This window comes from Amblyomma mixtum, chromosome 10 (genome assembly GCF_055824585.1).
Source record: "Amblyomma mixtum isolate Tamu chromosome 10, ASM5582458v1, whole genome shotgun sequence".
NCBI classification, from domain to species: domain Eukaryota; kingdom Metazoa; phylum Arthropoda; class Arachnida; order Ixodida; family Ixodidae; genus Amblyomma; species Amblyomma mixtum.
In genome coordinates, this window is record NC_143021.1 from 181,842,830 (window position 1) to 181,987,008 (window position 144,179).

General features: G+C 48.4%; 1 protein-coding gene and 1 pseudogene across 1 annotated transcript in view; both read right to left on the reverse strand.

Moving 5' to 3' along the window:
- The window catches only part of LOC149327903 (beta-1,4-mannosyl-glycoprotein 4-beta-N-acetylglucosaminyltransferase-like), a 19,598-nt gene extending 13,805 nt beyond the window's left edge, over positions 1-5,793 (reverse strand). The window contains exons 1-2 of the mRNA XM_089564994.1: positions 5,787-5,793; positions 2,585-3,513 (exon numbers count right to left, since the gene is read on the reverse strand). Coding sequence (XP_089421120.1) covers positions 2,585-3,513; positions 5,787-5,793 — 936 coding nt within the window. The remainder of the gene's footprint in view (positions 1-2,584; positions 3,514-5,786) is intronic.
- A 26,236-nt stretch (positions 5,794-32,029) lies between these two features.
- On the reverse strand, positions 32,030-86,902 carry LOC149327904 (uncharacterized; annotated as a pseudogene).
- Positions 86,903-144,179: the final 57,277 nt, after the last annotated feature.

The window sequence follows — 144,179 nt, forward strand, 5'->3', positions numbered from 1 at the left end:
GCAAGGGCCGCCGTGGACGGCGTACGCTCGGTAGCGTACGCAACCACGGGGTGTGGTCCGCGCGGTTCTGAGCATGCCAGCCGCGGTTAAACGGGGAGAACGTATTTATCTCTCCAACTATTAACACATCTGGCACCCACATTATTCCCACATCTGCTCTTGGAACATTAGACGACTCTGTTCGGTTCGAAGAAAGCTTTGTTCGCACATGACAAGTGCTTGGCCTAGCGTGAATTTTGATTGCTAGGATCTGCGGCATGCTTTCTTGAGTGCGAGGTGTATTTTGCTGCATCAAGTTTGACCTTTGCTACATGCTCAGCGCAGTTTTCTTTCAGTTTTTCTTTTCAGGAGTATCTTCAACACGAGAACCACGTGGTCCGCATCGAAGGAGCTCGAGGTATAGTGCCCGCGCAGTTGCTTATCCCGAAGCGAGTGAGTACGGAAGCCGCGTGGGTGGTCCGAGTTTTCTTTACATATTTTCTCTACTCTTTCTGATAGCCTGGGGCCACGGGTACCGCTGCGAGCTCATTGGTAATGCAGCTCGGCACAGGGCGCTCCGACACCGTCCGATACGGCGGGCGCCGACCGCTCAGAAGCTGCTTCGTGCAGAGAGTAGGGTAGGACCACCCAACAAAGGTGTTGTCTCCTCGCGGATCCGCGCACGTAACCAATTTCGGGTGTTTCTTTTGTTGGGGGTCGTCGTAACAATGGTAGTGAGGCTTTTCACAGCTGCCTGCACCATGTTGGAAAAGACACGACCACCGGCCCGGTGTGCTGAGAGGGGGGGGGGGGGGGCGCACTGCGCTCCCCGCTCGTTTTTTATAGCCTCGCACGAACCGAGCAGTCTCGGTAAACTCAAGAAAGGGCTTTGTTCACTCGAACTAAGCGTTTACACAGCCGCCCGACACGTGTTGCTAGCGGGTAGAGCATTGAGCCACGAGGCCTTTACGGACGCTGTTTCCCCTCCCGAGACCTACGTTATAGGCATGCGGAGTGTGTTTCGGAAATCTTGCAGATCCAGTGGAGCCACCCAGGCTTGCTGTCCTGTGCACATCGTCTCGCTGCCGCCTGCGGCGACGGAGCTGCCTCTGTCCTGTTTGGAGCATCGATCCCGGGCAGCCATGGCGAGACCAGTCAGCAGTCACCTCCAGCAGCTGTTACCCTGGCGACAACTGCAGAGCCCTGGCCTGCAGTTCGCAACCGGCCTTCTCTTCGCGGGCCTGCCGACACGGAGTACACGGGCCATGCGAGTCGTCCCAGCCGAGACCTTCACGCCGCCTTCGGAATACCGCGGAAGTGTTGCATGGACGCTGTCCCTGTGACCTCCGCTGCAGGACCGGCCTCAAGCTCGTGAAGACCAGGAGGCTCCTCCATAGCATGTACTTGCAGGCGCTTGGTTCTATTTAAGGTTGCGGGAATGTGGAGATGCGAATTGCTCGTCCCTTGTGGTTCGCTTCTCCGTAGTGCACCCTCAACTCGTCCCAGGTGGTTCGCTGCGCCGCAATGCACCCTCCTTAGTTGTGTTACTTTAATCAACTGTTGAGGGTGCTGGCGTCGCAGTGATACGAGCGCCACGGATGGCGTGTCTGCTGCGCGCGCGAGGGAGAGAGACGGTTCTCTTTGGCTCGGGAACCGTGAAGCGCAGTGACGTTTGGCGCGAGGCTCCGCTCTTCGCCGGCTAGCGCGAAGCCTCTTGAGGAGGAACGTTAACCCGCACCTCGTCCTGTCTGGCCGCGGAGATTCTGCTTGCCCTAGCGTGGACGAACATTCGCTCGTAACCATGCTGGTGAGTCGGACGTCCTCGATTCCTCAGCGTATTTTGTTGCAAGCTGGCGTTATTGTTGTTGTATCAATGCATTCCTGTTTGTGTCAGCCAATGTGTCGTTGCTGTGTTCCCTCAGAGAAAGGCCCGCCGTGGTCGGCGTGGGCTCGGTAGCGTACGCGACCACGGGATGGGTTCCGCGCCGTTTGGAGCGTGCCAGCCGTGGTTAAACGGGGAGAACGTATTTATCCCTAAAATTCAAAAACCCACAGATCCTAATATAGGAAGCGAATAGGTCTGCTAATCTGCACTTCAAGCATCAATGGAAGCAGATGAAACAGCTAACGGGAAGTCGATAATATTTGCGATAATTTTGGGAAGCATTACTGCACTAAAGAAAAACAAGAACACCTCCGTATCTAAGTATTTTTATGACACTGAACCTTTCCGGTGAACTCTAAAGTCTATTTATAATTTCGTTATTAAAAAGTACCTAATGGTCTCTATAGCTCTCTTAAATCCTTTTGTAACAACAGGAGGTCCGTCGCTCGTTTTACAGTTCCTTTATGCGTTGAACAAAACCACAAAAGGAATTTTTCTAGCCTTCCTTTGCATTCCCTTTTTTTTGTAGAGAAGGCTTAAAAAAGTAGCCCTAGGCTTGTGCTGTCGCGTAAGAAACTTTCTGCTTTTCGCTTATTTGCAAAGAGTAAGCCTTCATCGACGTCGCAAAATGGACGAAAATCAGCGCAACTTAGAAGTGCAATTGCTGAATATAGCATAGAACATTACTCACCAGTACACCTGCAGGTACAGCATACTCACCTGTATACCGTGAGTATCGAAACACCAGGAGCAGTGCCAACCGGCGTGACGGGGCGGCGTTCCTTGAATCGTCCACCGCTGCTGCTGTGTTCCAGTGTTCGAAAGATTCCTGTTGGCATAGTTCTCCATTCTGCGGAGGCGCAGAAGCTCGTTTCCGTACACGTTGCGGAGAAAGGCCACTGTGCAAGCGCCGCCCACGACGACTGGCTTTCCTTTTTCCCAAAAGAAGCCGTACAGGAACCAGCGCAGACTCACAGCCACCGGCTCCCCGTAGCCGTCATGGTGTTTCAAGAAGAGTAGCACGTCACGGCTTGGTATTTCATCGGCATCGGCTATCATGAAAAGATCGTCGTCCCGCAGCAAGTGGTTTAGCATGCGCTGACCTCTGCGCCAGATGGACCTACGAAAGTAGTTCTCGGGCGCCCACGGATTTTCGTCGCCGTCATTGAACTCGCCCACTGTCAGTGGCAAGATCTTGTGCGCGTGTTCGGCCAGAAATCCGGCGCTCAGGTTTGACCGCAGGTGCAGAGGCTTGACGGTTCCGAAGAATGTGAAGTTGGACTCGCAGACAACGTAGTAGTCGACAGCGTCACCCAGCTCCTTCACTCGAATTTCTAGCAGGTCCAGTTCGTGGTTGAAAACTAGGCCGTTGATGATGACACGTGGTCTGGAGCGACGCTTGATGAGCCCCTGGGAGTACCACACTTGAAACCATTTAGTTGACCACACAGGGTCTGGAACGGAACACTCGTCACCATTCCAACCCTTGCGGCAGACACACTTCTTTTTTGCAAGTCCCGGCACCGTACCTTCTTGGAAACAGTTGGGCAAGTTGACATGGGTAGAACTGTTCTTGCGCAGTGGTTGAGAGTTCCGTGAATTCCAGTGTACGTACGATCCTTTAGAAGCATTCTCGTTCGCACGGATCGCTGAATGTTTTGGAAAGGCCTTAGGCCTCAAGTGGGTCTCCAAAAGTATTTTTTCCTGCAAGTAATCGGTTCGCCACGCGACGTTCCTGTGAACTGAGTACCACAAAACTGCGCCAGCAATGAAACCAGTTATACACAGCAAAAATAGCAGCTTCCATAGTTTCGCTGAAAAGATCATGGAAGTGGATCTGGTTGCCCTAACGCCGTCGCACAGAGGAGTATTTTTTCACTGTTCTTTGGTAAAACGCATACGCGGCTCACAGCACATACAGCTGTTGACCAGCGCTCCACAGCTGTTTGTAACTGGACTCGTGGATAAGAGCAGTGCAAAAAAAGCAGAAAGTTACGACAGTGTGGGCCTGACGGCAGAGGAAAGGGCAGGAATGTGTCAAGCCGAAAGTGCGTATTATTCGCTGGCTCGCAATTGAAAGGCAATATTTTGAATGCGCTCGTTGCTCTTCACCCAGATGCTTACATTTACTTGTGTTGTGTGCAAACAAAGTGTTGGTAACATGTTCGTTTTGAGAGTGGTAGTGCTCTTTTGCAGTGCCGTCGTTAGGCGTGAGAAACGTCTTCTTCGGGCGACTACAAGCTGCCACAGATTTCTAAGAGAATAATTTACAATTCGCCTGAAGAACGCGGGAATTCCTGTAATGCTTTTACTGAAACATGAACAAAGTTTTGATTGCAAGGGCATTGCAATACATCTGTCAATCACAGCAGCAGTGGCAGCGAAGAGAGCAGCAGCTAAAGGCATCTTCCCCTATTTGCAGCTACAGGGAAGGTCCCCTTTCCTGGATTGCTATGTCAGGACCGTTTGGCACCGATATAAGCATATGTGCCGTCAACACGAGGGGCGGTGCCCTTCCGTCATTTCCTGGAGATAGCGCCACAGTGCTTCCGCTGGCCGGCACTGACATCACTCGGGATTGCTTAAAAAGGACATGGATCTGAAAGCCGGCGGTCATCACAGCAGCAGCGCCAGAGAAGGGAGCTGCATCTATAGACATTTTTCTGCGTTTACAGGTTAGTCCTTGGGACAGACGATATTGGTTCCATCTAACGTAGCCTGCTGTCGCTGCTGCTGGAATCACTCTTTATTTGTATTGATTTATTACTTTGGTTCCCCATCGAACGTGCCAAACTGCGTCGAACTGCCCAAAAGGAGGGGTGACCTACAATCAGAACTTGAAGCTGAGATTTATAGCATTGCAGATAACATTTTTCACAAGGTAGTATTGAAGTTTCAACACTCAGGAATAGATATTTTCAAACGAAGAGCCAGGTGAACAGTGTCGAGTACAGTGTGGCATCCCTGAAACAGCATGTAGAGGAGTTGCGCAACGAGAATCGCCTCCTTGCAGCTGACAGCCAAGTGTTCAAGTCTAGAAGCATTGAGATAACAAGCAAGATTGCTGGTCTTGAACAGCATTCAAGAATAAATAACATTGAAGTGAAAGGCGTTCCTTGCATACAAGGCGAAGATTGTGTAACTAACACACAAACCATTGGCGAAAAAAGAGATTCCCAGGGACTACCGCTAACCACAATTCGGCTCATCATGTTCACAAGAAATCAAAGATCGGAAAAACATCCTGGCCCGCTCTTTCCCGATCACCAAAAAAGCAAATTTTGTAAGCAAAGCGCGGAATGCTCGTATCACCTTTTTCTCCATTGATGTGAGGGCATGCGAGTATACAGTCTCTTTTTTGTCAGCAATCACCTGACTGCGCGAAACAAGGCATTATTCTCTAAGGTTCTGTCGCTGAAGAGGACACGTAGAAGTTCCTCTGAATGAACAACTGCATGATTAAGGCTCAGAAAACGACATACAGTACTGTGTACCACACCACAAACGAGTCCAACCTGTCAAACATAATGTAAACCATTGGGCCAGTATGCCTCGGTTACTTTTGTTCTCCCGATGTCGTCCTATTTTTCGATCAATCAACTGAAGAACTTCATATTGGATGCCACTTGCTCAGCAATACATGTCAATGCAAGAACAGAAAAAAACTGTGATGCTATTTACGACTGACTTTCTGTGTTCCCCAATATTTTCGATTATCGGAATTTCAACAAACTTGGTTAATTGAGCTTGATAAAAGTTCTCTAAGCATGGTGGAGCTGCATTACATATATCCCATCACTTCACTTATAAACGACGAATTGACATAGAATTGAACATACCTCGCGGTGAATAAGTTTGGGTGAAACTTTATCCCTTATTCTTAGACATCTATAATACAAAATTAATTTCTGCCTGTATTTACCGGTCATCGTCACCATCAGTTTTCGAATTCTGTACCGCACTTCACGAGAAATTAGGTATTCTCTCATCTGAAAATGCAAATCTCGTAGCAGTAGTCGACGTAAACATCAATCTCCTCAATTAATCTGTTCTTGATAGCATAAACTACAGGAGCTCATTCCATAGCTTTTGTCTCGAGTGCATCATCAAGGTTCCAGATCGATGCACTACTTCTGGCAGTAACACACTCATTTTCATGCTTTGACATATTTATTGTCCCTTCCAGAAGGTGGCGTCCTTCAAATAGACATAATAATAATAATAATAATAATAATAATAATAATAATAATAATAATAATAATAATAATAATAATAATAATAATAATAATAATAATAATAATAATATAATAATAATAATAATAATAATAATAATAATGGTTTATTTCCACCAAATCAAATACAATTTGATGGAGGAGGGGAGAAAAAAAGCGGCTATCCGCTTGACGGAGTTTTCCTCTCCTGTTCAGACGGCAGTGACAGAAAACGAGGAACTAAATTGAACATCAAGTCATAGATGAACAAAAACATCAATATAAGCAATGTCTGTAACCGAACCGAATACACAGAAATCAAAAGGGGGTATCAGCAACGAAAAAGGGGTATCAGCACAGTAGACGACCAGTCATCAAATAACAAAAAGGGTGGAGAGCAATTCATAAAACAGGAGTTGATGTTATTAGCACTTAACCAAATGAACAATCATATTACGCAGAGAGGAGATGGTGATTTCACGGAGGTTGACGCCTGCTTCAATTAACTGGTTTTGTAAATACGGCAGTTGGTAATTAATTCTTTGACGACCGTAGCTAGTTCTTGTGAATGGTAAAACCCACTGTGGTTTGTGGCGATGCGGATATGGTGAATCGGACTGATGCAAAGGAGCCATAGAGGAAATGGTGTCAACATGGCGCTTTTGCACAACTGTATACACGCGCAGCAGTCTGTAAGCATAGAGGTTTAATATGGTGATAATGTTGAGGTTAGTTACCAAATCCTGAGTTGTGTGTCAAACGGGCAAGTCATAAACTATACACAAGGACTTTTTTCTGAAGTACTAATATCTTGTGTAAGTTAGTATGTGTTGTTGTTGCCCACACTAATGTGCAGTAGTTTAGGTGTGAACAGAACAGGGAATTATATAAGAGAAGTTTGACTGTCTGTGGTAAAATATGTCTGTGGCGTGATAGAAAACCTATAACCTTAGATGTCTTCAACATGACATGACTGACATGGTCATCCCACAGCATATTTTCGTGAAAATAAACACCAAGTGATTTGAATGATTTTACTATTTCAATTTCTTGTGATTTATAAGAGAGAGCTAGTTCTGCACTACAAGTTTTATTCTTCGGACGGAAAATTACAGCTTTGGATTTTGACACATTTATTGCAAGAAAATTTTAGTCTGACCATTCCTCTAGATTCTTTAATATGCGATTAGCATGCATGTTTAGGTCGTCACAGGCATCACCAGGTATAAGGATAGTAGTGTCATCGGCATAAATGACAAAGCGGGCGGAAGTGTCAATAGTTACAATGTCATTAAGGTAGAGATTGAACAGCAGAGGGCCAAGGATGCTGCCCTGAGGGACACCGGTATTAACTGAGCGTTGTGATGATTTGAAGTTTCTAATCTGAACATATTGTTTTCGAGATGATAAATAAGATTTCAAGAGATGCAAAGCTTGTCCTCGTATCCCGTATAGTTCAAGCTTTTCCAAAAGAATACTGTGACTAATCCTGTCGAACGCCTTCGTGAAATCCACAAATATGCCTAGTACTAACATTTTGTTTACAAAATGTTCTAATATATATTCCTTTTCGTGAAGAAGGGCTAGCTCTGTTGATTAATTCTGTCTGAATCCATACTGTGAACTAGTAATTATGTTATGAGATTGCAGAAATTTTTCCATTCCTATTAGCACGATTTTTTCTAAACCTTTAGAAAATACTGGAAGAATACTAATTGGTCTGTAATTACCAAAGTCATTCTTATTACCCTTTTTATACAGGACAGTCACCTTTGCTATTTGCATATCTGAGGTGAAGGTTGCGGTTTCTAGACATAGGTTATATATATAAGCAAGAGGAGTAGAGATGTATTCAATAATATATTTCACTGGGCGAATCTGGATGTTGTTGACGTCACAAGAAGTGGAGTTTGATAATTCATGGAATGTTTGTATAATTTCGCTTTCATCAACAGGTGCAGGGCACCTAGAGATAGATCTATGGTGCAGTTCAGATGCAGGTTGAACATATTGTGTGAAATGAGTGTTAAATGCTTCGGCTAAGTTTTCTCCTACATAATCTTTTCCGTCATGGGTCACCTTATCAATGGTAGCGTTGACATACTTGGCATCAAGGCATCGCAGCTTTTTCCAAAGTATGTCAGGACGGTCGACTGAGCCAAAGTAATTCTCATAATAATGTCTCCTTGCATTGCGGATGTCATTGTTTAACTTATTTCTGTATTTCTTAAATTGCTCAAGAATAGAAATGTTTTTGATGCAACAAAAGAACTGTACAGTTTGTTCTTTTGTTTTATACGCGCAAGTAGCTCTAGTGATATCCATGGTTTCCGTACGTTCCTACCTCTTCGTTTGTTTTTAAGAGGGAAATGCTTGTTATATATAGAGTTAAACCTTTCTGCAAAGGCTTGATAAGCGTCATTCGCGTTGGTTTTGTTATATACATCGTTCCAGTTTACACCGCACATCTCCGCACGAAAAGCGTCGAGGGATGCTGCTGTTATGACTTGGATAAAAGATGCATTCTGCTTTCTGAATTTGGGTTTCACAGTCTGACAGAATAAATAGATACCCATGTGGTCACTCAAATCACAACAAGTTACCCCAGATATTATGGATGAAGGATTGATATTGGTGATAAATAGATCAAGAAGTGTTTCGGAACTGGAGGTTATACGGGGCGGCTCTTTGGTAGTAATCGCCAAACCGAAGCTGCGCAGAATTATACCGAAGTTGACACTATTTGCTGCATTGGATAACATGTCTATGTTAAAATCACCGCTTATGACTAACTCATAATTATGTTCGCTTATAAAAGTAAGAAAGGACTCGATGTATTCAAAGAACAAAGAAATGTCACCGCTCGGTGGTCTATAAAACACAGAAAACACAGTATTATTGGTTATTACAGAAACAACTTCCACATCTGAAGACATATAACATAGGTCTTCCACCATGTCACACTCAATTCGGTTGTTAGCAAGAATACACACTCCTCCACCTCGACGACAATCACGGTTCATAGAAAACGTTGAAAATGACGGCAAATGGAAGTTATTCGTATTCAGCCATGATTCTGAAATCATAACAAAGTCAAACGAAAAGCCAAAACTCTGGAGTAAAATTTGAAACTCATCTAGTTTGTTGTTTAAGGATCGCACATTGAGATGGAAGCATTTCAATACAGACGAACACAGCCACTGTGGGAGCAACGTGTGGCTTATAGCACTGGGTAAGAGATAACGTACACTTGCAGCCATGATAGAAGTTGTGGTATGGCATTGCACTGAACAGGAAATTATCAGTTGACAAAGTTAGCTAGATCGCGTGCATCGGTAACAACCTGCACGTTGTCGCCTTCCTTCTTGCGGATGAGGACTTTGCCGTTTTAATACCAAACAAATCGGTAGCTATTGCTTTTGGCCCATTCTTTAGTTGTTGAGAAAAGAAGCTTTGCTCGGCGTGTCAGGTTGTCACAGATGTACAGATTGCTGTCCTTCTCTCGGAGCAAAGCTCGCTTTTTCATCCACTCATCTTTGAGTGTTTGCCTTTCAAAGCGCACTAAAATAGCAGGCACTTTACTTGGCTTGGATGGGAGCCTATGACAAGCCTCAACATCGCTCTCCTCGACCTCTGCTAAATCAACTAGTTTAGCCACCTCATTGACTTTCTGGAGGATGTTTTCCTGGTCAGTTACCGGCACGCCATGTATCTCCAGATTCGTTTTCCTGCTCCTAAACTCAAGGTCATTTATATCAGCATGCAGCTGTCGTATTTCTTCACCATTATTGGCGTTTTCTACATGTTCGAGCCTTTTCTTAATCTGTACAATCTCTTTATCCTGGTTGTCAAGACGATTTAGAATATCATCAAAGTGATCAGACGTAGTTTGAATTGAGTGTTCAATGTTGTCGACCTGTTCCTTAAGTGGCAAGAGGGCGTCGAGCTTGCGACTCAGTTCAGCGAACGCGGCAGCTACATTGAATTCCTGAGACGCGTCTTTTGTATTCGCCGCGCCACTACGGGAAGCCGCTTTTTTGCATGTCGGACAAACAAAATTTTTGCGGCAGTTCCCACTTCTGGTCTTCGTAGACGCATCTGTTAACCCTGAACAATTTTCTGCGTGGTATGGGTATGCGCAAACAATCTAGCAAGCTTGGCAGCAGCAGTGGTTTGAGCATACGCAGCGAAGAAAAGTGTGGAAAAAGTACCACAAACCTGGGAAAAGAGCACAGGGACTTGTCAAAAACGCCCGTCCGTAGCTCGCCACTGCCGCTGCCGAACTGCTGTTAAATGGGGGCGTAGCCAGTCGACGAAGATAACGCTGCGCAGTGTTTGTGATGCAGGATCCAAAAGCCACCGATTCCTGGGCGTCCAAGAAAAGCAGGTCACTGTCGTTAGGTTCCGGCCCCCGATGTAGCATCAAAACAGCATAGCCAGGGGCTTTCAAAGCTTGTGGCAGCAGGACTCGAACCACACAAACCTGGGAAAAGAGCACAGGAACTTGTCCAAAACGCCCGTCCGTAGCTCGCCACTGCCGCGGCCGAACTGCTGTTAAAGGGGGGCGTAGCCAGTCGACGAAGATAACGCTGCGCAGTGTTTGTGATGCAGGATCCGAAAGCCACCGATTCCTGGGCGTCCAAGAAAAGCAGGTCACTGTCGTTAGGTTCCGGCCCCCCATGTAGCATCAAAACAGCATAGCCAGGGGCTTTAAAAGCTTGTGGCAGCAGGACTCGAACCACACAAACCTGGGAAAAAAGCACAGGGACTTGTCAAAAACGCCCGTCCGTAGCTCACCACTGCCGCTGCCGAATTGCCAGGACAGCTCAAAAACATCACAGATCATTTCACGATATTCTTTCCCAGCACAGCTCAAAACCACAGAAGACCGATATACAGTACGATTGTCTTGGATAAAGAAAATTGCTTGACTGCAGTGGCTGGAGCTGACTGGCAGTCGATTATGTTATTGCATGATCCTCAACAAGCGTCTTCATAGTTTTAATCGCTTGTGACCTCATTACTTATTCCGACTCAGAAATAACAACGTGTAAATAAAAACTGGCTTCGCCACAGAAACTTTGGCTCACAGAGAGCCTTCTAAGAGCACTGCACAAAAAAGAAATCTGCACAAAAAATTAAAAAGGCAGCCTTGAACCTTTTGCTCGGTGCAAGAAATATAAGAATACCTTGTCTGCGCTATTAAACACAGGAAAAACAACTTATCCTGAACAAAAGTTTCTTGAGTGCGGCAACAATATGCAGAAAAAGTGGAACATCGCTTATTTGTTTTTACATACTATGGGTCCAACCTCGACCAAGATAGGAGTGGACACAACATCAAACTTGTGGCTTACACAGACCAGCACGACCAAGATACATACAGTACAGTAGAATCAATAAAATAGTGTTAACTAAGTACCATCATAAAATGCAGGTGAAGAATTGCAGGTAATAAAAGATTCCATTTATGTACATTATATTTTCATATGTTTAGCAAGGCAGACGGAAAATTGTTCTCGGGACATTGCATTTACAACTTTGTTTGGCAGCCCATTCCATTTGGGCACTGTTACAAGAAGAAAGGAATGTTTAAATCAGTCCTTGCGAAATTTCTCTATTTGGACACGTTTACTATGTTTATTACGGCTTATGAGTGTTCTTGTTTCGTTTATGTATCGCTCTTTTCTCATACGCCCTAAGCTATTAATGACGCAATAAAAAAGTTTGTAGCTTTTCTTTTCGCCTCTGAGAAAGGAATGGCAAATCAGCTTTCGCATAAAGGGGTGTCAAGGAATCCAGCCTTCGGTATTGAGAGAAAATGAAAACTTTTTGTTTCCCTTACCGACAACGTTATCGATATGTTTTGCCCAGCTGAGGTTTGAAGTTATGGTCAGGCCGAAGTATTCGTATTCATTTACCCGCGAAGGAGGACGACTACCTTGCAAGGCATATGCGTAGTGAAACGGCTCAGCCTTGTGAGTAATCGTCATGCAGACTGTCTTTTGCGTGTTTAAGGTCATTGACCATTGATTACACCAGTTCTGTATTTGAAATAAAATATTGTTTAGATGCATTTGGTCCCTATTGGATTGAATTTCAGTACAAAAGATGCAGTCGTCTGCGAATAGCCTTACGTTTAGCGGCTAATCTTGAATCAGGTCATTTATATATATATAAGAAATAAAAGGGGGCCAAGAACTGACTTTTGTGGCACCCCAGACAACTTCACATAAACGTGACTTCTTTTCTCCAATGCCAGCATACTGTTTACGATTGCTGAGAAAGTCCTCCACCCACTGAAGTGCGCAATTATTTCTGAGAACAGCTTTTAACTTAATTAGAAGTTTCCTGTGATTAACCTTATCGAAGGCTTTTCTGAAACCTAAAACCAAGCATCTATCTGACCCCTGCCATCAATTACTTTATAAAAAACATGCACACATTCCATTAGTTGCGTCACCGTTGATAACTCCTCCCGCAACCCGTGTTGATACCCACTAGAATAACTATTGCGATTTAAATACTCGCGAATGTGTTATTAAATATTCTCTTGGAATTCTCATGTACAAACTTGACAACAATCTAATCTCTCTTCCTCTCATATCACAGTGTTATCTTGTAAATGCGAACATAACCCGGTTCGCATTCAATAACAATATTGTCCTACCTAAAATATGCAACAATTACGGGAAACAGCCATTCATTTCTCATCAATTGCTGTCTGGAACCCTTTACCGATAGAACTAAAAAATGCTTATTCAATCTTCAACTTTAAAGCACAATTTAAACGATTAATTCTTAGCAAGGAGCCGTACATGTTACTAATTCGCTTCCATTTCTTCCTGCAAGCGTTCTGCACTGCCTCCTAACCTTCGTTCTAATTCAGTAACTGTATATATGTCGATAGTCCTTTTTAGCTGATTTTATTTCTCTCCCATGTCCCTGCTTTAAGTTGTATCCCATATGTATATATTCAATTCTATATATTTATCTGACGTTTCGTAAGCTTTTAAATATTCTACTCGATGTTTTTAATTAGGAGGTCCCATTACATTATGACTCCTGGACCTGCTCCTGCATGATATGCTCAAGTTATCACACGTATAAGCAAATAAAGACTTCTTCTGATTCTGAATATTAGGCCGTTGACATATAGGACAAAATTTTCACACTCCGTAAAAGCGATATTGGAATATGGTAACTAACCGACACCGCGCCTGGTTTCCGAAAATAATCTGAAAGACTGCAGCATGCAAAAAACGAAGTTTAATCGAGCTGAAGAGCCTTGCATACGAACATGCATTGATAAGTTGAGAGCCATGCACACAGACTGAGTGTGGGAAAGAGATCCTGGCTTGAGGGGCTGTTCAGCACGGGCTACCTGCACGTCCTGCTGCAAGGCGTTGCGAACTATTGCATGCTTCTTTTACTCAACAGCGTTAAGATACCAGTCAGAGAGGAAACCACCGTACTTGTTGGTGTTAGTGCCGTGAGTCTGCATTAGGATCTCAAGAAAATCTTGATTGGTAGAACAGATCGTGACGTCATTGGTTCAGATAGAACAAAACAATTGTTTGAGTACAGTTGTGGTTCCGAACTCGTTTTATGGCTCCAATGTCTTTATCACATCCAAGGATATAAAATAGTTTGCTGAAAACAAAATCGCGGTATTTAGTTTGGATTCCAAACAATGACACTTGTGTGGCAAATCGCGCATGGTACCGCTCGGCTATTGAGGCATGTTCGTTCGACTTGTATAAAAAGATGCCTTGCGTGCTTTGTGGTGTATCCGGTTGTCTAGAATTGCTACTGAGGCATGCTAATAGTATGTATAATTGCAGAGAAATACTAATTAGGAATGTGCCAAATAACTATTAACACTGTCGGCCATACGGCTGGTGATAAGGAGGTGCTTAAGTTTGCCCCTGATTTTATCTTCTTCCTTCACGTTCGTGTTACAGAATGTGCAGTTTAAGGTTCTTATGCTTGTTTTGTATGGTCTAGTTATCCTTGTGGATGTATGTGCATTTGAGGAGAAGACAGCGCGCAAGCACGCGTGCCGCGAAGTAAGGAACCATCGCTTGTGCCATTCTTCTTTACTCGTTTTGTGGTTAGACGCTAAGCCTTTCCCTTAGATGCATTAGCAATTACAGCCCAAAGCTCTTCCCTTCTCTTTGATCGGCATAGGCTTCTATTGTATTGTATTTTTACCAGTAAGGTCCTGTGCTGATGATGCACCGTTGCTACCAAATATTTTTTAGTGCAAAATATTTTAATGGTGGCCGCCAACTGCACTCGAAGTGTGCGGTTTTATACAAACCACAATCCTCCCGCACATGCCTGGGATTGCCAGCTCGAGTCGAATCCAGAACTTCTATGTAGTGTCGCAGGCCTTTTCTAGGGCCAATAATAGCCGAAGAAAAAGAGTAGATTAAGGCATACAAATGAATAAGAAAATGAGCGTCTCCAAAAAAACTGAAGTATCTGTAAGACTTTCACCTGAAATCTTCCTGTAGATTACATTGATTTCGAACAAAATGGTAGGTTCCCGAGCACTTTTTTATTACCAGCCCTGTTGACCGTGTACGAAGTTATGAGTCCTGATCTACGGTCTCTCCCCTACTTAAAACGCTCTAAGATGAGCTTTTAAGAGAACTCGTCAAGGCAACATGGCTATAGAAAGGGGATTCTAGCGCCATTTTTCAATGTAAACGCAAACACTGCTCATTTTTCATATTGTATTAGCAAAAAGATCTCATATTAGCAAAAAGATTAGAATCTCGAGCGCAGTGACTTCAGAATAATCTGCGAACATAGCGTGGTACCTCCGATCAGGTACATCCTGAAGCTCGCTGTTTAGCGTCAGAGAGAATTACATTTGATTACTGTATCCTGAATATGCTGTAGCACATTTAATTTCCACGTTCACTTGCGAGAGTTCTTTTCTCTCCAGCGGCTTTATTTTTTTTTTTCTCAGCGTATGGATAATACTGAAAAATGCATAATGGCTGTCGATTATACTAGCAATTTTTTCGGGAGTTGTCTGTAAACTGCGATTCTGCATTCTCTTGCATGTGAATGAGGCAAATTGTTAAGATTTCATTATTTTACCATAAAGGTTTTCTACTTTTCTTTCAAAGAAACTGTTCCTTGGCCCTGTTAGTCTTGGAGTGCAAATTCTGAAGTTTCGGGTGTACACGGAAGAAAACAAAGTCCAATATCTCCTTACAGTTTTCACCGGTTTGAATAATTTACTTCTCTGGGTTTAGCGAGCACATTATTTGTTTTACAAAACGAATAACACTTTAAGCATACGTAATAATGATACCGAAAAGATATGGACGACAAACATTTTATACGGCATTCCGAATTGTGCCCCATTAAAACACAACGAACGGTGAAGGAGGGCACGAACTGCTCTGTCCATCTCGTTCATTGTGTCGTGTCTTTGATGCGATACAATTCGGAAATTATCGCCACAAGCCCAAATTTTCACGGTGCATGTCAGGTCGTCTATGCGGAGTTCTGAAATTTCTTTAGTATGGCATTCCGACTGAACGCCGACCGAATGGCTGTGTCCGGCGTCATGGTTTATTGCTAAAAACTACTAATGTGTATAAGCTGACGGCGGCTGGTTGCTTCGAACTTCCCACTTAAAATCTGTAAATTCTTTAGTTGAACATAAATCAACGTTTACAGGGCTAATTTTAATGCATAGCTTGGAGAAAAATATCTACATTTGTCTCTATCGAGCAGTCACCTCCCATTGAATAATATTAGGATATTCTGCACCTTGGCCAGGGTAATTGTCCCGATGACCAAGAGTAGTTGCACTATGTTTACTGCTTCAGTGATTCAATTTTAAGCTGTAGATACCCTTTTTTAACGCATGATTGCCATTGTGATGAGCAAAAACTTCGTCGAAATTTACGCCTTTGGCAGGTTCGTGGTTCGGAGGATGCTATTATATAGAGAGGGTGCCGTGCGTTCCAGACAGAACGCTGGAATTGAATGCTTCGGTGACAAACAGCCAACTTCTCATACAACACATGTCCCTTCTCATGTCGCAGGCTCACTTGCATCGAGTTGATAGGACCCGCGCGGGTGCGCCGCGAAAAAAATCGCACGACGGCCTTAAACACTTGTGGCGAAATATCTGCCCGACTGTAGATCGCTGTCAAAGCTCGCATTGAAGTCTCGTGCTGTGGAGGCAGCAGAAGGCAACGGTAATGGTGGAATGTCACCTCCCAGGCGCGTGTTGTCTAAGCGCCGGGTGAGAACAACCTCTATAGAAGCGGCACGAGTGTACCCTTTCTTGTACCGTTCGATTTTGTATACTGCACCTCAGGCCACAGGGTTTAATTCTTCCCCATCATCTTGGTTGTCTCTGGGGTAATTATCTTGCTAAGGCGACAACTCTTTGCTCCCGTCCCGGCGTTTCGCGTTGGCGTAGTAGTGGTAGTAGTAGTAGTACAAGTAGTAGTAGTAGCTTAAGTAGTCATGGTCGGCGTAACCGGTGAGTGGTTTTCATGGGTCCTCTAGGCAGGTGGTTACCATGGATGGTATGACAAAAGCTGAGGTATGCGCCATTGGAGGGCGAATACTAATCGACCTTTATGGGAACTGGTAACCGGGGCGGAGGAGGCCATGAGTGAAGAATACGAATGCATCATTGGAGAGGAGTGGCCACTAGACCTCACCAGCGGGTGGTTATCGTGGAACAGGAGGTAAGGTGAGTGTGAGAAATGGCCAACCAGAGTGTGGTTGCCAAGAGAACCACCAGCCGGGTGGTAACCGCCGAAGAAAGACGATATGAAGAGAGCTTAACAGTGCGCAACCAGAGAGAGGTTGCCACGGGAACCACCCGAAGTGTTGTTACGGGTGAAAGAAGGGAGGGGAGTTAACATGGAAGACAATTACTACGGCGAGAGCGGCATGCGTAGCCAGAAGGTGTTTACCGCGGTAACAACCCGAGGGATGGTTACGTGGAAGGAGAGAGGTACGAGAGTGGAGTGCGCAACCGGAAGACGGAGTCCTTTCTGAGGGTGGCTACCGCGGAAGTTGGATGTATGGCGAGAGCGGAGGAATGCAGAACGGGAGAGTGGTTGCCCTCGAAGGAACTTCGAAAGTGGCTACCATGGATAGAAGAGGTGAATTAACCCTTCGACAGCTGTCTCCCAATGTCGTGTTATGCATTGGGGACCGTCCTCTTGGGGACGCAGCGCTGTGGCCGAACGCTGCGAGACATGCAACCACCGAATTGACTTTGACGACACTATTGTATTGGAAACCGAAGCTAACCCACGCAGGAGGCCTCTACTCTGGTCTTGGGACATCCAGCGGACACGGTAAAAATGTCAATCGCTCCCTGCGGACACTTCCTTCTTCTTATATCCATGGTTTGCGGCCGCAGGGCCGGAAGTCTTCCACACGAGGGCTTTAAAACCAAGCTGCGCCTCGCTCGTAGTCACACCACGAAGAAGGGACACAGCTGGTCCCGAAACGTCGTTAAAAAATTAACTTTGCGGGCGTCAGTAACCTTTCACCTAAATTAATTTTCCCAACCAGACAGACTTCTGTCAAATGTTTTCGTTTGAGTCTGAGGTTTTATCTTGCGAACTTCCACCCTCCTTGTTTGCGCTCGATATCTCTTCCGGAGTTGTGCTTTTTGTCGTCTTGGGTTATGACAAGTGGCGATTTCGTAAATTATCTGCAAAATCACGCGTTCCTCGTTACGCAGATACAAATACCGCGCGGAACCATCAATAGCAACCTTGGGGCAGTGGCCGAGAGGTTTGGGCTTGAATTTCGTACCCAAAAGGCTATGTTAGAATCTCAATGAAGCCTGATATTTTTCTGTGTATTTCGCTTTCAGAAGTATTCCAGTGGTTTTGTCGGAAAGAGAGACAAAAATGTGGGCAGAATATAGGCGAAAATGTAACCATTCCATCCATAGCCGCATTAAACGCGTAGAGAAACCGTCATGCAACGTGTTTCGTGTTAAGGAAAACAGTTTTGGTAAGAATACAGTCTGTTGGAATCAAGGAGCAGACCAAGTTGAAGCAAAAAATAAGGAGATAAATGACTAGCAGGGGTGATGTTTCTCGTACGTGACTGTCACTACTTCGGTTAGATGCGGGCTAAATAATTAGTGCGGTATTTATTCCCATATGCGGAGATCCCTAAATTCGTAAACAGGAAAGAGTAGAGTTGAGCGTCTAATGTCGCAAAGGCACGCAAACTAAAGTTCTCAGTTGCCAACACGGGGTTCCGCTGGCCGTCACAGTAAATCGCATATCGCATACGAATCTTCGCAATGAGAAACGCGACAAGCTTGTATGGCACACCAGCGTGCTCTGGCGGTCAGCAAAAAGACGAGCATAAAGCCTCGATAGATAGCAAAGCACCTTCTTTCGTTTGTCATTGTGCGGGGTTCTGTTTAACCCCTTATGTCCAATGAAATGGTACGCGCTGTTTTCGCGTCATTCAAATGCGAGCTGATGTACAGCAACTGCACATTACAGAACTGTAGCTCCCAAAGAGTAGCGCTGAAATGCTTGTGAACGCTGCCCTCATAAAGAACATAATGGGAGAGACGTAAACGGTTTCTGGTGGATTCCATCGGGTGCACTGCTGGCGCAGTCTGGCTGTCGACATACAGCGCGAGCCACCGCGATTTGGCCGGATGACAGGGGGTCCCCTTGCGGGAATTGTGACGACGGAAGAGGTTTGTGGCAGAGTGGCTCCTATGCCAGAAGCTTGGTTTGTCGTACCACTTGCAGCCGTTTCTAATGTCGCAGTGTACTATTCATTCCACGGTGTGTTTTTGTTTTGCAACGCTGGAATGATAGCGCCCTTTTACATGTTAGGAAAGAGCTGCGGCCTTTGGAGCCTAGGCCTCTTGGCTTCACTGGTACGTTTTGTATTTTGCGCTTTGAGAGGTTTCGTTCTGGAAAATAAAACAGTATTAATTTGTAGTGATCCTTCGAGTGTGACATGTAGGTCGAGACCATCGGTCTCGGATCCGTTCTGTAGATGCGCCTCGTTAAAATGTTCGACAAACTCCCTAACCGTCACCAGACTCACCGAAGTCGTACATTTACCGCTGCAGTCGGTTTCAAATACCTTTGCGCAAAAAAAAAGAAAATTAAAAAGTTAAAAAGCTACCTCATTCCTTCGTATGTTTTTCTACTCCCTGAGGAAGCCCGATAGTTTCTTTCTTTTACCGAGAATTCCATAAAGAAAATGCAGTCCTCGAATACAACACTTCTCAGAGTTGGTGTCGCATGCATCGTCTTGAAATGCTTAGAACATTAAACATAATCAAGCTATCTTCAAAAGAGGGAACACAAGAAGTGCATCTGACAAACGTAGGCTAACAATGGATGTTTTATTGCAAGAAGGCCAACCATGCAAACCAGAAACGTATGCGTATCAGGCACCCAAAACACCCACGTGGAACGTAACCTAAAATTGAGAGGATTAGGTGCAATGAACGCGAAATGAATTTTATTTTTTTATTGCGCTTCAAGTTTTTCGTTTTGCTTCTGCCTTTCCAACAGTTTTAAGGCAAAGCATATGCCAAGGTCACTGTTTTTGCCAAAAATCGACGCGGTTTTGTGGCCTGTAGATTATTGAAAACACTTTAAGATGCTAAGAGAGAGCAACTGGAATGGGTGTCAGTGTCGGCATTTAAAGGATGTAAAATGTTTCAGAGCGCCGCTCTTAAGCACCCGTTCGTAGATTGAGCCGCGTCACGTCCGTCGCTGTAGCGGAGCTCGCGCTATGCATAGCATTTTTTTCGTGGTCTTCAACGAATATTGCTGTTGGACTAACGTACACATTCTCGTGCGCAGTGCATTGCACATCGTCCTCTTCATCAAGTAATGCTAATATCTAACTAATGGCGCCGCCAGACTTACCGACGACGCAGCAAGGCAAAACAATGAGTCTACAGAGACAGGGAGCGCTAGGCTTTCGCGGCAGCCGGTCACTCCTCGTGTTAAACTACAACACACTCTCGCAATGTGCATTGTACGTCATCGTTTGCGATTGTACTAATATACAACGCATCGTTGTCTTCGTGAATAAATACTAAAATCGAAATATTATCGTCAGAAGACGTGCCGATGGCCAGCAAAGCAAAACAATGAGCCTACGGAGCTGAAGACACATTTAGAGCTGCTCTAAAATTTCCGTTTAGGGAGTACCGTAATCGTCCTTAGAATTTTTTTTTCAATCACAGAGCAGCCTCAATTATGACTCCCACTATAAATATTATTGAATTGTCATTGTTGTTCTGCTGTCCTGAGGCTGTAATCTTTTTAAACCTCAACAGAAAATAAAGAAACAAAGCTTTGTGCCCTATGGGTTACGTGCTCACCTCGCATTCTAAAGGTCGTGGGTTTGCCCGCACCTAGGGAAGAAATTTTATTTTTCTGCGACACCACGGTAACGGCAATTGGGACATTTAGGACATGTACTGGTGAGCTTCGTTGCCGATGGGCAATGTAGTGCCTTCGCGGTAAAACTCACTCAACTTTCCGACAGCGAAAGTATAGGCAAAATGTTATGCTTCTTTTATTCCTAAACGCACCCACCGGTTTTTATAAGCTTAAATTATTAATTCGCAAGCGACTCTGACTGCGCTCACAAAATAGTCACATCCTGAGCGTTTAAAACGGAAAGCTTAGAGCATGTCTTTTTCGACTCTGTTTTTTTCTTTTCTTAGTACAAAAATCTAGTACAAAAAAGCGATGGCGTAGAGGTAGACCAATCGCCTCGGTGGAAGTGGGCAGGGCAACAAATGCCGGTCGCGCGCAATTCTTTACCGGATTAAAAAAAGAAAACCTCCCAGTGACGATGGAATTGCATAAACATGCCGCATTATTAACTTCGAATACCTACTTATGCAGGGATGCACCCTTAGTGCAAGCTCATAAAATCCTAGGAGTCTCATCTTTGGTTCACTATTCCCTTGGCATTCTCGTCTTTAAGTTCACAAAAGGTGAGCTTCCCATTCCAAAAATCAATAGTATCCAATTTCCTAGACGAGATTGCATTTGCTTGTAATGCCAAAACAATTTCTTACTACTGAAGCCTAGAATCAACTGCTGCAAATTCATACTACAAATTTGTGTCTCATTTTGTGGAATTCATTACCATTTCATTTAAAGCAATCATCTCATATTCATGCTTACAAATGGTCGCTTTGGGACGTTAAACCCCATAAACCATAAACCATCATGCTTACAAATGTAGATTTTGTACTTTTCTTCAATCGCGATAAACAATTGCTTTCACTTCTAAGAGCATCCGGAGTACTCACGACATTTATTTCCTCTGCTTATATTTCTATATAACCTATACCCAAAATATGTCTTGTTTACAGTTGCATCATACTGTATTCCAGCGTGTTTTAAAAATTACTTTACTTAACCAGTTTCAGCTGCATCTTCGAAAAACGTAGCGCGAAAAACAAGACACAGGTAAGGTGAAGACAGGACACGAGCGCTTTCTCACGACTGAATTTTTTATTAGGAAGAATATCAGAATATATACCATAGATATGGAAGCGAAGAAGAAAGAAGGGAAAAAAACAAAATAACAACTAAAAAAAACAAGACGAGGAGATAAAAGGCCGGCGATGAAAGCAGGTGCATAGCATAGCAACATAAAACACGTGCACTGTTACTTGACAACCGATTGGAGGGACACAATGTCACTTTTTGTTAAGGCGATGGATGCGTCACTAATACACCTTCCCCCCCCCCCCCCCCTTTCGCGATATAGAACGCTTCAATAATCTCTCTTGTACGTTGATCATATGCTCCGTCAAGTACTACAGTCTTATCGAAAAGGGGGCGACATTTACAATCCCTGCAATGCTTCGGTAAATTTTCAAGAGCTGTTGGCGTTAAAGAATTTCTGTGTTCGAACAGCCGGACATTTAGACAGCGCCCGGTCTGCCCTACATAGTATTTTTCACACGAAAGAGGAATCTTGTAAATCACCTCTTTTTTACCTGCTTCCTCCCCTGCTTCCATCGCCGGCCTTTTATCTCCTCGTCTTGTTTTTTTTTAGTTGTTATTTTGTTTTTTTCCTTCTTTCTTCTTCGCTTCCATATCTATGGTATATATTCTGATATTTATATTTATTTATACAGAATACCCCTAAAGGCCCTCGAGAGGGTATTACATAGGGGGGGGGGGCACAGGCAATTGAACAGAATAAAAAAAAACCACAAATATAAAACAAACAACAAAAGCACAAATAAGACACTATGCATGACATATAAGTAAGCAAAAGAATCAAAAGAATGGCAGCGCGGCAAAGAACGAAGATTACTGCATTATTAAAATTATACAAACAAAACACTAATACAATTAATCTTTTTAGTAACAAACCCTGCAAAAAAGGAAGCCATGAACAAATAAAATAACAATGTATGCGAAGAGTTAAGCAGTAGTTATTGAAGATATAAGTTTAAAATATTTAACAGGATCAGTGGTGGTTGCGATATGTGAAGGCAGAGCGTTCCAGTCAGATATTGTGCGTGGTAAGAATGAATGCGCATAGATAAATGTCCTGCACGTGAAACGTCTAACTTTAAAGGGATGATCGCGGCGGTCAAAAATCGAAGTAGGCAAAGAAAAAAAGTCGTTATGAAGTGATGGATGATGATAAAGTTTATGAAAAAGTGACAGTCGTGGAATTTTACGGCGGAGACATAAATCCTGGAGACCTGCGCGTTTCTTTAAGGCTGTGACGCTGGTGTTACGTGAATAATCGGAGTAAATAAAACGAACGGCGCGGTTCTGCAATGATTCAATGTTATTTATTAGGTAAGATTGGTAAGGGTCCCAAATAGCCGAGGCATATTCAATTTTAGGTCGAATTAGAGTGGTATAGGCATGAGCACGGAGGTGAGGAGGAGCATGCTTTAGGTTATGTTTTAAGAGACCTAATGACCGATTAGCAGATGCAAGCATAAGGTTAATATGGTGGTTCCATGCTAAGTCTGAATGAAGGTGAAGTCCTAAGTACTTATACGTGGTGACTAGCTCGAGTGAGCTATTATTTAAGGAGTATGCTGTTTGAATTCGAGACATTCGGTTAGTAAAAGACATCAATTTAGTTTTTGAATGATTAAGTTGCATAAGCCAGGTTGAGCACCATGCTGTTACTGAATCCAGGTCAGATTGAAGGGATTGGCAATCGGTGTTAGAATAAATTTTGCGATAAATTACACAGTCATCAGCAAAAAGTCTGATATGGGAAGAAATGGAATCCGGTAAATCGTTGATAAATATTAGGAAAAGTAAGGGGCCAAGCACACTTCCTTGTGGGACGCCAGAGTGTACTTGGCTGAAAGACGAATTGTGGTTATTGACAGTTGTAAATTGAGACCTGGAAAACAGAAAATCTTTAACCCATGCAATGACAAGAGGGTGAATATTAAGCAGTGCTAGTTTCATTAATAACCGGTTGTGAGGTACTCTGTCGAAAGCTTTAGAAAAATCAAGAAATATGGAGTCTACTTGAATGCCAGCATCAATCGATGAATGTATGTCTTGAATGAATCCGGCAAGTTGCGTTTCGCAAGAGTAGCCTTTACGGAACCCATGTTGATATTTAAAGATAATGTTATGTTCTTCAAGATAGTTAATTACCTGCGAGTGAATTACGTGTTCAAGAAGTTTGCAAACAGTGCTAGTTAATGAAATGGGTCGGTAATTTAGTGGTGAGGAACGATCGCCAGACTTGAAAATTGGCACAACTTTAGCTAGGCGCCAGTCCAGCGGAATCACGCCTGATGATAGAGATTGTGAAAAAATAGCGGACAAGATGCGATGAATACCATAAGATGAATTTTTGAGTATTTTGTTATTAAAGCCAAGGTGATCTGATGCTGATGTTGTTTTAAGCTTCCCTAGTAAGGATAAGATACCGGTCTCACTGATAAATATTTCGGACATTGATGTATTAGAAGTGCTGACAGAAACAGGAGGTAGAGGGAGATCTTCACGGGTAAAAACGGATGTGAATGCGTTATTGAAAAGTTCGGCGCATTCGGCCACTGGAACACTGCTGCCTTCCGCGTTAGTAAGAGTAATGTCAGGATGATTAGCGGGGTTTATTATCTGCCAGAACTTCCGTGGATTGTTTTTTAGCATTGCCGGTAGATCGTGTGTGAAGAAGTGCCTACGTGCAGATATCAACTCAGACTGATATTCCTTATCACATAATTTGTACCGTTGCCAAGATTCGGAGTGTCTGTTCTTGTCGGCTTGTCTGTAAAGGCGCTTTTTCTTGTTATTAAGGCGACGTAGATGCCTATTAAACCAAGGTGCTGTGTTAGTGCAGGGGATACTGATGACGGGTATGAATCTGTCAATGAGAGTAGCAAGTTTCACGCTGAACAGGTTCCAGTTCGTTTCCACGGAGCGTGACGAAAAATCGTGAAGAAAATGATCAGCAAAGACTGACAACTGAGCGTTTATTTCGCCGAAGTTTGCTCGGTTGTAGCACCTTATTTGTTTAGTACGAGTTACCTTTTTATGGGGCACAAAATTCAGGTTGCCCGTGATTATGGAATGGTCGGAAAGGCCTTCTAAGAGCGCAATGTTGGAGCAAAGGTAAGGATCACTTGTCAAGATAAGATCGAGAATATTGGCTGTAGTGGCGGAACGACGCGTAGGTTCAGAAATAAGTTGTTGCAAAGAGAAATCGAGACAGGACTGGAGGAAAGCCTGAGCTTCGGGATCATTGGCAGGAGCTGTTAAAGACGACCAGTTAATAGCCGGAAAGTTAAAGTCACCAAGTAAAAGTAAGCTTGAATTCGGAAAACGACAAGTAAGATCGCTTAGTAAATTAGAAAACTGACTTGCGAATGAAGAATTCATGTCCGGAGGGCGGTAAATGACGCCAATGATGGCGACCGTGGGACCACAACTCAACCGTACCCATACCGATTCTATGTACGACGTGACCTCGATAGGCACAGCAGTGAGCACTTTACTGACAGCCAGAAGGACACCGCCACCTCTACGGCCCGTGCGGTCACAACGAAATATGTTGAATTCGGAGTCACAGGCGAAAATGACATCATCAGGAACCATGTCATTTAACCAAGTCTCGGTAAGCGCGATGACCGAGGAGCAGCATGAATCAATTAAAGAAGAAAGAGCTACGTTTTTAGAAAGAACACTCCTTATGTTAGTGTACAGAAAACTGACATCGTAATTGGAGCAACGCTGCGCGTTTGTCCGCCCGGGTGGTTTGCCAGCCACTTTACGAGAACTGGAAGGGATGCGTCAGGCAAGGGACACGCGCACTGCGCTACTGGTTTGATCATCCCAGAAATACGAGACACCATTGATAAGCAGTTTATCAAAAGACAAACGGACCTTGTCACCTTCTTTCTTTACTGATATCCTTCCTAATAAAAAATTCAGTCGTGAAAAAGCGCTCGTGTCCTGTCTTCACCTTACCTGTGTCTTGTTTTTCGCGCTACGTTTTTCGAAGATGCAATTGCTCCGACTAGCCCAGTTTAGCTTACTTGTCCAGCTGCATCCACTGCTGTTTGCATGTTGTCATTTCTGTATGTTTGTAACAGGAGGTGCTCTGTGCAGCCGTTGGGTCTGGGAGCTCCCCCAGTGTTAGTCAAATATCAGTACGCAGTGATTGGCTGATTATACTGAACGGATTCTGATTCGGGTATGGTCTGATCACGATGACGAGAACCGACAACGCACTCCCTGACCAGAAAACGATGATTTGCTCACCCTAGTTTTGTCCTTAGCGTCAATATCCTCTATCAAGAAAAAAAACAGTTAACCCTTGGCCCTGATTCTCCAGCGACTGCGAAACAACTGACCAAGAGGGCACTTAAACCAGTGACGTAGAGGAGGACTAAGATGCTACCTAACTCCGGACAGGCCTCCGTTGTAAACTGAAGCTGACAACGTAAAACGCTAAAACCTTATTCAGTGTGACTAGTCTAACTGGTCAGTTCGAGGAACTAGTGAGTATTAAATGCAATGTCACAGGGTTTACTGAGGTGCATACAGTATTAATGCCAATGCTATTCACTACCTGTTTACAGGAGTTACTCTGGGGTCTGGAGTGGGCACAGTTGGGGATAAGAGTTAGTGGAGAGTACCTAAGCAATTTGCGATTCGCTGATGACATTGCCTCGCTAAGTCACTCAGGACATGAACTCTAAAGCATCATCAATGAGGTAGACAGGCAGGTCAGATGGTGGCGCTAAAAATTAACATGCAGAAAACCAAAGTAAAGCTCAACAGTCTAGAAAGAGAACACCCGTTCGTAATTGGTAGCGAGTTGCTGCAAGTAGTAAGAGAATATGTCTACTTAGGGCAGGTAGTGACCGCTGATCCGGATCATGAGAGGAAAATAATTAGAACAATAAGAATGAGGTGGAACGCACATAGCAGGTTCTCGCAGGTCATGAATGGCCGTTTGCCAATATCATTCAACAGAAAAGTATACAACAGCTGTATCTTACCGGTACTCACCTATAGAGCAGAAACGTGGAGGCTAACCAAGAGGGTTCAGCTTATGTTAAGGACAACGCAGCAAGCTATGTAAAGAAAAATGATAAGTGTAACGTTAAGAGATCGGAAGCGGGTTGAGTGGTGAGGGAACAAACGACGGTTAACGACATCCTAGTCGAAATCAATAGGAAGAAATGGGCTTGGTCAGGGCATGTAATGCGAAAGCAAGATAACCAGTTGTCCTTAGGGTAACGGAGTGGATTCCAAGAGATGGCAAACGTAGCAGGGTGCGGCAAAAAGTTAGGGGGGCGGATGAGATTAACAAGTTTGCGGGGATACGGGAGCGGCAGCTGGCTAAGCATAGGAATGATTTGAGAGATATAGGAGGTGCCTGTGCCCTGTAGTGGGCGTAGTCAGGCTGATGTGATGACGACTATAACAGTGGCGCGGAGCGTTATTCAGATTCAAAACATTTTTCATCAAATGTGTCGATTTTCGCGCCCAGTCTTTTGTGGATATGCCGATGCGACCCATATGCGCACGGCCACAGGAGAGAGGTATGTTGTACACGATTGGGGCCGCAGATCCAACAAGTTTTTTAGCTATGGCTCTCTTTCTCTGCTCTTCTCAATTCTACAACACAGACTAGACAGGTTTCTGTTGCAGATAATACTAGTCACAGCTTGCCTCTGACCTAATTTTTTCGGTTGTGGTTATGTGAGACGGCATGAATATAGGGCGTAACATCGTTTTTTTACTAAGCAGGTTTTGCAAACGCGTGTATTTCTATCCTTCATGAGGAATTGTCGAAATTGATTGATTGATTGAAGACAGCTTTAGTTCCTCAATATTCTTAGAACGTGTGGGTGGGCCGCCTAGTCCGGTAGTCCACTGGCTGCTGCTGCTGCGCTGGCCCTCCCCACCAGCCAGTGCTGATGATCAGGATCATCACTGAGCAGAATAGCCTCCCAGTGCTCCTCTGAGGGGTTTGGAATGGGGTCACCTAAGGGATTAAATCGGCATGTCCACACCATGTGGTAGAGGTTAGCTGCCTCTACACAGTGTCAGCACTGCGGAGAGTATAGTGTAGGGTACCATTGATGTAACTTAGCTGGCATTGGGTACGTGTTGGTTTGTAGTCTCCTAAGGTCTCTCTGGTTTGTAGTCTCCTAAGGTAGTCTCTTCTAACTTATTGAGGGATTTGTGTGGTGTTGGGCACTCCTTTCTGGCTTTTCTGTATGGCACAAGATTGTCAGCATACACTGCTAAACCTATTAGGTTGCAGCTCTATTCAGGGTCATCAGGGGGAGACGCCCGGTATAGAAGAGCTCGGGCATGCCTGTGAGCGGCTTCGAGAATCGGTTGCTAATCTACGCACATGCATGGGGGAATTGTTTCAGTCGAAACCGTGTGTTTCAAGGCTATTTGGTGCGTCTCCATTTTGATAGGCCAGCTTGACCGATGAGACAAGAATGTAGAGGAGCACACAGCACACAGCCGCTGAAATACAGCGGAAGTATAAGACTTATTCACTAGCGTCTGCTACGGCTTAACTGGAGCATTTAGTGCGAGCCACTAAGTCTGGCAGTATGGGAATATTTGAAAGGTTCAAATATCTAATCGAATATCACCCTTATCGATTCACTAAGCGATAAAGTAGTAGGATTCAAAATTATTAGAAACTTACGAATATTTTCCTGTGTATTCGAATAAATTTCGAATTGTTTTCTCATAATTGGTATGAAAGAGAACCAAGTCATTTCCGACATTTTTCTCGAAGGCAGCGCTTACTTCGACCCCACACACCGTGCTGCCATAGTCTGTCTAAACGCTTCAGGTCGACGTGTGACTGCGACGCGCTCCATTCCCGTGGAAGCATTCGTACTGCTGTCCTTGTTAGCCCCGCTTCCTATCCCGGAGACCACTTCTCACACCGTGTCACAGCTCACACGCGAAAAAGGCATCAAGTTCACAAATGTGAGTTGAAAGCTTACGTCTATTGTTGTGCTGCACGAATGAAGCAGCAGAGCGAGAACAAGACTGCAAGACATACAAAGAATGAGTATAGAGGAGCTATTGAAAATTGTATCATATCAATGGACAAGATGGAATAGCGATTATGCCATACTAGCGCACTTGCAGAACCTGAAGTCAACGGTGACTATAGACTTGGCACAAGTAGATTCTGCTGACACCTAACCACTCTTGAATGTCATAAGATAGGTGCATTCGTGTCAGTGCTGACGCCAATTTAAGAAACCACTACAGCTGCTTGTTCTGAGCAACGCTCACCATTGTTAATTAAAAGACTAGCGCATAAAACTAGGACAAAGACAGAGAAGGAGACAGGACGAGCGCTAAACATCAACTAAAGGTTTACTACACCAAACATGTACTTAAAACACTTCAGTGGCACATGCGCACACTGCGTTACAAAAAACTAATCAAGAAGTGGCAAACTGTTTCGCAGATACATGGTTTCTTTCCTGGTCAGGGCAAGTGACGTCGTGCTTACACACTTGTCACCTTCCCTCATAATGTGATAAGCCTCACAAATCTCGCGACCTAACCTTGTGCCTCCCCTACCAAGCACACACGTGGCATCAAACGCCGGCACGCACCCGCACCGCTTACAATGCGTAGCCAAATGGCTGCCCCCCGCCAATGAATCCACCAGCGTGCGATGCTCTCGTAACCGTTCATTTATGCAGCGTCCAGACTGTCCCACGTAGCATCTACCGCATGAGAGGGGTATGCGGTATACAATGCCAGCAGTGCACGGAACGAACTTGCACACGTGTTTTATGGTGCATACCGGTTTCCTCTTCTCATTGACGGCTTTGCACATGCGCACCAGCTTTTCGGGGGCGGTGAACATGACGTCCACACCGCACTTCCCTCCAACTTTCCTCAGCCGGTGCGAAAGCTGGTGCACGTACGGTATAGCCGTACGCCTGAGCCTTTTGGCACTTTCTCCGGCGGCCACGCCAGGGCGGCCACCTGCCCTGACTTCCTTCAAGAGGCATTCCGCCACAGCCATCACTGTGTCGTTAGGGAAACCGGCCTTCTTCAACCGGTGCACTTGCGCTTGCAAGCTGTCCTCAATCTTATGCTGGCAGGACTTCTCGAGAGCACCCCGCAGGCAATTTTTTGCAATCCCCCGTTTTACCAATTTAGAATGGGCCGAATTATACGCTAAAATTTCTTTTTTTTTTGTGCGAGGCTGGTACGACCAACAGATGTGCCCAGTGCCAAAGAACAAACTTAGCTCGAGGAACTGGAGGCACCCGTCCACTGGAACTTCATGCGTGAACCTCAGCTTGCCAGAACAATCACCGAAAGTCTCTAAAACACTTTTTACAACCTGTGGTTTGTCGCTCTCGTTGTTAACATGCATAAACACAATAAAGTCATCCACGTACCTAAAACACTTAACACTCACTTAAAACACTTAACACTTAACACTTAAAACACTTAAAACACTCACCATTGTACCATGTTATTCCCCTTGTACACTGCATTCAGGGGCTGGTTTCTGAAGAAACGACTAGACTTGAGCAATTAGAGCTCTCAACGACCCTCCTGAGGCCTGTAAGAACAAGATTTGAAGGTAATAGTGTACGCATATTGCCGCGAATCGTCCTAGTGATAGATTTTTTTTGTCATTCTTCAAAGCTGGCGGCACGCTGCTTTGTTGCTTTTTTTTAGATTCAAGTGATGCCCAGATTTGTCTCGATTGATCGCATCTAGGAAGAGCCGATTCTACCTTGCTCCAGAATGTCCTAGTAACTTTCAACGCTTTATATCGAATGTTCGCTATCAGCTTTAGAAGTGCTCGGCCGAGAGCGGCGGGCATTTTGTTCAACTTTTGGATGATACATATCTTTGGATGAGCTAACCAAAAAATATGGAAATAGAGACACTCTCCTGCGTTGTTTCCATTTAAACGTTCAGTCTCTACAAAACAAAACTGCTGAACTTGAGTGCTTGTATAATAGAATACAGAATTGCTTCAATGTACTTACGTTTACCGAGACCTGGCAAGCTCATGAAACGGATGCGTTTTACCTTCCTAACATGAAAACATTTTATGTTTATAGAACCAAGCGGCGTGGTGGGGGCGTATCTCTTCTTGTAGAAAATTCGTTACAAGCCCGTCCATTGGCGGACTTTTCTGCTTTTACAGATAGTTACGAAATTGTGTGTGTGCAGGCAAAAGATATCATTATTGCAGCATGCTACCGTCCTCCAGATGGCAATTTGTGTGCCTTTTTGAGTTCCTAGATAATATGTTAACATTTGTAAATGAAAATCATTATAATGTCATTATTGGCGGTAATTTTAATATTGACATGGCATGTAATACCTCCAGGAAAGTTTAATTTGAAAATCTGCTTAGTAGCAATGCCTGCTCAAACCTTATAAATATGGCTACTCGGTTGACACATACTTCAGAAACTACTATAGATTTGTTCCTAGCTAATTATGATATAGGTTCCATCACTACACCTATCCTTACCTGCTCCATAAGTGACCATATGGCAATATGTTGTAAGGTTGACACTAATCCCTTTAGTACAACAGAGAACCCTGCGATGTTTTCTCAGTTGGTTTCACAGAAAACACTAGACTCTTTCCATACAGAGTTAGAAACTTCATGCTGGGACTACATTCGGAACATTGCTGATGCAAATGCTGCATAGGAAGCGTTTATGGGTCGCTTCTTATGTATCTATAAAAAGCATTTCATTCGTAAGGAACGCGTAAAAAAACAAAAAACTTGGATGACTCGTGAACTTCATAAAAAGTGCATAAAAAGTTCGACTTTTCAAAAAATTTATGAAGTCCAGTAATGAGGCGGACATTCTAGCTTTTAAACGTTTCCGTAATGTTTTAAATAAAGAACTGAAAAATTGCAGGGACACCTACTACTTTCGTTACTTTTCTATGTTCTCAGGTAGAATGAGTGAATTATGGAGTAAAATGAATGCTCTTATGGGACATGGGCAGGAAAAAGATTCTGTAGTAGAGATTATAAATGACGGAAAAACGCTGAGAGCGGACGCAATGGTTAATGCTATTAACGAGTTCTTTGTTAATAGGAATGTGACTGCACGCCCTTCAGGAAACAACACAATGCAAGGTACAGCTAATAATAATACTTTTTTCTTAGAACCAACCGACATTCAAGAAGTTTTGCTCTGTGTTCGCAAATTTGAAAAATTCGCGTAGCTGCGACGCTGACGATGTGCAATTTAGTCCAGTGAAATATGTCCTTGACGTTATCAGTCCCATACTAACCTACATATATAATCTTTGCCTTTCAACTACAGTTTATCCAACAAAAATGCAAGTGGCTCGAGCGATTCCGCTATCATATCTGCCACAGATATGATAGTAGTAGTAGTAAAAGACTTTTAATCGACCATAATTTACAGGCCGAGCATTTCGACCGCCTGGGCGACCAGAAGCCGCTGTTCTTCTTCCCCTTCAGCGCCAAGCCAGTCGAGCCAGGTGGTGACGGATAGAGAGGGTGGGGGAAAGGATCCCGACTGCTGAACAGCCGGGCAATAGAAGAGCCAATGGGCCTGGTCCGCATAGTTACATCTTAATACAGCGCGATACACAGGACGAGAGAAAGAAACAAGAGACGACACGAGCGCAATCTCTTGTTTCTTTCTCTCGTCCTGTGTATCACGCTGTATTAAGATGAGTCCGTTCCAACTTGCCCAGTTTTCTGTTCTAGTTAACCGCATAGATACAGGGGCAGTTGGGACAGGAATGGTCCGATCGATAGCGATAGAGGAAGAGGCGGGACGGGGGTGATAACTGCATTCATCTGAATGTGCCGAAGAAGGCGAGACTCCGGCACCGTGAGTGATGGATGAGGTGGAGGGTAAAGGCGTTTGTCCAGGCGGAGCTCAAGGTAGACCTCTTTTATGGTGCGGCAAAGGGTGAGTCTCCCACCGTCCTCCGAGGGCTTGGGCCAGGGGATCAACGCTGCCCGGAAAAGTGTGTCGCGGGCGAGCTGATGGGCCAGCTCATTGCCGTCAATCCCTGAATGCCCAGGGACCCAGCGGAGGAAAACGATGGAAGGCTGCAGTGCGGAGACCGCTCGTTCGACCTCCTGTTGGAGAGAAGGGGTCAGGGTGCGTTTCTGTATGTGGTGTATAGCGGCTTGTGAGTCCGAATAGACTGTTTACTCTTGGAGAGAGGGAAGGAGGGAAAATGACTGGAGGGCATGCGCAATGGCGAGGACCTCGAGGGACAATGCGTCTGGAGGGTGTAGATACGGCCCGCTGGTGTGTGTTTCAGGAGCAGGGAGGTGTGGATGGTACAGGGCGTAGCCGCAGGAACCTCGAGGAGCCACGAAGGAGGCATCCGTGTAAGCTACACCCTGGGTATCAAAGAAAGGGGAATGGTGCTGTGCGGCCGCATGACGACGTCCGGCGTGCAGGACGGGGGACATGTTGGTCGGGAGGGGAAGGATACGAAGATTGGGGGCGGGAGTGGGAATAGGAGAGGTAAACGGGGAGATTGGAATGGGCGAGATACCCGCTTGAGTCAATAACCACTGACCCTGCCGGGTAATGGAAAGCCGGGCAAGCTGCGTGTCACGATGGAGACTGAGAAGAGAACGAAGAGGATGGAAGAGGCCTGTGGCAAAGAGCTTAGTGGTAGAGGTAGTGATAGGGAGGTGGAGAGCTACCTTGTAGAGGCCCACAAGGGCAGTCTCGTGAGCGTTAAGTTAAGTCTGAGTGAAGGAAGCGTAGGGTGCAAAGTACAAGACGTTGTTGAGGGCCAGCGCGTGGGCAACTCGGCACGCGTGAGCCTCGTGGAGACCAGAGCGTCGAGTGACCACGCGCCACAGGAGGTGAGTTACAGAGTGGCAGGTGGTGACAGCGCGGTGAAGGGATTGAACTTTCTTAGCCGCATGCAAAGGGAAGCCAAGAACTTTGCACTGTGTAACGACAGGAATGGGATAGCCAGAAAGGTAGAGAGAGATGAAGTGGTTGTGTTAGCGCTGGTAGGAGGAATGGTTGAGAAGGAGAAGCTCGGATTTCTCAGGAGCAGGAGAGAGGCCAGCGGTGGTGAGAAAGGAGTCGATGAGATCTAGGCCACGTTGCAGGGTGTCCTGTACGTGACCGGGAGAGCCAGATGAACACCAGAGAGTGATGTCATCGGCGTAAAATATATGATGCATGTCGGGAATTTCAGCTAGCTGGGAGGCGAGAGGGGCCATAGCGAGATTGAAAAGGGTAGGAGAGAGAACAGCACCTTGAGGAGTGCCACGGGTGAGGTGGTGTGGGTTAGACAAGTGGGTATCTACTCGAAAGCGAGCCACACGTTTAGAGAGGAATGAGCGGATATAGGAGTACATGCGGGAGCCACAATACAAAGAGGCGAGTTGAGAAAGGATGTGATCGTGGCAAACACCGTCAAAGGCCTTGCGAACATCGACCACAAAATCGTAGTATGGCTTCCAAAAACATCGGTCGACAGAACTGGCACTTATTGATCAAAATGAGTACATTTGGCAAAACTTCGAGTATAAGAACTACGTTCTGGGGATTTTTGTTGACTTTACACAGGCTTTTGACAACATTATTCACTCTATTATTTTTGATAAATTACGTCACTACGGTATCCGCGGACATGCACTTAATATGTTAATTAGTTATCTCTCTCATAGGAAACAATTTATCCAAGTAAGCCATTTAATATCTAATCAGAAAGCAATAGTCGCAAGCGTACCCCAAGGAAGTATTCTTGGTCCCTTACTCTTTAATTTATACATTAATGACATAGTATGTATGTCATCTGACCTGAAGTTTGTTATATATGCAGACGACACTAGTATATTTGTGCCTGCATCTTCTTGTGCTGGCGCATTCATTAAAGGAAACATAGCCTTAAAAAAGTTGTAAGCTTGGACAGAAAGTAAACAACTCAATATTAATACAAAAAAACAAAAGCAGTAATTTTTCACCCCAAGGGTAAGAAGCTATCTGCCGATTACGATCTTCTATTTAGAGAAACAAAGATTGAGTGGTCGAAATTATAAAGGTATTGGGCGTTTTCTTTTCCAAGACGTTGCAATGGGATGACCACGTAAACCATATCTTGCAGAAATTATGTTCTATAACAGGTATACTCAATCGAAATCGTTATGTCTTTCCATTGTCTGCGAAACTAGCCATTTGTTATGCCTTATTTTCTTCCTATATAAACTATTCTCATTTAGCCTGGGCCACAACAACCGACAAAAACCTCAGTAGTCTTTAAGGATGCAAAAAAAAAAAGTTTTACAGATCATTAATAATTTGCCTAAGTTTCACTGAAATAACCTTATCTTCAGAAATCTTAAGGTCATTCCAATAACTAAAATGTATCATTATAAACTCCTACGCTAATATAAACTCAGCATCAAGGAAAATCAAAGGCTGTTTTTGGACATATCGAACTCAGAATTAATAGGCAATGCGGCCTATAATACGAGGACAACAGACCGTTGGAAAGTGCCAAAGTGCCGTACGAACTATGGGCTTCAGAGTCTTAGGAATAACCTGCCTCGATTACTAAATGAACATATTAAAGCAGAAACCGCAGAAACGCTAAAGCAGAAACTGCCTGCCCAGGGGATCTCCTTGGAGAAGCTTGCTGAGCTGGCGGACTCCGTCATGAAAGTTTCCTACTCCGGAATATCTCTTGGCGCAGTCTCGCAGCCTCCCACGCCGCCATCATCTCTTTCCTCCTGCGTGGACCTTCAGACCCTCCGTGACGACTTCCAAGCCCAGATCACACGGCTCTCCTACCAAATCGCCGCACTGTCGACTTTCTGCTCTCTCTCACCTTACCGTCGCCAGACTCCGCCTCGCCGACGCAGTGCTAACCCACCTCTTCAAGGCAGCGAGTGCTGGTATCACCGCACCTTTGGTGAAGCAGCGCGTCGGTGTACCCCTCCCTGCTGCTTCCAGGGAAACTTTCCACGACACCACTAGAAGCGGCAAGTGGTGTGACCCCAGAGACCAGCAGCTTATTCTCCATTCGCGACCACAAATCGGGCCACCGTTTTCTCGTCGACACCGGTGCACAGGCGAGCGTCCTCCCTTGCAGCTTTACATCATCACCTTCTCGCCGTACTGGCCTATCGCTCCAAGCCACAAAACTCACCCCCATCGCTACGTACGGCGAACATGCTCTTAGCCTCAATTTGGGCCTCCGACGTGTGTTCCGATGGGTTTTCCTCGTCGCGGAGGTGCTCTACCCAATGCTCGGAGCTCATTTCCTGCGCCACTACAATCTGCTGGTTAACATGAACACCAAGTGTTTCGTGGAAGCCGCGACGAACCTCTCTGTTCAGGGCCTCTGTCTTCGAGAACCGCTTTCCAGTATACCCAGCCACGGCCGGACTGAATGCAGCGGAGCGCGCTCTCTCTTGGGGCCTGCGCATTCGCCTGAAGGGCAAGGGAAAATATTCTCAGCGCCTCGCGCCCCCGCTCGCCGCGTGAGGGCGCGATGGGCCTACCCTCCGTTAGGGTGCCTCGATGCCTGCGGCGCTGGCATCGAGGCACCCTAATCCTCCGTCAGCTCGCCGCGTAGCCGTCGGGCCATCGTAGCAACAGCGTGACGCGAGGCTTCAGCGCACGCTTGTTTGTTGCAAATTTCGAGTTTTTGAGTACTCCGAAAGTGACCGGTTTGTGCGTCACGAGCTTGGTGTACATTGACCCTTTTCCCTTCAGCGGCTATGCGTAGGCTTCTGAAGCGAATGCGTTGTACAGCGGGGGACAGAAGCTTGCGGCGCATAGGACGTGATTGACCTATTCTGTATGTGATGCCTCACATACCGTAAACCAGTGCCTCGTTGAACTGTACATCGCGCGATGGTGTACTGCTGTGTTCCTTTTTGTAAGTCTCGGTCCGGTAAGAGTCCCGGAGTTTCTTTTCACCAATTCCCCAGTGATAGTGAACTGTGTGCTAAGTGGCAGAAGAACATTTCGAGGGAAAACCTGGTGATCAATGACAAATATGCATCTACTGTAGTTTGCTGCAAGCACTTTCGTGAGAGTGACTATGATTCTAGGTGTCGCATTAGGAAACTGCTTCCAGGGGCTGTGCCTACTGTTTTTGAAGGGTACCCCTCCTACAAGGCACCATGCGCGAAGAAAGCTCGGAGAGATCCCACAGATCGAGAACCTGTGCCTCCGCGACGCCCAGTCAAGCGGAAAGCAGACACAGAAGATTCGGAGCATGATGTTCACAGCCCAGCCAACGATGCCCCTGAAAAGCGCACGATGCTCGATATAAGCACACAAACGAGGAACGATGCCACTGAGTGCGCAAGTCGATACCTCGCAATGATCGGGCGACTTCGCTCGCAGGTTACTTATTACCGTTCAAGGTACACGAAGGTCTTGCGAGATCTTACAGCTGAAACGAAAGTGGTTGAGTACTACCGTGCCAGCAAAAGCCACTCTTCACTAAAGAAGATAGTGGCGAATGCGCAGGGAGGCGACAAAAAGGCATCATTTCTCCTGCGCCAAGTGGAATGTTACGAAATGCAGAGGCCATGTTACCCAGAGGAAATCATTCTCGAGTGTGTGATTTGGCGATTTCTTTCGCCAAAAGGCTATGACCACGCCCGAACGTCTGGCTTTTTAACGCTGCCAGCCAAATGCACGCTCCAGCGATACATGGGACCAACCCCAACGTCATCAGGGATAAGCTCTGCGCTTCAAGAGAGGCTGGTGCAGGAAGCTTCGATGCTGAGCAGCAAGCAGCACATGGCGTCTCTAATAACAGACGAGGCTCCTATAGAGTCCAAATGTCTTTATGACAGAAAGTCAAATACAGTCTTTGGCTTCAAAGACAGACCGAACGAAAACGTGCCATCCAACTCGAAGACAACTCTAGCAAACCGAGTATTGTGTTTTGTACTTCACGGTGTCACAAGCAACTATAAAATACCGTGCGCTTACTATTTCACCAGACAGCTCAGCGGAAGGGACTTGTTTGCATGGACTAAAGAGGTGATATCGGCTGTAGAGTCATGTGGATTCACTATTGTCCGCATTGTGACGGACAATTACTCTGCGAGCACGACGATGTTCAAGCTATTTGCTATAGCAATGAGCAGTTTAGTGTTATGAAAGCATTATTCGCACTTAATTTGACGGCAAATTTTTGAAGCAGTAACAGGGTGTTTAGCATTTAAAAACGTTAATGAGTCATGATGTTTCGCCAGCAAGCTCGCATGTAATACTAGATTTGTTGTGTCTTGCTGCGAAATTTTTGGTACTGTAAATAAAAGGTATGTTGCATTTTGATCGGTGCACTTTACTGAGTGAAATGTCAGAGCTTATTTTATTTACTATTAATATTGAGCGCACTGCTACCTACCGTTTACCGGTAGCTTTACCGCACAGCGATGCAGTGAAATCCTTCAATGACCGAGAATGAAAAATTAGTTAAACTAACTCACCAGAAATGCGTGGCGGAGTGGTTGTGTTGCTAATTTTCCGCTCGCCAACTGCTCCTGTACGATCCTAGGAAGCGAAAGTCGATTATGGTACATTTCTGCGCGCATGCTATCTCATGTCCGGCAATCCTAACGAGCCCGAAAAAGCCGCAGCATACGCGCGCATGCATTCCGAAGCGCGGCGGCGCAAGCGGAGGGGCAGGGCAGCAGCGCCGCCTCCAAGCTGCGGCCGCAGGCGGCAACTGCCCCCATCGCGCAGGCCGGAAAGAGAGAGCGCGCTCCGCTGCATTCAGTCCGGCCGTGACCCAGCCCACAACAGGCCGCCTACGAGATCCTCCTGGATGAATACCTTTCTCTCCTCCGTCCCTTCAACTTCTTACTGCCCGTCAAGCACCAGGTCACGCATCACATTGTGACCACTGGCCCGCCCACACACCCTCGAGCCCATCGCCTTGCTCCAGACCGTTTATAGATCGTTCGCAACGAGTTCGAACACATGCTGGAGCTCGGCATTATCCGACCTTCCTCTAGCCCATGGGTGCTCCCTCTACACAGGCTACCGAAGAAATCCCCAGGGCACTGGTGGCCCTGTGGCGATTACCGCGCCCTCAACAACGCTACCGTTCCGGACCGTTATCTCCTACCTCACATCGCGGATTTCACCCCCGCGCTGCATGGCGCCACAATTTTCTCTCAAATCGGTCTCGTCAAGGCCCACCACCAAATCCTTCTAGAACCATCCGATGTACCCACAACTGCAATCATTACATCATTCGGCCTCTTAGAATACCTCCGCATGCCATTTGGACTTCATAACTCTGGCCAGACATTTCAACGCTTCGTTGACACAGTTACACCGGGTATATCTTTCTGCATGGCCTACATCGATGACCTCCTCGCATTCAGCCGCGACACGGAGCAGCACTTGCAACACCTCCGGCAGCTGTTTCAATGGCTCTGATTAAGGCCTGATCATCTACAGAGAAAAAATGTGAATTAGGCAAGTCGGAGCTCGACTTCCTTGGTCACCGTGTCAACCGCTCCGGCATCCGGCCTCTCCCATCAAAAGTCCAGGCCATTCAAGACATTCCGCAGCCTGCCTCAATCCGCAAGCACCGTGAATTTCTCGGCTTGGTCAATTTTCATCGCCGTTTCATCCCTCACTATGCTGCACTACTCAAACCATTGACAGACATGCTTCAAGGCAAGAAAACAAACTCCGCACAACTGACATGGTCTTCAGCTGCTCTCGATTCTTTCCAGGCCGCCAAAACGAAACTATCAGACCTCGCCTTTCTTGCCCATCCACGCCCTGATGCACCCTTACGCCTCATGACCGACGCCTCCGACTCCGGCGTTGGAGCCGTGCTATACCAGCTCGTGGATGGTGCTTGGAGCCCTCGTGGATGGTGCTTGGAGTCCTCTATTTTTTTCTCCCGCAAGTTTTCCCCTGCCTAAAGCCACTACAGTACTTTCAACCGTGAACTTCTTGCTATGTACACGTCACATGCCAGCAGCGGCCTTACGCAGTAGGAGCAGCACCAGCCGCCGATGACGATGACGCCGAAGTTCCGCCGAATGGAGCTCGTTTCTCGTGCCGACCGCACGCGCCTCTCTTCGGCTCGCCATCTTACATTCTAACACTCCGGCCAGTAAGTCAATCACTTCCTTCATCGTGCCGGCCTCATACATTTTGGGTGCGACAAGACTTCTACCCTCTACAAAGCATCCAAACACTCACTTTTCCCAACCTCCACCACCTACACCGCATTCACCCAAAATTACACGGAGGATACATATCCATGGCAGGATGATATTTGTACACTAGCACACATTACATGGACGTGCGCAGTTCAACCCGCCCACTTAGAGCAGCACCAAGTGGCGCTGGAGCAGTGGAAGGCGACGTTGCTTAGCGGCCCTCTGGAAGACAAGGAGGCGCAAGTGGCCAGTGTCAAATTGTCGGCGGAAGCTACTAAATTCCTGGACTGACGAATCCACCCACAAGCCCCTCCGGTTATTTTTTTGCTCAATAAGTATTCATTCTACACCTTTATCTTTTTCACTTCAGGGAAGTGAACGGAACTCGACGAGCTTGTTACTTGAGGTCACCGGTGGATCCTATCGCGGTTTCCTACGCCTCTCTGCGCCGCTGAGTGCACGACACGGAAGAAAAATTTCGCGCATTATATTCTGGCTCGCTTTTCTAGAGGAAAAAGTTTTTTCGCTCATGTAAGCACTGCTTTTTTGTCAGGTGGCCGTACAGCAGGCCTTCTGTCGAAGGAAAAGATGTATTGACCAGGATAATTTTTTGAAGATATTTACGCTAATTATCATGTGCCACAATTTTCCTTAACCTTTAGACCTCTTCTGCCATATTATTTCATCTGTTTCGCACTGTCTTTGGCCTACACAACTTCAATTAAGGTTTTGGGTGGTAAAGGTGTTTATGAATTAAAAATCGCTGCTCTCACCTTTTTCCACGCTTGAATACTGACGTACAAAAGTGACAATTTAAGCATCCGACAAAACGCAGTTGCCCTGCCATTCAAAACTGCTTTTCGCACGAGCATGCCAGACCGTAATAATTACACTTTAGCTGTGGCTTTTCAGTTCTCAGCGTTACGGCGTGATAGAATCCAGGTATGTAATTTCTCAATCAGTGTGAAATCTTTCTAGTCAAATTAGCGGACGTTCGTTCACTGCGCCAAAAGATTTAATGCAGAGGTAAACGCAGGAACCTATACGTTCTCTTGTGAACTGAAGTGCCCATCGCTTCGGAAAGGAGGGATGAGAGAAATGCAGACCGTGTTTCTATATTCCTGTAGCGGTTTCTTTCTCCACTTGCCTAGTTCTTTCTAGATTGACTAGAAGTACGTAACAGCACGAGAAAAAAGCAGCTATGTTCGTCCCACAAAGACGCAGCGTTGCGTTGTTTCACTGCCGTAAGATAGACTAACGCAAACTTTATTTTGCAAGAGAATTCTAAGTACGCCTGGGTCTATGCGTCACCTCATACACAGTCTAAAAGTTCATGTGATGTTGTCCAAGACTGTCCTCAACAAACGGAAATGGTGCAATAACTGTCATTTCTTGGCGAACAGCTCCACCGAGCTTTGAAGGAAGGTTGGAAGACGAGGGTGAAAGAAGAGAGACAGAGAGAAGGGCTGTAGTGGAGGGCTCCGTGATATTTTCTGCCCCCTGAGGATCCTAGGAATAGCGCGCAAATTGCATAGCAGGTTGGCGTCTTTCGCGTTTCGCTTCCGTGGAAACGCGGCAACAGCAGCCGGGTTTGCACCAGAGTAGGAACAAGGGGAGTATTACCTAGAAAATTGGTTTTCAAAATGGAATTCATTGTTATTACTCGGTGGGCGAAGAGATAGTGGGGAGAGTAAACGAACGAAGAGCGAAAGGAACATGGTTCCGAAATAATTTAGACCACCTTGCGATCTCTACCGTGCACTAACATCACGACGTTTGCGCTTCCCCTGAAATGGAACGCACAAGCCGCAGCTGAAATACCGCTCGTTATCTGAACCACAGAGGAGGTCTTGTCAGTCGGGACGCTATTTGAGGGCTAGAGGAGCGGAAGTGGCCCAGAACAGGTTGCAGTGACATACTGAAGATGTCTAGCAGGTAGAACGAGTGTGGTTTTGAATGGGGGCAGTGCACCCTTCTTCGTCATGTCTCGTAAACGCAGTCAGTCTGTCAGGCGGTGTGCAATTACTGTGCGTGTGTTACCCTACATTTCTGGATGCCACGCATCTGTATAGCGATTCTGGATCACATATATATATATTTTTCTCTTTCTCGCACGAGGGAAAAAGCCCCATTCAGCACAACCGGTTACCGTGCCCTGAACGCTCACATATAGGGTGAATGTCTGTGTAACAGCCTGGTACAGTCTATAAATGAGCCCAGCGGTTAACCGCACGGGGTGCCTTCCGAAGCCCAGCCATGGCGGCCTGCCTCGTCTCAGCGCTGTTACTCATGTGTGCCACTCCAGCAGCTTTCGGCGGTGCATCCCCGGTGAGAAGAGCACAAGAAAGCTAACGCGAGTTTCAGACACAGCTTAGGCGTCACGCGGGTATCCGTGACTGCATTTTTCATGTCTGTGTATGCCTGAGCCCATTCTTGAAGAACTTGCCATTTTCAAGGGTACGCTCGGACCTCGACCTCCCACACTACGGAGGTCAGCGCGTGCCTTTCTATTGTCTACGGAATATGATATGACCTTTTAATTACACCTGCGGTGCAAGTCCGCTATGCACAGTTGACGACGCCATGTCCCGAATTTAGGCCGGAATATAAGAAGCAATGACCGAGGGGAGGGGGGGGGAATTGTTAGCGTCTCGTGAAATGAGTGAAACGAATTATTCAACGCCGGCGCAAAATATCTTTTATGTAGTGCACTGTTACAGACTTCGCGGTCTAAATTTCTCTTTGCGGCATCGCGATTGGAAGTCTCTGGTCTAAAACTTCCTTGAGAGTATTTGTAAGCGCTAGCAAAATACTGAAAGCGACAACACAGAGAACGAATGGCTTCTAACAACTGTTTATTTTCTGAAGAAATATGAGTGTGTAGTGATATCAACGTCATATCATGCTGAAAAGAGAGAAGATCACAGCACGCTAAGGAGACTGATAAGAAAAAAAAGGGAAATCGAAAAAATCTGAAGCTATCAACGCGCGCGCTTACAGCAGCCTAAGATCACTGTTCTTCCGGAAGTGTAATTCCATTCTACTTAGCTTGACATAAGGTGAGCTGACGCATTGCTTGCCTGGAGCATCATGCACAGCGAAAGCTTCTATAATTTCGCGTTGCCTTGAGTTTCTAGCACGGCCTATTGCCTTGCTGTTTTTAAGCAATTGAGTTTATTCACAGTGTGCGCAATGAGGTGCCAGATTCGCGGATTTCATAACCAGCCCCAGCAGTAGCTCTTTTGACTAAAACTTGTATGAAGAGTGTACCGAAACACCCAACGGAAGTTATCGCAAGCGGCGTCCGTAGTCAACATAATGTAAGAATGTTGGTGTCATCGTCACATTCGTTTGACCTAGTTCTTTATGCGCTTACTGTCGGCATACGCCACGCCGTTTTCTCACTATATATCTGCTAGCTTCCACATGGTTTGATTTGGGAGCCACCATGAGCTACGTACAAGCCAAGAACGTTCTGTTTAGGAGCCAGCGCTATAAAAATACGCGAACGTTGCCAATTCCTCCCTCTGTCTGTCTGCCAGTTGAAGCGCTCCGAACTATAAATTTTATTTTACTTTTTAAATTTCAGTGAATTTTTCTGTCTTTCTAGTGTTACCAGCCTCTATACAACCTCATATAAAAGAAAAAAAGAAGCACGCACACATATTATCTGTTTTCCGTCGTGCTGTAAGTTTTCACATCGCTTTCCTTTCGGCAACATGTATTTCCTGGTGCTGATTGGAATAGGGTGTGCTCAGGAGGATGCCAGAGAATTCCTAGCGTAGAGGGGCCACACAAAGGAGTTTCGAACCACTAAGTTTACTTACTTTTTATTTATTTATTTATCAAATACTGCCAGCTGCCTCTTTGCAGTCAAAGCAGGAGTGGATACATTGTTCTTGAACAATTGCTAGAGTGAGTTTAACAGCGGCAAAGAAAGAAAACATGCTATTGACAATCAGCCACAAAGGAATGTGCACAATCACAAAACAGAAAAAAGAAAGAAGGAATACACTTTGAAAGGCGGACGGCAAAGCAACAAGCGCTGTAAAGAAATACTTGCTGCATCATAGATAAGGTGACACGGCCGTAACAGAAGATTCAACTGAAGTCATGTCAGCTACCTCATAGGGTAAGGCGTTCCACTCGGCTGTGGTTCAAGGAAAGAATGATGAATGGTAGGCGTTAGCTTTAACCTGCGGCATTACAATTGTTTTGCTGTGCTTGCCTCTCGTTTTCCTCGATTCGTTGAAGTGCATGTAAATATGAAAATTTATTTTGACATGGTGGTTGACAATACTGTACATCATTTGTAGGCGGTGTAGTTTACGGCACATTTCTAGCGCATTTCTAGTTTAGTTTTAACGTGGGCTCAGGAGGATACGGGAGAATTCCTAGAGCATAGGGGCCGCATCAAGGAGTCCCCAACCACGGAGTTTATTTTTGCGATGACCCCAACTGAAACGCAGCTGAGCGCGCGTCGTCTGCTAGAGGCTGGAGCGTATACGAAGACCCTGTTCTGAGGACACGGCTCTCGCGACAGATCGCAGACGGTAGAGTGCGCCGCTTTATGGGAGGGTCTGTGGGCGCATGTTAATGCGAAAGCATTTCTTGGCTCATCAGTGGCGTTCATCCGACGAGACAGATCCATAGCCAATCCAACACTAGCCAGTTAACAATCCATGAATTGTCTAAAGTTGCTAAACAGTGCTTTCCGGGCAAAACAAAATTCAAATGAAAAGCAAGGGTAAATAAATAAAAGGAAAAGAACATAAAATTACGTAAAAGCGTAAAGAAACCTAGAAAGTCAACGTAAAACGAAAATGCAAATGAAAACTGAAAACATCAAAATAAACTGCCGCCGTGGCAGGTTCCAGCTAAATTAATGATTGGACGCGAATGGTTCCCCAAGAAGGGCAACCTGGGGCGCAGAAGGCCCAATGATGGTAGCAGCCGCCGTCGCAGGGAAGAGGCGCATCGCTTAACCGCAGCACCGCAGCACCAGCACTGGCTTGGTGACTCAGAAGGAAATATGAATGACAAGTAATGAATTACCAATTTCGCATATATGAGCGTTAACACATCACCGATACCGCGTCACACATTCAAGGTGGAGCTTAATTGTCCCCTTCCTTATTTCTCCCATTCTATTGCTTTTTCAAATATTCGAAACAGATGTAAACAAAGCTACCGCAGCGAGTGCGAAATTCAATTTGTTTTTCTTTCAAATGTGTCTACGAAATTCTCACTACCCGCAGATTACTAAAAATTATCACTGATTGAAGTCATTTATGGTGTAGTGTTTCTGTGCGGTCTGGTGTCTCATCAAGCATTCTATGCGATAAAGCATCTCTTTCCTAATTTTGCGTATGTCTTAGTGAAACCAGTGTTGTGGCTGACGCAGGCTGCTTGGTATTTTGCAAACAGCGTACGGAAACATGATTGGCTCAAGCGGTCGATAGCAGGGTAGCAGGCAGTAAATATCACGGGAAAAAGCTTTAGCCGTGCCGCATGCAGTAACTCTTATCAATGGCAGGTTGTATTTTTGCGTGTAAAAATCCAAAGTATTCGAGGTATGAACAGTGGAATACATGATTACCCTGTCGCAAATTGCTCAGAACAGTTAGATTGTGTGTGTTGCAATTGCTGCGCTGGCGTCCCCACAAAGACATTTTAAATGGAGGAGCTCATAATTTTTATAAATCTCCTCATGGTAGGCTTCAAAAATTTCCTTTCAGAACAACCATACACAGGAATTGATAGATGCGGCCGCAGCGCTGGATACGGACGTAGCAATTTTCGACTCCATCGACGACCCCAGCCAGCGATGCATGTACACCACTCGGCCAGTTTTTTTCCCTGATCCCTGAAGAACAGTTCGCTATCTACGTTCTTCACTACCCAGACGGAAGCGGGTAGGTAAGCAGCCTGCCAGCTGTCAATGGCGGTTTTGCTAATAAACGGCTATCGCGACTGTTCGGGAACGTGCGTGTATTTGTTTAAAATCTCTCAAGTAGCAATATTGCGTTACGAAAAACAGTTATGAAATGTTTATAATGGTTTCCGACTTGATGAATTCAATCGCTCTAACAGGATAGCAGCTTTTAAGTCCCGGCTTAAGGTTATATCTCCAAGCAGAAAAGACCATCTAAGTAATAATCAAATATTGAATCGTAAATGGAGGAACACATCTTCAAGATAATTTGATATTAGAATAGCTTCAATAATATTTCTAAAGCATGCTTAAAGAATGGAATAGCGTAAAAGTAGTAAAGGATAAACTTGGCACAGGCACAACTCAAATGCATGCGCTGTAAGATGAGGAGGTCGATGTAATTACGTATGGGAATTAAACGGTTAAAGAAGCCAACGAGTTCTACACAGTAGGCATTGCAATCAGAATGTAGATGAAATCTCATCGCCCAGGAGCATCCAGTCTTCACCTACCTAACATTTAACGACTGAGGGCACATTTCCGACTCATATACCGGGTTCCCTCTCACCATTGTGCCTCTCTTGCCATATTTCCTCTCACCATATTACCAGGCCGCGCACATCGATTCCAGACATCATTGATGCAATCGCGCCATTCTGCTGTCCCAGTTTCAAACCGCCTCTAGACCATGCTCACCACTTTGGAGCCTGCACAATCCCCGTATGCTTCTTTCAATACCTGGAATCAGGAAGAAGATCCATTTATCGCCGACAGAACTAAAACAAGAACCTCTTCAATATTTCCATGAGCACCATGCAAGCCGGGTGCACGTCTACACCGACGGCTCAGTGAACCCTATCAGTTCATCCGGCTCCGTGGTCATCCCTGCAAGGATTACAGAAATGAGAGTTAATATACCTCACCACACTCCTTCCACGGGTGCAGAACTCACCTCTCTTCGTGTCGCCGTTGTACATATCAACAGCAGCGCCCACAGCAGTGGTCTATTTTCACCGATTCCAAAGCTGTCCTCCAAGGCTTACATGCTGCTCTTAGCCGGAGAGGCCATGAACAACTGGTCGCGGAAATGTGACAGCTACATCACTCTGCCATCAATAAAGGGCATGACATTATCTACGAATGGCTACCGGGGCACAGCGGCATAGCAGGCAATCACCGCGCGGATGGGTTTGCGCGAACTGCTCACGCCGACGACGGTTTTGTGTCGATCCTCATTTAGAGATCGGACGCATGGCAGGCTTCGCGCACTAGCACGGGGCATCACGCTTGCCACGTGGAATTCCGGCCAATTTTCCAATTCACGTTTTAAATCCTTGGACCGAGCTCCGGTTTCCATCCAGCCTACCACGACGTGAAGAAACTTTGCTGTGTCTCCTCTGGCTTGTTGTAGCTTTCATCAACCATTACTCTTTCTTAATCGGTATGGCTGATAGCCCTGCATGTGCCGTGTGCGGGTATGACGAGACAATATTCCACATTCTTTGTGACTGCCCTGCCTACCGCACCGAAAGACAGTCTCTCAGTCGAGCGCTGTAGCGTCTAGATCCACGACCACCGACTCAAATGAAGATTCTCGACCACTGGCCGCGGCGATTGTCCACGGTGAAGGCCTTCAAACGCACTGCTCCGCTTCTTGCGAACGTCTGGCCTGCATTATAGGCTGCGACTTTTACGAACGCTGACTTTTCATAGTAACTTCAATTTTCTGCTACCCTCTTTTCTCTTTCATTTTTGTTTATCCCCTCACCACTTTGCCCCCGTGTAGGGCAGCAAACCGATTATTCTTTCGCGTTAACCTCCCTGCCTTTCCTCTTCTACCTTCTCCTCCTCCTCCTAGATGACATAGTCTGTGGTACATAGCAAAGAAACATCTTTCCAGTAACGAAAAGAGAAATAAAGAAAGCATGGGAGCAATGTGGGCAAAGAAAGGTGCTGAATAAGTATATCTATCAATTATGCCTGGACGTTTAGCAAGCAAAGATATCCATCCTGTGCACGCGTTGCTTTAAGACCTTAAAGTGACCAGAATCTCCGAAAAACGCTCACATTACAATTAATAATAAACAGAGTTATTAGCTTAGCGTCCGCTGTCTACAACCTAATAACTAATATAACCGCTAATATAATCCGAGAAACCCTAAACTTGAAAGAAACAGATGCCCAGGCGGGCTTTCGTAAAGGCTACTCTACAATATACCATTTTACACTATCAATTAAGGCTTAGAGAAATTAGCTGAATATAACCAACTGCTATATAGATTACGACAAAGAATTACACTTAGTCAAAAGCTTAGAAGTAGGGGTGTGCGAATATTCGAAATTTTCGAATATAGTTCGAATATTATATTTTTAGTATTCGTATTCGATTCGATATCCAAGCATTCGTGTTGTTTCGAATATTTGACCCGACGCGAATATTCGTACCCAGCCGAATATTTTATTGCGAGCACCGGCGTTCATTTAGGTCCGCAAGTCCTACCGACAGAGACATAAAAATATGGCGGCGCCCAGAGCAATGCGTAACGTTGGGTCATGCAGTAGCTGACTACGCTGGTGAGCTTCTTTGTGGCTATACCTGCTACGCTGGTATAATCAGAGCTGTGCACAAAATACCTCGCAATGCGTGCCAGTTCAGTGCCAAGTGAGAGGGCATTTTTGTGGCTGGAGAAGTCGCTTCAACTAGAAGGGAACTAGCTACTTCTGCCTGACCATGCGGAGCAGCCGGGTTTCCTTCACGACAGCCTTTTATGTTAATTCCAGCAACGCGCTTTTGTGCTTATGGCAAGCTAGCCTTAATCAATGCTATGTACTAGTCATATTCTCTGATATTTCCACTCTTCTAAGAATAATGTTCGAGACTTTGATACTTTTTGTGCAGCCACACACATCTTTTGTGTTCATTTCATCACTGATAGTTGAACTGTGATATTCTTGGGTGCTCAAATAATGTTTTGTAGTGGTTAAATGCGTCTGTCCTTGATTATTCGATATTCGATTAGATATTCGGAATCCAGTATTCGTATTCGATTCGTATTCGAAAATTTTGATATTCGTACACCCCTACTTAGAAGTCATGAAGGCATACGGAGTCAGGCTATAGAAAAGACTTATGTAATAGTGCTGGAAGGTATCTGTAAGGGCTCCACAGCCACCATATTTCTTCAAAAAGACAGCAATGTAATTGCAAAAAGGAAGGCTGTACGGCAGCGGGATACTATCTCTCCAATGATATTCACAGCGTGTTTACCTAAAGTATTCAGATACCTGGATTGGGAACCGCTAGAGATAAGAGTTAATGAAGGATACCTTAGTAATGTGCCATTCGCTAAAGATTTTCCGTTCCTAAGTCACTCTGGGTGTTAAATCCGAAGCCTGATCAACGAACTGAACAGTCAAACAGATAGGTGGGCTATAAATGAGAACGACTTTAATGAATAAAGCAGAGGTCGGCCTGGTTATGAGCCTAGCATGCTACTCCAGACGAGGGGGAAACAAGAGGGTTAAAAAGAGAGAGAATTTGAAAAGAAGGTAACATCAAGCATACTGAACATTCACGCACTCACAAAAACACATCATTATCAAAGTATGGCCACTAAACACGTGTCCCTAAGAAAAACTAAGAATGATTTGGTCCCTCGCGCAGCCGAAGTGGCATCACTCCTGGGTCCGAGGACATGCTGCAGGTACAGGGGCCATCCTGACGAAGTCCTAAAGCACTTAATAGTGCCTTGCGATGGGGATTAAAGATTTGGCAGGGGCAGAGCAATTACTGAAGATCCTCGCTCACACCACATGTCGAGCACAGATGGCTACTTGATGCTCCAATTTTATAAAGATAGAACTTAGTGAAGGCAACATCCAGTCGAATTCGGTGCAGGTAATTACGATCACGTCTAAATTGCGTGGCGCGAAATTTACAAGAAGGGTCTTTGGCGATACGGATCACACCACCAAGAGCATTTTGTTTGCCAGGGTTTAGTAGCCAGAAGCCTTGCGACATCACAACGAGAAAAGTGTATTGGTAGGAGCAAGGAGGTGTCACCATGCGCCGATCTCGCTGCACCGGCAGCACGATCGCTGCCTGCGAGGCCGCAGTGAGCGGGTAACCACTGATGGACAATACCGTGATGTAGCTCAGAGCCCCCATGTGTAGTCTGTTCAAGTCAACGATAATCTGCTCCTCAAAGCTTCCTGATGACTTTATCAATTGTAGTGCAGCGCAAAATGATCAAGCAGTAAACTAATGCTTAACTGTCCTTCAAGGCAACGACAGGAAACGATTGCTAGTCAGGTGCTGGACGTGGTAAGGGAATGCACCTCTGTGACTGCTGATCCGAAACGCAAGGATGAAGTAACTACAAGAATAATAATAACTACGTGGAGCGCATTTCTCCGGTGCTCCCAGGTCATGAATGGCAGCTCTCCAATATCCCTCCAGAAAAGTAATATATCTTAACCGTACTAACGTATGGGAAAAATGTGGCGGCTAACGAACAAGGTTCAGTTTAAATTGAGAACAACAGGGAAAGCTATGAAAATAAAAATGTCGGGTGCAACGTTAAAAGAGAGAAAGAAAGCAGAGTTGTTCAGAGAACAAACGCTGGTTGAGGACAGCTTAGTCGAAATCAAGAGCAGGAAATTGTCTTGGGCAGGCCATTTAATGCGAAGGCAAGGAAATAGATGACCGTTTATGGTAACGGACGGGAGTCCAAGAAAAGACAAGTCAAGCAGGAGTGGCAGGAAGCTGGGTGGGTGGATGAGATTGAAAGTTAGCGTGGATAAAGAAGATGCGGCTTTCACAGGAGAGCGTTCGTTCGAGAGAGATGAGAGAGGAATTATTCCTTCAGTGGGCCTAGTCAGTCCAGTGGTGATAATGGTGTTCTATAAAAAAAAAACGTACTTTTTTGAGGCATACACAATCCAAAATATCTGCCACTCTTTCCCTATATCTATTAATTGAACATCTTCAAATGATGGACACTTCAATTAGCATTTGAAATGCCCTGTTCTAGCTTTGCACCTTCTTACCAGAAACCACACAACGTTGCAAGAACCAGCGATCGCAGCCAAATTGGCTGAAATATTTATAATAAATGAGCACCTGATATGTGGCAAAATGATAACTCTGAACAGTGTGAGTCCAGAAAAAAGGCGAACTACTTTGTTTACCTCACAGACGTTATATCCACAAAAAGATAAATGATTAAAAATGTAGAGGTTACACAAAGTCTGCGCTGGTGTATGCAACCCTTTAATTTGGCTGTGGGAACAGCTGTGCTGTTCAATGACGTTCACTGTTCAGACCGCTGAGGGCGTGAAAACGCCCTATCTTCTTATGTTTATGTGTGCGGCATAACATTTTTTTTTATGGTGCAACATTTGCGCACGGATATATCCAACCTAGATATTTTGAAATATTGCCTATATCGCATACGCAGATTATCTCCCGGAAAGTCTCGTGTAAAAGTAAAGAAAAGTCGCCTTGTGGACGCAAGTGTAATTTCGCCGCTCATTCACTACATCGCACGACGCGCCGCGCCTCTGCAAGTGTCGCTTCTACTAAACACGTTGTTCGATCCCTTTTCGCGGAGACAGGTCGGCTGCGCGCCCTTGGGCGCCTGTAGCCGCTACCCGCGTGACCAGGTAAACGTGAGGTGTGTTTGAAGGTGGTTTCGCTTTCTTCTGCTCGTTTTTCATGCCACATCGATGTCATTTGGTGAAGCCAACCTAACTCCAGTCCGTTGGCCCTCATCACCTGCTCTTCCTCACGCGGTTTGCTGCCGAATGCGTTGTGGATGCAAAACACATAATAATATTAATGACAGTATTCTATTCACAGTGTATTGGCGTCTGGGTTAGAGATCTTATGCGACGCAGTGGCTAGTTCCTAAGCCCCTTCTAGAGCGCCTTCAATGCGAAGCAAGTTTTCCTGGCACCGCCTACTGACCCGGAGCACTACCTGCGCGCTGGCGGAAAGAGCGTCAGTGGCAGAAGCGCGTCTCTAGCGTTGGTGCAATACATTCTCCCATCTAGGTTATAGCTTAACTATTACCATCGTTTATATACTACAATTCTTGATGTATCGAATTATTTCGTGACCTAGGGCGCTATGCTGGAAGGCCCGAGTTTGCTGAAACTCGGAATCTTCCCGAGCTCTGGCGACGCCCTCAGATGAGTGCACTAATGGTAGCAAGATGAAATCCCACCCTCGTCACGCCTCCAACATCATTGGGTTATCTGGATATATTCCGTGCTTTATCATCACATCGTCGCCACCTCTTCGGCTTCTTGGGCGGTCTACAAAGAACGGGTCACGTGAGCCAACCGCCGGTGCACTTTTCATTTGTGTGTCGCTCCACCAAGTGCATTGCGTGTGCAATTAGACAAACGAGGTTAGTTGAATTTTATAATGCACTTAGTACACTTTTATAAGCATTTTATAGTGTGCAAGATTTGGATTTAAAGAGCTTTAGAGTGATTCATGCATTATTAATTTTTGCTTTGTACCGCGAGGGAACGCTACCAACGCTACGGTCCCGTCATCAGCTGACTGCAAATGGCGACGAGGTAGATAGCGTAAACGGCGCGGCGTAGGGCGTCAACAAACAGTCACTGCATTACTTAGACATGAAACCAAAGGTCGCCACTTTTCCTCGGGTTCTTAAGTTTTTAAGGTGAGATTCGTAATGACGGTCTTTGAGAAGGCGTTTATAGACACATGTCTCAAGTGAGCCCGCGAAAATTTGAAATAGACCGCGAAAATTTAAACGCGTTAGTTCGTGCTTAGAAGGAACGCCACGCCTCCACCGTGGGAAATTGCTGTAGTAGTAGCATGGCAGGAAGCAGCTCCACAGCACCTCCGGCGAAAAAGGTTAGGTCGGGACGGCATGCTTCCGTTCGCTAGAAATTACAGCTGCTTGATTTTTCTTGAGCAGCATCCCCGCTTAGCAAGACCGAGCAGTGACTTATCGTCATCTTTTACGGGGTGCGAAAGAGAGCGGTTGTGGCGAGAAGTTTCAGAGCTCCTCAATGAATTGGGGCCCGCAGTAAAAGATGCAGCAGGTTGGCGACGGTTTTGATCACAACTCGTCGCACAAACTAAGAAAGACGCGAGCGTCGTGTCGGCCGCTACCAGGTAAGTTAGACTGCTGTTGTTGTTTGTAAACAAAAAACGACAGTTCCTTTGCCATTCTGCGTTATGTGCGCAATGAAATTCACTTCATTCGTTGTACTCCTTAACTGTGCCAGCATACAGTCGCGAGGCCGCGCTATCACTTTTATTTTTAGCAACTTTTGTTCACTTTAAACGCACTGGAGTAAATGGGTAGGTAGATAGGAAGGAATAGTAGCAGTGGTGGTCGTGTAATAATTTTGCACGGGTAACTTTTCATCTGGGGATTGCTTTTGCATGACGTTCACTCATACGCGTTTTGTTCTCAATTTCCGTGAAACGGGTGGTGGAAAGCTGCCCAATATTGGGGGAAGGGTGCTTGCATTGGTTGACCTTGACTGTGTGGTGGATTGCGGGCCTTCACTGTTCTTGAAGGACCCTACACTGGTGAGTGAAGAACAGTGCGTGCAGCAATATTAATATGAAGTGTTCTTGCCGAGTGCACAGTGGTTTTCTTTGCCAGGCATCTAGGCACTGTCATGAAGCAGCCAGTAAAGAGAAATCCAACTTTTGAATATCAGCGTAGACCAGTTCTGCCCGAATGAAATTAAAAGGTAGTCAACATGCATCTTGAGAAGCTACTTTGTATCAAATGCTGGGAAACCTTGCAGCATATTTGAGGTTCTACTCGATGGCATTCAATAAGGCACCTTTAGGATGGTGTGTGTGCCCATCACGCACACGTGAGGTTTTCTGTATCTCCTCTTTGGGTTTGCCCATTTATTTGGCCCCTGTCCTATTCAACCGCATTATTTGGGCCAGGCATTGCACTAAATTCCATCAATATACAAGGATGAGACTGACGCTAAGTCGTGATTACAACGTAATGAAAATGGCTTGACGAGGACGACGTGATGGTTATGATGTGACAGCACCAGTGTGAGGGCAGCAGTGCAATGCTTGAAAGCATGGTGAGGACAGCATGCAAATTACTGATTGGCTGTTGCCACTTGTCCTTGCCATTTCTGTCATTGTTGTCTCTCCTGAAACAAGAACGCTTTCCATCACGCAGGCTTCAGCTGAAGTTGTGTCGCCACCTAGTGGTTACATATGTGTAAGTTCACCATGCAGGCACAGTGCATAGAGAGCATAAACTCTTCGATTTTCACTCACCTACAAAATGGCATATATAGGGATGAGATAGGAATTAACGCATCGCTGCACAGCTTGCACTCAACAGAAAAGTATGATCAAATAAGCGCCTTAATACACTTTAAACAGATTGGTACATTTGCTTTTCTTTATGCATTTTACGCACTTCTTTTCACAATGTTTTGCAGGAGCCACAGCCCTCGACCAGCCAGTCGAACACCCAAGCAGTCTCATTGCAGCACTCAATATCAGGCATGTCATGGGAGTTTTGTATGAAACTTGTGCGCAAGATTTGAGAGTCGGTCAATCACAACTCACAGCTCTCTGTTAATTTCCAGCTAGTAGACGCATTCACCTTGTTCTCAGTGATGCCGCCGCGCAGAAGAAAACGCTCCTTAACAAAGGCACGCTCGGCCGCAGTCATGGGGAAAGCGAGCCACCACTTATGCCCAGCCGCGTCAATAAGCGCGTCGGAGACGTCCCTAACACAGCGGCTCACAGTGCTTTGGTGGCGTCCAATAAAGCGGTCTGCGCCGACGCTCCCCTGGAAGCTCCCGGTCACGAAGAACCGGAGGGTGCAGAGGATTTGCTCTTCGACCGAAAGCGAATGAGGCCCGGTACGTACTCTTCGCAGGCGTGGGTCGTCGCCTAACTCTTTACACAAGCATCGTACCGATGTTTTGGAGAGGCGAAAATATCGCTGGAATTCGTCGTCGGCCATGGCAGTAAACGGGTCCAGTCGGCCGTACTGACATTTGCCGTCAGAGGAAGCGATGTCCCAGGCTGCTGCTGCTGCCGCCATGACAGTCCCGAGATGAATTCGGGGCGCTTCACCGTTCACGAGTTTAGCTCCGAGTTCACCTGTCAATCAAAACCATTGGTCACGCCCCCGGCGTGCGGTACATAAATTATAGGCGTACGCGCTATGGGTGGGCCACTCCCAACATCCCTGCCGGCTACAGGTATGCTGCGCGGCTGTGCTGATTGCTGACAGACATCGACGATGTTGACCATAGAAATATAACCAGCAAAACGGACGTCATCGCTGATTAATCTAAGCACCTCTGCGAAGGACACGAAAAGTGGCGACAGCCGCCGATTTCTTCGCTCGCATACCAAGATTGCACAACACTATAGCCTGTTGCAACCACGTAAGACACAGCACAACGCTGACGGCGCGTCACACCTGCTTGAAAGTCGTCAAACACGGAGCACGATGACAAAACGGTGCTTGGCCGTCCTTTCATCGGTGATAAAGCTCAGCATCAATGTGTCAAACACATCCGGGATCGACAAACGGTCGCTGCTCTAGACCCAGTGCAATAATGAGTTTGTAATTTCCAGCACGCAAGCACTGCGTACTTCACAACCGTAACACCTTTCTCTGTTATAAGTCCGATTCCATCATTACAAACAGGATCCCACATCTTCCCGAACGATATTACTGCGATGTCACTGCGGTATACAACGGCGATCGACGTTAGTGACAAAACTAGTCCGAAAAACCTTGAAGTGCGCGACGTAAACAAATACTACGCAGATACGCGCGCCACCACCTTCACAGCTTTTAGTCAGCGTCTGATGACATAGAATGAGTTGTGTCGCTGGGTAGCACGCTCTTCGCCTCCGCAGTGCCCTAAAGAGGCGTCTCACACAACACGCATACGTAATGAACCATTTAATACAGCCAAACAGCAATTCTTTTCTCACACCGCATTACATCCGCTCGCACGGCCAATTTCTACCGCTGAGACTCGCCAAGAGCGTACTAAAAGCTATGGTTGGCCATAGCGGGGTGCGGCAGCGGCCGTAGCAGCGGAGAACTCCACCTGAGGTCGCTGCAGAGAGCAGCAGTGACGCGGGGGTGCAGCGCAGTTCAATTTTTTGCTTTTGTGTATTGTGCAAGCCAGAAGATGCATGGCTGTTATATTTTGATATACGACACAATAAAAAATATTATCACAATGGCCGAAAAATAAGACAGATTCAGCGTGTAGTAGTTGCCTAGTCTTTCCAGTCGAAGGCAGCGCTACCGGCGGCGTGTCAGCGCAGGAGCTCTGTCTTTTTCGGCACGGTGGGCTGCCGCTCTAGTTCGTATGCAAGCCACGCTGCAAGCTATGGCCTCACTATCGCCACTAGCGGCAGAAAGTGTCAAGTCTTTGTTAATTGCCTAAAGCTGTGCTTTTCAACAACGCTTAAGTGGATTCAGATTTGAAAATGCATTTGGAAATGAATAAAACGTTCATAATATTATCTGTTGCATTTTAACGTATTCGAGAGAAAAGAAAGGGTTGATACAAGAGTGCACCTAGTGCGCACTGTTCGTCTTCGGAAATGGAGAGACAGATAGAGCCTGAAAGAGAAGACACGCCTTCGACGCGCCCGAAAAGGCGTGTCAGACAGCTAGCGGCGAGTTTGCAGATAGATAGCAGAGAAGTCACGGTTTCACGATTGCTGATATGGCGCTGATAACTTCAGGTAGCGCTGCGGCCTGGTATTGCGCAGTGTATTGTGTTTGAAGAGTGAGACAGGCGCGCAGGGTGCGCTTGTATCGCCTTTACGTGGCTTTATTTCTACATTTTATTGTCCGCTGCCGGCGCACGTTCCGCGCTATCTTCGTTCAGTGACTGCCGTCATTGCAAACTCGGATGAAACTCGGGCGAGCGCCAAACTCGGGCCTTCCGGCATAGCGCCCCTACTATGAGTTTAATATATCAGGTTCGACTATTGCGCTTCGAGTTCTTTTTCTGGACACTTCTTTTCTTGGGTAGCAGCGGGCTACACACAATCAGTGAACATTGTACATCCTAATATGCTGCGCGAACGGGCCCGGAGAGCTAGGCAGTGTAGAGTGATAATTTATCGGGCCCGGACCGGGTTCGGGCTGGAAACAACAGACTTTGGCCGGGCTCCGGCTTTGAGTATCGTGGTGGCGCCTCTGCATGCAGGCCGTGCAGTGCTCTGATGTGCAAATCGCAGCGCCTTAGCCAGCAGCGCCGTCAGCTGCCCCCCTGCAGGCTTTCCGCAATGTTTACTTGTGCAGTTTGAAGAGTGAACTTTCCATCGTTTGGGAATAACCATCAACCATCGCGGTAAGGAAATGCAAAGCCGTTCTTCTGAGGAATGCGGTTCTGGTCTTTTATTTCCCGTGTGAATACAAGCGAGCGGGACAGACCAGTTGCAAGGAAATTGCCGGCGGTGAGGGCTATGAATGCTTTGATGAGATTGATTAACTAAGAGTAGTTTCTTGCAGGTAACGCGGCATCGAAAAAGGGCAGAATTATGCAATGGAAAAGCAGTTTAACTGCTGTTTTTCAGTGTATATTCGTGCTAATTACAGCATAATTTATTTCCTCAGCGGGGAGACAAAACGAGCTTACTGCGTTGGTCTGAATGTATCCGAGTCAGGCTACTACAACTTTGGCCCCTGCGAAGGTAGGTGTACTCTTTCTGCACATTTCATGTCGTTGCCTCCTACAGGGTGTATCAGCTAAGTTGTGCCATATCGAGGCAAGCTTTCTTGGCCATCACGTCTACCTTTGAGCCAAGAGCAGATTATTCTAAGATAATGTCATGAAGTTATCGATATTAATCGTCTAAACTTTAAATGGATAGTAAAATCTGGGTATTAAAATTTCTTCTGTACTCGCCCGTAATCGTTAAGTCTGCTTTAGAAACGCACAGGTGTTAGTTTTAACGCCATAGCGTTAAAGGTGCCGTTCTCCAGAAAATCCGATGTGGGCGTCCTCGGCGTCGGAGTTGTCAGCGAAATATCCCAGGCATGACTCTAGAAGGTGGTCCCTAGAGAGCAACAAAGTAGGCAGGTGGGCCACCTAGGTTACGTGATTGTGCGACGTCATCGCAATCTGCCCACCTTGGCAGGTGGCAGTGAAATTAATGATTGGCCTCCCGGGAAGAGCAACCTGAATCGCACAAACCCCACCGATGAAAGCAGCTGCCATCGCAGGGCAGTGGCGCATCGCTTAATTGCTTTAACACTGCGCTAGGAGGGGTAAGAGGATTTCCAGGGATCTGTGAATCTAAAGTGGAGAATGACCTTATGTCTCTGTGGGAATTACATCCCATTACGCTATCGCGTCATAGCCTTGAGGCGGAACTTAAGTGTCCCCTGCAATTTTTGTACACTAGGCAGAGAGTACATCGAATAAAAATGCGCTGTGGAATAGGACAGTCACAAAAGAAGGTCGAGGAATGCGATGCATTCTCTCCGCAGACAAGTGCACCGTTAGGAGGGTGTTTGACGATGCAGCTACCTTCATTCACTCGCGATGAACCGAACTTTCTTATCTTCTTTAAATTAATCATTTTATGTTTCAGCTGCTCCTGGTTTGGCAAATTTACTCTTCATAAGCCTTTCTTAGCATACGTGAACAGAATGTTATGTTGGTAGTAAGTAGCTGTCTCCCTTTTCAGTGCTTTCTTCCCTGTCTCGTTACTTGTCTTGCTTTTCTGAGTATTCATCATGAACCACTGAGTGGCTTCAACCGAATCTGACCAGAATTGTTCTTACTACTAGCAGTATTCAGCAGGTACTGCCCTGACATTTCTCCCACTTACAATTATAGCATTTGAAGATTGGGAGTGGTTCATATGCATATTTTGGTTGATTTCTGTCTAGTGCAGCCACTGCTGGGCCGCAGAGTAATTTAAATGGTCACAGATATTGTGGAGAACGCAAAATTTCACTATCTTTGGAACATTCGTGATGTTGGCCTCCATTCTTTTTTTATATTCCTGAACATTAGTTCGAGCCTCCCAGACGCGTTTTCTACTACCCTTGTGCACTTGGACAGCTCATAGCTCTAGCTCCTGCACCCATCAAATATGACCAAGATTCCAAACAACTTCGCGAAGTTCGGTGTCAGCCAAAATCTCTGATCACACATGATTAAAGATGGCACGATTATTCCGTCGTTGGTGGCAGCTGGACACCATCAAACTTTGGCTACGTATATGTGTCCTCAGACAGCCCTAGGTATCCAGCGTTCGAAAACCAGACAGAGTACGTATGATCCAAAGTATTGTACCTGCAAAGAACAATAATGTTAACGCACAACAAACGACATTCAGGAAGAGTTCCTTCAAACATGCACTGAATTAAGGATAGTGCATAAGAAGATATACTGCTATAAAACACTGATCAAAACGTGCGCATGCGACCCTTCGAACTTAAAATACCTTAAAATACCTTAAAATACCTTAATTTAAACGATTTTCTTCGCAGCAGCCGTCAATTTCTTTAGTTCAAGCCGATCTAAAACAACAAAATAATTACAGCCACGCACGCAATAAGAACGCTGCTCCGATTTACAGGAGTTATATATCTTATTTTACATATTGCTACAAGCAGCGGTTTATTCAGTCCCGAATGGCAGACCGCTTAGTCCTCTTCCAGAGCACAATAAGCATCTACCTCATTCTCTTTATGCTCTACGTGATTCCACGCAAAAGAAGACGCATCGCTCTTCAGAGGCGTCATACTTTCCTATAACCATACTTCCCTTTCCCGTAGGGCGTGTTAAAAAGCATCACGCGAATGGTAGGGCTTTAAATGTGCAACGAGAGTAACTTCAGTAGTGTTCGCAGAACGACGGCAGCTTGCAGTGAGGCGCGCTGTATGATAATTGAGCTCGCTAATTTGGGCAGTGATGACATGGGGTCTATCGTTGGGGCATAACACTCAGACAGTCCCCGCTTTCTGAAAGGCAACCAGAACAAGACAAAATCGCCGGGGCTGTAAATGACGTGACGACGGTGGGCGTAGTAGCACGCTTTAGATCCATCTTTGGAGGTGATAATGTGTAGGCAGATAATGCGCAGGGCTTCTTCGGGAAGACGTAATGCCTCGGCTGCAGGGGTATCTTCGTGAGGCTACACAAAAAATGGTAGTATTCTGTCTAGGGTGTCGCATGGGTGGCGAGAGTGGAGTTTTAACAAGGGGTTAAAGCCAGTACTATGTTGTGCGGCATTGCACGCGTGCTTGACGAACGGCGTAAGTGATCACTGGATTCACTCTTCTTCCATTGGACGTATACCAAACAGCGGGTTTAAGGGTGCTCCGACATGCTATTAGGTTATTTTCTCTTTCCAGATGCCCCAATCAAGGAAATGGCCCAGCATCTCTACTTCGACGGCGATATTTGCTACATAACAAAGATTCCACTTTCCGGCAGTTACCGTAAGCAAAATCGGCGCGTTCTTCATTTTATAACAAATTGCGCAAAGAGCTTCGCCGTGAAGCAGAATAGAAACTCTGCACGGAAGTCTGTTGACCCATGTCTGTAATATTGCATGGATCGGTTCACGAGAATACTGAAGAAAATGGCGACAATCTTTTTAAAAATATCAGGAGTAGCAGGACTGCATATGTGGCGCGCATGTCCGGGCCGGTTCCTATCTGCCAGTAGCAAGGGGTGCGGACAAAAGGGCTGTGGCAGCTGAAAAACATTTACTTTAGCGAAATAGGCATGTAACTGCTGCTCCAACCGTGGGTACCCACCGTTTTGCGCGGGTTCGTTTCAACCTAGACTCTCCATCCGGAACTTTACGCTCCTTTTCTTCCAAGATCACGGGGATAGTAACTCTTCTTCCCGAACATAGAGCAGTGATTACAGCTGATGGTATACGTGGCCGTGAAAGCCGGGTATGTCAGTGAAGTCTCCGAGCTATTTTGGAGCGTTCTCTTCTTTATTTATTTATTTATTTATTACAATACCTTCAGGGCCCCAGTGGGGCGTTACAGAAGGGAGTGGTTAAAAAAAGTATAGACAATGCAGCAAAATGAAAACAAAAAGTAAATTCAAAATGTAATGTAATACAGCAAAGAAAGAAAAAAACGTAAGCTTGAACAAAATACATATCAGATTAGGTAACAAAAACAGCCTAGTCAAACACATAGTTTTCCGCGGCATTTTTAAATAAACAGGTGTCAGAAATATCGGCAACCAAGGTGGGCAGGTGGTTCCAATCGCTCGCCGTCTTGGGTATAAATGAGTTGAAGTATGGATTGCTTCGGCAGTATGGAATGCGTACCTTGTGGCGATGATCCGTGCGAGGTGATATGAATGATGGTTCAGATAAAAGATCCCGTTTTAGCTGATGATTGTGGTAGTAAATCTTGTGAAAAGTTAGCATTCGCGCGAGTTTTCTACGAAGGGAAAGGCTAGGAAGGTTCAAAGTATTTTTCATTGCAGTTACACTAGCAGTGCGGGAAAAGTTAGACAAAATAAATCTGGCGCTACGATTCTGTACTGACTCTAACTGATTAGTAATAGTTTCATGTCCCGGGTCCCACACAGAGCACGCATATTCTAATTTAGATCTAACTAAGGTTTTATAAAGTAGCAGTTTTAAAGAAGATGGAGCCATGGAAAAATTACGACGCAAGTAGCCAAGCATGCGGTTAGCATTGTTAACAACATAATCAACATGTGCCTGCCATGAAAGGTTAGAAGTTATATGAACCCCTAAATATTTATATGCGGTAACTTGCTCAAGGAGAGTACCTGAAATATTGTAGGGAATAAGACTTTCGTTAGCAGATCGGTGTGAAATACGCATGACCTTACACTTGTTAGTATTCAGTCTCATGAGCCAACTATTACACCAATTAGATACCTTATTTAAGTCACTTTGAAGTATGGATGAGTCTGAAGCGGATTTGATTACTCGATAAATAACGCAATCATCTGCGAAAAGCCTAATTGTTGAGTTAATAGAAATTGGCAGGTCGTTAATGTATATTAGAAACAATAGCGGCCCGAGTACGGAACCTTGAGGCACGCCGGAGGTAACAGAGCATGGTGAGGAATCAGCGTTATTTGCAGTGACGAATTGAGTTCTGTTACGCAAAAAACTTTCGATCCATGAAAGAATGTTTGGGTCGATGTTCAGTTTACCGAGCTTAAAACAAAGTAGTTGGTGATTAACAAGATCAAATGCTTTCTGAAAATCTAAAAATACGCAGTCAATGAAAAGTCCCTTGTCTAATGCGTCAAATAAATCATGGGTGAAGGAAATGAGTTGCGTTTCACAAGAAAATGATTGACGAAAGCCATGCTGATGAGGGAAAAAGAACGAATGTTTTTCTAGAAATTTAACCAGATTAGAAAAAATGACATGTTCAAAGAGTTTACACGGGACACTTGTTAATGATATGGGTCTGTAATTAAGGGCACAATGAGCATCACCAGACTTAAATATTGGTACCACCTTACCCACCTTCCAGTCCCCGGGCAGCTGTCCTGAATTCAAAGATTGCGAAAACAGTGAACACAAGTAAATGGAAGAATAAACACTTGTATTCTTTAAAAATTTAGAATTTATGTCGTCGATTCCCGAAGATGAAGAAATTTTGAGATTATTAATTAGACTTTCTATACCAATACTGTCAAACACAATTGGGTCCATTAGTGGATAGTGGATAGAAAGCCATTAGTGTAAAATGGCTTTGGCGGGCATATCAGTGTTATATGGACGCCAGAAAACAGGCAAATCATAGTAATTGGTAAGATCGGAGGAGAGTCACATTGTCCTTATAAGTGGGAGACTAAGGGGCGGACTTAAATGCAAGTTTCTAGGGCTCTGACTTCCATAGAAGTTTGTTGTTCGCCTTTAGTAGCAGCCAGTCTCTATATATTCAAAAAACCGCGATTTCCCTGCTCGCTGAGGCGTTACAAATTCTAATGTATCCATAGAGCACAATGTTAGAAACGCGTCGAGAACCCCCAGCAATGCACGTTAGCTGCCGAAGCACGACTAACATGTTTTTCTGTGCCACCTGAAATTCGTGGGTCATCGCGATCCATTATGGGATGAACTCGGACAACGTGCGAGGCGTGTGAAAACTGAGCTGATCCGCACTTGAAATGGTTGCAGACCAAAGCACAGCATCGCAGAAATGTCTGGCCGAAATTTGATTCCACATTCACCCCTTTGTTATCGACAGTCTCTCCACCAGCAGCTTCTTTCGCTTGAAATGCCGATGGCAAAGTTATTGTTAGCAGATCCTACGCTTGACCTTCATGAAGGCACGACCTTCAGCTAACAGCGCTACGTCGAGAACAGCTACAAAAGGAACGTCGACAGCCAAATACGCATCTAATGGTTCCAAGTGTGGCATCCCAAGCGACTCATGATAGCAGTTTCTAGGCCTTCAGTTGACCAATTTAAGCCCCGCCCTGGCAATGCAGGTTGCCTTTTATCTTATGGCGAAACGCGGGAGCCGCATAAAAAGGAATAGAGACAGAATGAGCGCTAGCTCACAAATTTTTATTTGACAGGAGCGCGCGCGCATAATATATCGTTGAAATATTACATTCGAAAAGGGAAGCAAAAATTACAGAAACATGGTCATGAAACGCTCTACTTAACGTTTTAAGAACACTGGTGTGTCGATGATACATTCCTTAGCCACCTTTCGGGTGAAGAAGGCTTTAATGAGCTCACGTTCTACGCTATCATGACTTCTGGCAACATTTATATCTGTCTAGATTGTTTCGCAATTTCTACATTTTTTGCATTTATTCCGCATGTTTACGTTTGCTCCGTTCTCTAAGTTACTGGTCGCGCCCTCGCAGCCTGTCATAATAAGTATTCCAGTCTGTCTGATTTAGACATTTCACACGAAAGGCATAACTCTTTCGCAACCTCGCGGACACAGTTGACATCCGTCTAGTGTGCTGCTTGTCTGACCAATCTTCTTTCGTTCTTTTTTCTAATGAGAGTTCTGTATAGCTTTGCAAGATTTAGAGTGCGCAGTAGAAACAACTGGCATGTTGTGCTCTTTTGCCACTTTTCTGAAATGTGGCACTTTAGGTTAACATATTACACGACTCTTCCTCTAGCGCCATTTTTTCTTTACAGAATCTTTGCCGCCCCCTCAACCCCCCCCCCCCCCCCTTCATTTTTGTACCAAGATCTCGGTGATTGATACTCTGGCATGCTGCGCTTTTTCCAATCTGTTAATCCGGTCGTAGAAAATATCGTCACCTATCCTAATGCAATGCCTTTATGCTGTGCACTCAAGCAATAGATTTGCTACTCCTCCCTTCACAGTTGTTCGGGGCAATTTTTGAGTGAGCAAAGTCGTTTTGCCGTAATTACTTACAGGACCATGGATTACACACTGAGGGGATAGACTGCTTTTTAAAAGTAAATTTAACGTCTAAAAACCGCAAACCGCTGTCACTGGGGAGCACATGGGCCGAAGCGACGCTTTATTCATATTGTTTAAAGATGTTGAAAAGTACTCAAAATTTCTTGGAACAGTTTCATAGTCACAAATGCTACTGATAAATGATCTATTGATGCCAGAAGTAGGACAATACAGGTGACACACGACCCAATAGAGGTTAATAGGCGGTTTCGAAGAGATGCAAGTCAGCCAACAGATTCAGTCAACCACACACAGTGGTGCACAGAAATTCTGGAAGTGTTTTCAATCAAAAGCACCCTTAGGCTCTATGCCTGGTTTCATTACTGTGAACAGCTGTCTGCATAGGAATACAATAGAACAAGTTGTCAACATCTAAGATAAAACGTTCAATCTAGGCCCATTTTTGCTCTAAAGAAGCGAAAATCTCCAAAGGATTCTTTCTGGCGAATAGGTTGCCGACGACTGGGGTCTTAGGTACCGGTCTACCTGAATCTGTAATTTACTTCTTGCACTCGCGTGCACCTCAAAATGCACATCGGGTTTTATATATATTGCCCCAAAAAGAACTTCAGGTTATCTTGCCGTACCACCGAATGGTGTTTGCATGCACATCGGGTTTTATATATATTCCCCCCAAAACAACTTCAAGTTATCTTGCCGTACCACCGGATGGCGTTTGCATGCACATCGGGCTTTATATATATTCCCCCCAAAAGGAACTTCAGGTTATCTTGCCGTACCACCGAATGGCGTTTGCATGCACAGCGGGTTTTATATATATTCCCCCCAAAATAACTTCAGGTTACCTTGCCGTACCACAGAATGACGTCTGCAAACTTGTCCCGCTCGAGGACCTTTGCACAAGGAGGCGGCCGTGTGCTCGTGCTTTCAAAACTTTGCAGTTTTTAGCAGTAGCATTGGCGGCTTGGTCGTTCGTTATGTCCGATGGCATATCAAGACAACCACCTTCCTGGTTGGCTTGTGACGAGCGTGTTGATGATCCTGTAAGTAGCTGACAATTCTGACAACCGGCACATCGCGGCATGTAATTTCTATTGATTAAGAGCGTAGAGGCTGTCGGCGCCATCTTCGAGGCTCCTGTTGCAGTTTTCCAACTGAGTCTTTTTTGAAATTTTTCTGTTCGGTGACAGCACTTCATGCGGGTAAATACGTTGTTCAAAGCCATACTCCGGAGCCTCTCCCAAGACAAAGTCAATTTCATGAGGAATATGAGCATCCCTATGCCTGCATGCCTAATGTACTGTTGCCTTCTTGTCTTGACTTGTACCGTTGAGCGACTTGCATTAGCATCCACCACTGACAGAACACCATGGTTTCCGATGCTAGTAGGCATCATGTTCGGCATTTTACAGCGCAGCTCTTAGGTACATCTTTCTGTGCTTCGCGGCGTCGCCGTCCCGTTGCCGTCGCCGTTGTAACCAGCAGTGGACTCCCTTTAAGCTGCAAAGCAATACAGCGGGAGCTTGGAAAGAAGAAAGTATAAGTGCGACCTCCTACTCTCTTTAGCAACAGGCGCGCCAGTAGTGAGCGCAGCTGTGCATAGCAACCGTGACGTCACACAGTAGCGCTATAAGGAGCGCGCGCGCGCCGGCGGTGGCAGCTACACAGCCGCCCCTTCGCCAGACGTCTCGGTGCAGCCGAGTGAGTGAGACGCATGGATCCGAAGCGACCCAGTGATTCCACGACAAGCGGTTTGGGGAAGCGGCAGTGGGTTGACCACAAGGCTTTCGCCAAGCATACTTTAGAATTTCCGAAGTGCCTTCGGTATTTTTTTGAGGAAAGGAAATGCGCAGTATCTCTCTCATGCACTTCGATGGACACCTGAAGTACAGGGAAGGCGCGTCACTGCCCTCTTGGAACAGTGGACACGTTAATAGTGTTTTAAGCTTTGCTGCATGCTTTGACATTAACAACGTTGTGCCAGAAACGCTGCCACCTGCCAGGGTGGCAGGGTTACAGTGTGAAGATGCCAGCGCCGCTGAGTTACGGTGTGATGATGCCTACCAGGGTAACATTTTCGCGGCTCGTAACGTGCGTGAAAAATAATTAATTAAAATTGTTTTTTCTCGGTTGGACTGTTTGGAGAACGATCTCCAGTTCTGGGAATACAACATATCCCCAAAAATAAAAATTAGAAAAATTTATTAACATATTTAATCAATCAGCGAACTAATTAAAGCGCTTTTCTTCTTGCCTGGCGCCCGCCGTAGCCTCCAGTATAGCCCCAGTGCTAAAATAAATCTAGAGCAATTTACTTTTTTTCTAAATTTTAGACCTAAAAAAAACAACCGGTATACCTCGGCAAGATGCCCACCACCCATTGGGCAAATGCTCATGTTTTTGCAACTGCAAATGCCTCTGCAGACTAAGCCCACTAAAAAATCCCTTTTCGCAAATGTTCATCCTCCTTCTCCCTCTGCAGACTGCGTCCTCTTTGTGAAGACCGAGCAGAAGGATTCGGTGCCGCAGCACTGCGTCACGCAGTTTGACAACCACTGCGGCCCGCAAAGGAACACTCTGTACAGCAAAGAGCTGTGCTCCTAGGATGATCGAAAAAATAAAGTGTTCCCGAAAGGAATGTTGTAATTAAGAGGTCTAAGAGCAGCAAGATTACTACACCATTTCCTATGTTTCCAATATTTCGATATGAATGGTTCAAACGTTCCACAGGCTTTGCGTGATGTTTATTTTGTTTTTCAGTGCTTACTAACTTTGATAAACCGCACAGGCCATGAGTTCAACTTCTCTGAATAATAAAGAACCATGGAGCGAGTTATTTAAGTTCAACGCTTGCCCAAGCTACTGTGCATTCTCGCTAGTATTAGTTATTTTCTGATTGTCATCAGTTGCCTTGCGTTCTTTTAGATATAGTGTGTTACATATAGGTCATTCGCTTCAGTGAGTGACTTATGTATTCAATTATGTAGCTAGTCAAAGAGATTGCTCGGAAATGGTCACCACGTACGCGTAGTTTTAAAACGCTGAGTACGCTCCCCGATGCTACAAGTGCTTCCTTTGATTCTGTGGCCATCTCCAGTCGTCCAGAGTAAATCCCCGGGTCTTGGTTCGTTTTTTTTTCTGAAAGCAAGCTGACTGCTTAAATTGCTAAACTTTAAGAGAATTTTATTGCACAAAAAGATACAAAACGACGACTATTGTCGGCCGAAACACAAAGAAACAGAACCGCGACTATGGTCGCCCGAGACCAGAAATCTTACAGAACGGCGACTATTGTCGCCCGCTACAAAAAAAAAATAAAATAAAACAAGTGTCCCATGAAAGTTCGCAACATTTAAAAAAAACGCGGGGGAAGCCCGCGGATAAACTCTAGCTACCACCCCACGCACAAAGATCGCGCACAACATCGGCACGCAACACTTAATATGGGAGGAGGCGCGCACTGTCACACGGCCGCTGCTGGCGACGACGAAGCGGGTTCTCCGCCGTTGCAGGAACTCGACTTCCGGTAGCGAGAACCAGTCTAAGCGTACCGCTCGGCCACAGAAGCAAACAGCTGGGAAAAATGACGCATAAAAGCGTCAGAGATGACGGCAGCGCTGCTGCTCCTGGTACCGTCGGCAAAAATCACCTCCTCCACGCGGTTCTGTCGCGACTCGTCGAGGCTGCCTGCCCGCATTTGGCGTAGCACGGTGAGGTCCGACACCGGCCTTCCCTATACTACTGCCTGGCTTGCTGCTCGCGAGGATTGGCGGAGTAGCGTGTCGTTGCATGCCTTGAGCAAGTTGAATTAATCGCGCATGGCAAAAGTGAGCGACGCGGTCGCGCTGCACGACCCGAAACTGGCAAGAGTAGTGTTGATCTCGTCCGAAAAACGCTTTCTGCGTTGGCGCCTTTCGCAGAACAAGAGCTCCCGCCATGCCCGCTTGTCCCAAGAGTTCGGACTTTCGACGCCTCCACACGGGCTTTCCAGCGTGCGTTGAATGGCTGTCAGGCTCGACCAGTTTGTCAGCAGGCATGGATCAATGCGCCACGCGTCTAAACGTGGGGCGCCCCCGCCCATGTCCAGTACCGCTGACAGAGGTCGATGATCGCTAATCCGTGGGGTGCCCGGGAAAACGCGAGCACTGTGCACTCCACAAAAAATCACTCGAGCTTGCGTTGGAACAAAAACTTGTTTAGAAGACTAGTTTACCTGCCTCGCTCCTAGGTACCACCAAAATACCCACCATGTAGCTTGACTCACGTGTCAAAGAAAATGGAACACAAATATCCCTCAGTGATCGAGCCCCGGCGTAGGGTCGCCCCTGGCCTGGACCGCAGACATCACGTACTGAATCTAAAACACAATTAAAATCACCGACAAAGAAACAAAGATAACAGTCTAACAGAAAGGATTCTAACAAATCAAAGAAACTAGACAAATCGGAACAGGGGGCTGGTGTGTACACCATTACCGCTTGGTCGCGCCTGCCACCCAAATAAAAATCGACGGCAAGTGTGCGATCGTCGATATCATAAATGCAGTGCCCACCAGAACGAAAGAACCTGTTAACAAAAACTGCACCAACCCCGCACGCAACAGAAGATGTTAACGAAAAAAAAGTATCAACACAAAATCTAGACTTAAATTCGGTGACTTCGCGCTGACAGCGTAAGTTGGTTTCGTGTAGAAACAGGATGTCGATGCCCTTTGTTCACGCAAAGTGCATCGCCTCTCTCTGCTTGTCCGGTGACATAAATCCCTGAACATTGAGGAAGAGGAGACGCACTAACGTCATGATGGTAAGACAGGGCGCTGGCGTACAGGTGATCCATTTAAGGAGCCCCGCTATGAGCGGAGCTTGGGGCAGACTTTTACCGCGAAAGCAATACTACGCGAGGTGTCGTCTCTTCGCGGTACCCCAGACTACCCTTCACGGTCGGTGGACGGTCATGTGACTACTGGCGTCATACCAGAGCGAGAGATGGGGCACCAAGTCGGCTGTTCAGCGCGCCGCAGCTAGAACTTCGCGGCCACTCGACCATCAGCGAACGGCGGCAAGCGATTGACGTCCTACAAGTCGCAAGAGCTTGCAGGCCTTGCTGCGGTGATGGATGTGTGTTGCAGCGTGAGGTATGACGTCATCCACAGACATCCAGGCGCTATCGGGTGTAGAGAAAAGTAGCGCCTGCTAGCCGGTTCTTCGGTATAGCTAAGAAAGACTTCGGAAGTGAGTCATGATTCTTCTGTTGTGTTACCGTTTAACCTGATGGAGGTAAGGATATCGAAGATGCGACAAGTTACATCACTTGCTTTGCAATTACTTAGGCTTCACCAAAGCTAAGCCTCAGCAATTTTTATTTTTTTAGGGGGGAGGAGGCGGGGCAGCGCCCTCCGAGTTTTCAGAGAGTCCGAGAGTTCGTTCTGCCTAGCGTGCTTCCCTGCGAGCTTCCCTGTGTCCATCTCCTCTACGGGTTGCGCTCGCAGGTCCAGCGGATGGCTCACCGAACCTCAAGGAAGCGGTGCTCCGGATGCCTTTACCGACGCGTCGGGAGCGTGCGAGGAGTTCGGGCTGGTGTTTCGTAGCGCGTCGTCTTCCTCGAGCAGCTGTAGGCGGGGCACACGGCGGGGCAGGCCCTGGTCGCTCGACGGTGTGAGGGTCTGGCACTGCTCACAGGTCAGGTCCACCGTAAGCCGCAGCGTGGAGCCACCCTCAGCTGAGTCGTCACCCTCCGCGGTGGTGGTGGTGGTGGTGAAAAACTTTAATCAAAGAGAGCTTGAGGGTTAAAAAAAAAAAAACCTGCTGCATGGTCGGTATCTTTAGTCCGGGACACCGCATGACGAGGCCCCGTCTCACGCCCGCTTGACCAGAGCCCTTTGGGACTCCAGTGTGGAGCAGTTGAGGAGGGCAGTCTCCCATGCCTCTCGGGTGGGGGTGGGGGAGGGGCGAAGGTGAGGATTCTGAGTACATGTCCACACCATGTGAAAGATATCGCAGATCTCTCCACAGTGCGGGCAGCGCCCATCTCTGTTCGGATCGAAGTGTTTTGCTATTGCAGGACAGAGAAGGGTTCCTGTCTGCAGGCGCCGCAGAGTTCGCTCCTCCGCCTTACTCAGCCCCTTGGCAGGTGCCGGGTAGAGACGGTGGCTGTCGCAATAATAAATTAGGATTTCACGGAACCGCAGAAGCGGTTTATGAGCTTCTGAGCCATGAAAGCTAGGATGAGGAGCCCGGTGTGTGAGCGCTCGGGCGGCCGCATCAGCGGCCTCATTGCCTCGTAGACCCTGGTGGCCAGGAGCCCAGATCACTTTTGTGCGAGTTGGATCGGCAAGAGCGCGTCTTAGAATTTGCGAGGCCAGAGGGGATATTTCGCCTGCAAGATAATGTTCACAGGCCCGGCGAGAGTCTGTGATAACCGTTTTCGATTTTGGATCGGCGGCAGCGAGAGCTATTGCGACTTCCTCCGCTCGTGTTGAATTTGGGGCCCGAAAAGATAGCCCATCGACATTCATTCCCCGGTGGATTACGCAGCCGTGAAGAATCCCGCGGGCGACGGCCCTGTGATGTCCACGTAAAGAACGCTCTCTTTATAGCCATATTGCCTCTCAAGCGTGCGAACCCGCGCTTGTCGTCTGCCTTCATGTGAAGCCATGTCCATGTTACGCGGGAGCGGAGCGACCAAGAGCATGTGGCGCCACAGCACCGGGATGTTCTCTGTCCCCTCTGGTATGCATGTGTGTTGGATGTGTAAGCGGTTTAGCAGGCGGCGCCCGGGCACCGTCTGCGATAGCCGCGTATATTGGTTCACGAGGTGGGCCTACCGCAACTCCTGATAGGAGTTTACCACTCCCAACGCCTTCAGTTTGGCGTTGGAGGTAGCCACCTCTCGTGGTCTCCTAGTCTCGGCTCGCCTGGTCCACTGATCCAAGCTGTGGTAACGGATCGGGGAAGGAAGCTCCCGTCGTGTCGGAGACGGCCGGGGACATCGCGGACTCGAACGCGAAAAGATCCCGGGAGCTCTCCGTCTGCTCGCCGGCGGCGGTGTTGGTCGGGTTTGCTGCAGGAGATTCTCCGGCCGGGTCCTCCCGGGGGCTGTCGGCCGGGTGGGGCTCGACCTGGGCCTCCTTAGGGGTGTCGACCGGGGGGTTCTCGGCCTGGTTCTCGTGGGGGCCGTCGGCCGGGCGGAGCTCGGCTAGGTGTTGCGGTTGGCCGCCTCCAGCTCCCTTGGGCGGCTCGCTTCGGGAGGGCGGGAGCTTCCTACTAGCAGCCGCGTCCGCGTAGGAACGCGGCCGCAGGCACTCTGCTGTTGCGTGAGGTCCGCCGCATCGCCTACACGCCGCCTGGCAACCGGCTCTGTCGTGTCCGAAGGCCTCGCAGCGCGAGCACCGCGGCGTGTGGCATGCCGCGCCCACGGGGCCCTCCTACCCGCAGCTGAAGCAGACCTTTCGGACGCCGCGGTAATCGCACAAGGTGCGGTGGCCCAGGACAGAGACCAAGTTAGGCACAGCCTTTCGCCTCTCCATCCGGACCAACCGCTACCCGTTCCCGACGTGCCGCAGGCCCTTCAGTGCCGGGTGGCCCACCTTGAGCACTTTCCCGTGAGGGCTTAGGGTCGAGGTGACAAAGGCGACGCCTACGAAGAGCGGCAGCCGGAACACCGTCACATTCACGACTGCTGGGCCAACGCAGGCGATCGGGTCTGGGGTGCCGTTCACAAAGAAAGCCCCCTCTGCGAGTAGCTTCTGAGTCGCCACAGCCGAGGCTACGGCGACGCAAAACTTGAAGCCCCCGGTGCTGGAGCGGCTCCAGCCCTCTGGGGCCGACAACTGCCTCAATGCCATCGACGACGTCATCGACCGAGGCCTCGATCTTCAGCTCGAAATTGAAGGAGTGCTCCTTCGAGGGAGGCGCACGAAACGTCGGCCCGCCGGAGGGACCGGTGGTTGCCATGCTGGTGCCAGGCTATAGCCCGGTATCTCTAGGTGGGACCTGATGGGGGGCGGAGGGCTGGGGCAGCACCTCCACCGAGCTCCTGGGTCAGCAGGGCAGCAGGAATACCCAGGCAGCCGGCAAATTAAAAGCCGGGCGCCGGGTCGACGACCCTCCGGGGGAGGGGGGGGGGGGTGTCGCCTCTTGCTGGAGGTAGTCTTGCTGAACTGGGAGAATGCTTGAAGAAACGGCAGCAACGCGCGAGTAACGAGGTGATGAACGCGTACGTAGAGCTACATGTCACGCCATTCGCTTTTGTTTAGAAAAAATTTTATTTACATATGTACACATGCCAAGGTTACCAGGTACAGTGACATTTTGAAGAACACATGACAATAAGCATGTAAGGCGAGCCAATTAAACAGCTACCATAAACATCTCTAACTAATATGAATTGCTCGTGGGCGATGTAAAACAGGATAGAATACCTATTAACACAAGGGTGAAAAGGCAATAATTTGACATTGAAATATTTAAAAAGACACCTTAGCGCCAGTTTGGCCTAAAAACCAGGACAAGACGACTATTATTCACAGAAATGAATGGGCATGACCATTGCCGGAGGAACTCTTCCTCACCCAAGAAAAAGAGTTCCTCGGACAAAAAACTGATGAGCTCCCGTCGGAGACGGCCGAGAATCGGCCACACAGCGCGGCGTCGAAAGCCACCAGCGACCGCGGCGCATCGACTGCGCCATAAACTAAAAAGACCCGCAACAATTAACAGGCGAGCAAAACGGCCGCTGGGGAATCGGCCACGGGAGACGAAGTACGAAATGCCCTGCCCAAGGAATCCCGCATGAACCGCGCGCCAAAAGACACGCGCTACCACGCAGGTGACTGTAGCGTGGCGATTAGATTCCGGGAGTGGGCAATTCGGACAGGTAGTGGAGCGTAAAACACCCCATCGTTCTAACCGATCACAAGTAGGGAGCACTGCCCAGCCAAGTTTCCAGACAAAGTCGCGGAGTGCAGTGGGGTCGTGCGGGGACCCTGGGGCGTGCCCCGAATTCCTTTGTAAATAAAGTTTTCTCTCTCTCTCTCTCTCTCTGGGAGAGGTGTCGACGCTAAGCGCGCCCACTGAACGCGGCGCATAAGTGAGCGGCGAGCCGCCGGCACAACAGGCAACAATAGCGAGCCCATAATGTCCACCACACGGTCTGCGACGATGTTGACATTAGGTGCTACTGCTGTTACATGCCTGCAAAAGGCCACTGACGAGGCATAGAAGGCGGAAGGTTGCTCTGACTGAGGTCCATGATTAACAGGGGCCGCGGGATCCAAAAAGCGCAAAGAAGGGCCCAAAAAGTACCGAGTCAGGGTTCGCGCCGGAGACGCGTTTCCTAGCAGGATACGCAAAATACCCTTTAGAGCTAACAGCGAGGACGTAACAGACAAATTTGGAAAGGCAAAACCTCCTCTCTCCCGTGGTTGTCCAAGAACAGCACGAGTCACAAGTTCGGTACCGCCTGACCAAAAAAAAGAAAAAACTGTAGTCTGCACCCGCCTTATGACACGGAGGGGTGGTTTAACAGTATAGCAAAGGTACCAGAAGGCACCGAGAATGACTGACTGAGCCAGGTAGCGCCTCTCAAGCAGAGGCAGGTCGAATGTCTGCGCCCTTCGCACACGAGCTGTAATGTCGTTGACGACCGAAGACCACACACCATCCCATATTCCAGCACAGTCGTAGGTCACACCTAAAATGCGCATCTGCGCGCGCCACTGCAAAGGTATTGCAGATGAAATACGAGTCTGGGTAGACCCCACAAAAAAGTAACGACTCTTCGAGTAATTAAGAGCAGCTCCAGACAAGGAGGCGTACTCACGAAAAAAAATTTAGTTTTTCAAGCAGGCTGCGCTTTTCTCGTTGGTTCACCCTAGCCACCCAGTGATAACATCGCTGGAATTTTGCCTGAATCCGTGCAATTTCATCACTGGTTAAGTTCAGTGTTGTGGTAGAATTCCCGGTAAGATTCACCCAAATTCTGAGCAACCATTCGTCGTACGGCATTCCGGATGGTTAGATAGCATTTCTCTTTACACATAGCTTATATGTTTTAGTCAAGTTGGAGGCTAGCTTGCAATAGTGATTCCGACAACAGACATATGCACCTCTTATAGTATGCTTTCTGAGACTACACTATTTCTTAAGCTGTAGTTGAGCAGTCCACGGGGATTATCGGGATGCGAGGGGGAGAGATAGAGAAAAAAAAATTATTGCAACCGGAATTCGGGGCAAGCACCAGGGTCTCTGCACGACCCCACTGCACTCAAGTGTTTATGTTCCTATATTTTTGTGTTGATGTGTTTAGAGGCCAGAGGGGCTACTGCCCCTCTCCTTTCCTCAAAAGACTTTCGGTTCCTCAAAACACCTTCTTTCGCATTCCTTGGTGTGCTCGGTAGCTGTGTGTCAGCACAGACTACCAATCCTCTACTTTTCACAATGCAAGTGTTTACCCTCGCCCTGAAACTGCTTTTCGCCGCTCTACCGTCTGCCTCCTGTTCATCAGTGTCTACGGCCGCCGTGAAGTATCATGAAGAAGGCCATTTTCATCCGCCTGCCCCATCACCATTGCTACCCCATCAACTGCCCTCATCGCCGCCAGAGTACGTCATCGTGGACCTTCAGTGGCCAGCCTAATCGCCAGGAACATCAACATCTGATAATTCTGTCAGGCATATAAAGCCCATGCTGTCATCACCGCCGCTCTGCTGCGGGGGGATATCTGTGGCATTCGGCGGCAGCTTTCCGGCTGCAGCCCTGTATCTGTTTTTTCAGCCAGCGTCCGTCCCGGCGGACGCGGTTGTTGCGACGCGCGTCTTTACTCTCTATTACTCTGTCCTCTGATCTTTCAACTCTCTTCTCTCTGCACGTGGCAGCGGTGGTGGCTCGGCTTGAGCCAACTGGCAGGCCCGTGCCAGACGTTAAACCCCATAAACCAAACCAAACCAAACATATTGAAATCGGTTAGATAAATAAGCCCCAACCCAATTAAGAATAAAAGAAGGAAGACCTATAGTTTCAAGTTTATGGATATGTTTATTGTGCGGAACTAAATCAAGAGCTTTCTTAAAATCTAGAAATATGACATCTATTTGGCCGGAATTGTCCAGAACTTGAGCGAAATTGTGAATTACGGCTGTAAGTTGGGTCCCCGTAGAAAAGCCTTTGCGAAAACCATGCTGGAAAGCCGATAATTTGTTGTTGTCATCGAGAAATTCTTTAATGTAATTGGCTACGATATGTTCAAGAAGTTTGCATCATGAAGAGGTCAACGATATGGGACGGTAATTATTAAACAATGCGGCATCACCTGTTCTGTGTATGGGAACGACACGGGCCACCCTCCAATCGGATGGTAGACTTGAAGACAAAAGAGAAGCACGAAAAATGATAGCAAGAAATTGCGAAACCATCTCAGCATAACGATGTAAAAATGAATGAGGTATTTCGTCAGGCCCAGGAGTTGCTTTTGTTTTAAGATTCAAAAGCACAGCAAAAATACCCGGTTGAGATACGAGATCGTGCACAGGCTGGGAACAAGAATCACGAGTTGTGAAATTATTTGCAGGCTGGGAGAACACACTGTGAAAATATGTATTGAACTTGTCAGCAATATCTTTTTTGTTGGTGAGCAACGTGCCCTCATGCATCATCGCAGGCAGGGATTTTTTTTCTTTGGTTAAAAAATTCCAAAATTTCTGAGGAGCGTTACAAATGAAATTCGGCAAAATATTTTGAAAGTAATGTCGCTTAGCAGCCGCAACAGCTTTGGTCAAAGAAGCCTGCTTCATTTGAATGATGTTGTGAGGGACACGGGCTCTTCTTAAGCGTTTAAGTTTTCTTTTGAGATGCAAGATTTATCGCGTAATCCAGGGATTAGATTTGCCACTTTTTTTAGCTCTTGATGGAATAAATTGGTTGATACAATATGTGCATATGTCTTTAAACTTGGTCCAGAGATCAGAAGAGTCAGTTCCGGCAAAGGTTCTGAGACACAGATCTAAATAATCTAATACCCTCTCATCCCTGGCACGCGAGAAATCTTTTACAAGTACAGTTTTGGACGGTACGGCACATTTATCAGCGACGAAATCGCAAGTGAAATACACCAACTCATGATCAGATAGTCCTTGATGGATCGAAACAGAAAACATTTCAAAAAAGCGGTTCACAAAAATCAAGTCAAGAATGGAAGCAGATGAGCCATGAATACGTGTAGGTTGCCCGACTACCTGTTTCAAATTGTGACACAGCATAATATCAAATAAGTGTTCAGCATTTGAGCAATGTCATGAATTAGATGAGGCCAACTCCCAATTAGTGTTAGGTAAGTTAAAATCACCGACAAGAACTACGTTGTTATGTATGAATGATGACATGTGTTACGACAAATAGCGTAGAAACTGAGGAGGGGAATCTGGAGCTCGGTAAACAGCAAATAGAATAATGGAACGGCCCCTAAAAGATAGCTTTAGGGAAATGCTTTCATGGTAATCAATTTGCCGAGTTAAAGTCGCATGAATATTGTTTTTAACCAAAACCGCCACTCCACCACCTCTTGGTAATCTGTCACGCCGATAGATTTGATAATTTTAAGGAAAAACGTCTTTGTTATCTATTTCATCGCGAAGCCATGTCTCCGTAATGATGATGATATGTGGATTGTACCCAAGAAGAAGTGCCTCAAGCTGTTCGCTTTTGTTGATTATACTCCGCGCATTAATGTTTATAAGTCCTAATTCCTTCTTGATCCGCGCACTACGTCATTCACTTTTTCGTGTGTTCCGCGATGGCAGTTTCACCCTTGTGCTAGTGGTATCATCCCACGAAAACATCTGGCCAGCAAAGAGCAACTTGTCATTGATTAAGGTCACCTTCATTTTCTTGCCTCTCTCAGTTTTAGTACTATCCCATAATAGTTTTCGTTTCCTGAGGGTTTCCTTTGAGTAGTCATTCTGAATAGATACTTTTTCCCCTTTGAGCTTGTGAGCGTTTTTAAGGACTTTTTGTTGTTCATTGTAATCCTGAAAAAAATATGATCACAGGCCTGTTGACAGTGTTCTTTCCTAAACGATGAATTCTACCGACAGAAGTACAATGGACATCAAGTGTTTCCGAGAAAATTTCAGTCAGAACCTTCTGTTTTAGATCAGATTCTGTCTCATCTGGTTCCTCGCTTGCACCAAAAACGACTAAATTGGAACGTCTACTGTAATCTTCCATATAGACCAGTTTCGACTGCCGGCTTCACGATTAAACCATCTTTACATGTAACAACTAAACGAACTATCCTACTGTATGATAAAGGAAACTGTAAGGCCGCTGCTAAATTCTAGCTGCAACTACTGTGTAGGGCGCTGCCCTCGCGGCGGTGGCTGTCCATTGTGAACGACAGTACCGCCGCTACCTTCAGGGCGCCCCCACCCCTATCCCCCCTTATGCATACGCTAACGTCGGAAAGGCGCCTGATGGGTCAACGCTCATTTCCAGCTACCACGGTGCAGGGCGCTGCCCCCGCGGGAGGGGCTGGCCATTATGAACGAAAGCCCCTTCAAGCACAGTGCAGTAGGGAGTTCGTCTTTTGACGCACTGCTATCTTCACGGTGTCTCTATAAATTTGTGGGGGAAAACCGGAACCCTGTCGTAGCTGGTATGCCGAGCCGACCGAGAGAGCCCAGGAAAGGACGATTCGAGCATTTTCCTGGCGACGTGGGGAACGACATGCATTCCTCACTTTTATCCGCCCGCTCATCGATCACCCTTGTCCGAGCGCCCCACCGTCTGTGCCGTACCGGCTTCTCTCTCATCTATTGTTTGCATATGACAAGCACTGAGGACAGGGGGTACGCATCTGTACCAAGATCTTGACTTGTAGTGCGAGTGGAGAGGGGGGCGGCGGCGTGCTTGGGACAGGTCGGAAGGAGAGCCCCAACGGGAGAGGATGTACATGCTCTTTCCGACGAGAGAGTAGTGTTGTATTTGTTCTTTATTTTTGTTTTCTTAGCGAGACCCTGGGTTTGAGGCTGAGCTCAACCCACGGGGTAGGTCAATTACTGGAGAATTGATGTTTGGGGCGGGCAACTGAAAATCACCGCCCCATTTCTTTGTTTGTTACGGTTATAAAAACCGAAGTAAACGGATGGAGACCAGCCTGAGCTGGGGCTCCATGCTTAGCATGTAACATTCTGCTACTTAGGCTCTAACCTGCTGGGTCGAAGAGTAAAGTAGCGCAGTTTGTTTTTCCCTTTGTAAATTCATGTCTGCTGTTTTCCAGTTTTACTCCTTGTACATGTATATGTTGTAAATATATGCTATTCTATCTCATCACCTACAAGAATGCCTCCTGGTCTTCCTTCACGCCGAATTAACTACAGGAAGGGTTTGGAAACCTTCCTTGTAATGAAACGAACAACTTTACTGGCGCAGTCGACAGGATTCGGCAGGTGTCATCACCAAGAGCACTTATCGCAGCGACACCACTGGCCACCCGACACGGAGCAGCGAGGAGCTGTCAAGGGACGACTTCACCTCGGCTGCTACCGACGCTGGTAGAGCGGACGCATCATCCGGGCTCTGGGCGGCAGACAACAGAAGATCTGCGCCGGGTGAGTGGGATTTCTTGCGTTTTGTCGTGGTTGGCATGGTTGCTATTCTGTGAGGCTTAGGGTGCAGACGCGGAGCACGTGAGCACCATGGAGGAAAATTTCAGCATTATGAACTGCTTCAGTTCTAAATTAGGCCTGGAATTGAAAACGCGTCAAGGTGTTATTCTCTCAGAGGCAGGGCAAGAAACTATTCGCCGCGTTGAGTTGAAATTTCATGAGCGGATGAGAGAGATAGAGAGGCAGGAGCATAAACAGCCAAGGATGCTCGAGCTGAGGAACGCGGGCGGCGGGCAGCATGGTACTGCTTCCGATGGAAGGAAGAGAGACCATGCAGACCTAGGCCCTGAAGCTCAGAGTATTGGGAAAGTTAATAAGGACCTCCCTAAAAAATTGACGGAGGCAGAGAGCCAGGGCGAAAAAGAAAGAACTCATTCCCAGGCGCGGAACATGTCGACTGACATGAAAGGACATTTCAGTCATGAAGGACCCTTCAGGTCTGAAGTTGTCCCCGGGTGGGAAGCGCTTCAAGGCGTTACCCTATCTGAGGCAGGGCAGAATACTATTCGCCGCCTTGAATTAAAATTCCACGAGGGAATGCGGCAGATTGAGCTGAATGAGAAAGAAGAGCTAAGAAAGCTGGAGCTCATGTATGCGGGTGGCGGGGAGCATGGCACTGCGTCCGATTGAAATGACAGAGACCATGCAGACCTAGGCCCTGAAGTCCAGTGTAGTGGCGAGGTTGATAACTTCCCTGAAAAGTTGACAGAGGCACTAGGCCAAAACAAATTGGTCACCGAGATCCAGGTAGTGGAAGCCTCTGAGGCTCTGTCAGTTCAGGTTGAAAAACCACTGTCAGGAGAAGCAGCGCTCGAGATAGAGCTATTGAAGGTCACGGAGACCCAAATGACGGAAGAGGAAAGTTGCGAAATCACGGACGGTGTATCCAGCGCACTTTCAGAACTTCCTAAAACTCAACTGCAGCAGTCGTTTCTGGACAGCGCTAATTTCGAGCTAGTATTTGTGAAAGAAAATATTCACCATACGACCGAGACCAAGTGCGCTCAAAATGAGGTTCTCATGGAGAGCTTAGGTCAATCATTGTGCGCCAATGAGGCGTTCCTTCCTAAGCATAGCGGTAGCCATTCCGCATTTATCCGCAGTGACCATGAAGAGTGGGCTGATTCCGCCACTGAAAAGGAAAGTGAGCTAGGTATTAAACTCAGGCGGAGCGGCTCACAGAAGCTCCAGAATAAAGTGCGAGCTACTTGCGAAAACGAGAAAAACGATCCAATCGGTAGCGAGCAGTTTGACTGCTTCCGAAGCACTGAACAAAAGGCAGTAACGGCCAAGTCACAGTCAGGTCCCTGTGAGTGGCTCGAAGATGATTGCGTAAGAGGTCTCGGGAATGTAGTGACATCTAGCAGCCGAGGAAGATTGTGCCCGTTAGAAGGTAGGCGCGAGAGCAGCCCGGCTTGTGTCAATAGCCTTCTGGGTGCGGATCTCGAAGACACCTGCGCAACAGAGTTGGTAGCACAAAATGCCTTGGACAAGGCACAAATGCGGAAATGCACCGCAGAGAATCATTGCCGGCGCGGCGGACTATTCGGAGGTAGTCGGGATCTCTTTGGTATCAAAGATGGCAGATTGCCAATAACCGCCCCACTGGATCAAGTGGGCTATGTACCACCTCCGCCGCCTAAGCCCCCATGGAAGGGTAGGCCCGATTTTTGGAGCCAGAGCCTAACGGTCAGCTTTTGTGGCAGACCGAGTGTTGCAACCAAGCCGGCCTCGGCAGGCGTGAATGTCCCCATTCAGCCGACGTGGTTGGTGTACGGAACTGTGTGGTGATGAAGAGACTTGTGAAAGTTGTGGTGTCTGGTTCAGACCAGACGCATGACACGGGACCACGCAAGCGCAGTATGCAGAAACACTCTCCTTTATTCGTCACAGTCAAGCCACTTATATAGGAAATCACATTGAATGATGATGGCGATATGTACACTGAAAGAAACGAAACTGAAACAAGAAAGGATACAACATCGCCTCCCGCTTGAAAATACAACATAGTAATTTACAACAACCAAAATAACACGAACTAAACACTTATTGTTCAGGTAAAGAAAACCCAAATCTTTCTACAGGTCGGCGTACCCTAGTGCTTCGACGCAAAGGTTGCTCCACCGAATCCTCTAAAGGAGCAACCACTTCTTCATTAACTTCAGCACTTGTTTCCGGCAATCGCAACAATTCACCCTGTTCAGCGCCTGCGCGGCTTTCAGGCCCAGCGGTACCCGAGTAGTGATGAGGCAATTCCCATGCCCATTGTTCTATTGTCTGCGATTGATTGCAGGGAACCCGAATTAGTTTAGACGCGTTCCAGCAACGACCGTCGCTCATCAAAAAGCTATTTTTGCCTTTTCTTCCGACAATCTTGAAAGGTCCCATGTAATTTACCGACGCTTTCCCACCGCCTGCTGGCTTGCGTACACGAACGAAGTCCCCTACTCTAAAGGCTGGTCTTTTCGCACCTCGCCTCCTGTCAGTATACTGTTTTGCATACATCTGCTTCGCCTTAACCCTAGCAGGAACATTCGAACCGGCATGGACACCCTCTCTTTTCGGCAAACCCACTGTATTGAGTCTTGTCCTTGGCTGACGCCCGTGGAGCAACTTCGCTGGCGACACACCCGTTGTCGCATGCGGCGTGGACCTATATATGCCGAGATAGTCAACCACAGCAGCCTGGAGGGGCCGTTGTTCCAATCGGGCAACCTGCATGAAATCTTTCAGCACGCGATTAAAACGTTCAATCGCGCCGTTTCCCCGTGGATAGTACAGAGAAGAACAACGATGCGCAATACCCCTCTCTCTCAAGAATGTTTCAAACATTTGCGATCTAAACTGAGGCCCATTATCTGTGACAATTTCTTCCGGATAGCCTTCTCGGCTGAACACAGTCTGCAAAAAATCGACCACACTCTGTGACGTTACTGTAGATGAAAAGGCAACCTCAGGCCACTTGGAATGATAATCGATCAGCGATATCATGTACCTACAGTTTGAAGGGGCCCAGTCAATCGGTCCCACTATATCCATTGCTAGTTTCTGCCATGGTAGCCCTGTAAACGTCACCGGCTGCAGCGCTGCAAACGACGGTTTAGCGAACTTGTCCGCGGCCTGGCAGATATGACAAAAATGAATTGCTTCTTCTACCTGTTTATTCAAACGCGGCCACCAGTAAAGATCACGTAGTCTCTGCTTCGTCCTCACAATTCCTGGGTGACCTTCGTGCGCAAAACCAACCAGGAGCGAGGTTAATTCACTCGGAACAACTACCTGCTCGCCGCGCATCAAAAGGCCATCAACGAAAGAAAGCTCTTCCCGCACGTTAAAGTACGGCATTACTTCTGCTGGCAAAGCTTTTCTAGGCGCCCAACCATGTACCACGTGCACAACAACCTGTTGCAGTGTGCTGTCTGCAGCAGTGGCCACCTGCAGCCGTTCCTTTGTTAGGCACTCTGATACAACGGACACAATTTCTTCCTGCATCGTCTGCTGCGAATCAGTCAAGAGGTAGGCGTGAAAGCGCATCGGCCACATTTTGCGATCCCTTTTGGTACTCTACGTCGAAGTTATAGTACAAAAGTCGAGCTGACCATCTGGATATACGCAAAGGTCGGCGTCCTGTACCGGCAGCTGAAAGTAACGTCACCAGTGCCTGGTGGTCCGTACGTAACAAAAGTTTCTACCCCACAAGTAGACGTGCCAGCGCTTGCACGCGAAGAGACAAGCAAGGGCCTCCCGTTCCCCAGCGGAGTACTTCCGCTCAGCAGGAGTCAGGGCACGTGATGCGAAGGCCACCGTGCGTACGCTGTCACCATCGCGTTGCTGAAGAACGGCTCCCAGACCCTTATCAGAAGTATCTGTCGTAACAATTACATCAAGGTCTGGGTTAAACATTTGTATGACTGGGCTTGAAGACAAAGCTGTCTTAACAAGCTGGAAGCTACACTCAGCCGCATCATCCCACGTGAACTGTTGACCAGACCGCAGGAGCCTTCTAAGCGGCTCGACGAGATCAGCAAATCGCGGCACAAATCGAGCATAGTAACCAGCGAGACCCAAAAATGACATCAAAGTGGCAACATCGTGAGGAGCAGGCACTTTGACAACAGCATCAACCTTAGACTGCAATGGTGTGAGCCCTTTTGAGCTCACCGTATGCCCTAAAAAGGATAGTTCTGAAACAGCAAATGTACATTTCTGGTTGAGCTTCAAACCTGAATCACCAATGCGTTTTAGCACCTGGTGTAGATTCTTGTGGTGCTCCTCACCTGTCTTGCCCCACACAATCACATCATCAATGTAACAAAGTACGCCTTTACAATCTTTCAAAATATGCTGCATCATTCTCTGAAAGGCTGAAGGGGCAGATGCAAGGCCAAAACACACTCTCTTAAAACGAAACAATCCTTCGTGTGTGATAAAGGTGCTTAGTCCCCGACTTTCCGGAGTCAGTTCTAGCTGGTGGTATGCCGACGCTAAGTCGAGCTTTGAGAAGCACGTTCCTCCAGCTAGTTCATGAAGTAATTCCTCTGTATGCGGAAGAGGAAAAGCATCGGCAACTACTGCCTTGTTCACTTCACGTAGGTCCACACACAACCTAATTGAACCGTCCTTCTTCCTCACGACGACGATCGGTGAAATCCACTCCGATGCGTCGACAGGTTCAATTATATCTTCGGCCAGCAGGCGTTGTATCTCTACCGATACCTGTTGCCGTAGCGTGAGCGGCAGGCGTCGGAGTTTCGCAACGACTGGTTTCACAGATGAACGACAGTTAACATGGTGAACAAAGCCTTTCACATGCCCTAACTGTTCCGTGAACAAGTGCGCAAACTGGTGCGTAAATTCTGAAGGCAGTGAATCAGGGCATGTCACCTGGCAGCAATTCAAGGTTGAGCCGTTGATAGTGATTCCCAGGCTCCGAACGGCATCAAGCCCCAGCAGCGAAGTGCCCTTGGTTGTGACATGAAAAAGCACACTGGCTCTGTTTCCCTTGTAAGATACGTCAGCAAGAAAGCAACCGCTTAACTTGATTTGTTCTCCGGAATAGTTGCACAAATTGGCAGTCGGCGGTCGTAATGAGTACGTGTCGGCTAGATATTTGTGGTAGTGCTCTTCACTGAGCAAAGAAACCGTAGCGCCTGTGTCTACAATCAACGATAATCTTATCTTCCCGATAGAAATGTTGGCTCGAATATCTTTCGCCGACGCATTACGGTCACCGATTTGAAGTACCGTGATGGCGTTGGCCTTCTCGGGCTTTCGAACGGCATATTTCTTTTTATTCCATTTGCACATGCTTGAAAAGTGACCAATTTTTCCACAAGAGAGAGAGAGAGATAACTTTTATTTTTCAGCTCAAGTCCGAGCCTTCTTAGATGCCCGTTTGGTGGGCGCTATTTATCGGCTGTGGCAGAGTAGGGCCACGTGTCCCTTGGATGCGTCGGATGTGGGCGGCGAGGAGCGGCCAGAGGGTGGGCTGCAGAGAGGTTGGTGGAGCGGTCCATCGGGCCCACGTGAGGTGAAAGGGGGGAGGCAAGGTATGCGAGGAAGGTATGGTGGGAGAGTTAGTTGCGCGGGGGCATAACCAATATGTATGAATGTTGGAGGGATGCTCTCCGCACACGAGACAGGCGGGTTTGCCCGGTTTATGAAGGATATAGTGGGAATACAGTTCGCAGGGAAGGGAGTTAGTCTGTGCCTGTCGAATTAGAGTGGCGTCAGCACGGCAAAGGAAATGGGAGGGTGACGGAAGGGTTCGTCGCATGTGCCGCAAATTGCGAAGGTGTTCGCGGCGGTCCTGTCGGTGTGTAGCGCGGTCTGCCTTGGGATTATAATGGGCTGGCCAGGCAGTCGGAGGGCCCGGTGGTATTTTTTCACGGGCCAGAGCATGAGCAAGCTCATTCTCCGGTATACCTTGATGACCAGGAATCCATTCAAGACGGACATGGAGCGTAGGGTGGGCTGTTAGGTATTGCAGCAAAGTGTCTAGGATATGGGGAGGGAGTTTTTGAGATTCGAATGAGCGTATGGCAGCCTGAGAGTCTGCACGTATGGTTATGGTGGAGGACAGGTGGTCGTGAAGCGTAATCGCCTCTGCTATGGCCAGAGTTTCTGCGTCGGTTGAGGAGGGCACTCCTGTGTGGAGATGTGTGGAGGTGCTTCGAGGGCCGACTACTGCAGTAACTACTTGGTGCTCGAGGATATGGGCATCGGTATAGTAAGTGTCGTGGCCCAGTACGGGTAAATGGTTCGCCAGTGCTTCACGCCGCCCGGGATTTATCGTTGGAGACATGTGGCGTGGAATGGGTTTTACAGTAAGACGCGGGAGGCTTTTCCACGGGGGAGCAGATGGTTGAAGCGGGGGTAGTTGGGAAATGGTGTGTCCGAAAAGGCTGAGGAGGTCTCTGCCTTGCTCGGAGGTAGAGAGACGGTGTATCTGGGCTCGGTGGTGTGCTGCTGCGCGTTCTTCGAGGGAGTTGAAAATGGCGGCGTCTGCGATCAGAGCATTTGCGGCGTAGATGGGAACTCCCATGGCTAATCGAGTGAAGCGACGCAGAGAGGCTTCCAGTTTGCTTACTTGAGAGGATGTGAGGCGTTGATAGGGGTAGGCGTACATGACCCTCGAATAAACGAGTGCTTCTATAACTCGACGGAGTTCGTGTTCTCTGAGTCCATGCTTTTGACGAGATATACGGGACAGCATGTGGCGAATTTGGTTCAGCTGTTGCAGGAGTTGGCTAAGCCACACGTTGCACTTGCCATCTTGTTGAAAAGTGAAGCCAAGGATCTTGACGTGGCTCCGTCGGGGAATAGGGGTTTGCGCGATAGACAGTTGAATGAGTTCGCGGTAGGAAGAAGCGGTTTTTTGAGGAGCGTTAGAAACCACGATGTATTCCGACTTTTCGGCGGAACAACTCACACCTATGCGGCGTGCATGCTCCTGAACGACGTCGAGGCCTTGCTGCAAAGTGGATTCTAGTTCCCCGGCGTTTCCTGTGGTAGACCAGAGAGAGATATCATCCGCATATATAGCGTGGCGTAGGCCAGGAATTTCAGCGAGTTTTCGGGGCAGTTCTTTCATTGCCAAGTTGAAAAGCATAGGTGAAAGAATGGATCCCTGTGGTGTACCTGCGGTGAGGGGAAAGGGGGCGGAAGGTGTGCCGTCGGGGCCAATGATTCGGAGGGTCCTGTCTGTAAGAAAGTCTTTGATGTAGTTGAACATGCGGACCCCAGGGCGAGTGTCTGCCAGGTTGGTGAGAATTACGGAGTGGGCGACATTATCAAAAGCCTTTTTGATATCCACGCCGGTCAAAACTCGAAGCTGTGCGCTGCTTGGGAAGGCGTACAAATCCTCATAGATTTGCCGTCCAATGTCTTGTGTGCATACGTGGGCGCGGAATCCGACCATAGTGGGAGCAAGACAGCGATTGGTATGCAGGTGCCATTTGAGGCGGGTAAGGGCCATCTTCTCCATCAGCTTCCCTAGGCAAGAAGTCATGGATATAGGTCGGAGGTTAGTGATGAGCGCAGAGGATTTTCCTGGTTTCGGAATCATAATTACGTGTGCCTCTTTCCATGCAGCGGGAATTTTCCCGGAGCGCCAAACAGTATTAATAATCTGAATAAGTTCGTCTAGTTTTGAATCGGGGAGATTACGGAGTATACCATAGGTAATTTTATCTGGGCCGGGTGCTGTGTTTCGCTTAAGGGAGCGTAGAGCAGCCTGAAGTTCGGCGAATGTAAAGTCGGAATTCATTCCTTGTTCGTCTGCTTCTTCTTCGGTGTAAGGGTATGACGGGGAGCTGGCAGGAGAAGTAGAGGATGGGTAAAATTGATTTCGGATTTGCTCAACCAGCTCTTCTTGTGAGACGGAGAGGGCCAACTGTAGCTTTTGAAGTGTGTTACGAGGTTTACCCTGTCCAAGTAGGGTGCGCATAATGTGCCAGACTTTTGGAGTGTGGAGTCTCTCGACCATGTCATCACAGAGCTGAAGCCAGTTGTTCGTGGCTAGTTGGTCAGCGTATTCTTGGGCTGCTTGCGTTAGTTCAGCAACTTTTCTTTTCAATGCGTGGCTAGATCTACAGTTGCGCCAAGCTTTTATGGCTCGGCGACGTTGTTTCCATAGCCCAAGTAGGTGTGTGTCAATGTATGGATAGTCGGGAGATCGGTGGATATGTTTGGTGTGTTGGGAGACGGTCTCCATAATGGCGCTACACCATTTTTCGGGGTCCTCGAGTGAGACTGATAAGGAGTCGAGGGCCGGCCGAGCCTTTGGCCAGTCTACGAGCATAGTGGGAGGTATATGTGTTCCGGGTGGTCTGGAGGGTCGCTGGGACGTGAGCGTTATCTGAAGAATACAGTGATCACTCCCCATCGTGTCACCCGTATTACTCCAAGAAGCGCGGAGATCGCTGCGAATCCATGCGAGGTCGGGGTTTGTGTCGGATTGTGCTCCGCATCCTAGACGTGTAGGCATGAACGTGTCATTCAGGAGGGTGAGGTGATGAATACTGGCGAAGCGGTCGAGTTTTCGTCCGGAGGCTGAAGTACGGTCGTATCCCCATGCAGGGTGTGGGCAGTTGAAGTCACCAAGAAGGACGAAAGTAGTAGGGACATTAGAGGCAGGAAGGGCCGTATGCAAAGGTGGCATGCTGGTTTTGGAGTCGGAGGGAGTCCAGTAGCAGTTTAAAATCGTGATACGGTGACCCTGATAGGTGGAGTGTGTCAGGACATGCTCTTTCGTCCCGGAGTTGAGGTGGGATGTATCTTCCTGAATGGTGGGTATCGTGCGCCGTATGTATGTAACCGTCAAAATCGGCGGAGGAGGGGGCGTTTGATGTCCTTTTCTCTTCATGACTATACTTGGCTGAGTAAAATGGTCGTAACCTGGCAGAGAAAAGGCACCGTGCGTTTCCTGCAGTGCGATGACGTCTGGGTTAACGCCAGTAATCCGCATGTGTTGCAAGAGGGCATTTTTCTTGCGACGAAAACCGCGGCAGTTCCACTGCCAAATAATTAGAGGGTTTTGGGGTGGGGATGTGTGTCGCATGATATCACTCATCATGCCGGTCTTCCTCCATTGTGTCGAGGTTAGGCACTAGAGGGGCGCTTGCGCGCTTTCGAGGGGGAGCATTGGAGTCTGCGTCGGGAGAGGGTGGGGCAGAGGACGCGAGGGAGAGGAGATGGTGCTCTAGTTGCTCGACGCGAGCCGTCAGTTGTTGTAAGGCCAATAGGACGGGAGCAAGGGATTGCTGTATGAGAGCAATAGCGTTGTCGGTAGGGAGGGGTGAAAGTGGAGTAGGTGTGGAGGGACGTGAGTAAAACCGGTTTTGGAAGGACGGGGGAGGGGGTGCGATGGATGTGGGAGATGGACCGCTCACCTGGTGACTTGGTGGAGTCTGTGACTGCATCACGGAAGCTTGCGGTTTAGTAGAGGAGGTGGAGGTGCTGGTTGCCGCACCAGAAGTGGTGGACGGTGGCCGCTTGGCAGAGGGCTTGGTTCGAGATTGACTTCTTTGCGCGGTCTCGTGCCCCGGGCTGTTGCTGCTGCTGCTGCAGGAGAGCTGAAGGACCTCGTAGCGGTTCGAGGTAGGCAGGGGCGGCCAGTTGGTCGCGTCGGCTTTAGGGGGTGGAGGGGCGGCGCGGGCGCGATGGCGTCGTTGGGCGCGGTGCCACTTTAGGACTGCAGCGTCAGCGTCTTTCCTTGCGGGGCATTCAGGATGAGACGGTGTGTGGTCGCCCTTGCAGTTCCAGCAGTGTGGTTCACATTCGTGTGGGGTAGTCGTTGGGTCTTGGTCAGGAGGAAACGGTTGGCTGCAAATAGAGCACCGAACAAGGCTAGGCTTGTTAGGACAGACGTCGGCACGGTGTCCTATGGCGTGACAATGCGTGCATTGTTTGCTGTGCGGCTTTTGCGGGTAGACGCGGTACACTCCGCTGTAGAAGACGGCGTAGCGTGGTAGACGGGGCCCTTCGACGGTGAGCAGAAGTGTGTTGGTACGCCCGAGACGGCGGACGCTTAGGAGTCGGGTGCCGTCAACACGAAGGTTAGCGGCAAAGTCGTCTTCGGTAAAGTCCATGGTGATGCCGTGTATAACACCACGGGCGTTAAGGGGGTCGTTAGCTACGTACGAGGTGACTTCGTACTGTGTGTTGTTCAGTGAAACTTGCTTGAGTTGGAGCAGCTTGTCAGCAGCGGCTGGGCGGTGCGTATCGATGGCCAGGATGTTTTGCGAGGTGCGGAGTTTGATGTAGGTATTGTCACGTTCAGTCTTGGTTAGGCGGGCGGAATCCATGACGGACCGACAGAGCACAGGGAATAAAGTGTTGCCGAGGTTGAGGTGGTTCGCAAATTTCATGACGATCGTGGCTGCGGTGGCTTGCCGGGGCGCCGCGGGAGCACAGTGCTTGTGATTCAGCGCCTGGGCTGCTGACTGGCTAGGCGAGCTCCCCGCCGTTCCGGCTGCGAGCATGCTGGCGAGCGCGGGGGGCGTTGCCCCGGCGGTGCAGATGTAGGCTTGGCTTAGCGCGCCCGGCGTGGGCGGCCAGCCAGATGCTGATGTGCCAAAAAACGGCGCAGAACGCTTGGAATTTTGATTACCAGGCGTACAGGCGATGAAGTAGCGCTCCTGTAGACCGGTTGGTGGCGATCCGAGGTCAGGAACCTGGACGTAGACGTGATTTTGCTGGAGCTCGGTGTGCGCACAGCCGATCACGGTGGCGCTGGTGGCGCCCTCTCCACAAGAGTGGCAACGCTTGTTCCTCGCCGGACATGCAGTCGAGTTAGCCATATGCGATGACGAGCCGCACCTGTAGCAACTTCCTTGCTCAGCGTCTGACCTTTTTCTCACATCTTGAATCTTGTTCACAGTGCTATGCGCGAATTCCCCGAGCTCTTGTTGTGTTTGCTCAATTTGCTTCCCGATGTCAACAGCACGCTGCAATGTAAGCGAAGACCCTTCATAAAGCATGCGTTCACGTGTTGTTCGTGACGAAGTGCCTTCCAGTAAATGGTCTCGAATCATGCTATCGGTAGCACTGCCAAAATTGCAAGTAGACGCAAGGTCCCGAAGACTGTTTGTAAATACTTGAAATGTCTCACCAGGCAGTTGTCGTCTTTGGCGAAACCGGCGCCGCTCCACCAAATCATTCGTAGCGCCCGCGAAATGCGTATCCAGTGCAGCAAGCGCGTCCTTGAACTGGTCCGCCTCTTCCTCCTTGTCCCCGGCCTTGGCGTCCGCAGTCACGTCTGCTCCTTGTGCAAGGATGCTGTAGAATATTCGGTGGCCTTCAACCCCGAGCGAGTTTAGCAGAATTGCCTTGCAACGCTTCGGCTTCAGTTCATCGCCGCCAATGGCCTCCAGGAAATTCAGGAATACGCGTTTCCACTGCTGCCAAGGCACAGCCGGGTCACCGGGTGCAGGCAAGAAAGGGGGCGGTGCTGGGAAACACCCGAGTGACATGGCTCCGATACTGATCCTCGCAATATGTGGTGTGAGCAAATTGCACTTATCTGCGTTCTTGCGCTCCTCCGGCGTTCTTGCGCTCCTCCGGCGTTCTTGCGCTCCTCCGGCGTTCTTGCGCTCCTCCGGCGTTCTTGCGCTCCTCCAGCGTTCTTGCGCTCCTCCGGCGTTCTTGCGCTACTCCTGGCCGCCGATGAGATCGTGGCTGCAAGGGCTCCGTGTCGCCTTGCACCGTAGGCGGTTCATCCTCGTCGCCAATATGTGGTTTCTGGTTCAGACCAGACGCATGACACGGGACCATGCAAGCGCAGTATGCAGAAACACTCTCCTTTATTCGTCACAGTCAAGCCACTTATATAGGAAATCATATTGAATGACGATGGCGATATCTACACTGAAAGAAACGAAACTGAAACAAGAAAGGATACAACAAAAGTCTACTATATGAGAACACTCAGCCTCTGTTAATGAGTGTTGTGCGCGGACTTGTGAACCGCTGTGAACAATGCAATGAAGCGTAGTGTGTCTGTGCGCGAGAATATGGACTCTCCGCAGTGTAATGTGGCAGTGTATTTGGCAGATCTGTACGCCAGCATGCACCAGTGTTGTGTTTTATACTTTTTTTTGGGGGGGGGGGGTTTGAATGGTTCTCGAAGTGTCGAGGTAACCCGGAGAAACTGTGTCCTGGGAGGACCGACAGTGCGGGCGGTGAACGTGCTGCGGCCTTTTTGTTAGTAAGTATAAACGAGCTGATAGCAAGCTAGATTATACTCTTAGAGGAGGCGTGTAAGGCCGCTGCTAAATTCTAGCTGCAACTACTGTGTAGGGCGCTGCCCTCGCGGCGGTGGCTGTCCATTGTGAACGACAGTACCGCCGCTACCTTCAGGGCGCCCCCCACCCCTATCCCCCCTTATGCATACGCTAACGTCGGAAAGGCGCCTGATGGGTCAACGCTCATTTCCAGCTACCACGGTGCAGGGCGCTGCCCCCGCGGAAGGGGCTGTCCATTATGAACGAAAGCCCCTCCAAGCACAGTGCAGTAGGGAGATCGTCTTTTGACGCACTGCTATCTTCACGGTGTCTCTATCAATTTGTGGGGGAAAACAGGAACCCTGTCGTAGCTGGTATGCCGAGCCGACCGAGAGAGCCCAGGAAAGGGCGATTCGAGCATTTTTCTGGCGACGTGAGGAACGACATGCATTCCTCACTTTTATCCGCCCGCTCATCGATCACCCTTGTCCGAGCGCCCCACCGTCTGTGCCGTACCGGCTTCTCTCTCATCTATTGTTTGCATATGACAAGCACTGAGGACAGGGGGTACGCATCTGTACCAAGATCTTGACTTGCAGTGCGAGTGGAGAGGGGGGCGGCGGCGTGCTTGGGACAGGTCGGAAGGAGAGCCCCAACGGGAGAGGATGTACATGCTCTTTCCGACGAGAGAGTAGTGTTGTATTTGTTCTTTATTTTTGTTTTCTTAGCGAGACCCTGGGTTTGAGGCTGAGCTCAACCCACGGGGTAGGTCAATTACTGGAGAATTGATGTTTGGGGCGGGCCACTGAAAGTCACCGCCCCATTTCTTTGTTTGTTACGGTTATAAAAACCGAAGTAAATGGATGGAGACCAGCCTGAGCTGGGGCTCCATGTTTAGCATCTAACATTCTGCTTCTTAGGCTCTAACCTGCTAGGTAGAAGAGTAAAGTTGCGCAAAGTTTGTTTTTCCCTTTGTAAATTCATGTCTGCTGTTTCCCAGTTTTAATCTCTGTACATGTTTGTTGTAAATATATGCTCTTCTATCATCCTCATCTAGAAGAAACGCCTCCTGGTCTTCCTTCACGCGGAATTAACTAGAGGAAGGGTTTGCGAACCTTCCTTTGAATAATCTTTTCTGAAACTATACAGCAATAAATAATGAACTGCGCGCATTTTTACTGATTTACATTAATGATCTGCCATCCAACATTACATCAACCATTCGCTTTTTCGCAGATGACTGCATAATTTACCGCAAAATCCGATTACCTGCAGATCATCTTCCACTTCAAAGGGACCTCGATCATGTAACCGCTTGGTGTTCATCATGGCAAATGTCACTTAACACTGAAAAATGCAAGTTAATGACATTCAGCCGCAAAAAATCTAACTCTTCGTTCAATTACATGCTCGATAACAGCTTAGTCTCTCAGGTGTCTTCTTACAAATACCTCGGTGTCCATTTTTCATGTAACTTGTCCTGGTCCAGTCATATACAGAAAATAACAGCTAAAGCATCCCGGACCTTAGGATACCTAAAACGGAATCTTCATGGAACTCCTGCTAGTACCCGTAAGCTCGCCTATCAAACATTTGTTCGTCCGCAACTCGAGTATGCATCATCTATTTGGTCACCTCACCAGGCTTACTTAATTAACTCCCTTGAATCAGTCCAAAATCGTGCTGCGCGTTTCATCTGCAGAAACTATGACCGTCACTCAAGCGTCACAAACATTAAATTATCGCTCTCTCCTTGTACCTTGCAATCACGAAGATTAATTGCCCTAGTCTGCTTATTTCACAAGATAGTCTATAGCACTAATCATTCGACTCTCCCTCTTGCCCAACCTCACCGCACCTCGCGCCGTTTAAACAACCATCTCAGCTTCCAACGCCTTTCAGGCAAAACCGTTGCATTCAAATCATACGCTTTGCCGCAGGCTATTGTTCACTGGAATGGTCTTCCGGAACACATCGTCAATATTCGTGATCCAGCTTTTTTTAGGACCGAAATAACAGCCATTTTTGCTAATTACTGACGCGTAAATAACTATTGTATAATGTTCTTATTGTTTGATGGAGAGTACTAACAGTCAGTTGGCATTGTGTAATGATGTTCTTATTGTTTTACGGTGAGCACTAACAGTCAGTTGGCATTGTGTAATGATGTTCTTACTGTTTAATGAGTACTAACAGTCAATCAGCATTATATAACCATGTCATTCATGCTCCTGTTATTACCCCTATTTATGTAATCCCCCCCTCACACAATACTCCATGCTTGGAGCCTGTGAGGCAACGTGAATAATAATAATTTCAATCCAGCTTTTATGAAAGATCCATCCATGATAACTGGTCCTTATTTATGAGAAAAATCGAAGATTTGGTCGACAGGTTTATTCCGAACATAAATATACGAAATAACCCTCCAAACCCAGGGTTCACAAATACTCTCAAACGTCTTGAAAACAAAAAGAAGCGTCTTTCCGAACGGCTAAGTTGCTTCCTAGTCAGAACGCTTGGAACACATATAATTCAGACGAAAAAACTTATTTATAAAGTATTCTAGAAGCCAAACGGACTTTTTTAAACTCCAATCTGCCTAAAATGTTGTCAACTAACCCTCGTAGGTTCTGGCAAGTCGTTAACCCCCAGCACACACGCACTGTTTCCCTCACCGATGCTCCAGGTGCAACTGTCTGCGAAACTCAATGGGCCAACACGTTCAACACAGCCTTTTCATTCTTGTTCACTAATCAAACAGATCCGACTTTTGATCCAAACCCCCGAGTTATTCAATACACAATGCCTCCTCTGATATTTTTTTCTGCTGGAATTTTGTCACTAATAGAAAACATTATCATCCTCTGCTGGAATTGACAATATCAACGCTAAAAAACTGATTAATACCAAAGATATATGTTCATCTCTGTTGTGCTTGTTATTCGCTCAATCACTCTTCACAGGTTAAATACCCATAGACTGGGAAAATGGGAAGGTCATTCCAGTCTACAAATCAGGTAACAAGAAGTCGCCGCTTAATTACTGCCCCAAATCTCTAGGTAGTATTCCCTGCAAAATCTTGGTCACGTCATCTATACCCATATCATGGCATTCCTTGATTCGAAAAACTTTGTTTTCCATCCTGCTCACCACGGGCTTCGCCGGGGTTACTCCTGCGAGACCCAACTTGCCACATTCATTCATGATCTGCATGCTAACCTTGATTCTAACCTACATATTGACATTATTTTTCTATATTTTGCCAAAGCCTTTGATAAAGTACCCCATAAACGCCTGCTGATAAAACTTTCTCGATTAAATTTGCACCCCCGTATTTTGAAGTGGATTGAAGAATTTTTGACTAATCGTACGCAGTTTGTCTCCGTTAACAATAAGAACCCTAGGTCACTCTTAATAACGTCGGGCGTCCGACAGAGATCTGTGCTTGGCCCACTACTGTTTCTCATATACATTAATGATCTGCCTTCAGACTTAACATCTAACATACGCATGTTTGCTGAAGAATGTGCACTTTATCGTGGTATTCTATCCAACGCTGACCAATCTTCTCTTCAAAATGATCTTAATGCTGTTTTGGAGTGGTGTATAAGGAATGGCTAATGGAACTTAAGCCCCGTAAATTTAATCTTTTGTCCATTAGCCATCGCCATAAACCTCTAACCTTCTCTTAAGTAATATCTGAAGTTCCCGTACAACTAGTTCAGTCATACAAGTATCTAGGCCTAACCATTTCTAGCGATCTTTCTTGGAGCCTGCATGTTACTAATATAATATCGTCAGCAAACAAGACGTTAGGGCTCCTAATGCACCATCTTCATCATGCCCCCATAAAATAATTAATACCTTTTAATGAAACCAAAAAAACACAGTAACAAGTGAAATAAAACTACTAGAAGCTTACAAATCATTCGTCCGGTCCAAACTAGAATTTGCGCCGCCCATCTGAAATCCTCACCAAGCATATCTCATCAATGCATTCGAATCTGTTCAGAATCGGGCTGCCCGTTTCATTCATTCGTCCTACTCTTATGACATCAGTGTTTCGTCCTTAAAAACAGTATCCGGATTATCACCATTATCGCTCCGCCGTTGCATTGCCAGCATTTCTTTATTTCACGAATTCTTCTACAACCCTATGCACATCGCACCTTATATTCTTCCCCCAGCACGCATATATCACCGCACCAGCCATCACATACAAGTTGCCCGTCCACGCTCACGCACCGTCACTTTCTCTAATTCCTTCTTTCCTGTTGCAGCCGCAGACTGTAACGGCCTTCCAAACAACTTTGCCATCATCACTTGCCCAAGGCTTTTTCTGATAATGTAGAAACTTTCCTGTTATTGTGATATTGTGCTCTTATTCTTGCCACCCCTTATGTAAGACCGTCTTTTAAGGAGCCTTTAAGGTAATGAAATGAAATGAATTGAAAGTAAGCAGACTTCAGTGCCCACAGAACTTTCGTTAAGCGGAACACGAGTTATGTGGATCAAAACTCGAATTCCAGCGTTTTCGCGCCCTCCCTTTTCTCTCGCCACTTCTTGGACGCTCACTGTTGGCGCTTCTCCGGCTGCAGATGTGTGCGACAATTAAGCTGAAGGTTGGAGATTCCTGACCTGCTGAAGCGGGTGACTGGCCGCGGCCTTGGTAGCTGCAAGAAGACTGAAAGATTTCAACCGCTACATAGCCATGTCTAACAGAATCACGCAGCCGACAGCGACGAAGGAGGGCGCGACCTGGAAAGAGACGCCGGAACGAGACTTACACGCACGCATATAGGTGCTCTGCTGGGTGCATAAGTGTATTATTCGATTAAGATATTTATCACGAGAGAGTGTAATAATTCAGCAAGTTTATTTACTCTATTCACAAAGTGTTTCAGACCCCTTTTAAGAGCCAGCGTGAAGACTGAAAACTATTCTACTGTACCTGCCATGTGGAGCTGATATGGGTGCCTGCGCACTCTCGGAATCCCGGAAACGAGGCCGCCAACCTTTTAGCCCGAGGTTCTTTAAACCGGGCTCAGGTGGCCTCAGGTCGGAGATTCACGAAGGAGCGCATGCACACACTCAGTGAGCTGACCCAGGCATACAGAGCCTCACGCCAGCTCTAGCCCCCGCCCCACCCCTCCCTAGATAACAAACATGCAACACTCCGGCGCAGACTACAGACACACACTCTCCCCTCACCCCTTAACCTAGCCCACTATCATCCCTCCTTCCCCACTCCAGCATGCGCCCTATGCCCAGAACCCTTCGCTTCTTCCCTCCACACCCTTTCCATCTTCCGGCGGACCCTCCCCCGCGGGACCTAGAGAATCTCAAGACCTCGGAGGAATGGGAGACCCTGCTGCGCTCGGAGGACCCGGCCGTGCATACCATCGCCACCGGACGTGCTGCCAGTGTTATGGACCTTACGAACATAAACACTTGAGTGCAGTGGGGCTGTGTGGGGACCCTGGGGCGTACCCCGAATTCCTGTTGAAATAAAGTTTTTTTCTCTCTCTCTCTCGGTTGTCATGTAACAATCAAGTTTGTTGACATGAAATCATCTTATTGGTCTAGAGGCTCGTCCCGGAATCAGCAACGACGAATTTGAAAATGTGGCTGGAATGTTCGATCACCCGCCATTGGAGTCCCATATGAAACTATAAATCCCGAGCAAAACTTCCACCACAAGCCTCCCACTTATCCACGACATCTGAGATCCTGTTCAATGTCCCCACAACGACAAGGTGGTTCTGGCCTTGGATCTTAAGGGCGGATTGGGCAAAGTCAATTACGAAGTAATCCTGGCCCACCTCAGTGCACCAACTTTGGCCAAAAAACATTCCTACACATAAGACAATTTCTTACAGACCGTCAAGCATATATACTCATTCAAGATGCAGAACACGGGCCATACACCATCGGATCGAAGGGAACACCTCAAGGCGCGGTCCTGTCTCCCCAGCTCCTCAATTTGGCAATTCTTCATCTTCCCTTCAAATTGCCTTCTTTGCCCAGGATACATCACGCCCTTTATGCGGATGACATTACAATCTGGGCCACGCAAGGTAACCTGGGCAAAATGAAGTCATGCCTGCAAACAACGGCGACCCTAGTCGACGACTACGCGGCCTACTGCGGACTCCACTGCGCCGCAGCTAAATCAGAATTTGTGCACGTACGTCCCTCGCCTTGGGACATAACTCCGCTTCGCAAAAGTGTCCCCTCAGTACCGATCCGGGAGGTAAGGAGAGCCGCGTCCTTCGCCTCTTCTCCAACAAGGGGGCGGACTACGGAGCAAGGGTGCACTGCGGCTTGCCCATTCTTTTATAACGAGTAGAATCCTCTACTCAACCCCCTAGTTGTACCTGCGCAAACACGATGATGACCAACCGGAGGCCATCCTCCGGAAAGTGATCAAGCGGGCTCTCGACCTCCCGGTCGCCACGTCCAACCAGAGATTTCTGGCCTTAAGCGTGGTGAACGCATTCCGGGAGCTTTGGAAGCCCACTTAGTCAACCAATGCACGCGTCTTGCACAGACCACGTCCGGTCGCCGCCTCTTGGACCGGCTACACATTAAACATGAGTAGCACATTGAGAAAAGGGAGAGAGTGCCAGAACCCTTTAGACGCGTCCTCCGGATCCGGCCCCATCCCCGCAACATGTTCAGAAATTACTATAGCTGTCGTCGCCACGCGCGCTCGGAAGCGTTGGCGCGATACTATGGTAATCAACAACACGTGTATTACGTGCACGTTGCCGGCTCACACCGCCGGGGGTGGTACATGGCCGCAGTCGCACACAACACTAACGCAGTTAACGGCCTGACTTTCAAAGCGAAACACACGCGGAGGAGTTTGCCATTGCTCTGGCTGTCACTAATCCCAAGCCGAAACACATCGCCACCGACTCGCGAGGGGCCTGTCGTAACTATGAGCTGGGCTGGGCTCCGCCGCTTGCCTGGCGCGTAATGCAATATAGCGGCTGATGCGACGATCCAACTCCAAGCACCTTATTTGGGCCCTCGGACACAGGGACTATAAGGAAACGATCAGGCCGATCAGGCCGGCCGCGAACTCTCTCCCCTGGCTATCCCCCGTCCTAGGAAGCCTACTCCCAATCAGACTTCACTTCACTTCACTTCACTTTATTACCTTAAAGGCCCCCAGGATGGCCCTTACATTCACACGCATCACCGATTACTACAAAGAGGAGCACCGGCGCTGCCTGGCCCCTTGCAAGGGACTGGATCGCGCTGACAATTTCCTCCTCATGAAAATTCTCACTAATACTCCTGTGCCCGGCGGTGCTTAAACATTACAGCACATCCTTCGATGGCGCGTGCCAGTTCTGTGGGGAGGTGGCTTACATCTTCCGCATGCTTTGGGCGTGTCAGTCAAATGCATCAGTCCCCACCATCCCCAACCCCACCAGAGAGGAATATGTGGCGGCCCTGCACGGCTGTCCAGACCGAAAAACCCAAAAGTCCTTGGTTCACCGGACGCATGCGGCGTTGCTTGCCAATGGGGCCCCGGAATAGGGGCTCCACCAAGTATTGTGAAGGTGAAAGGCCAACACGGCCCTACACCACTCACCGCACTGTAAAAATTTAATCAACAATAAACGTTTTTCACCGCCATGAACTCAATACTTAATCACTGAAAATTTTGCTTCAACAGAAAACCTCCACGGGCTATTATTTTTATATATCACTAGGTGCAGAGTTTCGTATTTCGTCCGTCTCCCCGTCCTTTACCGCACAGATAAGGTGTGCATTCAGAAGAGGAATTCTTCTCGTTTGTTTATGTGTTGTTTAACTTCCAAAAGCGACTTAGTCTATGATGGACGCCTTAGTGAAGGGCTCTACAAATTTTAACCACCTTCGGTTCCTTAACCTGCACTCATATCACAAGTAAACCAGCCTCTACCGTTTTCCTCCATCGAAATCCGACCACTGCGGCCGGGCCCCGGCCGCAGCCGGGCCGGGGTCTTTTGAGTCAGCAGCCGAGTAGCACAACCACTGAGCGACCGCGGTGGCTGCCTTTAGAGCGGGAGCTCTACTTCTCCCATTCTTCAAGCTCATGTCGGCATAGAAAACGACCTTGGGAGGCAGCACCGCCAAATAAAAATCGTAAAAAATATGACAGCAAAAGTTAAATGAAATAATCAAGTTTAATAAAAGCAGCAAAAACACAATATCGAGAAAAATAAAATGATCAGAAAATAAAATTAATCAAGCAGAAAACAAAAGAAAGCGAAATGGAAATCACGAAAAAAAGAAAAATAAACCAAAAATAAAACAAAAATTGATCTAAACAGAGGTGTGGGCAATAAGAATGAAACAAAAATGGTTTAGACGCAGCGCGCAGGGAGCAGACGTCACTTAAGAGTGGCTAGGAGATCGTAACAGTAGCCTGCTCTGTTGGTGTGTTTTCCTCTCAATTCTAGATATGTGCCCTGCCTCAGAAATACCTGCAGAATGGATAAAACTGCGACTAAGATCGTCAACGACGGCACCACACCAACCGAGCGCATACGGGAAAAGTGGTTACTTTACAAGAATAAATATTGCACAGGAGAAATAATGAAACTAACCGACCTTAAAGGGGCAGGAGAAAGAAATTTGAACTCCTCTTTTTGGCGCGCGAACTCGATCTATACATTCTGAACATTCTTAGAAACTGCGACGTATTGCCTTGTGTGGTCGATTTCCCTAATTAAATCGAATTAACGTCCGGCTCCCGCTTTCATTTTTTTAATTCTCCCCGTACGGTGGGCGGAGTCGACCAACGCGTGAAGTGCCCTTCAGCCAGCTCCGTGGATGATTTGCTTTCGCTTTATTTTGTTTTTTTAGCCTTCCGTGAATACATAGTTACATTCGCGGATAGTATAGCCGCAAAATAAGCACACATTAATATATACACGAGCGGACTATTTGCTACTACGGATTACTACGTATTACTCCGCCGATGGCAGAGCGGCAAGCTGCCACGGGACTGGGTGAAAGGCACCCCACGTGTTGGTGGGCTCCGCCCACCGTACGGGGAGAATTCAAAATAAAAGGCGGTTTAATTCGATTTAATTAGGGAAATCGACCACAAAGGGCAATAACACGAAGCTACTAAGAATGCTCGGGCCTGTAGATTAAGTTCCCGCGGCAAAAACACGAGTTCAGATTCCTCTTCACTGCACTTATAAGAGACAGTGAACTGCACCCCATAGGATGAGGAGCATCCTGTTTTTCGTCACACAGGCCACTGCAAGTGAATAAAAAAATTGCTGTGGTTTGGGCAATGGCCATCCCGAGTCGGGTTGCGGAAGCAACGGTGCGGCAATTGCTGTGGCGTCGGCATCTCAGGGGCACTTTTACTGTCTAAACTGCGTAGAGGCGAAAGCGTTTTCCTCACCACATTGACTGCCTCTTTTGCACCGGTGACGTCACCACCGGATGAAGTCACACATATTTAGTACTAATCACTAAGTAACGACAAATTACTAATTAATGGCTAATTACGGATTAATGACTAAAAAATTCGGGGGCACTTTGTTGACCTAAAGTGCGGTGAAGCCTTAAGCGCAGTGTTGCTGCTTGTGTCCCTCTTGTGTGGTTAAGATGTTAAGCTTCTCTTCTAAGAGTGGACCATCACATTTCTTTGGAGGAGAAATTCGAGGCCCGTGTACTGTGCGATGTCAGTGCACGTTAAAGAACCCCAGGTGGCCGAAATTTCCGGAGCCCTCCACTACGGCGTCTCTCATAGCCTTAGTCGCTTTGGGACGTTAAACGCCATAAACCAAACCAACCAACCAAACCATCACAGCGTCTTGTAGCTGCCTGGGAGTCCACAGAATGCCATCGCCCATTCCGCTCTACGCCTTGCTCGTCGGTAAATTGATTTTTGAGTAAAGCAAATGCGCCTTTCTCGCATATCACGGTGGAGGCCTGAACCTCGCCATAAGGGAAGGGAGGGAGATGGGAGTGACTGAAAAGACCGTATTAGCTAGACGCGCCTTTGTTCATTCCAAACCATCGAGCTGGAATGGCGGAGTGGTTAGCGTGCTCGTCTCGCACACCGGAGACCCTGGTTCGATTCCCGAACTCTTCCAATATTCTAATCGGTTTTATTTATTTATGTTGTTTGACTGGAAAAGTTAATTAGGCTAATTGGTATTTACTGTCGTTCTAATATCATGCATCACGTCCTGTCACTGAACTTTCAAGTGACGGAACTGTGTAGAATGTTCGACAGAATGCCTATGGAACGTCTAGAAACATCTAACTATTAATAATAGTTAATGATTGTTAATAATGACGCACATTTCGTGATAATACCTATTATATGGTAGTGACAGTTAACGTTACCTTATCAAGTACGCTGATTAATTAGTGTTAAGGCACAGGCACAGTCCCACATGCCACGTCTTTACTACTACTAATTACCAATTAGTCATTTAGTCTGTAAGTACAATGATATAATCATGAAATCCACTTCTATCATGTTCTGATGTCTTTCGATTACACCAGATCAAGTATCGATTGGCTATTGATTGCCATATGCCCATATAGGCATGCTTCCGAAACGCGGACACATTTGCTAACAAGTCTTGGTCACGAGAGTATGAGGCATTAAAGGCTTTTTCGCCTTAATACTAATTAGCTGCCTATTAATGGCGCTTAAGCTTCGCCTTTAGGTGTACAACGCGACAGGTGTTGCGCTGCCAGGGAATCCCCGCAATAGCACCACCCGTTGGGCGCGATGCCTTGCCCTTTGAACGCAACGCTTTTTGAGCAAAGGAAATGGCGCAGTAATTCTCTCTAATCTCGGCGGACATCAGAACTGCACCGTACAGGAAGGGAGGAAGTGGGAGAGAAAGAAGAAAGAGGAAGAGGGGCCGTAATGAAAAAAATGAAAATTGTATTTGAGGAAAGGAAATTATGCAGTAAGTGTCTCACATATCTCGGTGGACACCCGCCATCCGTTTGTAGAAGAAGAGAGGAAGTGGGAGCGAAAGGAGTAGAAAGAGAAACAAGGGCCGCAATCAAGAAAATGGAAATTGTATTGGAGGAAAGGAAATTACGCAGTAACTGTCTCACACTCGCTCCTCCTGCATGCACAGTTGGGGCTCTCCTTGGCTTCGCGAAATCACCTCACACCTAGCGCAGTGTTGCTTCTGCTACAAAAATTGTCTGTGGTTTGACCAGTGGCCATCCGAGTAGAATAGCGGAAGCAACGGCGCGGCAATCGCATCGGCGGCGGCACCTCTGAGTCACCCGCGTAGCAGAGGATTCGGCGGTGGCTCCAGCGCGCAGCTGTGCGCCGTGTGACGTCACCTCTTCTCGAGAATGCACTGTTGGCGCAGCGGCGACAGAACCTCTGAGTCACCCGCGCATCGGAGGAGCCGGCGGCGGCTCCCGCTGATCTGCCGTCACCCGCTCCTCGCGCTTGCGTAGTTGGGGATCTCCGAGGTTCCGCGAAATTGCTCACACCTAGCATAGTGTCGCTTCCGCAACAAAAATGTGAAGCAGCTTTCGCTCTGCATTAAGGTTCGACAGAATTGCGACGCCACTGCGTCAATTTTTAAGACAGAAGGCTTTATTGCCTCATCGTTGTAAGCAGGAGTTGTCGAAAGAAATGTCACGCTTTTCAGTTAGTCGAAACGGTCGTGACGTCACAGTGCGCGAATCTCAAACGGAGCAAATTGTACTTTGGCTAGTAACCATGCAACGAATTAAAGGGATCGCATAGTGATGCTCGAAGTAAGTGGGAGTGAGTTCAGTTAATTGCTTACATTCCCAATTAGCCTATCAACCTTTTAGTCAGTCCAGATAAATAAATAAAACCGAGTAGGAAATTGGTCGATTTCGGACCCAGACTCTATTGCCGAGGCTCCCCAGACCTTTACCGAAATTACCAACCTCTACAGAGAGATGAGACGCCAGTTCCCGCCTCCACACCACGACTTGAATCGAGCGCAAGCCAGCTTGCTCCGCAGGTTGCAGACGCACTCCATCCTTAGCCATTCTAGACTTTCACTCATCACAGACGGGGAATACGACCCCGTCTGCCAAAATGGTTACCAGGGAGAAATCGCCACCCAGGCACACATCCTCTGGGGTTGCGCGGGAAATCCGCCCCCTCGAACCTTACTGCCAGCTCCCTCCGAAGAAGGATGGAACCAACTCCTCAAAAGGCCACACAAGAGCATCCAACTGGCACTCATTTCGTGGGCCCAGGAAGTTGCACCCACCTGGGGGCCACACCAAGCCCACCTACCCTAAATCCCACCAATCTATGGCAATAAAGTTGTTTCTCTCTCTCTCTCTCTCTCTCGGGAACCGAACAACGGTCTCCGGAGTGCGAGACAGGAGTGCTAATCACTCCGATATGCCAGCTCGATGATTTAGAATGAACGAAGGGGCGTCTATACTCCGTCTCACAAGATGTTTGCAGCACTACGAAAGGTACAGCTCTCTCGTCCAATCAGGATGGCGCGCACTACATTAGTGTGTTCCTACGCGCCTGTGGCTCGATCCACCTGATGTCCAGGTGGCTTCTATAGTGTACTAATTCTAGTACACTATAGTGGCTTCTTTCTACCTCTAGCAGGTGGCGCGTGATGTCTTTTTATTCTTTTTTTGGTTTGTTTTTGGACAGGCGGACGCCCGTTCCAAAGGGACTAGCCCCACTTTTTTTTTTGTCGCAACCTCTCGACTTCGCGTGTGGCCGGCGTTAACCCACGTTTCGTCGGTGAAGAAAATATGCCTACCCTGGCGTCGCAGCTCCGCTATATGGCGCAGGTACCGGCGGCGACACTGCACAATGTGCGTCGCTTCGATTAATATCGCATTCCGAGAGCGCTTCTTGTATCGGAAGCCAAGTTTCTTCAACATCCTCTGCATTGTCGCTGCGGACACGGTCGGTAGCGTTTCGTCCTCTTCGAAATGCGCAACCACCTTCGCGATAGTTGGAATTTCCCCTCTCTGGAAAAAGGTGTGTACCACCCTTCGCAACACGCTCAGGTCAAAATCGTCCAGCTTCTTCGTCCGCTCGCGGACTCTTCCGCCAGAACGCTTCTTCGGTGACAACACTCGGCCCGCGTTCAACGTCTCCGTTGTCCACTTGTAAAGCGTTCGCTCGCTCACCCGCGTGAGTTTTGCCGTCCTCTTGATGAGCGCATTTGTACTCCAACTGCCCCCGCACTCGACGCGAAGCGCTTCAAGAACATTTAAAGCCACCTGCTTCGCCTGCTTGGGGAAACAGCGCACTGTCGGTGTAGAGCACACAGGAGACACACCGTGTACTGTGCGATGTCAGTGCACGTTCAAGAACCCCAGGTGGTCGAAATTTCCGGAGACCTCCACTCCGGCGTCTCTCATAGCCTTAGTCGCTTTGGGACGTTAAACCCCATAAACCAAACCAAACCAAACAACAGACTCGACCTACGCCATGTTTGAAAGTGGCGACGTATCACTACCTCGCAGCAGGCCTCCGCAGAGCTGTGTCCATACGGGCTTTGTCTGGTAATTTCACGAGTGATTGAAACACTCCCTATCATTTAAATATACCTGTCCAAATCATGTTTTTAGTTGCAATGCTTATTGTTTTGATTAATAGTCATACACTCCTCAAATATTCTAGGGACTATTTTCTGCGTTTCTGCAGCCCTGATTGGACGAGAGAGCTCTACATTCCGTAGTGCTGCAAACATCTTGTGAGACGAAGTATAGTGCATAGGGTATCTTCGTTCACTTATATCTTCCTCCCTTCCTGTTACAGCGAGGTTTAGGTGTCCACCCAGATATGCGAGACAGATACATTTCCTTTCCTCAAAAATCAATTTACCGTGAGGAAGGCGTACAACCTAACGGGCGATGGCGTTCTGTGGACTCCCTGGCATGCTTGCAAGGCGCTGTCGCGTTTCCCTCTTAGAGGCGAAGCCTAACATCTTAGCAACACATCAGTGACAGAGAGAGAGAAAGAGAAAACATTTTATTGCAGAAGGAATTCGGGGCACGCCCCAGGGTCCCCGCACGGCCCCACTGCACTCAAGTGATTATGTTCCTAATGTCCATAACACTGGCAGCCCGGCCGGTTGCGATGGTCTGCACGGCCGGGTCCTCCGAGCGCAGCAGGGTCTACCAGTCCTCCCAGGTCTTGAGGTTACCTAGGTCCCGCGGGGGAGGGTCCGCCGGGCAGAGGGAAAGGATGTGGAGGGAAGAGGCGAAGGGTTCTGGGCATAGGGCGCGTGCCGAAGTGAAGTAGGAGGGATGATAGTGGGTTAAGGTAAGGGGTGAGGTGAGAGTGTGTGTCTGTAGTCTGCGCCAGTGACACAAGCAGCAACACCGCGCGTTAGGCTTTCGCCTCAGCGCACTTTAGGTCAACAAAGTGCCCCCTTGTATGTTTTTTCCGCGTCAACCGACCACTGATTAGAGGTGGACGACTTCGACAGAGAAGGCTTCTGGGGGTAGAACCAAGACGTCTCTGAAGATGCCCCCAAACCGCACGAAAAACCATTAGTGGTAATAAATTTGTTCCTTCCTTCCTTCCGCGTCTTTCTGTCTCTCAGCGTCCAACGGCATATCCCCGCCAATGGCACCTTGGTTAGCAGAATTCAGATCCGGGGTCTGCAGGAAACCGCTTTCCCTAAGCCATGCATGCCATTCAGAAAAAAAAAACTGTGCGCGCACTGGCAAACCGATGCGGGGTCCATTGTCGCCTGCAGTTGGAAGGGATAGATGTGAAAATTATTGGCGGATATTTGAAACATAACAGGTGAACAACCTCGGTTTCTGTACTGTGTTGTGCCACTGCTAAGAGCCTCGCCTGCGACCGCAGTACCGGTGTCCTTATGAAAATTTTGAGGTCTGGCTTGAACCGGCATTAAAGCATTTCAGTTGCCTTACGATAATCAGCAACTCTCTTCGGAGAGAGAGGGAGAGAAATCTTTATTTACACAGGAATTCGGGGCACGCCCCAGCGTCCCCGCACGACCCCACTGCACTCAAGTGTTTATGTTCCGAAGGTCCATAACACTGGCAGCACGGCCGGTGGCGATGGTCTGCACGGCCGGGTCCTCTGAGCGCAGCAGGGTCTCCCAGTCCTCCCAGGTCTAGAGGTTCTCTAGGTCCCGCGGGGGAGGGTCCGCCGGGCAGAGAGAAATGATGTGCAGGGAAGAGGCGAAGGGTTCTGGGCATAGAGTGCATGCCGGAGTGGGGAAGGAGGGATGATAATGGGATAGGTTAAGGGGTGAAGGGAGTGTGTGTGTCTGTAGTCTGCGCCAGAGTGTTTGGTGTTTGTTATCTAGGGAGGGGTGGGGCGGGGGGAAGAGCTGGCGTAAGGCTCTGTGCGCCTCGGTCAGCTCACTGAATGAGTGCACGCGCTCCTTCGTGAATCCCCGATCCGAGGCCACCTGAGCCCGGTTCAAAGAACCTCGGGCTAAAAGGTTGGCGGCCTCGTTTCCGGGATTCCCGGAGTGCGCGGGCACCCATATCAGCTCCACTTGGAGGGGCGGGGGGCATCGGGCGAGTCCAGTATGCCAAAAGCAGGGACATGAATTCGTCCTCGAGAAAAATTTAGAATCGCACTTTTAGAATCGCTTAAAATGTACCGGGCTTCAGTGCGCATGATAGCAAGTGCAATGGCGGCTTACTCTGCAGCTTCTGGGGACGTGTCTGGGGGGAGAGGTAGTGTGAGGAGAGCGGAAAAAGAGGAGTCCACCACAGCTGCTGTCGTTTCATCACCCGTGCAGGCAGCGTCCACCCAAACGGCGTCCGGCTGAGGGCCGTACGCTCGATGGAGTGCCTTCGCACGGGCTCTGCGGCGCTGCTCATGGTGGGACGGGTGCATATTCCTCGGGAGCGGCCTGATGAGGAGCTCTCGGTGAAGGGATCGTGGGATGGCGAGGAGGGTTGGGTCATTGGCCGGTATTTTGATTCCAAGGGTGTCCAGGATATACCGACCTGTGGAGGTTTGTGTGAGCCTGACGTATTGGGCCTGTCGTTGGGCCTCCACCAGTTCCCCGATCGTATTATGGAGGCCCAGGCCTAGTAATCTGTCTCTGGGTGTGTTGAGAGGAAGATGAAGTGCTACTTTGAATGCCTTGCGAATCAAAGCATCCAAAGCATTTATGTCATGTTTGGATAGTTGTAAGTATGGGGTAGTGTACAGCACATGGCTGAGGACAAAGGCATGAATGAGGCGACATAGGTCACGCTCCTTCATGCCTCTATGATGTCACGAAACCTTGCGGATGAGGTGCGATATCGCGCCTACAACCTGCTTGAGTTTCTTCAGAGTGGTGGTTTTTTGCCATCGTTCTGGATGTGCAGGCCCAATACATGGAGGGTGCCAACCTCAGGTACCGGGTCACCATTCAGTTCAATGGCAATAGGGGAGCGGGGACAGCGGTGGTTCTTAGGACGGATGAGGAGCAGTTCGGACTTATACTTGTTCCCCTGACAGCGACGCTCTTGAAATAACTTCTTCGTCTTCGCCATTTCATGAACGCTTAGAATGTAGCCTCAAAGCAATGAAATACCGATTTTAGCCGTGAAAGCAAGCCGAAAGAGAACCAAAACAACGCGAGTCGCGAGAGATACCGGCAGCATCGAGGATTGTTTTTTCTAAAAACAGAACGCTAGGTATTTATTCCTGTCTCCAGACGAGCAATAGCTATTCTACTAAACATATAGAAAACAGGCGTTTTCCCCATTTTTTTTTTCAACATAGGAGACGTACAGATCTCGCATAGGTGTGAAAGGAGGCGTGGTCGCTCACCACCTAGGTTTCAGAAAACGTCAATTTTCGGGGTAAATAATTGGTGCACACGCAAGTGACCCATTGAGAATTGTAGAGGAAAGATTGGCAATTTCAAATGTCGAAGAAAACAAGAAATCAATTTTTTTCAAAATTTTTGCCTGCCTTGTTTCCTTAAGGCGCCTGCAGACAGGTACTCAACTCTGTCCTGCAATAATAAAACATTACGATCTTAACACGGATGGGCGATGCCCGCACTGTGGGGAGACCTGTGATATCTTCCACATGGTGTGGGCATGTACTCAAAATCCCCACCTCCCCTCTTCCACTACTTCTTCCAGAGAGGCATGGGAGACTGCCCTCCTCAACTGCTCCTCGCTTGAGTGCCAAACGGCTCTGGTGAAATGGGCGAGAGACGGGACATTGTCATGCGGTGTCCCGGACTAGGGACGCCGACCATGTAGCGGGGCCGCTCTGTGGCTCCCAAACTCTATTTCATCAATTAAAAGTTTTCACGACCACCACCACCCCGGTACCCACACAATTTTGTGTGGGATCTTGTCGTTTTGTTCTTCCTGGTTTTCAATCATACGGTGTGGAGGGAAGAAGCGACGGGCTCAGGGCAGGGCTGCAAAAGAGTTCGGAAGGTGCGATGATAGTGGGTCAGTGTAAGGGGGTGAGGCCAGAGTGTGTGTCTCTTATCCGCACCACAGTATTGCGTGTTATCTAGGGAATGGTAAGGAGGGGTATAGAGCTGGCACGAGGCCTTGTAGGCCTGCGTGACCTCACTGAAAGAGTACATGCGTTCCTTCGTGAATGCCCGATCCGAGGCCACATGAGCCCCGTTTAATGAGCATCGGGCTAAAAGGTTATCGGCCTTGTTTCCGGGATTTCCGTAGTTCACAGGCACCCAGTTCAGCTCGCTCAACTTGGCGGGGCGAGTGTGCGTCGGGCGAGGCCAGTATGCCAAAAGCAGGGATGTATACTTGGCCTCGTGAAAAATTTATAATTGCAGTTTTCGAGTGTTAAATTGTGCCGTGTTCAGTGTAGGTGATGGCAGTGGGATTGGCGGCTTACTCTGCAGCCTCTCTGAATCTGTCTGGAGGGAAAGGTACTGTGAGAGGGACAAGTGAAATGGAGTCCACCACGGCTGCGGTCGCTTTATCACCGGAGCATGCAGCGGCCAACCACAAGGCGTCCGGCTGGGAGCCGTACTCTCGGTGGAGTGCCTTCGCACGGGCTTTGAAACGCTGCTAATGGTAGGACAGGTGCATATTTCTCGGCAGCAGATTGACGAGAAGCTTTCAATGGAGGGGTCGACGAATGGGGAGGAGGTTTGGATCTTTGGCCGGTATTCTGATTTCGAGGGAGTCCAGGATACACCGGCCTGAGGACGCTTGTGTAAGCCTCATTAATTAGGCCTGTCGGTGGGCCTCCACGAGCTCCCTGATCGTGTTGTGGAGGCCCAAGCCTAGAATCTGTCTGTGGGCGTGTTGAGGGGACGATGAGGTGCGAGGTTTGATACCGTGCGGAGCGGATCAAGTCATCCCAAGCATTTATGCCGTGCAGGGATAGTTGTAAGTATGCCGTTGTGTGGAGCACGCGGCTGAGGAGGGAGGCAGGGATGAAGTGACAGAGGTCGCGCTCCTTCATGCCCTATATTGGCCTTAAGCTTTGCGGATGATACAACATGCTTGAGTTTCTAGAGGGTAGTGGAATTTTTGCCATCGTTCTCGGTGTGCAATCCCAATACGTGGAGGGTGTCAACCTCCGATACAAGGTAAAAAATGAAATTTTTAAGTGATAGCTTCACTGTGCAAGGTAAAGCCTGGTATCGCCCTGTGTGCAGCACTAAGCCACCTAAGTCATGTGATCGTGTGACGTCATCGCAACGGGATTATCGGGGCAGGTTGCAGTGAAATTGGTGACTGCTCGCGAGAGGTTCTCGGCAAGAGCAACCTGGGTCTCAGAGGCCCACCGGTGGCAGCGTTTGAAAGAGCCACCTGCCGTGTCAGTGGAGCATCGCTTAACCGCTGAACCGCTGCGCCAGGAATGGTGTGAGTTCTACCAATTATCTGTAAGTGCAAAACGGCGGAAGAACGAGTCATCGGGGTAACATTTAAAGAGGACATCAGGCCGCTGAAGGGACCCATTCACGCTGTCGCGTCATACCGTTTAAGAGGAGTTGTGTCCCCTCTTTTTGGTTTTGAGGAAAATGAAAGACGCATTTTATGTCTCACATATCTCGGTGCACACCATTACTGTGCCTTAAGGGAAGTGATAAAGGGCGGAGTTAAAGAATAAAGGAAGAAAGAGACCATACCGGGTCCCTATTAAGTTCAATCGCAATGGGGGGGGGGGGCGGCGTTTCTTAGGCCGGATGAGCAGCAGTTCGACTTCTCTGGGGGCCAGGACATTCTGATGCTGCGTGCGTAGTCTTGGATGAGGGTGGTTGCTTCCTCTAAGCTGTTCTCTATGCCGCTGTGACCAACGTTTTTAGATACGTTGGCTGTGACTGCCGTGGGTGGTTCTCATCGTGATGTCCCCGGCATAAAATGCGTGCTTCAGGTAGGGAATAGTGGCCAGTTTTCGGGTGAGGGAGATGAGGGTGATGTTAAACTGGAAGAAGGAGATGATGGATTCTGGAGGGGTGCTGACTCTCTGAGGCGTGTACGAGACCGGTGGGGGTGGCGGCGGAAAAACATTTATGTACAGATGCACTTCAGGAGGTTAGGTATGAGCTGACCCAGAGGGGGCCAGCCCTCACAAGTACTAGGTGGAGGTCCCTGGTTCGGGGCCCCAGTGGCGTCGGCCGCCCCCTAGCTGGCGCGACCAGGGCCTGCTGGTCCTGCAGGTCAGAGCAGCGGAGCAGGGTCGCCTCCCAGTCCTCCCGGGTTGGGTTGGGGTGAGAGGGGATAGCAGGGTTGGAGGGGCAGGCCCACACCTTGTGGTACATGTCCGAAGACTTCACCGCACAGTGCGGACAGCTGTCAGAGAAAGAAGGGTCGAAGTGTTTGAGAGCTGCCGGGCACAGCAAAGTATTAGTATTGTGACGAAGACGAAGCTGGCAGTGGCGCGGGACGGAGTGCCCGCGCTAGGCCAGCGGCCATTAAATCATCTCATAGCCATCGCTCACCACGCCTCATTCTTCGGCTGGCCGCCGCGTTACATTTGGTGTGAGGTGCGGGGGCCCTTCATCGCCAGCCTGGTCACGGAGCTTCGGCGTCCTGGGCCTGCCGTGGACGTCGGCCGTGAGTACCTGGTCAGCGCCGCACGGCCGTGCCCCAGCCCGTTCGACCTGAACCGACCTCGCCGCTCACCCCAGCCCCGTCCCCCGCCCGGACCACACGACACGACGACCCAAGACCCGACGGACCCAAGACCCCACCGACCCAAGACCCCACTGACCCAAGACCCAAACATGAAGACACCGCCCGCCTGCCCCCGCCGTTCGGTGCGTCCAGAGACCTCAGCCGTCAGCTCCTGGCACCCTACGGCGCGGATGCTTCGTGGACCGGGACTCATTCTCTCATCTTTCTCATCGTGGCGGCCAGCACTGCACCATCTTCTACATATTGTTTGATCCTTCACTCAAGACCATTGCCATTTCGCCGTCTGTTCGTCACCGATTGGGACGATCGCTCGGAGGCCCCGGGTAGTGTGACGAAGACGAAGCTGGCAGTGGCGCGGGACGGAGCGGCCGCGCTAGGCCAGCGGCCATTAAATCATCTCATAGCCATCGCTCACCACACCTCATTCTTCGGCTGGCCGCCGCGTTACAGTATATAGGCGAAGCAGAAGCAGCTCCTCCGCCTTTGAGAGACCTTTACACGGGCGGGGATAAAGACCGTGGCCAGATTGATAAAGTAAAACAATGCTTTTCACTGAGTAAGCGGGAGTGAATTCAAGTTCCTGATTGTCGGGGTCGGAGGGGAATGTCCGGTGAGAGAGCACGCGGGCGGCGGCGTCAGCTTCCTCATTTCCCTCAAGGCCCATGTAAGCAGAAGCCCAAACGATACGCCGGTGAGCGGGGTCCGCGGTGTAGACTGTTTTGGAGAATGCGGGAGGCTAGATACGGTACCCAGCCCTGCTCGACGTTCTGACGTGCCCATCGCGAGTAGCAAATAATTTTTTTTGAATTAGAATCAGATGCAGCCAACGCAATGGCGACCTCCTCCGCGTGTGTTATGTAACGGTTTCGGAAAGTAAGGCCATTCGCTTTTGTTTTTCGATTCGTGGACGACTGCGGCCTTGAACCATCACCCATGATGGGGGCCGGAGGCATCCACGTAGAATACGCCTGGTTTCAATCCGTAGTGGCAGGCCAGCCCTTAGCAAAACTAACACGTTTGGAATATACGGTGGACTATTTAAAATGTATTTTAAACATATTTTGTATTCATGAATGCACTAAAAATATGTCGGAAATACGTTTCTGAAATTTCATGCTTGGTATTCGAAATATATTTTTAAAATGTGCCAAAAATACCTCACTTAAAACATACTTCGAACACTTTACAAATACGTGAAAAAATATGTATGCAGTTTTAGCATCTTGTCAGTGTATTAAAAGTGTATTTTCGGAAATATGAAATTAATTCATCGAAAGTATACTTCAATTCTAGAAAACGGGCAGCCCTTGTAAACGTATATGTATGCAGTTTTAGCATCTTGTCAATGTATTAAAAGTGAACTTTCGTAAATATGAAATTAATTCATCCGAAATATATTCAATTCTAACAAACGTGCAGTCCTTTTAAACGTCTTTGCACACTTCTAGCTGCCGTTGAACAGTCGAGTGCTCGAAATCGCGTTTCGGGAAATGGCATTTGCGTGTCGTCAATGTATTTGAAGTGTACTTCCGTAAATACGCAATTAATTCGTCCAAAGAACACTGAAATTCTAGCAAATTGGCAGTCCGCATTGGCATGTTTACAGCGCACTACAAGCTGTCGTTGAACAATCTAATGCTCAAAATCGAGTTTCGGGACATCGCATTTTGGTGCTGGCCATCTATTTAAAGTGTACTTCGTAAATACGCAATGAATCCGTCTGAAGTATATTTAAATTCTAACAAATGGGTTGTCCGCGTAAACATATTTGCATTACACTTCAAGCTACCGTGGAACAATCTAGGGCTCGAAATGACGTTTCAGCGAAGAGTGAAAACTTTCCCTTTCTTGTCATCCTTTCGTATATGGTAACTTCTAGCAGGAAGGTGATCACCACTTATACCCCTGCTACACGGGCGCTTCGAATGCCTTCCAGCCGAATGTCATCTAACGATGCTACACGTGTTATGTCTAAGGGAGTGCTTGAAGATAATATTACGCCAATGAATATTAACCGCGTCAGCATGAAATTTCCCCGGGAGTGCGCCGATGAGGACGACTGCACTCATACTGTTGTTTACATCGCTTGTTTACATAACATAAAACGCAATCTTCGCTTTCGTTCTATTAAACAATCTGTTTTCTTTTTTACTGGTTGTACTTGTGCTTGTTTACGCAGTGCGACAATGTGTGGGAAGCGATGATGCGATCGCACGCCTGAGAAAGCCGGGTTGTTGGCATCGCGCAGGACTGGCGCTTCTCGCTTCTGGTCCCGGCTTTCTCCGGCGTGACCAGTACTTTTTTTTAAACTACTTTATCCAGAAGTATGTCCGGCGACTGTTCGCTTTAACTGAAACGGCCTAACTTGTTATCCACAAGCTAGCGACGGCGACGACTGCTGCTGGGCGTAAAGCACGGCTCGGCAGTTTGGGTCACACCGGCGATTCCCGTTCATCGTACGCATGCCCTGGGATGTAAGCAATAGTTGATTTCAGGTTACTGTTGCCAAAACTACACCTGGTGACCATTTGCATACCCTAAAGCTTGTGATTCGCTCTTCACAACCGCCGAAATCACAGATCCAACCCTGCGAACTCGCTGGGCCTAGCCGTCGCGGAAGGGAACAGAGCCGTCGTCGATTGAAATTGATTTGGCAAGCGCTTATCGCTGGTGAGTGTTCAGGTGTGCGCACGTGAAATATAGCCGTTCGTTTCGCTCATTTAGAAGCGCGAGCATATACACACCGCCGCCTCATCACCGTGCTCTCGCTCAGCCGCCGACAAGGCTGACCGTCCGCCGACCGGATTCGTCGGTGTCGTTGGCCTGAAAAACGTGTCCCTCTAGAATCATATTATAGTAAACTAGATATTTCACTATAATTACATGCTGTTGTTCAGCGTGATATATACTGTCGTTGTCGGACGAGTGTGACCGCCGTCGTCGTCGACGCTGTACACTGAAAACGAGCTGAGGCTTACGAATGCGTTTCGAAAGTGTCGTGCAGCACCACGGCAGTCCGTCGAGTCCGAATGTCATTCCTATTCTCGAATGTCATTCCACTCAATGTCATTCGAACATTTCCGTGTGAGAACGTGATAGCATTATACCAGCAAAAGCGCCTTGGGTACTTCTGGGTCCGAATAAGCCAGCGGAAAGGACCCCGTCTGGCAGGGCAGACCGGCTCCCTTACACGCCCATGTATCTGTTAGTTGACAGTTCGACTCCTGACCTGGGCCTGACGGAAGTCTGAACTAGTAATTCTGTTCTCAATTAACCCCAGATTCGAACGCGACCAGTAGGGTACTTCTGCGATAATTTGGCAGCCCACAGTATTTGCGCAAAAAAAGGCCTCACCGCGCAAAATAGTGCGTCGCTTTCGCTGGGTATATATACCGCAAGCCAAGCCTAGCGCTTGTCGTAGTATTTGCGGTGTTCCGTGTCACTGCCATTTTGGTATGCTGTGTGTAGGTAACTGCCGTTCCCATTCAATCACGTGACCTTACAACATCAGACTCCTGTTGATTAATGATGAAAACTCGTGTACTCGTGTCCAGTTGAAGCATTAATCCGTCTCATTCCATGCAGCCGCCCAGTAGACATTTCTTTAAGCCCGAGTAACACATTTTTAATGTTTAAAAGTATATTTTCAGTATATTTCTAATGTATATTTTTATTATATTTTTAATGCATTGTAAATATGCTAAGTGGGCAAAAATGTACTTTTCACGTATTTTTAAGAGCGTTTAAAATATTATTCCTAGTATACTTAGAAAGCATTCGTATTGCAGTTTAAGCCTAGCGACAAAAAAATGCGAAATAAATATGAAATTAATACAATACGTTTGAATGCATTTTTAGCACATCCTCTTTTTCGCTAAGGGAGGGCTTTCGCCCGCGCCAGGCGCCGGTCATTATGGTCCTCACGGTTCATGTTCGCGGGAAGAGGGCGTACGTAGAGGGCGCATCTCCACTGGCATAGAGTACGTGCGCGCTCTTCCATGAGAGTGGTGTGTTGGATGTGTAGTCGGGCAAGGAGGTGGCGACCCGACGATGACTTCGAGGGACGTATGTGTTGGTTGGTCAAGTGGGCTTCCCGGAGCTCCCGGGAAGCCCAGCCCCAGGAGGCGCTTGTTGGAGGTGCTCACGGGAAGTTCCAGAACCCGCTTAATAAATTTGCGGAGTTTGAATTCGAGTGAATCCTCGTCATTCTTCCGCAGGTGGAGGTATGGAATCGAATATAGAATTCGACTGATTACAATTGCATGCGCCAGCCGCGAGGCGTCCTTCCATCGTAACCCCCCGCGTTTGTTATAAACCCGGTGGTGGTGGTGGAAATCATTTATGTACAGGTATAATACAGGAAGTTATGCATGAGCTGACACAGAGGGGGCCAGCCCTTACAAATACTAGGTGGAGGTCCCTAGTTCGGGACCCCAGTGGCATCGGCCGCCGCCCGGGCTCGCGCGACCAAGGCCCGTTGGGCCTGCAGGTCAGAGCAGCCGAGCAGGGTCGCCTCCCAGTCCTCCCGGGTGGGGTTGGGGTGAGTGGGGATAGCAGGGTTGGAGGGGCAGGCCCACACCATACGGTAGATGTCCGAAGACTTCTCCGCACAGTGCGGACAGCTGCCCGAGAAAGAAGGGTCGAAGTGTTTCAGAGCTGCCGGGCACACCAAAGTATTAGTATACAGGCGGAGCAGAAGCCGCTCCTCCGCCTTTGACAGACCTTTACACGGGCGGGGATAAAGACCATGGCCAGATTGATAGAGTAAAACGATGTCTTTGAAGGTGTAAGCTGGAACAAATTCGAGTTCCTGATCGTCAGGGTCGGAGGGGAATGTTCGGTGAGAGAGCGCGCGGGCGGCGGCGTCAGCTGCCTCATTTCCTTCAAGGCCCATGTGAGCGGGAGCCCAAACGATACGCCGGTGAGCGGGGTCACCGGTGTAGACGCTGTTTTGAAGAATGCGGTAGGCTAGATACGGTACCCAGCCCTGCTCGACGTTCCGACATGTCCCTCGCGAGTCGAAAATAATTGTTTTTGAATTGGCGGACTAAGCGGCCCACCTTGTGTCCCACCTGACGGAGTTTGGACAATGTTGTTTCTGACCGTCTGTCTTGATGTATAAAGAGCCCCAGTACCCGGACTTCGATATTTTCAGGGATTAGACCTGTATCAAGAGACAATGAAATTTTGGCTGTGCACTTTGGTGAGGGGCTTATGTGCCAAATTCAGACTTTTTGGTGGAGCATTAGAGGCTTTATCAGCGAGCACAACGGTCCACTATGGTCGCCGCCTCCTGCAGGTTGGCCTCAGCGTCTCCAAAGCAACCCTGTGTGGCTCGCAGGGTGATGTCATCGGCGTACAGCGCATGCTGTACACCGGCGACAGCGCCCAGCTGGGCCGGTAAACGCATCACAGCCAGATTGAATAAAAGGGGAGGGAACACCGCGCCCTGTGGTGTTCCCCTGGTTCCTAAATGAAAAGGGCCATGTTCCTTCTCCTGGATTCGAATGTAAGATTGTCTGTCGGTCAAAAATTGCCGAATGTATTGAAAGGCGTTTCTCCCGCAGTTAGTTTGAGACAAGTATGTGAGAATGATCTCGTGGGTAACGTTGTTCAATGCTCCCTTCAAACCCTAGGCGAGTACGACCTTGTTATTTTGAGGGCATTAGACGGGGTCCAGGACAGCCCGATTGAGTTGTAGCAGGAAATCCTGTGCAGATCTGTGCGGGCGAAACCCGAACATGGTGTCTGTGAAAAGATGTTTGGATTCCATGAACTCGGACAACCTGTTGCATACCATCGTCTCCATGAGTTTTCCCTCACAGGAAGTCAGAGAGATGGGGCGGAGGTTGTCCGTGTTGATGGCCCTGCCAGCTTTAGAAATGAAGGTGACCCGGGTGGTCTTCCAGTCGATGGGGAGTGGCACTTCCCCAAGCCAGACTGAGTTAATATAATTCAATAAAGACAAATATGCCAGGTCGGGGAGGTTGGGTAACAATTTGACTGTAACTTTGTCCTCACCCGGAGCGGTGCCACGTTTCATTTTTGTCAGGGCCGCCCTCAGGTCAGGATCTGTAACCGTTGATCAAGCTCAACGTTCTCTGAGCCTGCATAAGAGTACGCCGGCCCGCGGGGGTCCTGGGTGGTGCACAAGTGCTGGTCCCGGAGCTTGTGCACCACCGGAGTCTGCATACTGAATGATGCGGGTGAAGGTCAAGCCCGGACATAATATCCCTAGTCACGGAGTAGCCTGTATGAGTTGGATGAATGGGGTCATTGTGAAGAGTGAGCCGACCGTTGACGCAAGCTCTGCCAACTTGCGTCCCCGCTTCTCTTCACGGCAGTAACCCCACATCCAAACGGCAGCGTTGAAATCACCCAGAACAAGGAGGGGGTCCTGACCCGCAACTCTCATCGCGCGGCTAAAGAGGTCCGCGATTGATACATTCGGCAATTTCAAATAGCAGTATATATTGAGTATGTGTAACGGTGGGTCCTGCTTGCGGAGTCGCAGGAGGGTCACCATAACATGGGAGTATTGAATTTGTATGTCTAAGTCGACCTGGTTGGCTGTATAATGGACTAATAGACAAGACGAGGGGTCTTGCTGGAACGTCGTATAATTTGTTAGTACGGAGCTTTTCCGTGGAACTTGGAGGGCAACAACCGCTGGCAAATGCTCAAAGGTTGCAAGGAGAAGTCAGAGGTCGGCCCGCTTGGAAAGGGACCGGAGCCCCCAACAGTTGCATTGAGTAATCGTAATGGGGGAAGCCGATTTGGAATGCACGAGAGGGGAGAGAGCCACAGTTATCCTAGCCGTGCTGTCAGGAATACTTGAATGTAGGTACACGTGCGTGCTCTGACATTCAATGGGGACAGGGTAGTCATGATCGCCTTATGTTAAATGCGATCAAAATTTTTATAGAGAATCAAAGCTAGTACAGCCTTGGTGCGACCCCGAACAAGCGGATCGAAAATGCCGTATGTGTGCGGGGGTGCTCTGGAATATTTGGGGTTGGTCAATTTAAAAAACTGCTTTTGAGTAAAAGAAATGAAGCAATAACTGTCTCATATATGTCGTTGGACACCCGAACAGCGCCATAAGGGGAGGTAAAAAGAATGCAGTGGAAGAAGAAAAAAAATGAAACAGGTACCATAGTGGATGTCTCAAGAATAATTTCGATTACCGGGGGGTCTTTAACGGACACTGACACCGGGTAACTTCCAAATGCTAAATTGGTAGTCAGCTGCTGTAAATCGCCCTAATCACGTTGTAAGAATGCGGCGCAAGGATATTCAACAAAAGAGGACCTCGCAGGCTGGTGAGGCAGAAAGTAAGGTTTTAAGTAGTTTAACAACCCAAAGCTACCCCGATTTTTCAGGCGGCCATTGAGGACCCCTGCCTATAATTTCGTCTACCTGGTGTTCTTCAACGTGTACTGACCTCGCACAGTGCAGGGGCCGCTATCCTTTCACCTCCATTGAAATGCAACCGCCGCGGCCGGGATCAAACCGGCGTCTTTCGGAACAGCTTTCGCATCAAAATGTTGCTATGAGAAAAAATATGAACAATCACTAAAATTAGCATGCACAACACGTGTTCTTCGAGTGTCATGTATGATACATGATGCAAACAAAGAAGCATGATACGTACCAGGCAACTCAATTTACTGACCTCGCACAGTGCAGGGGCCGCTATCCTTTCACCTCCATGGAAATGCAACCGCCGCGGCCGGGATCAAACCGGCGTCTTTCGGAACAGCTTTCGGATCAAAATGTTGCTATGAGAAAAAATACGAACAATCACTAAAATTAGCATGCACAACACGTGTTCTTCGAGTGTTTCATGTATGATACATGATGCAAACAAAGAAGCATGATACGTACCAGGCAACTCAATTTACTGACCTCGCACAGTGCAGGGGCCGCTATCCTTTCACCTCCATGGAAATGCAACCGCCGCGGCCGGGAACAAACCGGCGTCTTTCGGAACAGCTTTCGGATCAAAATGTTGCTATGAGAAAAAATACGAACAATCGCTAAAATTAGCATGCACAACACGTGTTCTTCGAGTGTTTCATGTATGATACATGATGCAAACAAAGAAGCATGATACGTACCAGGCAACTCAATTTACTGACCTCGCACAGTGCAGGGGCCGCTATCCTTTCACCTCCATGGAAATGCAACCGCCGCGGATGGGATCAAACCGGCGTCTTTCGGAACAGCTTTCGGATCAAAATGTTGCTATGAGAAAAAATACGAACAATCACTAAAATTAGCATGCACAAGTGTTCTTCGAGTGTTTCATGTATGATACATGATGCAAACAAAGAAGCATGATACGTACCAGGCAACTCAATTTACTGACCTCGCACAGTGCAGGGGCCGCTATCCTTTCACCTCCATGGAAATGCAACCGCCGCGGCCGGGATCAAACCGGCGTCTTTCGGAACAGCTTTCGGATCAAAATGTTGCTATGAGAAAAAATACGAACAATCACTAAAATTAGCATGCACAACACGTGTTCTTCGAGTGTTTCATGTATGATACATGATGCAAACAAAGAAGCATGATACGTACCAGGCAACTCAATTTACTGACCTCGCACAGTGCAGGGGCCGCTATCCTTTCACCTCCATGGAAATGCAACCGCCGCGGCCGGGATCAAACCGGCGTCTTTCGGAACAGCTTTCGGATCAAAATGTTGCTATGAGAAAAAATACGAACAATCACTAAAATTAGCATCCACAACACGTGTTCTTCGAGTGTTTCATGTATGATACATGATGCAAACAAAGAAGCATGATACGTACCAGGCAACTCAATTTACTGACCTCGCACAGTGCAGGGGCCGCTATCCTTTCACCTCCATGGAAATGCAACCGCCGCGGCCGGGATCAAACCGGCGTCTTTCGGAACAGCTTTCGGATCAAAATGTTGCTATGAGAAAAAATACGAACAATCACTAAAATTAGCATGCACAACACGTGTTCTTCGAGTGTTTCATGTATGATACATGATGCAAACAAAGAAGCATGATACGTACCAGGCAACTCAATTTACTGACCTCGCACAGTGCAGGGGCCGCTATCCTTTCACCTCCATGGAAATGCAACCGCCGCGGCCTGGATCAAACCGGCGTCTTTCGGAACAGCTTTCGGATCAAAATGTTGCTATGAGAAAAAATACGAACAATCGCTAAAATTAGCATGCACAACACGTGTTCTTCGAGTGTTTCATGTATGATACATGATGCAAACAAAGAAGCATGATACGTACCAGGCAACTCAATTTACTGACCTCGCACAGTGCAGGGGCCGCTATCCTTTCACCTCCATGGAAATGCAACCGCCGCGGCCGGGATCAAACCGGCGTCTTTCAAAAACAGCTTTCGGATCAAAATGTTGCTATGAGAAAAAATACGAACAATCACTAAAATTAGCATGCACAACACGTGTTCTTCGAGTGTTTCATGTATGATACATGATGCAAACAAAGAAGCATGATACGTACCAGGCAACTCAATTTACTGACCTCGCACAGTGCAGGGGCCGCTATCCTTTCACCTCCATGGAAATGCAACCGCCGCGGATGGGATCAAACCGGCGTCTTTCGGAACAGCTTTCGGATCAAAATGTTTCTATGAGAAAAAATACGAACAATCGCTAAAATTAGCATGCACAACACGTGTTCTTCGAGTGTTTCATGTATGATACATGATGCAAACAAAGAAGCATGATACGTACCAGGCAACTCAATTTACTGACCTCGCACAGTGCAGGGGCCGCTATCCTTTCACCTCCATGGAAATGCAACCGCCGCGGCCGGGATCAAACCGGCGTCTTTCGGAACAGCTTTCGGATCAAAATGTTGCTATGAGAAAAAATACGAACAATCGCTAAAATTAGCATGCACAACACGTGTTCTTCGAGTGTTTCATGTATGATACATGATGCAAACAAAGAAGCATGATACGTACCAGGCAACTCAATTTACTGACCTCGCACAGTGCAGGGGCCGCTATCCTTTCACCTCCATGGAAATGCAACCGCCGCGGCCGGGATCAAACCGGCGTCTTTCGGAACAGCTTTCGGATCAAAATGTTGCTATGAGAAAAAATACGAACAATCGCTAAAATTAGCATGCACAACACGTGTTCTTCGAGTGTTTCATGTATGATACATGATGCAAACAAAGAAGCATGATACGTACCAGGCAACTCAATTTACTGACCTCGCACAGTGCAGGGGCCGCTATCCTTTCACCTCCATGGAAATGCAACCGCCGCGGCCGGGATCAAACCGGCGTCTTTCGGAACAGCTTTCGGATCAAAATGTTGCTATGAGAAAAAATACGAACAATCACTAAAATTAGCATGCACAACACGTGTTCTTCGAGTGTTTCATGTATGATACATGATGCAAACAAAGAAGCATGATACGTACCAGGCAACTCAATTTACTGACCTCGCACAGTGCAGGGGCCGCTATCCTTTCACCTCCATGGAAATGCAACCGCCGCGGCCGGGATCAAACCGGCGTCTTTCGGAACAGCTTTCGGATCAAAATGTTGCTATGAGAAAAAATACGAACAATCGCTAAAATTAGCATGCACAACACGTGTTCTTCGAGTGTTTCATGTATGATACATGATGCAAACAAAGAAGCATGATACGTACCAGGCAACTCAATTTACTGACCTCGCACAGTGCAGGGGCCGCTATCCTTTCACCTCCATGGAAATGCAACCGCCGCGGCCGGGATCAAACCGGCGTCTTTCGGAACAGCTTTCGGGTCAAAATGTTGCTATGAGAAAAAATACGAACAATCACTAAAATTAGCATGCACAACACGTGTTCTTCGAGTGTTTCATGTATGATACATGATGCAAACAAAGAAGCATGATACGTACCAGGCAACTCAATTTACTGACCTCGCACAGTGCAGGGGCCGCTATCCTTTCACCTCCATGGAAATGCAACCGCCGCGGCCGGGATCAAACCGGCGTCTTTCGGAACAGCTTTCGGATCAAAATGTTGCTATGAGAAAAAATACGAACAATCGCTAAAATTAGCATGCACAACACGTGTTCTTCGAGTGTTTCATGTATGATACATGATGCAAACAAAGAAGCATGATACGTGCCAGGCAACTCAATTTATCATACAATGATTCGCTGGCAAAGCGAAGAATCCTGTACGTTTTATGCATAACAAAGTAGACAGGTCGGCCTGACCTATGGTCACGCGGCCTGCCCGTGCGGATTTGAGCTAACTCGAAATGATGTGGCGCGCTACTCAGCATTGCAGCAATGGTGGATCTTTGGTCTCGAAGCTTCGCTCAAAGAAAAAGCAGAAAAGAAACGTGTATAGTTGCGATTCATAACAACTTCCGATGCTTTTATTAAACAAAGGCGATGTTTGTAAGCAAAACCATATGCAAGAGCCATAAGTACAAAATATTTCAGTGCACAGTAAAAAAAGAAAAACAATTTGCAACAATAAAAAGCTAGTCACGTTACCTTCATGGCTTGAGAAGGCAGATGTGGTTTCTGTTCGTTTATGTTATCTAAGATGTACCACTTTTACTTTTTCGTCCCCTGCCTCTTCACGCAGTCTATCTAGAGCAAATGTCATCTTCGCTGTTGTTGATTTGCGACAAGAGCTCAACCTTGCTTTATTGACACCGTTTCTTCTCCGAAATCAGTCTCTGACTCAAAATTAACCACGTGTTAAAAAATATGCGGCCGCCTAGGCGGGTGAAAGCGTCGTTTTGTTTTTCGTCGTGTGGCGCTGCTCACCGAACGTTTTAGATTCTGCATATTTAGTTAATTAGCTAAGAATAATTATAGAAAACTGAAAATATTCTCTTTAGGGACATGAGCTTTCGAGTGACTTGTAGAAGGGGTGAGGAAAACGAATATGGTTTTTCGTAGCAACGTATCTTCGGCGCATCCCTCTTTTCCAGCATTTAAAGAACCCGCGAAATATGAAAAAAAAATAGCTGTGGCTTAGCTCTCGTTAAGCCTGAGTGATTGTGAAAGAAATAGCTCCCTGGCTGCACTTGGCTCTGCTGGTAGTTTGGCATGGCTTCGCGTTTTGTGCAACTAAAGGATTTACTCTGGACAAAACATGGTTTCTACTGTTTGTTTATTCCAATGAACACGCTTTGGTGGTCCGTAAAGTAGTGACTCTTGGTGTGAACACTGGTAATTACATAGTCGTCATTATATCGCTCTGCACTACACATAGACAATTCTTCGGCATTCAGAGAGTCCATGAAACTACTCTCGCTCACTGAACTTGTAGTACGCCGCCGGGTTCGCCATTCTGCGGCATAGGCGCGTTGCTTAGCCAACAGCTCTTGCCTTTCTTCATCTGTCTCCTCGGCACGGCGCCGGCGTTTGCGCGCAGCACGTCGCTCCAGCGACTCCTTCTACAGCTCCTCAGAGCTGTAGAAGAGCTGTACAGCTCCACTGTACATCCGCAGACTTCGCTTTAATACACCGGTATCAAGAAAGTCTAGGTAAGGCTGTAGATGTATGGGTAGAGGAAGTAATGGCCGATGACAACATTTGTCATCTGCCTTGTAGAGAGTCTGTACAGTTAAAAGCGAAGAGTGAAAAAACCGAATGAATCAGCGCAAAGTTTTCTCGCGAGCATGTCCAGAAAAGACAGGCGAGCACTTTGTCGCCTGTTAAGAACAGCTGCCAGAAAGGGGTTGTTCGTACTTTTGAAAATAAATGCCTGAAACAAGTTGGTGGACAAATGGGGCATGCCAGATTAACCACTCTTTTTCACTCTATCAAGGCCGCTAAAAAGTCTGTTGACGCAAAAGGTTGCCTTTGATAGCGCCCCAGGAAAAGTCACAAACACTCTATGTAGTGCAAGTATATCTTCTTCCTCGCACAATTCTGCACTTGCAAGAATGTTGTAGCTCAACGTCGCAATCAAGATGTTCCCAATTTGTGTCCGTGCAAAAACGAAGCGTTCTCAACCCATCCAAGCGTGTTTCTTTTTTATCATACTCTTTTTATCAGAAGAAAAGACTTCATCATAATAAGCCAATGTCGTGATTTCTTACTGTACTGTTGTGAGAAGCCACGATTAGCTGTATTTTTGAAGATACATAGGGGCTCGGGATATATAACATGAGTCAAAAAAGCGGTGTCGAATAAGTGATTTAAATAAAATGTTTGGTGAGTTCTAGACGTTAGGGAGATCCAGTGCTCCCACAAGGCTCTCGTTGGGTGGCGGATGGGTGGTGGAGGGGTTCTCGCACATTTTCTCACCATGTAGTAAAGAACGGGGGGGGGGGGGCGACTAATAAGTCGATTTCGGGGCGACGGAAAGGGGTCTGTCGTATGTAGGTGCCGATACATAACAGTTTCGTTTCTCAGTAGTGCGCGGGAACGTAGAAGGCGCGTGCGGCGGCAATTTTGGGGCCCCGTAAGTACACTGAGTACGAGATAGTCCCAACTGACCCAAGCTTCAAGGGAGACCTACGCGACGGGGTCTACCAAACTGCTCAAGCAGGAGGGTCTTGTAGATGCAAAATCCACCGGCTTTTCGCCTTACAGCTCATAACGTGGATTATAGTGTATACATAGCTGATTTTCATTAATTTCGACTTCATTTCATTTTGCGGCTCTTGCCGTAAATTGGTCTTTTTGCTGTGGCAATAAATTAAGTGGGTTAAGTGAGAACATCTCGCATTAAACAATTTTTTTCATGCTTAAGTAACGTAGTAAACACGACAAAAGGAAGACGGGAGACGACACGAGCTCTTACTAACAAATGGTTATTTTATTCTGGGAAAACTATATAAAGGTAGCAGGACATAGGGAACGAACCCAAAAAACAGAAGAACAAAGTTTAAAACATAAAAACCATACTGCGCATGCACATCAAATTCGAGTCATGACGTCTTTTTCAATGAAATGTGAAGAGTATCTTGGATACTAGACGACACTCCCCTATCTCCTGGACCTCACACAATTACCTAGAAAGTCTTACTCCTTATCCACGAAACTGATGGATGGTGAAGCAACACACTCATCTGCTTCCTTCCTGATCACATAGACCTCGACCAACTCCCTACAAATGCAAACAGGGTTAGTAAACAGGAACTTTGTCTTATCGACTGGGGGGAGCAATCATTGCACTCGCTGCAATACAAAGGCAAGTTGTACGACACCTCTACTTTTTCCACCCATCTGTGATATTCGAACAAATGCTCATTGCTTACCACCTTAGAAAGACAAGACTCCTGTTTAATCACCCTGATCGAATTTGAAGGGAGGTGGTGGATGCCTTTATGATCAGGAAGGAAGCCGATGAGCGTGTTGCTTCACTATCCACCAGTTTCGTTGATAAGGAGTCAGGCTTTCTTGGAAACTGTGTGAGGTCCAGGAGATAGGGTAGTGCCGCCTACCATGCCTTCGCATTTCGTTGAAAAAGATGTCATGACTATTTTATGATGTGCATGCACAGTATGAATTTTCAGTTTTGATCTTTGTTCTACTATTTTTTTATTGTTCACTGTGTACAGCGCCTTCTTATAGTTTTCCGAGAATGTAATAACCAGTTGCTAGTCAGCGCATGTCGTCTCCAGTTTTCCTTGTGTCCTGTTTACGGCGCTGCTTAAGCATGAACCCTTACCAACTAGTTCATCTTTTTTATTTTTTTATTTATTGATACCCTCAGGGTGGGAACATTACAGAGGGGAGTGGGTTATTACAATGATATATACGAACACAGCAAAAATTTCACAATATAAGTAACAAATAACGTGAATGTCTGGAATATAACTGGAACAGTATTAAGTGTGCGGGCATACATTAGGATGAATGATTAAAACCTAAGAGACAGTTTCTAATTGTAATATCACTTGTCAGTACACAAAAAACAGCGAAAATACAAATGAAAGAAACTAGGAAGGTGATCTGCTATACAGTACAGAACTTGTTAGTAGCTACATATTGCGTATGGCTGACTTAAATAATGAAGGTTGGGTGATCATTGCAACTGAGGAGGGAAGGCGATTCCAGTCTACTGATGTGCGGGGAAGAAATGAATCAGAAAATGTTTTAGTATTGCATATAAATGCAATGTTCTCGTAAACAAATCTTTGCATTTTTTATTTTGTATACTGATGTGCAAGAAAAAAGAAAACGCCCAGCAAGGTTGACTGAAACCAATCTGCGTTCCATTTTTTTTTTCCTGAACCCGTTTGAACCGGTTTGAGACGGTCTGAACCGGTTCGCACCGGTTCGAACCGGAAAGGAATGGCCCTCTGGAGCCGAACCCGGAACTGAACCTGAAAGGCGTGAACCCGAACCCGAACCGAACCCGAAAAAATGCTGGTTCGACACCCTGCCCGTAAGTATACTCGTGCGCTAAAAAGTTGAACGCCTTCTCTTGAACAAGGGAAACAAGAAGACCCTGTGCGCGCCACCGTAAAGTATACGCTAGGATGTCTCGCGTTACAGAAGATAAACTATGTATTTACCGGCCTTGGATGGAGCAAACCTGATGGCAGGAAATAAGTGACGCGAGGAGAGCCCGTAGACGACGAACGAGTAATTTTGCTCATACTTTGTAATCTGAATTTAGTTGGGTGATAGGGCACCAATCTGCCGGACTTGTCTAGGGTGGAGACTTTTTAGGAATAAGGATTATTCGGTCTCTTTTGAAAGATTCAGGAAAGATGTGCTGAGTGAAGAATATTTTTAACACTTCCTAGAAAATGGGGCCCACAATGTCCCAGAAATGTAAATAGAACTCCACAGTAAGGCCGTCTGGCCCAGGTGTTGAGTCTCGTTTCATGGAGTCCCACGCCTCCTTGATTTACCCTGTTGTCAGTAGAAACGTGCGGCAAGCCTGCTAAAAATGGGTTTGCGGAACCGACATTGCGATTAACTAGAAGAAGCGAGTGAGAAATACCCCTGAAATGGCTATAAAACGCACTGAAATTCCTGCCACCTGGTTGGGACATAGCCTCGGCGGTAGATTTAAAGGCAGGAGCACCTTGAGGGCTCTACAGCTCATGACGCGCAAACCGAAGTACCTCGGGATGAGCAGTTGGACTGCGTCGACAACGCCATGCAGTCGCTATCAAAGAGGAGGCACGTAAAAGGCGCTGTAGGCACCCCCAAAGCTCCTCTTTCCATGCGCACATAAGCGACGAAGGCGACGGGGTGCGTTGAGCAATACACAGCTTCGCCGTCCCCACACGCACCTCATCTGACAAGCGAGCCGTGAGGGCGCGACCAGATGCTGCGCAATGGTGACGCCACTGCTCCTTCAGACGTTCCCAGTCACCAGGCACGGCCCCAACAACCGAAAAACGTAAGACCCTCATGAGCCCTTCTTTAGTGCTGGCGTCGTGCAGAATGCGTACTTCCAACCGGAGGGAACACGGCAGCGTATCGCGTCTGTCAGACGTGTGGCGCTTCGGCTCCGTCATTTTTTGACAGGAGCCACGACTCAAGTCGTCAGACCTCATCAATTTTGCTCACTTTGGATTCGGCAAGCTGATCGGCATCCGTGGACACCAATTTCATTCAGGTGGGCCCAGTGTTTCAAATTTTAAAGCGGGTTTTCCTTCCCGCCTCCGGCGTCGACGCTAAGCCTAACAGCTGCGCCGGCGTTCGGCTGCGAGGGAGCTCCTACGTGGATGCCTCAGGCCCCCACCATGTGGGATGGTACACAGCCGCAGTCGTCCACCAATCCAAAACAGCGAACGGCCTTACTTTCCGAGCCCGTGACATAACACACGCGGAGGAGGTCGCCATTGCGTTGGCTGCATCTGATTCCAATTCAAAAACAATTATTTCCGACTCGCGAGGGGCATGTCGGAACGTCGAGCAGGGCTGGGTACCGTATCTAGCCTACCGCATTCTTCAAAACAGCGTCTACACCGGTGACCCCGCGCACCGGCGTATCGTTTGGGCTCCCGCTGACATGGGCCTTGAGGGAAATGAAGCAGCTGACGCCGCCGCCCGCGCGCTCTCTCACCGGATATTCCCCTCCGACCCTGACGATCAGGAACTCGAATTTATTCCCGCTTACACCTTCAAAGACATCGTTTTACTCTATCAATCTGACCAAGGTCTTTATCCCCGCCCGTGTAAAGGTCTGTCAAAGGCGGAGGAGCGGCTTCTGCTCCGCCTGTATACTAATACTTTGCTGTGCCCGGCAGCTCTGAAACACTTCGACCCTTCTTTCTCGGCAGCTGTCCGCACTGTGCGGAGAAGTCTTCGGACATCTAATACATGGTGTGGGCCTGCCCCTCCAACCCTGCTATCCCCCCTAACCCCAACCCAACCCGGGAGGACTGGGAGGCGACCCTGCTCGTCTGCTCTGACCTGCAGGCCCAACGGGCCTTGGTCTCGTTGCCTGGGCCGCGGCCGATGCCACTGGGGTCCCGAACTAGGGACCTCCACCTAGTATTTGTAAGGGCTGGCCCCCTCTGGGTTAGCTCATGCATAACCTCCTGTGTTATACCTGTACATAAATGTTTTCCACCACCACCACTTCCAACCGCCATTATCTCTGAGGAGTTACTGCAGTCGCCGGAACCGCGAGTCATAGAAGAAAAGGGCGGTGGTTTCGTATGTGCACCGGCGAGGATGGCACTGTCAGTACATTAGCTGCACACACTGTCCGCGAAAGGCTCGTAGGAACATAAGCCCTGTCTAACCTACTCGCCGATAATCCGCGACGCAAAGTCCAAACAAAGACGTTGTCATAAAGGAGCTCATAAACGTCCGTGAGCATGAAATCGCTGACTAGGCGGAGAAACTCACGCGCATTCCAGCCTGGCTTACCCCTACCAGGGCCCTGCACATCAGCGACCGTATCGAGCACGCAGTTGAAATCGGCCAACATCACAACATTACGCCGTCCAAGAAAATACACATCTAAACCAATAAAGAATGCGTTTACCAAAGCAGAATGCGCAGGGGCATAAATGCAAAGAATTCTTAGGCGAAGTGCGTTAAGCGTGCAGTCGAACTCCAGCACGCGTCCAAGTGCCACGTAGATAACATGATGATCTCGCAAGAGTAAGCGGTTCAAATTCAGCCAATTGACGCAGGCCTACAGAGCCTAACGCCAGCTGTACCCTCCGCCCCACTCCTCCCTAGATAACAAACAAACAACACTCTGGCGCAGACTACAGACACACTCTCTCCCCTCACCCCTTACCCTAGCCCACGATCATCCATCCTTCCTCACTCCGGCATGCGCCCTATGCCCAGAACCCTTCGCCTCTTCCTTCCACCTCATTTCCTTCTCCCCGGCGGACCCTCCCCCGCGGGACCTTGAGAACCTCAAGACCTGGGTGTTGGTGGTGAAAAACTGTAATATGAAAAGAGAGTTTCAGGGTCAAAAAACCCTGCTACATGGTCGCTATCCTTAGTCCGGGACACCGCACGACCAGGCCCCGTCTCGCGCCCGCTTTACTAGAGCCCTTTGAGACTCCAGTGTGGAGCAGTTGAGGAGGGCAGTCTCCCATGCCTCTCGGGTAGGGGTGGGGGAAGGGGGAAGGTGAGGATTCTGAGTACATGCGCACACCACGTGAAAGATATCGCAGATCTCTCCACAGTGCGGGCAGCGCCCATCTGTGTTCGGATCGAAGTGTTTTACTATGGCAGGACAGAGATGAGTTCCTGTCTGCAGGCGCCGCAGAGTTCGCTCCTCCGCCTTATTCAGCCCATTGGCAGTTACTGGGTAGAGACGGTGGCTGTCGCAATAATGTTTTAGGATTTCGCGGAACCGCAGAAGCGGTTTATGAGCTTCCGGGCCAGGAGAGCTAGGATGAGGAGCCCGGTGTGTGAGCGCTCGGCCGGCCGCATCAGCGGCCTCATTGCTTCGTAGACCCTGGTGGCCAGGAGCCCATATCACTTTTGTGCGAGTTGGATTGGCGGGAGCGCGTCTTAGAACTTGGGAGGCAAGAGGGGATATTTAGCCTGCAAGATAATGCTCACAGGCCCGGCGAGAGTCTGTGATAACTGTTCTCGATTTTGGATCGGCGGCAGCGAGAGCTATAGCGACTTCCTCCGCTCGTGTTGAATTTGGGGCCCGAAAAGATAGCCCATCGACATTCATTCGCCCGTGGACTACGGCAGCCGTGAAGAATCCCGTGGGCGACGGCCCAGTGATGTCCACGTAGTAGACGCCCTCTTTATATCCTTACCGCCTCTCAAGCGTGCGAACCCGCGCTTGTCGTCTGCCTTCGTGTGAAGCCATGTCCATGTTACGAGGGAGCGGAGCGACCAAGAGCATGTGGCGCCAGAGCACCGGTATGTTCTCCATCCCCTCTGGTATGCATGTGTGTTGGATGTGTAAGCGGTTTAGCAGGCGGCGCCCAGGAACCGTCTGCGATAACCTGGGAGACCCTGCTGCGCTCGGAAGACCTTGCCGTGCATACCATCGCCACCGGCCGTGCTGCCAGTGTTATGGACCTTAGGAACATAAACACTTTAGTGCAGTTGGTTCGTGCTGGGACCCTGGGGTGGGCCCCGAATTCGTGTGTACATAAAGTTTTTTTTTCTCTCTCTCTCTCTAATGCTAAGACAAACAAAAGGGGGGATAGCGGATGACCTTGACGGATTCTGCGGCGAACATCAAATGTGGTACTTTCCCGGCCATCGAGGAACAGAGTGCTTGAAATATCTCTGTACATGTCTTTAATGAGAAGCACGAAAAAAGGTGGGAAACCGAAAGCATCCAGTGTCCCGTATAGCCCATTATCATCCCTCCTTCCACACTCCGGCATGCACTCTATGCCCAGAACCCTTCGCTTCTTCCCTCCACATCCTTTCCCTCTGCCCGGCGGACCCTCCCCCGTGGGACCTAGAGAACCTCAAGACCTGGGAGGACTGGGAGACCCTGCTGCGCTCGGAGGACCCGGCCGTGCAGACCATCGCCACCGGCCGTGCTGGCAGTGTTATGGACCTTCAGAACATAAACACTTGAGTGCAGTGGGGTCGTGCGGGGACCCTGGGGCGTGCCCCGAATTCCTCTGTAAATAAAGTTTTCTCTCTCTCTCTCTCGAATGCGTTCTCTTGATGATCTCGCGATACAGAACATTAACTATGTATTTCACGGCCGGGAATGGAGCAAACCTGGAGGCAGGAAATAAGTGACGCAGCTACCAACACAAGAAGGAACGTTATAAAGTCGCTGCGATTCCGTCCGACTCCCAGCGATGTAATCACTGGTTGACTTCAATTCTGTAGTAGTATTCCCGGTAACATTCACCCAAGTTCTGAGCAACCATTCGTCGTGCGGAATTCCGGATGAGCGCGTAGCTTTTGTCTTTACTCGCAGCTTACATGTTTTAGTCAAGTCAGAAGCTAGCTTGCGACAGGGGTTTTGACCACTCACATATGCACCTTCAATCGCATGCTTTCCGCGAATACATTGTGCCTTATGGTGTTGTTGAGCAGTCCATTGAGAAGTTGTGATGCGAGAGCTACTGCGCTTTTTCTTTCCTGAAAAACCTTTCATTTCCTCAAAACATATGCTTTCACATTCCTCCAGAGAGAGACTGAAAAGTGAGAGAGAGAGAGAAACAACTTAATTGCCATAGATTGGCGGGATTTAGGGCAGGTGGGCTTGGTGTGGCCCCCAGGTGGGGACGACTTCCTGGGCCCACGAAATGAGTGCCAGTTGGATGTTCTTGTCTGGCCTTCTGAGGAGTTGGTTCCATCCTTCTTCGGAGGGAGCTGGCAAGGTGGTGGTGGTGGTGGAACTTTATTTCCAGCGGATATAGAGGAGCAACCCGAAGTCGCCCCCCGCTTAAACGGCGGCCGCTATCCCTTGGGCAGCGGCGGCGTCTTCAGACAGCTGGAGGGGTCTGTGGGCGTTCGCATGTGGACGGACGCACTCCACATCGGCTCCGTGTCTTTTCGAAGATTCCGACCGAAGTTTCACGTCGGCTACCGAAACTTTTCGGCTACATCGACGGATAACGTCACCTGGACCACGGCGACACCACTCTTGAGCCGGGAGGCCCATTTTTTGGACTTTTATCGGACTTTTGAGTGGCCACCTGCGGCCGGGAGCGCTGAGCCTAGCGTAGGCCTAGCGCGCTCCCGGGGCGGCCCCGTGCGGTGCTTGCGTGTCTAGACATCGGCCAGCATGAAACCCCGGGACGCTGACGACCCTATCATGAATGAACCTACCCGGACCTCGGCCCAAGGTTCGGCGAATATTGAAGGTACGGGGGAATCTCCTGCCGCGTCGCCGGTCAATGCGAGCCCCGGACTCGGGGACGCAGTGACCGAGGCCATGGAGACCTCGCCACCGCAGCGGGACGACGGGGCCGACATCGACCCACTGCAAGACGAAGACATGGATCGTTGGGAGCTTCTTTCTTACAAACGGCGCCTAAAAAGGAAAGGCTCGAAGAAAGGCTCGAAGGGGCCAGGCGATCCCCGGGAAGAAGCAAACAAGATGGCGCCGACAGCCGCAGCTGGTGGAGCAGAGACGCAAGCGAGTGGCGTGCCGCGCTTTACATTAAAACCACATCTGGCGGGAGCGCAGCGGCAGATAAGGCCACGTCCGCCGCCGCTACCGAAGGATGATATCAAGATCATTTATCGCCCCAAGGGAGGCCTAAAAATCAGCGAAATCCGTGTCGACCAGGCAACGCAAGCCCTCGTCGCGGCCAGCGGAGGAAAGATCAAGGAAGAAGACTTCATCATGAGACTCCGGCCCGGATCGAACATCATGATTGCGAGCACGCCCGACCTGGACATCGGCGACGTGCTCAGGAAGATCGAAAAGCTCACGATCAATGACCAGACCTATGCGACCAACACCTATCCAGCCCTACCGGACGACCTGAAGCGTGCGGTAATCCACGGCGTCATGCCGGGGCAATCACCGGCCCTACTGAAATCGAGGCTGTGGCTTCGATCCCAAGGAGTGAAGATCCTGGAAGCGAGAATGCTGGGCAAGTCGGAAACGGCGCTCGTCACGTTCGACGGCCCGTATATCCCGCAGAGGGTCATCTGCCGCTCCGGAGAATTCAAGACCTACCCATATCGTCCTACGAGGCAGATCTGCTACGTGTGCGGAGAGCAAGGCCATCGTTCGGACGTCTGTCCAGCGCCGAACACCAAGCTCTGCAGGACGTGCGGCACACACGACCCACCAGAAGGGCACCCCGTGGAAGGCCAAATGCATGGTGTGCGAAGGCGACCACGTCACCAGGGAGTGCCGTCGACGCCTCAAGACTACTGACGAGCTCCGGGGCAGCACGACCGGCGGCCGGCAGTCCCGGAAACAACAATGGCAGCAGCAGCAGCAGCAGCAACAACAACTGACGCAGCAGCAACAACCGGAGCAGCAGCAGCGGAACGCGCACCTGAGTCGAGAGTGCCGACCCAGGTGGCTTAGCTCGGAGCGGGACCATGGCCGCTCCTCGAGCCGATGCCTGAGCACCGTGCGAGATCGCAGCCAGAGCCGATCCAGGGATGGCTCTTTCCCGCCGCTCAACCGGTCAACGGCCAAGCCGAAGCAGCAGCAGCAGCAGCCGCCGCAGAAACAACAGAAGGGCGGCGTCAAGGTGAGCTGGGGAGCGGGCTCTCCAAACCCACTGATTCCGCACTCGGATCAAGATAATATTACGCGTAACTCGAAAGAAATTAAAGCACTAAGAGAGGAGAATGCACATCTCCGAAAAAAAATCGATGACCTCATTAAAGAGATGCAGGCTCAGAGAACAGGGCACGTACCGCGGCCCCCGACCCCGGCGGCCGAAGTGCAACGATCTCCAACCCCCTTAGCAGTGAACCCCGAAGAATTAAGAGCTTTCATGCAGCGCATGGATGATTTCATGATTCGCACCGAAGGACAGTTCCGCCAAACTCATGCAAGATTAGATGCCATGCAGGTCCAACTCAACCTGTCAGAACAGAACGTCACATTACTACAGCAAAAAGTTGCGTTGCAGGACCAAAGTTTCCGCAACCACGTCAAAAGTCAAAATACGCAACGAATAACAAACGAGGCCTGGGACAGGCTTATACACGAGTGCCGTTTCGGAACTGAAGGCTCCAATCAGAACAATGCCCAAAACCATGGCTAAACAAACTCCACTTGAAATCTGGCAATGGAACTGCAGGGGGTACCGCCAAAAGCACGGACTCCTAATGCAGTTTTTACATACGCAAGGCTCCACACCCGATATAATAGCTTTACAGGAAACTAACACGACACCGTCACTCAGGGGATGCACGTGCTACGATAGCGGACGCACGGCAACCTTGGTCAGCAAAAAGTTGGTAGCCATAGCCCACGACCCAATTCCCAACACCAAAATTGAACACTTAGTGACGGAAATTATTCCCAAAAAGAAGCGTAAGGAAAAGAGTGTCTTTATCGTAAACCTCTACAGCCCGCCTCGCCAGCGGGACGCCAATTTTGATACACTCTTTCTAGGGGCCAGCAAACTTGCGAAAAGCAACTCGTTGCTCATTGTAGGCGACTTCAACGCTCGCGGACAGCAATGGGGATGCCCCACTAATAATCACAAAGGTATACAGGTCGAGGACGCGGCGGAAGCGATCCAATGTACCCTCTTAACAGACGAACTTCAACCCACGCGCCTTGGCACTTCGATCTGCCCGGATACGTGTCCGGACTTAACGTTTGTCAGGGGAGTGAAGCACGCAACGTGGGAGAATCTGCTGGAGAATCTAGGCAGTGACCACTATATCCTGAAGACCACGATAGCAGCCACCAACATCAAGCGCAACCTCGGCATAGCCAAGATAACCAACTGGCCGGCTTTCCGCAATTCTTGCGCGGACCTGGAAGGGGGGATTACTTCCATAGATGATTGGTGCCAAAAACTTATAGACATCCAGAAGCGGTACACTCAGGAAGTGGATCGCACCGAGCAAACACCAGAGGTGGACCCTCGGCTCATCAGGCTATGGGAGGCACGTCGAGGACTCACCAAGCGCTGGAAGAAGCAGCGCTTTAACAGGAAGCTCAAGCTCAAGATCGCAGAAGTCACCAAGATAGCGGAGGAGTACGCGACCCAACTGGCCAGGCAGAGCTGGCAGCAGTTCAGTAGCTCGCTGGACGGCACCCTCAGCACGGCGAAAACGTGGCGTATACTCAAGACCCTCCTCGACCCTACCCAAACCAGGGCCGAAAGCGGGAAAGCTCTCCGCAGACTCGTCCACACCTTCGAGGGTACGGAAGAGGAACTGCTAGATAAGGCCAAAGAGAAATGCTACGGCACGACCTTGCCTGCGGCATACGCGAAACCATACCTGGGGAAGCCGAACACCCACTTAGACAGGCCGATCACCAGGGAAGTGTTCGCTGCCATAAAGGCATGCACGCGCAACACTGCGGCGGGAGCAGACAAGATCCAGAACGCACTCATACGCAACCTCAGCGACGAGGCGGTCGACCAACTGACCACCTTCCTCAACGGGCACTGGGCCGCAGGAACGGTTCCTGAAGAGTGGAAGCATGCAGAGGTCGTAATGATCCCCAAACCGGGTAAGAAACTCCAGATCGAAAATCTCCGACCTATCTCACTCACCTCATGCCTAGGCAAGCTCTTCAAGCGAGTCGGTACTCGGAGGCTCCAAAGCTACACGGAAGACGAAGACCTGTACCCCCACAGTATGTTCGGCTTCCGAGCCCACCTCTCCACCCAGGACGTCCTCTTACAACTCAAAGAGGAAGTCCTCACCAACGTCCCGAGCGTAGGCGAGAACGTGGTCATGGCCCTGGACATCAAAGGAGCCTTTGAAAACGTTAGCCACACGGCTGTAATGGAAGGACTTGACAACCTCCACTGCGGCGAGAAGATTCACAGCTACGTGAAGGCCCTTCTCTCCAACCGCACTGCAACGGTTGGGCTCGGAGACCTTCCCAGCGCAAAATTTTCGACCCCCAACAAAGGCACACCTCAAGGGTCCGTCATCTCGCCACTACTTTTCAACGTGGCCATGATCGGCCTCGCAAGACAACTCGAGAAGATCGAAGGCATACAGCACGCAATATACGCTGACGACGTCACGGTCTGGGTTACCACTGGGTCGCTCGGCCAGAAAGAACGACTGCAAGCAGCGGCTACCTGCGTGGAAGAATATGTCAGTGCACGAGGCCTCGCCTGCTCCACCGAAAAATCAGAACTCCTGCGGGTCCACAAAGGGAAACACAAGGAAGGGTCCCTCAATGTCTCCCTCGAAGGACAGCTAATTCCCGGACGAGACAAGATACTAGTCTTGGGAATGTGGCTGCAGAGCAACCAGCGATGCGGCCATACGCTCGGCCTTCTCAAGAAATCGACCACTCAGGTCGCCAGAATGATCACGCGCGTGTCGCAGAAGCGGAGCGGCATGCGAGAGGGGGATGCCCTGCGCCTGGTTCAGAGCCTGGTGGTCAGTCGCGTTGGTTACGCCCTCCCGTACTTCAACCTCAACAAAGGAGAAGTGGATAGTGCAGATACCATACTCCGCAAAGCTTACAAGACTGCCCTGCATCTACCAATGAACACCTCCAACGAAAAACTACTGGCTCTTGGAATTCACAACACCTTCGAAGAGATCAAAGAAACCCAACTGGTCACGCAGTTAGCTAGGCTCCAGCAGACTCCAACGGGGCGCTCGCTCCTTAGGCGACTGGGGCTAGGCCGAACTGCGGAATTCGAGAATCGTACTGTGAGCTTACCGGACGCAATTCGCCAGACGCTAAAGGTTCGCTCCCTTCCCCGGAACATGGACCCCAACTTGCATGCGGCCCGTAGGGCAGCCCGGGCGAGGTATGTACAACAAAATCTAGCTACAAAATCCACAACGGTATACACGGACGCGGCTCCGTATACAGGAAGCTCACATAACAGCACAGTGGCGGTAGTTATTGATTCGAGCTTAAAGGAATTAGCTAGCGCCTCAGTGAGGGATTGCACGGTAACCGAAGGGGAGGAGTTGGCCGTAGCTCTAGCGGCGGTAGCCGGTTATCGAAGCAACATGTCCCTTACCATCCTTACAGATTCGAGAGAAGCGTGCCGTAACTACATGAACGGCCGCATAGGTCTCGCCGCGCTCCGGCTCCTCCAGAGCGCGACCCCACCAAAAGTCACACCGACATAGCCGGGAACGAACGCGCCGACGAGGTAGCTCGAAGGTATACGAGCCTAGCTTCCTCCCAATCGGACGATCTACCCGACCGAGTCAGCCCTACGTACTCAGACATTCTCAACTACTATAAGGGGGTACGGATCCGCTATCCGCCGCCTCATCCTGATCTAAATCAACTAGAGGCAGTGTATTGGCGAAGATTGCAGACAGGAACATTCCCAAACCTGTATATCCTTAGCAAGATTTACCCGACGCAATATCGGGACACTTTCCCGTGGTGTGGTAGCAAACCATCGTTGTACCACATCACGTGGGAATACAGTAAAAACGACAACTTTCGCAAAGACCCGAGTGCAGAACAGTGGGAGAGCCGGCTCTCCAGCGGCGATCTGGGTTGCCAACAAGGCCTGATCCAGCACGCCCAACGAGCAGCGAAGCTCAGCGGGGCCCTGGAATAGGGGCACCGACCCTGTGAAAACAAGGAAGATGGACCTCTTCTTTCTCGTCTGCTACTAGCGCCTTTCTAGAGCAATAAAAGTCTTTCCTACCTACCTACCTACCTACCAGCCAGCTGGAGGAGCTTCATCCGTGTCCCCGGGTCGGGGCTGAGCAATAGAGCCTCCCAATGATCAGAGTCGGTAATGAAGCGACTCGCGGGTAGGGACTGCGGGCAGTTCCAGATCATATGATTTAGATCGGCTTTGGCATCACAATGTTTGCATTTGTCTGAGTAGAGACCGTCCGAATTGAAGGTACACAATTGGAGATTTGCATAGGTTTTAGTTTGAAGTTTACGCCAGGCTTTGGCCTGTTGCTTGGAAAGCGTTTTATCTGCTGGGGGAAATCTGAGTCTTGCAAGCCTGTAGTGCTGCAGGATTTCTCTGTAAGAAAACAACCTGTCCTTGCCGGAGTATAGGCCAGGTGGACTGCACGACCCAGCTCGGCGGGATAGTTCTCGAGCTAGGTTATGAGCCGCCTCATTACCAGCAAGGGAGGTATGAGCAGGCGTCCAGATTAGGCGAATGCGCCGCGTGGGCTGATAATTTAGCAGAATCCGTGCTGCTTGTGGAGAGATTCTTCCAAACGTGTAGTTACGTATTGCGAATTTTGAGTCGCTGACAATGGTTTCTGCCGAGGATCCCGCAATGGCTAGAGCAATGGCTGTTTATTCTCCAACATGTGTGTGCTGAGTGCGTATAGTCCCCCCAGTTATGAGTGTACCACATTCCGTGGTGATCACAGCTACCATCTTGTCAGCCGAAGAATCTGCTGCATCAACATATACCACAGTGGTTAATTAAAAGACTAGCGCATAAAACTAGGACAAAGACAGAGAAGGAGACAGGACGCTCGTCCTGTCTCCTTCTCTGTCTTTGTCCTAGTTTTATGCGCTAGTCTTTTAATTAACTATGTCAAACCAACTAGCCCAGCTTTCCGCCTTGATTACCACAGTGGTATCATTAAGGAAGCGTTTGCCTAATGATTTGGCTCTCTCTGCACGACTTTCAGCGTGGAAATCGGGGTGCATGTTCCGAGGTAGTGGAGGAATGACCAGAAGCTGGCGTATATGTTTGGAAGGTCAGTTGTTGGTCCGCCTTGTCGTTCGTATGTTATGCCGAGTGTGGACAGAATGTGTCTGCCAGTTGGTGTGGCCGTTAGTCGCTCGTACTGCGAGACGGTTACCGCTTCAATAATCTCACTTAGGGTGTTATGAAGACCGAGACCTAAGACTTTCTCAGTCGCTGTGTGCATGGGTAGCCCAACTGCCTGTTGGACGCATTTTCTGATTATGGCTTACACTTTCTCTTTTTCAGCTGACTTGAGATGTAGGCAAGGGCATACGTAAGCGATGCGGCTGATCACAAAGGCTTGTACTAAACGGAAAGTATTCCTTTCCCTCAAGCCCGAGTGGCGGTTACTAATGCGGCGAATGAGTCGCATAATTTGCTGCGAGGTTCCCTGAAGCTTCTGAATTACGTCACCATTGAAGCCGTGTTCTTGCAGAATTAGGCCCAAGATGAATGGTTTTTCCTGCTGTTTGGGGGCATCTTCAGAGACGTCTTGGTTTTACCCCAGGAGCCTTCTCTGTCGAAGTTGTCCGCCTCTAATCAGTGGTCGGTTGCCCTCAGTCCAGGGCTCCGCTGGCAACTGCCACCCGTTGAGCTCGCTTTACCAGACCTTGTTTGTCTTCACAGTAGTCGCTGGACAGCAGAGTATCCCACTGCTCCGCACTCGGGTTTTGTATTTTCGGGACCACGGCTATGTCTTGGCGGGCCCATGTGATGTGGTATAGAGTAGGTTTTTCGTCGCACCAGGGACATTTGTCCGTGTATATCGTAGTGTGCATTTTGTTTAGTATATGTAGGTTTGGGAAAGAGCCTGTTTGTAATTGTCTCCAAGTGACAGCTTCCTCTCTGCTGAGAGATTTGTGCGGTGGGGGATATCGCATTCTTCTGCCTCTAGAAGAATGCAGATAGAGAGAAAAATCTCTGCCTCTCCCGTAACTGAGTGTAGAGTAAACATAAAATGTTTACTCTAGGCCTCGCAGGGGAGGGTCCTCCGGGCAGAGGGAAAGGATTTGAAGGGAAGAGGCGAAAGGTTCTGGGCATAGGGCGAATGCCGGAGTGTGGAAGGAGAGATGATAGTGGGCTAGGGTAAGCGCTGACGGCAGTGATTGAGTCTGCAGTCTGCTCCAGAGCGTTGCTTGTTTGTTATCTAGGGAGGGGTGGGGGGGGGGGGGGGTAGAGCGGGCGTGAGGCTCTCTAGGCCTGCGTCAGCTCGCTGAATGAGTGAATGCGCTCCTTTGTGAATCCCCGATCCGAGGCCACCTGAGCCCGGTTTAAAGAACCTCGGGCAAAAAGGTTGGCGGCCTCGTTTCCGGGATTCCCGGAGTGCGCGGGTACCCATATCAGCTCCACTTGGCGGGGTGGGGGTGCATCGGGCGAGTCCAGTATACCAAAAGCAGGGACATGGAGTCGGCCTCGAGCAAAATTTAGAATCGCAGTTTTAGAGTCACTTAAAATGTACCGAGCTTCCGTGCGGGTGATAGCAAGTGCAGTGGTGGCTTCCTCTGCAGCCTGTGCGGAGGTGTCTGGAGGAAGAGGTATTGTGAGGAGGGTGGATAAAGAGGAGCCCACCACAGCTGCTGTCATTTCATCACCCGTGCAGGCAGCGTCCACCCATACGCCGTCCGGCTCAGAGCCGTATGCTCGATAGAGTGCCTTCGCACGGGCACTGCGGCGCTGCTCATGGTGGGACGGGTGCATATCCTCGGGAGCGGCCTGAGGAGGAGCTCCCGGTGAAGGGGTCGTGGGATGGCGAGGAGGGTTGGGTCGTTCGCCGGCATTCTGATTCCGAGGGAGTCCAGGATATACCGACCTGTGGAGGTTTGTGTTAGCCTGATGTATTGGGCCTGTCGGTGGGCCTCCACCAGTTCCCCGATCGTGTGGTGGAGGCCCAGGCCTAGTAATCTGTCTGTGGGCGTGTTGAGGGGAAGATGAAGTCCTACTTTGACTGCCTTGCGAATCAAAGCATCCAAAGCATTTATGTCATGTTTGGATAGTTGTAAGTATGGGGCAGTGTACAGCACACGGCTGAGAAACGCATGAATGAGGCGACATAAGTCGCGCTCCTTCATTCCTCTATAATGTCCCGAAACCCTGCGGATGAGGTGCGATATCGCGCCTACAACCTGCTTGAATTTCTTGAGGGTGGTGGTGTTATTGCCATCGTTCTGTATCTGCAGGCCCAATACACGAATGATGCCAACCTCAGGTACCGGGTCACCATTCAGTTCAATGGCAATGGGGGAGCGGGGACAGATGTGCTTCTTAAGACAGGTGAGGAGCAGTTCGGACTTCTCTGGGGAGGAAGACAGTCCGATGGTCCGTGCGTAATTTTGGATGAGTGTGGCTGCTTCCTGTAAGGTGTTCTCTATGCCATCGTTCTCTATGCGGGTAAAGATTGTTGTCCGCCATGTGATTTGTGAGTCTCACTAACACAACATGCTCCAGGAGCTTCCTGAGGCATGAGGTTAGCGAAATCTGCCTAAGGTTTTGAATCGTGAGTGGTTTGTTGGGTTTTTGTATGAACATTACCTTCGCGTGGCACGACGACTGCTGGAGGCTACCCTCCCTCCAGCACTGGTTGAAGTATTTCGTAATGTGGGTGATCGATCGGTTCTCCAGATTACGGAGCATGGAGTTTCTGATTTGGTCTGCACCAGGTGCGGAGTTGGCGCCGAGAATCATAAGGGCCGCTCTGACTTCCGTCTCCATGATATCGGTGTCGAGTGCGGGATTTGCTTGTCCTGTTTAATGAGGTAGAGGTGTGGGGACGCCTGGAGACGCGTACATGGTTTGAAGTGTGTCTAGGAGGGTGTCGGGATCGTCAATGTGTTCGTGTGTGAGGCGCTTCACGTGGTGTTTTGTTCCTGTTTTGGTGTGTGTGGGGTCAATGAGGCATCGGAGGAGTTGCCATGCGCGTTTGCTGGACAGGTTTCCTGCGATGCCGTCGCATATCTGTCCACAGTTGGACCGGCAGAGATCCTGAGAGTGTTGTTGGATTTGTGTGTGCAGCGCGGCCAGCCGCGTTTTAAGTGCCCTGTTAAGTTTGTTGCCTTCCCAGTGTTCCAGGAGGCTGTGATAAGCCTCCCAGAGGTGGGCTAGGCGTGTGTCGAGTGTAGAGATTTTGGTGGCAGTTTCAATTTGTTGCGTGTTCTATTAGACGTCATGTTTGACTAAATGCACCCATACGTCGATGTCTGCGTTGTGAGTGTATGGGAGGGTGGTGCGTGCAGCGCGAAGGGCATCCCGGGTAATGAGTTTGCGTGTTGTATTTGCGTGGCAGGGTGGTTTGTACGAGACAGTGATTGGTATATTGTAGTGATCACTGCCCAGTGTATGTTGTGTTCTGTTCCAGGTAAGACCGCGCATGAAGCGGCTCAGCGTCAGGCCCAGACTGGTGTCCATGCTTACACTGTTGCCGATCCGCGTAGGAGTCCGAAACGTGTTTTGATCAGTGAGTTGGAGCTTCTGTAGGAGCACTCAGAGCCTACGACCTCGATGTGTCATGTTTGTGTATTCCCAGTCAGTATGCTGACTGTTGAAGCCCCCACCGCTGAATAGGGAATGTTTCCCTGCTAGTTGGTGTAGCTTTCACAGAAGTGATTCCAGCGGGGGCACCAGCTGGGACGGGTAGGTGCTATATGTTTGCTACAAATGTTGAAGGAAGTGCATGTGAGTGATGCGTAAGTTCTGTCATCACGCAGGGCGTCTCACACGTGATGTGATGAGTTTTGTAAGTGAGACTACGGTGGATGAGTGTTGACGCCCTGGGTGTGCTAGTGGTATCTGAGTGGGTAGATGTGTAGCTCGGGAGCGTTGGCTGGTGTGCAGTCTCCTGGAGAAGTATGTGGGGCGTGGGTGTGATGTGGGGGGAGTTGCAGAGGTGCGCCCTTGGCCTCGAAGCCGCGGCAGTTCCAAGTTAAGATGGGGAGAGAATTAGTGTTCCATCCCGCTGAATGGATGCTGGGCGAATTTAGGAGGGTAATGAGAGGGGTCTTAATTGGTATGTGTTGCCAAGGAAAGGTGTATTGTGCTTGCGGAGGTAGGATGGGGGGAGTGGAGCAGCTTTTTGAAGTTGGCTGAAACGATGGGTAAGATTTTGTTCCATGAGCTGCAGCATCTTGGAAACATACCATCCATCCGCTGCTCAAGCTTTTCATTGAGGTTAGCGGCAAGGTAATTTTATCTGGCCCCGAGGTGGGCGTCTAGTTCTTTTAGTTTGTGGTCAAATTTGGCTTCGAGTGCTGGAAGTTTAGCGTGTATTTCTGAGGGCACGGGAGGGGATGTGGCGTCTGAGGTGCGCTGCTTCTCTGCAGAGGGGGGCGGGGCTAGAAGTGCCTGTGGATGAGGAGGCCGGGTAATACAAGGGGTGCGGCTTGAGGAGGAATGGAGTCGGCGGGGGTGCTTAGGAGGAAGGAAAGGCGGCTTACTTTGTCGCGCAAGGCCCTGAGTTCCTGGTCTCTGGGAACTGCCTGGGAGGACTGGGGTGGTGGTGGATGATAAGTGGCTTTGCCGGACACATAGTTTCTCAGGCGCGAGGCAAGGAGCTCTTGCTGCCGTTCTGTCGAGTTCTGGATGATGACCGGGAAGCCGTCCAGCTGTGCCCGTGGGCTGTGCTCAGTTTATCGCAGCGGGACAGCCGAAATGTATAACGGGAAGAGAGAGTGTTCTTCGGGGACGCTAGTTTACGGCCCCGTGCCTTGCATGTACCAGTTCCGGTCATATGAGGGCCTCCGCAGAGAATGCAGCTGGGGTGCATGAGGGCACATCTTCCTTGGGATAGGACTGCCCCCAGCGGGGGCACTTATTTGATCTTGGTTGGACACAGACATCCTCCCGGTGGACTGGGCGGTAGCACTTCGTGCACCCGTCTCTATACCCTGGGTAGGTGTTCATATGCGGAGGGCTCCTCCATAGAGAACAGCGCGGGACAAGCCCAGCACGGAATGAAATGAAAATTGAACGCGTGGCGCCCATTCTGCGGGCGTCCGCGATGAGGGCTTCCGGGTTGCCGGTGATGAGGTCGGCAGGAGCGCTGTCGGCGTCTCATCCCAGTATGCATGGGAGATGACTCTGCGTACCGCTGTGTCTGATTGGGCTATGTAAGCTGCGACGGCCAAGATCTTGCCTTGGTGTTCGATTCCGGTTACGCGAGCGCATCCTGCAGGGGAGTGCTTACAGTGCACGTATTGTTGAGTGGGTGTACCCTGATTTGGCTACGCGTTGAGTCGTGAAGCTGGGACGCCGCTTCGAAGGTGGCCTCCCGTAGTAGTCGGAGTTGAAGCAGGCCCAGCTGCAGCCCGCCTCTTGATCTGAAAATGATGATGTAGTCAGCAGCCGGGAGCGGCAGCTGCTGCCGTGAACGTTGCGCAG